This window comes from Pimephales promelas, chromosome 24 (genome assembly GCF_988280905.1).
Source record: "Pimephales promelas chromosome 24, fPimPro1.hap1.1, whole genome shotgun sequence".
Taxonomy (NCBI): domain Eukaryota; kingdom Metazoa; phylum Chordata; class Actinopteri; order Cypriniformes; family Leuciscidae; genus Pimephales; species Pimephales promelas.
In genome coordinates this window covers 21,065,069-21,209,247 of record NC_142792.1, presented here as the reverse complement: position 1 = coordinate 21,209,247, position 144,179 = coordinate 21,065,069, and the positions used below count along the sequence as shown (strand labels likewise).

General features: G+C 38.7%; 3 protein-coding genes across 4 annotated transcripts; 1 reads left to right on the top strand and 2 right to left on the bottom strand.

Annotated features, from left to right (window-relative positions):
* Positions 1-16,178: 16,178 nt before the first annotated feature.
* Positions 16,179-20,396, bottom strand: LOC120462166 (uncharacterized). The gene is made up of 11 exons (XM_039650675.2): positions 20,033-20,396; positions 19,841-19,943; positions 19,376-19,544; positions 19,019-19,286; positions 18,760-18,937; positions 18,586-18,662; positions 18,338-18,518; positions 17,985-18,233; positions 17,549-17,720; positions 17,364-17,476; positions 16,179-17,278 (listed from the first exon to the last, which is right to left on the bottom strand). The coding sequence occupies exons 1-11, from the start codon at positions 20,309-20,311 to the stop codon at positions 17,103-17,105; spliced, it is 1,965 nt and encodes a 654-aa protein (XP_039506609.2). The 5' UTR covers positions 20,312-20,396; the 3' UTR covers positions 16,179-17,102.
* Positions 20,397-22,174: 1,778 nt separating this feature from the next.
* nup50 (nucleoporin 50) lies at positions 22,175-36,776 on the bottom strand. Its single transcript, XM_039650682.2, has 8 exons — positions 36,616-36,776; positions 35,819-35,897; positions 35,538-35,621; positions 35,261-35,453; positions 29,891-30,430; positions 27,028-27,109; positions 26,827-26,945; positions 22,175-22,784 (listed from the first exon to the last, which is right to left on the bottom strand). Exons 2-8 carry the CDS (start codon positions 35,885-35,887, stop codon positions 22,585-22,587), a joined length of 1,287 nt encoding a protein of 428 aa, XP_039506616.2. The 5' UTR covers positions 35,888-35,897; positions 36,616-36,776; the 3' UTR covers positions 22,175-22,584.
* Positions 36,777-50,015: 13,239 nt separating this feature from the next.
* On the top strand, positions 50,016-111,716 carry phf21b (PHD finger protein 21B). Of its 2 annotated transcripts, none has more exons than XM_089126745.1 (13): positions 50,016-50,504; positions 82,662-82,877; positions 95,073-95,165; positions 97,878-98,222; positions 98,341-98,466; positions 100,124-100,175; positions 100,959-101,035; positions 101,122-101,176; positions 101,423-101,445; positions 103,536-103,694; positions 105,411-105,477; positions 105,559-105,662; positions 108,010-111,716. In XM_089126745.1, exons 1-13 carry the CDS (start codon positions 50,451-50,453, stop codon positions 108,271-108,273), a joined length of 1,635 nt encoding a protein of 544 aa, XP_088982871.1. In that variant the 5' UTR covers positions 50,016-50,450; the 3' UTR covers positions 108,274-111,716. The 2 variants fall into 2 exon arrangements, with proteins under 2 accessions (XP_088982871.1, XP_039506613.1); XM_039650679.2 differs by having other exon boundaries at positions 50,020-50,504; positions 82,659-82,877.
* The last annotated feature ends 32,463 nt before the right edge of the window (positions 111,717-144,179 follow it).

The window sequence follows — 144,179 nt, the reverse complement described above, 5'->3', positions numbered from 1 at the left end:
CCAGAGTTTTGAGAAGATTGGGGAAATTTAATTTTTCGCCCCCCCAAAAAAAACCGTAAGGGGTAACACTGTCGTTTTTTTTTTCTGGTCGAAATTTTGAGTTTCGATATCTCCGCTCTGGAAGGGTCTAGAGCCTCCATTGTTGCACTCAGGTCTAAGTCTCATGACTCTCTATCAGAATCCAGAGTTTTGAGAAGATTGGGGAAACTTAAATTTTCGCCCCAAAAAAAAAAAATACATAAGGAGTAACACTGTCGTTTTTTTTCTGGTTGAAATTTTGAGTTTCGATATCTCCGCTCTGGAAGGGTCTAGAGCCTCCACTGTTGCACTCAGGTCTAAGTCTCATGACCCTCTATCAGAATCCAGAGTTTTGAGAAGATTGGGGAAACTTAATTTTTCGCCCAAAAAAAAAACGTAAGGGGTAACACTGTCGTTTTTTTTTCTGGTTGAAATTTTGAGTTTCGATATCTCCGCTCTGGAAGGGTCTAGAGCCTCCACTGTTGCACTCAGGTCTAAGTCTCATGACCCTCTATCAGAATCCAGAGTTTTGAGAAGATTGGGGAAACTTAATTTTTCGCCCCAAAAAAAAAACGTAAGGGGTAACACTGTCGTTTTTTTTTCTGGTCGAAATTTTGAGTTTCGATATCTCCGCTCTGGAAGGGTCTAGAGCCTCCATTGTTGCACTCAGGTCTAAGTCTCATTACCCTCTATCAGAATCCAGAGTTTTGAGAAGATTGGGGAAACTTAGATTTTCGCCCAAAAAAAAAAACCGTAAGGGGTAACACTGTCGTTTTTTTTTCTGGTCGAAATTTAGATTTTCGATATCTCCGCTCTGGAAGGGTCTAGAGCCTCCATTGTTGCACTCAGGTCTAAGTCTCTAGGCCCTCTATCAGTATCCAGAGTTTTGAGAAGATTGGGGAAACTTAATTTTTTGCCCAAAAAAAAAAAAACGTAAGGGTTAACACTGTCGTTTTTTTTTTTTGTGGTCGAAATTTTGAGTTTCGATATCTCAACTCTGGAAGGGTATAGAGCCTCCATTATTGCACTCAGGTCTAAGTCTCATGACTCTCTATCAGAATCCAGAGTTTTGAGAAGATTGGGGAAACTTAATTTTTCGCCCAAAAAAAAAAACGTAAGGGGTAACACTGTCGTTTTTTTTTCTGGTCGAAATTTTGAGTTTCGATATCTCCGCTCTGGAAGGGTCTAGAGCCTCCACTGTTGCACTCAGGTCTAAGTCTCATGACCCTCTATCAGAATCCAGAGTTTTGAGAAGATTGGGGAAACTTAATTTTTCGCCCAAAAAAAAAACGTAAGGGGTAACACTGTCGCTTTTTTTTCTGGTCGAAATTTTCATTTTTGATATCTCCGCTCTGGAAGGGTCTAGAACCTCCATTGTTGCACTCAGGTCTAAGTCTCGAGGCCCTCTATCAGTATCCAGAGTTTTGAGAAGATTGGGGAAACTTAATTTTTCGCCCAAAAAAAACGTAAGGGGTAACACTGTCGTTTTTTTTTTCTGGTCGAAATTTTGAGTTTCGATATCTCAACTCTGGAAGGGTCTACAGCCTCCATTGTTGCACTCAGGTCTAAGTCTCATGACCCTCTATCAGAATCCAGAGTTTTGAGAAGATTGGGGAAACCTAATTTTTCGTCCCAAAAAAAAAACACGTAAGGGGTAACACTGTCGTTTTTTTTTCTGGTCGAAATTTTGATTTTCGTTATCTCCGCTCTGGAAGGGTCTAGAGCCTCCATTGTTGCACTCAGGTCTAAGTCTCATGACCCTCTATCAGAATCCAGAGTTTTGAGAAGATTGGGGAAACTTAATTTTTCGCCCCAAAAAAAAAACACGCAAGGGGTAACACTGTCGTTTTTTTTTTCTGGTCGAAATTTTAATTTTCGATATCTCCGCTCTGGAAGGGTCTAGAGCCTCCATTGTTGCACTCAGGTCTAAGTCTCTAGGCCCTCTATCAGTATCCAGAGTTTTGAGAAGATTGGGGAAACTTAATTTTTCGCCCAAAAAAAAAAAACGTAAGGGGTAACACTGTCGTTTTTTTTTCTGGTCGAAATTTTGAGTTTCGATATCTCCGCTCTGGAAGGGTCTAGAGCCTCCATTGTTGCACTCAGGTCTAAGTCTCATTACCCTCTATCAGAATCCAGAGTTTTGAGAAGATTGGGGAAACTTAATTTTTCGCCCAAAAAAAAAAAAACGTGAGGGGTATCACTGTCGTTTTTTTTTCAGGTCGAAATTTTGATTTTCGATATCTCCGCTCTGGAAGGGTCTAGAGCCTCCATTGTTGCACTCAGGTCTAAGTCTCTAGGCCCTCTATCAGTATCCAGAGTTTTGAGAAGATTGGGGAAACTTAATTTTTCGCCCAAAAAAAACGTAAGGGGTAACACTGTCGTTTTTTTTTTCTGGTCGAAATTTTGAGTTTCGATATCTCAACTCTGGAAGGGTCTAGAGCTTCCATTGTTGCACTCAGGTCTAAGTCTCATGACCCTCTATCAGAATCCAGAGTTTTGAGAAGATTGGGGAAACTTAATTTTTCGCCCAAAAAAAACGTAAGGGGTAACACTGTCGTTTTTTTTTTCTGGTCAAAATTTTGATTTTCGATATCTCAGCTCTGGAAGGGTCTAGAGCCTCCATTGTTACACTCAGGTCTAAGTCTCATGACCCTCTATCAGAATCCAGAGTTTTGAGAAGATTGGGGAAACCTAATTTTTCGCCCCAAAAAAAAACGTAAGGGGTAACACTGTCGTTTTTTTTTTGTGGTCGAAATTTTGATTTTCGATATCTCCACTCTGGAAGGGTCTAGAGCCTCCATTGTTGCACTCAGGTCTAAGTCTCATGACCCTCTATCAGAATCCAGAGTTTTGAGAAGATTGGGGAAACTTAATTTTTCGCCCAAAAAAAAACGTAAGGGGTAACACTGTCGTTTTTTTTTCTGGTCAAAATTTTGAGTTTCGATATCTCAGCTCTGGAAGGGTTTAGAGCCTCCATTGTTACACTCAGGTCTAAGTATCATGACCCTCTATCAGAATCCAGAGTTTTGAGAAGATTGGGGAAACCTAATTTTTCGCCCCAAAAAAAAACGTAAGGGGTAACACTGTCGTTTTTTTTTTCTGGTCGAAATTTTGATTTTCGATATCTCCGCTCTGGAAGGGTCTAGAACCTCCATTGTTGCACTCAGGTCTAAGTCTCATGACCCTTTATCAGAATCCAGAGTTTTGAGAAGATTGGGGAAACTTAATTTTTCGCCCAAAAAAAAAAACGTAAGGGGTAACACTGTCGTTTTTTTTTTGTGGTCGAAATTTTGAGTTTCGATATCTCAACTCTGGAAGGGTATAGAGCCTCCATTATTGCACTCAGGTCTAAGTCTCATGACTCTCTATCAGAATCCAGAGTTTTGAGAAGATTGGGGAAACTTAATTTTTCGCCCAAAAAAAAAAACGTAAGGGGTAACACTGTCGTTTTTTTTTCTGGTCGAAATTTTGAGTTTCGATATCTCCGCTCTGGAAGGGTCTAGAGCCTCCACTGTTGCACTCAGGTCTAAGTCTCTAGGCCCTCTATCAGTATCCAGAGTTTTGAGAAGATTGGGGAAACTTAATTTTTCGCCCAAAAAAAAACGTAAGGGGTAACACTGTCGTTTTTTTTTCTGGTCGAAATTTTGATTTTCGATATCTCCGCTCTGGAAGGGTCTAGAACCTCCATTGTTGCACTCAGGTCTAAGTCTCATGACCCTCTATCAGAATCCAGAGTTTTGAGAAGATTGGGGAAACTTAATTTTTCGCCCCCCCAAAAAAAAGTAAGGGGTAACACTGTCGTTTTTTTTTTTCTGGTCGAAATTTTGATTTTCGATATCTCCGCTCTGGAAGGGTCTAGAGCCTCCATTGTTGCACTCAGGTCTAAGTCTCTAGGCCCTCTATCAGTATCCAGAGTTTTGAGAAGATTGGGGAAACTTAATTTTTCGCCCAAAAAAAAACGTAAGGGGTAACACTGTCGTTTTTTTTTCTGGTCGAAATTTTGATTTTCGATATCTCCGCTCTGGAAGGGTCTAGAACCTCCATTGTTGCACTCAGGTCTAAGTCTCATGACCCTCTATCAGAATCCAGAGTTTTGAGAAGATTGGGGAAACTTAATTTTTCGCCCCCCAAAAAAAAAGTAAGGGGTAACACTGTCGTTTTTTTTTTTCTGGTCGAAATTTTGATTTTCGATATCTCCGCTCTGGAAGGGTCTAGAGCCTCCATTGTTGCACTCAGGTCTAAGTCTCTAGGCCCTCTATCAGTATCCAGAGTTTTGAGAAGATTGGGGAAACTTAATTTTTCGCCCAAAAAAAAAAACGTAAGGGGTAACACTGTCGTTTTTTTTTTTGTGGTCGAAATTTTGAGTTTCGATATCTCAACTCTGGAAGGGTATAGAGCCTCCATTATTGCACTCAGGTCTAAGTCTCATGACCCTCTATCAGAATCCAGAGTTTTGAGAAGATTGGGGAAACTTAATTTTTCGCCCAAAAAAAAAAAACGTAAGGGGTAACACTGTCGTTTTTTTTTCTGGTCGAAATTTTGAGTTTCGATATCTCAACTCTGGAAGGGTCTAGAGCCTCCACTGTTGCACTCAGGTCTAAGTCTTATGACCCTCTATCAGAATCCAGAGTTTTGAGAAGATTGGGGAAACTTAATTTTTCGCCCAAAAAAAAAAACGTAAAGGGTAACACTGTCGTTTTTTTTTTCTGGTCGAAATTTTGATTTTCGATATCTCCGCTCTGGAAGGGTCTAGAACCTCCATTGTTGCACTCAGGTCTAAGTCTCTAGGCCCTCTATCAGTATCCAGAGTTTTGAGAAGATTGGGAAAACTTAATTTTTCGCCCAAAAAAAACGAAAGGGGTAACACTGTCGTTTTTTTTTTCTGGTCGAAATTTTGAGTTTCGATATCTCAACTCTGGAAGGGTCTAGAGCCTCCATTGTTGCACTCAGGTCTAAGTCTCATGACCCTCTATCAGAGTCCAGAGTTTTGAGAAGATTGGGGAAACCTAATTTTTCGCCCCAAAAAAAACACGTAAGGGGTAACACTGTCGTTTTTTTTTTTCTGGTCGAAATTTTGATTTTCGATATCTCCGCTCTGGAAGGGTCTAGAACCTCCATTGTTGCACTCAGGTCCAAGTCTCATGACCCTCTATCAGAATCCAGAGTTTTGAGAAGATTGAGGAAACTTAATTTTTCGCCCCCCCAAAAAATACGTAAGGGGTAACACTGTCGTTTTTTTTTTCTGGTCGAAATTTTGATTTTCGATATCTCCGCTCTGGAAGGGTCTAGAGCCTCCATTGTTGCACTCAGGTCTAAGTCTCATGACCCTCTATCAGAATCCAGAGTTTTGAGAAGATTGGGGAAACTTAATTTTTCGCCCCCCCAAAAAAACCGTAAGGGGTAATATATATATATAATGTTTTGGGATTCAACTTACATAAGGCACTATCTCTTTAAAAGAGTCATACTTGAAACCCGACCTCAGAGTAATACTGGAAATCTTACTTTCAATTACTGCAACTTTTAGACGAGACTCATGTTTATTACAGTAATCTAAGGTTGAAGACTTTGTTAAAGTCCCTCTGTGGTGAAAGTTTTTAATGTTGTTTATGTGTATATGTGGTGTTTTTAATGTGCGTTAACACACACCATGTGTAAATTCATAAGTCGACACCATTGCTGAGTATTTTCTCCTGTGTGATCGTCAACCAGCGGATCTCTGAGCTGAGTGAGTGAGTGAGTGAGTGGAGGCGGGGCTCATTTGCATATACTGTATTTATAGAACCACGTATTTACTAAACTGGGTGTAAAGCTATTTTAAGGCATGAGTAGTTTTTACAAGAAAAAAGAAAACACTTAAATATGTTATTTTAGTGATTAAAGATTAGTTTTAAGGGATACAATGATTGACTACAGGGGACTTTCAAATAATAGGCTAAAGGGCGGAGCCAGACATTGTAGATAATCGGCGTTTAGCCCAAATCTAGTTTGTCCGGTGTTCTGACATTCCATCCTACCCGTCAGATTGTCCTACCAAGGCTTACTGCGCATGCGCACATCAATAATATGTCATTTTTGTCACGCTGAACAACACGCCCATAATATTTTACTACTTGCGCGAGATCTTCTTCATCTGAGGTAAGTTTTTCACTATTTTTGTCAATTATTACTGTACAAAGATATATAGCAGTAATGAGAACTGTTTACTCTCACATTCATACAAAGCAAATTCATATTAGCATTTTTTTCATGAAAACATTAACGTAAAATCATTCTACTCGTTTATTTCATACTGGTAGGACAATCTGATGAGGCATTTTGCAACGTAAAATCATCCTATCGTTTATTTCATAGGACAATCTGAAGAGGTAACGTTACTTTGCACTGTAAAATCACCGTAACATGGCCTAATAAGAAAATTCGGCAAAGTTACACAGAAATATTTTATGTAACTTAGTCACAGACGCGAAGCAGAAACGCTCAGTAGGATTTTACGACGAGGTAGGATGAACCGATAGATATGGCTATAATTTTGCGCTACGGTAGGAAAATCTGACAAGGTAGGACAGATCGACAGAGAACACTCAGGTCTCTAGGCCCTCTATCAGTATCCAGAGTTTTGAGAAGATTGGGGAAACTTCATTTTTCGCCCAAAAAAGAAAAACTTAAGGGGTAACACTGTCGTTTTTTTTTTCTGGTCGAAATTTTGATTTTCGATATCTCCGCTCTGGAAGGGTCTATAACCTCCATTGTTGCACTCAGGTCTAAGTCTCATGACCCTCTATCAGAATCCAGAGTTTTAAGAAGATTGGGGAAACTTAATTTTTCGCCCCCCCAAAAAAAAACGTAAGGGGTAACACTGTCGTTTTTTTTTTCTGGTCGAAATTTTGAGTTTCGATATCTCCGCTCTGGAAGGGTCTAGAGCCTCCATTGTTGCACTCAGGTCTAAGTCGCATGACCCTCTATCAGAATCCAGAGTTTTGAGAAGATTGGGGAAACTTAATTTTTCGCCCAAAAAAAAAAAAACGTAAGGGGTAACACTGTCGTTTTTTTTCTGGTCGAAATTTTGATTTTCGATATCTCCGCTCTGGAAGGGTCTAGAGCCTCCATTGTTGCACTCAGGTCTAAGTCTCATGACCCTCTATCAGAATCCAGAGTTTTGAGAAGATTGGGGAAACTTAATTTTTCGCCCCAAAAAAAAAAATACATAAGGAGTAACACTGTCGTTTTTTTTCTGGTCGAAATTTTGAGTTTCGATATCTCCGCTCTGGAAGGGTCTAGAACCTCCATTGTTGCACTCAGGTCTAAGTCTCTAGGCCCTCTATCAGTATCCAGAGTTTTGAGAAGATTGGGGAAACTTAATTTCCCCCCCCCCCCAAAAAAAAGTAAGGGGTAACACTGTCGTTTTTTTTTCTGGTCGAAATTTTGATTTTCGATATCTCCGCTCTGGAAGGGTCTAGAGCCTCCATTGTTGCACTCAGGTCTAAGTCTCATGACCCTTTATCAGAATCCAGAGTTTTGAGAAGATTGGGGAAACTTAATTTTTCGCCCAAAAAAAAAACGTAAGGGGTAACACTGTCGTTTTTTTTTTCTGGTCGAAATTTTGATTTTCGATATCTCCGCTCTGGAAGGGTCTAGAGCCTCCATTGTTGCACTCAGGTCTAAGTCTCATGACTCTCTATCAGAATCCAGAGTTTTGAGAAGATTGGGGAAACTTAATTTTTCGCCCAAAAAAAAAAACGTAAGGGGTAACACTGTCGTTTTTTTTTTTGTGGTCGAAATTTTGAGTTTCGATATCTCAACTCTGGAAGGGTATAGAGCCTCGATTATTGCACTCAGGTCTAAGTCTCATGACTCTCTATCAGAATCCAGAGTTTTGAGAAGATTGGGGAAACTTAAATTTTCGCCCGAAAAAAAAAAACGTAAGGGGTAACACTGTCGTTTTTTTTTTTCTGGTCGAAATTTTGATTTTCGATATCTCCGCTCTGGAAGGGTCTAGAACCTCAATTGTTGCACTCAGGTCTAAGTCTCATGACCCTCTATCAGAATCCAGAGTTTTGAGAAGATTGGGGAAACTTAATTTTTCGCCCCCCCAAAAAAAACCGTAAGGGGTAACACTGTCGTTTTTTTTTTCTGGTCGAAATTTTGAGTTTCGATATCTCCGCTCTGGAAGGGTCTAGAGCCTCCATTGTTGCACTCAGGTCTAAGTCTCATGACTCTCTATCAGAATCCAGAGTTTTGAGAAGATTGGGGAAACTTAAATTTTCGCCCCAAAAAAAAAAAATACATAAGGAGTAACACTGTCGTTTTTTTTCTGGTTGAAATTTTGAGTTTCGATATCTCCGCTCTGGAAGGGTCTAGAGCCTCCACTGTTGCACTCAGGTCTAAGTCTCATGACCCTCTATCAGAATCCAGAGTTTTGAGAAGATTGGGGAAACTTAATTTTTCGCCCAAAAAAAAAACGTAAGGGGTAACACTGTCGTTTTTTTTTCTGGTTGAAATTTTGAGTTTCGATATCTCCGCTCTGGAAGGGTCTAGAGCCTCCACTGTTGCACTCAGATCTAAGTCTCATGACCCTCTATCAGAATCCAGAGTTTTGAGAAGATTGGGGAAACTTAATTTTTCGCCCCAAAAAAAAAACGTAAGGGGTAACACTGTCGTTTTTTTTTCTGGTCGAAATTTTGAGTTTCGATATCTCCGCTCTGGAAGGGTCTAGAGCCTCCATTGTTGCACTCAGGTCTAAGTCTCATTACCCTCTATCAGAATCCAGAGTTTTGAGAAGATTGGGGAAACTTAGATTTTCGCCCAAAAAAAAAAACCGTAAGGGGTAACACTGTCGTTTTTTTTTCTGGTCGAAATTTTGATTTTCGATATCTCCGCTCTGGAAGGGTCTAGAGCCTCCATTGTTGCACTCAGGTCTAAGTCTCTAGGCCCTCTATCAGTATCCAGAGTTTTGAGAAGATTGGGGAAACTTAATTTTTTGCCCAAAAAAAAAAAAACGTAAGGGTTAACACTGTCGTTTTTTTTTTTTGTGGTCGAAATTTTGAGTTTCGATATCTCAACTCTGGAAGGGTATAGAGCCTCCATTATTGCACTCAGGTCTAAGTCTCATGACTCTCTATCAGAATCCAGAGTTTTGAGAAGATTGGGGAAACTTAATTTTTCGCCCAAAAAAAAAAACGTAAGGGGTAACACTGTCGTTTTTTTTTCTGGTCGAAATTTTGAGTTTCGATATCTCCGCTCTGGAAGGGTCTAGAGCCTCCACTGTTGCACTCAGGTCTAAGTCTCATGACCCTCTATCAGAATCCAGAGTTTTGAGAAGATTGGGGAAACTTAATTTTTCGCCCAAAAAAAAAACGTAAGGGGTAACACTGTCGTTTTTTTTTCTGGTTGAAATTTTCATTTTTGATATCTCCGCTCTGGAAGGGTCTAGAACCTCCATTGTTGCACTCAGGTCTAAGTCTCGAGGCCCTCTATCAGTATCCAGAGTTTTGAGAAGATTGGGGAAACTTAATTTTTCGCCCAAAAAAAACGTAAGGGGTAACACTGTCGTTTTTTTTTTCTGGTCGAAATTTTGAGTTTCGATATCTCAACTCTGGAAGGGTCTACAGCCTCCATTGTTGCACTCAGGTCTAAGTCTCATGACCCTCTATCAGAATCCAGAGTTTTGAGAAGATTGGGGAAACCTAATTTTTCGTCCCAAAAAAAAAACACGTAAGGGGTAACACTGTCGTTTTTTTTTTCTGGTCGAAATTTTGATTTTCGTTATCTCAGCTCTGGAAGGGTCTAGAGCCTCCATTGTTGCACTCAGGTCTAAGTCTCATGACCCTCTATCAGAATCCAGAGTTTTGAGAAGATTGGGGAAACTTAATTTTTCGCCCCAAAAAAAAAACACGCAAGGGGTAACACTGTCGTTTTTTTTTTCTGGTCGAAATTTTAATTTTCGATATCTCCGCTCTGGAAGGGTCTAGAGCCTCCATTGTTGCACTCAGGTCTAAGTCTCTAGGCCCTCTATCAGTATCCAGAGTTTTGAGAAGATTGGGGAAACTTAATTTTTCGCCCAAAAAAAAAAACGTAAGGGGTAACACTGTCGTTTTTTTTTCTGGTCGAAATTTTGAGTTTCGATATCTCCGCTCTGGAAGGGTCTAGAGCCTCCATTGTTGCACTCAGGTCTAAGTCTCATTACCCTCTATCAGAATCCAGAGTTTTGAGAAGATTGGGGAAACTTAATTTTTCGCCCAAAAAAAAAAAACGTGAGGGGTATCACTGTCGTTTTTTTTTCAGGTCGAAATTTTGATTTTCGATATCTCCGCTCTGGAAGGGTCTAGAGCCTCCATTGTTGCACTCAGGTCTAAGTCTCTAGGCCCTCTATCAGTATCCAGAGTTTTGAGAAGATTGGGGAAACTTAATTTTTCGCCCAAAAAAAACGTAAGGGGTAACACTGTCGTTTTTTTTTTCTGGTCGAAATTTTGAGTTTCGATATCTCAACTCTGGAAGGGTCTAGAGCTTCCATTGTTGCACTCAGGTCTAAGTCTCATGACCCTCTATCAGAATCCAGAGTTTTGAGAAGATTGGGGAAACTTAATTTTTCGCCCAAAAAAAAAACGTAAGGGGTAACACTGTCGTTTTTTTTTTCTGGTCAAAATTTTGATTTTCGATATCTCAGCTCTGGAAGGGTCTAGAGCCTCCATTGTTACACTCAGGTCTAAGTCTCATGACCCTCTATCAGAATCCAGAGTTTTGAGAAGATTGGGGAAACCTAATTTTTCGCCCCAAAAAAAAACGTAAGGGGTAACACTGTCGTTTTTTTTTTGTGGTCGAAATTTTGATTTTCGATATCTCCACTCTGGAAGGGTCTAGAGCCTCCATTGTTGCACTCAGGTCTAAGTCTCATGACCCTCTATCAGAATCCAGAGTTTTGAGAAGATTGGGGAAACTTAATTTTTCGCCCAAAAAAAAACGTAAGGGGTAACACTGTCGTTTTTTTTTCTGGTCAAAATTTTGAGTTTCGATATCTCAGCTCTGGAAGGGTTTAGAGCCTCCATTGTTACACTCAGGTCTAAGTATCATGACCCTCTATCAGAATCCAGAGTTTTGAGAAGATTGGGGAAACCTAATTTTTCGCCCCAAAAAAAAACGTAAGGGGTAACACTGTCGTTTTTTTTTTCTGGTCGAAATTTTGATTTTCGATATCTCCGCTCTGGAAGGCTCTAGAGCCTCCATTGTTGCACTCAGGTCTAAGTCTCATGACTCTCTATCAGAATCCAGAGTTTTGAGAAGATTGGGGAAACTTAATTTTTCGCCCAAAAAAAAAACAAAACGTAAGGGGTAACACTGTCGTTTTTTTTTCTGGTCGAAATTTTGAGTTTCGATATCTCCGTTCTGGAAGGGTCTAGAGCCTCCATTGTTGCACTCAGGTCTAAGTCTCATGACTCTCTATCAGAATCCAGAGTTTTGAGAAGATTGGGGAAACTTAATTTTTCGTCCAAAAAAAAAACGTAAGGGGTAACACTGTCGTTTTTTTTTCTGGTCGAAATTTTGATTTTCGATATCTCAGCTCTGGAAGGGTCTAGAGCCTCCATTGTTGCACTCAGGTCTAAGTCTCATGACCCTCTATCAGAATCCAGAGTTTTGAGAAGATTGGGGATACTTAATTTTTCGCCCCCCCGCCCCCCCCCCCAAAAAACGAAAGGGGTAACACTGTCGTTTTTTTTTTCTGGTCGAAATTTTGAGTTTCGATATCTCAGCTCTGGAAGGGTCTAGAGCCTCCATTGTTGCACTCAGGTCTAAGTCTCTAGGCCCTCTATCAGTATCCAGAGTTTTGAGAAGATTGGGGAAACTTAATTCCCCCCCCCCAAAAAAAAAAACGTAAGGGGTAATACTGTCGGTTTTTTTTTCTGGTCGAAATTTTGATTTTCGATATCTCCGCTCTGGAAGGGTCTAGAGCCTCCATTGTTGCACTCAGGTCTAAGTCTCATGGCCCTCTATCAGAATCCAGAGTTTTGAGAAGATTGGGGAAACTTAATTTTTCGCCCCCCCCCCCCAAAAAAAACCCGTAAGGGGTAACACTGTCGTTTTTTTTTCAGGTCGAAATTTTGATTTTCGATATCTCCGCTCTGGAAGGGTCTAGAGCCTCCATTGTTGCACTCAGGTCTAAGTCTCTAGGCCCTCTATCAGTATCCAGAGTTTTGAGAAGATTGGGGAAACGTAATTTTTCGCCCAAAAAAAAAAACGTAAGGGGTAACACTGTCGTTGTTTTTTTCTGGTCGAAATTTTGATTTTCGATATCTCCGCTCTGGAAGGGTCTAGATCCTCCATTGTTGCACTCAGGTCTAAGTCTCATGACCCTCTATCAGAATCCAGAGTTTTGAGAAGATTGGGGAAACTTAATTTTTCGCCCAAAAAAAAATGTAAGGGGTAACACTGTTGTTTTTTTTTCTGGTCGAAATTTTGATTTTCGATATCTCCGCTCTGGAAGGGTCTAGAGCCTCCATTGTTGCACTCAGGTCTAAGTCTCTAGGCCCTCAATCAGTATCCAGAGTTTTGAGAAGATTGGGGAAACTTAATTTTTCGCCCCCCCCAAAAAAAATGTAAGGGGTAACACTGTCGTTTTTTTTCTGGTCGAAATTTTGATTTTCGATATCTCCGCTCTTTTAGGGTCTAGAGCCTCCATTGTTGCACTCAGGTTTAAGTCTCATGACCCTCTATCAGAATCCAGAGTTTTGAGAAGATTGGGGAAACTTAATTTTTCGCCCAAAAAGAAAAACGTAAGGGGTAACACTGTCGTTTTTTTTTTCTGGTCAAAATTTTGAGTTTCGATATCTCCGCTCTGGAAGGGTCTAGAGCCTCCACTGTTGCACTCAGGTCTAAGTCTCATGACCCTCTATCAGAATCCAGAGTTTTGAGAAGATTGGGGAAACTTAATTTTTCGCCTAAAAAAAAAACGTAAGGGGTAAACCTGTGTGCAACAATGGAGGTTCTAGACCCTTCCAGAGCGGAGATATCGAAAATCAAAATTTCGACCAGAAAAAAAAACGACAGTGTTGCCCCTTACGTTTTTTTTTTAGGGCGAAAAATTAAGTTTCCTCAATCTTCTCAAAACTCTGAATTCTGATAGAGGGTCATGAGACTTAGACCTGAGTGCAACAATGGAGGCTCTAGACCCTTCCAGAGCGGGGATATTGAAAATCAAAATTTCGACCAGAAAAAAAAAACGACAGTGTTACCCCTTACGTTTTTTTTTTGGGCGAAAAATTAAGTTTCCTCAATCTTCTCAAAACTCTGGATACTGATAGAGGGCCTAGAGACTTAGACCTGAGTGCAACAATGGAGGCTCTAGACCCTTCCAGAGCGGAGATATCGAAAATTAAAATTTCGACCAGAAAAAAAAAAACGACAGTGTTACCCCTTGCGTGTTTTTTTTTTGGGTGAAAAATTAAGTTTCCCCAATCTTCTCAAAACTCTGGATTCTGATAGAGGGTCATGAGACTTAGACCTGAGTGCAACAATGGAGGCTCTAGACCCTTCCAGAGCGGAGATATCGAAAATCAAAATTTCGACCAGAAAAAAAAACGACAGTGTTACCCCTTACATGTTTTTTTTTTGGGGCGAAAAATTAGGTTTCCCCAATCTTCTCAAAACTCTGGATTCTGATAGAGGGTCATGAGACTTAGACCTGAGTGTAACAATGGAGGCTCTAGACCCTTCCAGAGCGGAGATATCGAAAATCAAAATTTCGACCAGAAAAAAAACGACAGTGTTACCCCTTACGTTTTTTTTTTTTGGGCGAAAAATTAAGTTTCCCCAATCTTCTCAAAACTCTGGATTCTGATAGAGGGTCATGGGACTTAGACCTGAGTGCAACAATGGAGGCTCTAGACCCTTCCAGAGTTGAGATATCGAAACTCAAAATTTCGACCAAAAAAAAAAACGACAGTGTTACCCCTTACGTTTTTTTTGGGCGAAAAAATAAGTTTCCCCAATCTTCTCAAAACTCTGGATACTGATAGAGGGTCATGAGACTTAGACCTGAGTGCAACAATGGAGGCTCTAGACCCTTCCAGAGCGGAGATATCGAAAATCAAAATTTCGACCAGAAAAAAAAACGACAGTGTTACCCCTTACGTTTTTTTTTTTTGGGCGAAAAATTAAGTTTCCCCAATCTTCTCAAAACTCTGGATTCTGATAGAGGGTAATGAGACTTAGACCTGAGTGCAACAATGGAGGCTCTAGACCCTTCCAGAGCGGAGATATCGAAACTCAAAATTTCGACCAGAAAAAAAAACGACAGTGTTACCCCTTACGGTTTTTTTTGGGGGGGGCGAAAAATTAAGTTTCCCCAATCTTCTCAAAACTCTGGATTCTGATAGAGGGTCATGAGACTTAGACCTGAGTGCAACAATGGAGGCTCTAGACCCTTCCAGAGCGGAGATATCGAAAATCAAAATTTCGACCAGAAAAAAAAAAACGACAGTGTTACCCCTTACGTTTTTTTTTGGGGGGGGGGCGAAAAATTAAGTTTCCCCAATCTTCTCAAAACTCTGGATTCTGATAGAGGGTCATGAGACTTAGACCTGAGTGCAACAATGGAGGTTCTAGACCCTTCCAGAGCGGAGATATCGAAAATCAAAATTTCGACCAGAAAAAAAAACGACAGTGTTACCCCTTACGTTTTTTTTTTTGGGCGAAAAATTAAGTTTCCCCAATCTTCTCAAAACTCTGGATTCTGATAGAGGGTAATGAGACTTAGACCTGAGTGCAACAGTGGAGGTTCTAGACCCTTCCAGAGCGGAGATATCGAAAATCAAAATTTCGACCAGAAAAAAAAAACGACAGTGTTACCCCTTAAGTTTTTTTTTTTTTGGGCGAAAAATGAAGTTTCCCCAATCTTCTCAAAACTCTGGATACTGATAGAGGGCCTAGAGACCTGAGTGTTCTGTCGATCTGTCCTACCTTGTCAGATTTTCCTACCGTAGCGCAAAATTATAGCCATATCTATCGGTTCATCCTACCTCGTCGTAAAATCCTACTGAGCGTTTCTGCTTCGCGTCTGTGACTAAGTTACATAAAATATTTCTGTGTAACTTTGCCGAATTTTCTTATTAGGCCATGTTACGGTGATTTTACAGTGCAAAGTAACGTTACCTCTTCAGATTGTCCTATGAAATAAACGATAGGATGATTTTACGTTGCAAAATGCCTCATCAGATTGTCCTACCAGTATGAAATAAACGAGTAGAATGATTTTACGTTAATGTTTTCATGAAAAAAATGCTAATATGAATTTGCTTTGTATGAATGTGAGAGTAAACAGTTCTCATTACTGCTATATATCTTTGTATAGTAATAATTGACAAAAATAGTGAAAAACTTACCTCAGATGAAGAAGATCTCGCGCAAGTAGTAAAATATTATGGGCGTGTTGTTCAGCGTGACAAAAATGACATATTATTGATGTGCGCATGCGCAGTAAGCCTTGGTAGGACAATCTGACGGGTAGGATGGAATGTCAGAACACCTGTTGAAGGTGAGGCTCCGCGAGACTAGCCGTCTTCAGGCTTGCAGTGCAGACTGAAACACAAGGGGGCAGCACTCCAACTGGGGCTTGACCATACAACATAAATCTACAGTTAAAGGCGGTGTGCTTAACTTTCAGAACACGTTGTTCAGGTTCATCCTCTGAATGCATAAAACCAAAGGTCAATAACACCAAATAATGTTTTATTAATTATTTAATAAGAGGTTTGTGATATTTGGGTCGAAACAGTCCTAGAAAAAAAAAATGTCATTTTAAATCAGCTATGCTAAAATGAGTAACATGGAGAGTTTACCCTGACAGCACACGTACATCACAGAGACGTCTATTTGATGTGTGTGTTTACATCTGGAATACATATTTTTTAGAGTGTTTGCTCATCTGCAATAAGTCTATAGGACGTTTCCTGTCAGATGTCAAATAGACGTTTAGAAGACGTCTTTACACATTCAGAAACTATATATACACAACATGCCACAGTTGTAATAGAAATCTTTTTTGAAAAAGCTATTCCATTAACAGATAAGCTTATCTATTATAAATTCTACAAGTCAGTCAAAATGTAACACAATAAATACAATAAGATGATGAACTCTAGTAAAATGTGGTCATGAGTATAAAAATCTTTCTAAATCATGTTGATGCAGGATGATGTTTAAGTGTACATATGTGGCTGTTTTAGATTATGTTGGACATTCTCCGTTGTGTTTTAAAGCTGCAAATTTTCAATATCTTACAGCCAAAAAGCACCCGCGCCCTCAGTTCACTTGGACGTGACTGTGATTTATAAAAACGATATAAATACTGTTCGTTTTCTCACACAAACCGCTCGTTTTGTGTCTTAGGCCATCAGTGTGTACTTACATTTACGAGTCATTAAATCATGTTTAATTTGGACTTCTCAGTGCATGCTTTTTGAGGCGATGACCATTGACCTCCATTATATGACCGACAGACAACAACGGTTTGACCTAAAAATATCAAAATTGAAAATACTGTGGAAACAAAGAGGAGAGGATGCCCTTGAGGTAAGCTAAAACATATCAAAAATGTATTTCAAAGTGAACCATCCCTTTAACCAGGTCCCAGACATACTTACATACATGACCCATTAGCCAGGCTTTGAACCAGTGTGCCTTAATCTGTATTTTCTGCAGAACGCACTTAATGTTTACAGAGCTGATGATGGCGATTTGTGTAGTGTCAAAAAAAAGTCTTTATAATTCACTTTGTAATACAATAACTTTGTAAAGCAGTCATTACATTAGAACCGTATTTTTCATACAACAGTATGTTTCAGTGAAAACACTTTTTTTTAACAAAAACAGTTTGATTGTTTTTATGTTTTTTTTTTTATTATTCAAAATCAATACAATAGATTCACAATAATACCAGATAAAGCAATTTATCTCATTTTGTCAATTCACATTAGGCGTTACAGGAACTTAGCGTCCAGGACCTTTGAGAGCTGGTGCTGGCCCTATCTGGGCAGGAAGAGCGTGTTGTGTTGTCCTGCGCATCGACGAGAGTTTCCAGACGCTGGAGGCAGCTACGTAGGGTTTAGACCTCCCCTTTTATCCCCAAGGACACATGGCTTGCGATGGCCTCTTCCATACTGGGCAGAGAGTGTTTCAGGGATATTTAGTTTGCGGATCTCCTCCGTGTAGGGAAGAGGGTCTCGGATTACCTTTTCAAAAAGGAATGTCATCAAATTGATGACATAGCCTTGAAAAAAATAGATATTACGCATGTTATTTATTCAATTGAAATTTGTATTTACTGTGAACAACGATAAATTTGTTTAACTTACACTGTGTTGCCTGTGATTTTAATGGCCTCATGGAGTATATTCCTTTTTTGGTCGATGTTTTAGCCCGAGGACGATTTGCGTTCTCGTTGAAATGCATACCTGCCAAATAAAGTCTGAAATAAAAACATCAAAGTTATTAAAGACATCATTATAGAGGTTTTAGTCATATGAATTGGAAAACACACCTGCACAACATCCCAAGGTAAGGATAAACCACATTCCTGTGTGCAAAACGTAAAATGACACGGTGAAAAGACTCCAAAGACGAAGTTTGAAGGTGAGGACTGAGTTTCTCCATATCGTTCATCATTCTCTGGTTTGTAAGAATCTTTTCGACAGTACATAGTGCTTTGGTTCCTGTAACCAAAATTACAAACAATTACAATTGGTTACTGGTACACACTTTCATTTTAGGGGTCTGTGTTATAGTGTAATACTACTGAGTAATATCAATGTTCCTACTATAGGGTGTTTTAGGGTTAGTTGCATGTAATCACGCATCATTTACTGTGTAACAAAGACAAACATACAGTATTTATGAAAGTAAAAATGGTCTGTACATTTACAAATGTTAAGCGATATATTTTGTCAATTTGAAACAAATAAATGTAACGTGGTCACCTGGTTGGAACCATTTGCTGCGATCAGTCGATTGACGGATTTCATGGTCGCACCGGGGGAATGATGGGTCGTCATGTACGTGAATGTCTTGAATATGGTTTACCAGAGACTTCCATTTTGCTACCCGCTCCACAGGAGTTTTTGAAGTGGCTGCGGTCCAGTAGACGTGATTTTTAATGCTATGCTGCCACTTTTTCACTACCTCACAGTCCTTATCTTTGCCGATTTTTTCCAACTTCTTAGACAAGCCTGAATAAATGAGTATTTACAATATCACATGTACTCTGGACATAATCACGTCACCCTTGAACAAAAGGAAATCATCAACATTTACAATAAAGAGGAGAAGGTACCTTTCTCCAGATGCCTGACATCGTAGAACTGCGGTATGTTTATTTCCCTCAGAAAATTGTTGATCTGTGGATGGCGATCTGTAACAATGCATTCAAGCTTCACACCATGTGCCTCTAGATGTTCAAGGCCTCGTTTTAATCCCTCCTTTTCCATATGGTCACTTCCTGCTACCTCATTTCTCTATGGGGAAGGGTGGTGTTGGTAGTTAGTGCAGTTGAATTTAGTTTATTGATGAATTGGTACTCACCTGCACTAGCTGTATGTCCAATATGATGTTGCTCTCAAGGTCCATTAAGGTATATGCACCATACTTTGCTGAGTGGCCTAAAATATATATGGTCATAATAAATTATATGATTTTTTTTTTTTAAAGAAAGACTGACAACATTATATACAAATTTAATTAATCGGCACAGCTAACCTGGCGAGTCCGCTCTCATATCACCACCCGCTATCACTTTGTCCCCCCGGCTTAGCTGGCGCAAGACTTCCTCTTGTTCTTTCTTCCACGTATAGATTATTGCAGGTTCCAGATACATGCTGGCATGCTTTCGAAAAGTGGTGTGTGTAATCATCTTGACATGCATTGCGTTGAATACCTAAGTCGTCACACACAAAACATTTTTGTATTTAATCCGTTAATTTATATTAGTGAATTTCAGTATTTCCTTTCCAAGTACCTTTTGTAATTTGAAGAAGGAAGCGCCAGTGAAGTGTATGGCAGCAGATAACTGGAGGTTGCCCAAAGGTGTGCTGCCGACAACAGGTTGGCTTTGCCATTTTCTAAAGTATTGACAATGTGGGCACAGTTGATCGATCGCAACAAAAGAACCTTGTCTTCGAGGCCGAACGTCACAGCATCTCGTGCACACTGGGCAGGTTTCAAACAGTTGTAGGAGGCACTTTTCAAATACAATGTATTTTGTATCCCGCTCTATCGATGTACATCTTCAAACGAAAGAAGAAAACGGATTACATTCCAATAAAGTTATGTGATTTCTCGTATAACGAGAATAAAGAAGGTAAAATCCACTTACGGAAGTTGTGATGACTCGGCTGGCTCATATGTTGTGTCCTGGCTATCAAAGTCTTCAAAAGAAACCCTTTTCTCCTCCTCCAGTTCTAGACAAGATGTTTTTGCTGGCCTAAAATCCTTCATAGGTGTTGAAGGACCTACACTTTTACATGACACCTCTGTCTGTGTTCCTATGAAAATAAATAAAATAATTTAAATGTATATTATATGTTATGTACTAAAAACATTAACTTCAACTTAAAAACAAGCCTGTATGTGATATGACAGGAAAAAATACAACCAATCAACCATTAACACCCCTTTAAAAAAATACAACGTACAATATGTCACATTATACATTGAAATGTCTGAGCATTGCCACCAATAAAGACTTTTTTTTGTATAAAAACAAACCATTATAGGCACATTTGAGTTTAAAAAAAGTTGAGAGACGCTACTCACATGAAGTACAGATATAAACACAAACCTTCGCTTCTGAATTTCGGGGCCAAGGTTGGAAAAGCCAGCTGTGATGTTAAATTCAGTTCTGTTTGACAAGCTACATCCTTCACAGTTGGACTCTTCTGTGACTGATTAGACACGTACACATAATTATTAGATATCAAACGATCTGTAACAATGCAATACTAGCCTATCAGATTATTATACATTTACGCACGTAAGTGTGTTGCACAATTTCTGTCGGATCCAATATAGAAGGAACAGCATCGTATTTTAATCTTAATCGGTCTGCAAATCCAGTCTCGACCTGTGTCTTGTTTACAAAACAGTCCTCGGTGAAATGTAGCGAACAGATGGTCAATGTTTTACCCACGTCAGCAGGAACTTCATTAAAAATAAAGTTTAACCACGCATTCCTGTTAGAACCCAGAGGAAGCTTGTGCAGAGACTGTTTTCTTCCACAGCCAGGCACTGCACAATATTTGGTAAACGGCATCTTTATTGTTCGGTAGCTCGATCCGGTTTGTCATCACGAGGTAGGTAGGCATCTATGTTATTTAGCTATGCTATGCGTGTCATGCGCGAGTCGGTGGGCGGGGCTAAACCGGCCGTGTTGAAGTAGGCGTTGATGTTCTTCTGAGAGGGAGTGTTTTATCCTCTTTGTTGTCATAGTTCCCCACTTAAACTGTGTTTGTAAAGAAAAGTTGAATAGAAGAGTAGCCTGGTACTCGTTTTTCCCTTCATCCTTTCTTTGGTTATTGTTGCTAGTATTGTTAATATCGTGCCTTACTGTCTATGATTAGCCCTCAATCGGGTCATGGGGTCTATATTGGGGTCTATAATAAGATTGTGTGACTTTTCACACACAAAAAAACTGGGCTTGATTCGGTTGTTCTGAAGGTATGTAAAAAAAAAAAAATGTTCACTTATCTGGTCTTCAGGGTCAATATGACCCCACATTGAAATGAATGGGAAATGTTAAAAAAAACTAAATATATTTTCTTCATGTGTCAAAAAAAAAAAAAATCCGACATAAATCTGAATTTTACACAGAAATGAAGACCTAGTACTAGAGCATAAATGCAATGTATCATAAAAAAAATAATATTCCATATGCAAGCTAATGGTGTAGTTGAGGAATTGTGTGGTATATGGATACAAAAGTACGTTATATCTCCAAAAACACAGCATTCATGAATAGATAAGTAAACAAAAAAAAATGATATATTATTTGTATGATTAAAAATGTATATTTTTTGTACAATTAATCAATTGTTGGGGTCATATAGGCCCAGAAGTGTAAACAGGAAACGAAGACCATTTGAAGGTTAAAAACGAGTCGTTTGCTGAGGCTGGTGTCAATAAAAGCTTGGACTAACAAGGACGTTTTCAGTTCTGAAACATACAAGATATTCTCATAATATGAAGACCTTTCAGATGTCAAAAGCTCAAGGAAAATTTGATTTCTCAGTTCATCACCACTTTAATATTCAACAATATTATTGATCTACTTAACATCGACACAATTTTCTTCTAGAAACAAACTTGTATTATTTTCATGTCATCCCCGTGAAGCTGCTTTGATACAATCTGTATTGTAAAAAGAAGTACTGTTTGAGCTTTTCTATAGCTCAAACAGTAGTGTTGGCGCTTGCATCGCTAAGGTCATGAGTTCGATTCCCAGGGAAAGCAAGTACTGATAAGAATGTAAATGTGTACCTTGAAATGCAATGTTAGTCGCTTTGGATACATTGTACTTGACATTTTTTGTTATTATTTGGGACGGGGGGTGGGACTACAACCCCTGAATGTTGGTAATCAAACATTAGACAGTAGCGTTCCAAGTATTTCCCTTACTATTGCAAACATCCTTCCATATATCTTTTGTTCAACAGAAGAACGAAACTCAGACAGGTTTGAAACATCCCTTTAATTGTTCGATTCGGTCGAAGTCAGTAAGTGGGAAACACATATAACCATTTCTATTGCCATGACTGCTGTAAATGAAACAAGACTTTGTCAGGTTCAGTTGATTTATTCACCAGTAAATTAATGCAAGGTAGATCCGAGTGCTGCTCAACACTTTAAACACACACCCCGCTGTGTAAGGCAGTAAAAAGGCCACTTACAGGAGAAAAAAAAACAAAACTTCAAGGTCAACTTCAGGACAGATTGCCATAAAGCCATCATTCATTCTCAACCTCAGCAGTTCTGTGGTTTATACACATCCACACATCCCCTCAATTAAAATAAATACCACCACAGCAAGAACTGCCAGAAAACGAGCCATAAAAAAAAACCCACCAGGTCTATCTGGTCATAGGGTCTGAAGAACTGTGGGGGATTATTTTTTGATTAGAGCATTGGAGATCTGATGCATATACTGTTCTTAAATCTAATACTGACCTCTAAACATTGTACAGAAAGGATCTTACACGTACATGCTTCTGAAAAATGAGTCCGAATTAAAAACAAATCAATCCACGTAAAACAGTCGGCTCGGTCTAAACCTCGAAGGATTCCTTAAATAGCAGCTAAATTAAAACTCGAAGGAATGACGATGAATCCAGACTCGTGTCTCTGCTATAACGTGTGGCCTTCTCTGATACGACGAGCAGCGTTTACAGTAGGACCACGAGTGATTTCACAGTAGAAGAACCCATCGGTTTCCATCACTCTTCTAGACGATTAACGGGACGCAAAAGAACGGTTCTAGATCAGACAGACAGAGTAGATTTGTGGGGTCAGTCAATGAGGGTGGGTGACGCGTTAGGCTTTCTTTTCCTGCAGGATCCCGTGCAGTTCGTCTGCGTCCTCGGCCGTTTTCACGCGCACGAGCAGCGGGACGGGTGTGCTGGGGTTCTTGTCGTCCACGGGAGGGTTTGGCACACACACCACCATCACGTTGTTTTTGCCAGTTCGTGAGCAGGGCATGGAGGAGGGCACCATGATGTTCAGCAAGATGTTCCCTACGAACACACCAGAAGAGCCAGTAAGCACACAAACAGCCAATCGGAAGCCTCACTCCAGAGTGATTTTTTTACTGGTATTCTTGCATGAAGAACGTAGTCTATTATATTCGTGCTCGTCAATAGTGAGTGACAGTTAAAAATCGCTAAGGTGGAGCCCCGCAGAGGGGCCATCATTTCATTTAAGAACGTTAAAAATAATAAAAACAGACATTTTACCTATACATTACCAATTAGTGAAATATCAGAATATAAATATAAAAACTTAACTCAAATTAATTCATCTTAATCCAAACTTTTAAACAGTAGTGTAATTTTAACTTTTTTTTTACAGTACTGGTCAAAAGCTTGGATTCAGATTTTTTAAAGCACAACTCAAAGACCCTTTTTTTGATATTTGAAAATAATTCATTACTGTGATGGCAAAGCTGAATTTTCAGCAGTCTAATGTTACACGATCTTTTAGAAATCATTACTCCGTGTCCTAACGACACACGACTAGGGTTGGGTATCGAGAATCGAGTATCGATTGGAACCGAGACTAACTTTTCGTTTTTCCCGGAATCGTTCAAAAGTTACAATTTCGATTCCTAGTTTCGATATTCACAGTCCGCCGAGCGGAAGAAGAAACCGCTGAACAACACCAACGAAGAAGCGTCTACCGGAAGTGTTGGCATAACCGCGCGAGTTGAACATGAGTAGCTTACGTCGGCGGTCTAAAGTGTGGCTTCGCTTTTCTAAAAAATTAACGAAATCTCGGCAAAATGCTAAATTTGTGACAAGTATTTGTGACAGAAGGAGTATTTCCTTCAGAAAGGCCGTTGGTTAGCAAGGTTAGCTAAACTTTTTTGACCCTGCCTCTTAAAAGAATCGAAATCGAGAATCGTTAGGAACCGGAATCGAAACAAGGAATCGGAATCGTTCAAATTCAAACGATACCCAACCCTACACACGACACAATAACATTCCAGCGACAGCAAGTGTGTCCGTCCACACTAGACGCGACTGTGAGACGCCACACGTCAATCAAAAATAACAGCCATTCAGAACAGCGTGTGGGCGGAGTCTCTCTGTGAAAGCGCACTGCTGGCCCGCACTGACATTGGAAATGGGTAAGGACATAATCAAATCAAGAAACAACATTAAAAATTAAAACATAAAATATACTCATTAACTAATTTTGTTGTGAAGTACAGTTGTATATTTTACTCATTTTGAACTCTATATTACATGCTTTCAAAATCTGAGGTAAATTTTCCGTTATGGTTTGTGGCACAGTGACCTATTTTTAACTAAAAATAAATAATGTGTACTCATAACCAGTGTAATTTCTTCATTCTGTCTGCCGCGACGTTGCAGAAATAGGAACCGTTTCTAAATTAGAAACTTCGCGTGTCGCCGTCGCGTCTGGTTAGGACAAAAACTGATGAACATGGAAAAGATACCCTTTATCGAGTGTTGCGGCGTCGCGTGTAGTTAGGACACGGTGTCAGTGTGCATATAAACAATACCCATTATTTAACACAAAATCGGGGTATATTTCAGTGACTTGACAACTGTGTTGACCAATATAGTCATAGCCAGGAGGGCTGCAGATGATGTCAATATACGGTCTTAATAAAAATAATAAGACCCAAAAAAGAAAATTTAACATTAATTACTCTCATGTTGTTCCAAAGCCACAAGAAGATCTTTCTGATGAAATCTGAGAGCTTCCTGTCCCTCCATGGACAGCGACACAACTGACACTCTGATGCTTCAAAAAGTTCATAAAGAGATGGTAAAACTAATCAATGTTTTAATGCATGTAAAGTAGAGCCCGACCGATAAAGGATTTTGAAGGCCGATACCGATACAAATATTTTTGGGTTTTAAAATCCGATATTCCGATATATCGGACGATATTTTTTTGTATTAAATATTGTTGGATTTCACACATGTGTAAAAGAAAAGCTAACTTTTCTGCACAAGATACGTTTGATACTTTTTCTCTATGTCTAAATGTTCACTCCTCACAAGTATAACTTGACTGTAACTAGAGATATGCTAGTTATAAATACAGTGATCATTACTTTATTTAGGCAGAAAAAGTTCATTGTTGTTTCCAAGCTCATTAATGTTAACGTTAGCGGTCTTCCACTGATGATAGTGGCATTAGCTATCTTTGTGGTTAGCTAGTCTATGATGAGCCATAATTTAGCAATAGATAACATCACACTGCAAATTGTAAAACATACATTTTCAATAGAACAGGCCAAGGAGAGATGATTGAAGCGTGTTTCGTCCATTTTTATTTTATTTTTTAAATATTAATTTATCTGCCATTATAACTGCCGATACCGATATTTTGGAAAATGCCTAATATCGGCCGATAATATCGGTCTGGCTCTAATGTAAAAGCCTCAATTCAATCTGTTTACTATAAAGCGAACGAGTCTCTACAGAAATGTTGAACTAAACCACTCAATTTTTAAAAAGTAAAAAAAAAATGTAAAAGTTTATGATCTCTTTATGAACCTTCAGGGTGGTAGTTGTGTAGCTGTCAAAAAAAAATATTTTGTGTTCAGAAGATTAACGCAAGTCTCACGGGTTTGGAAAAGGGATGGAACGATTACCGCTTTCACGACAAAATGTCCAGACAGTCGGTATTATTGTTGAAAATGAAATCAAGAAAATCATCTTTGAATAAGGTGATTTTGAAAACTGGCGGTAAATCCAGTCCAGCATCAGTCTGACACAGAGAAACGTTGTTTTTGTGTACGAGAAGACATAATGGATGACGCTTTTAGGTGACGTCCGATATTGTACGAACTATTATGTTATTGTTAAGCCCCATTAAATATATAAAACAATATTGTAAAGCAGCATAAAGTTTGTTCATATGTTCAAGACTTCTGAAGCCATTCGATATCTCATACATCTCTCCTCAGTCAGTCAAACAGCGCGTCACGTTCGGTTCCCACAGTAACACGAGGATCAATGTTCACATTACAACACTTTTTGTAGAAAGAGGTCTGTGGTTTTTTATAAAAGTTCTTTATCTCTGTTAGTAAATGAGGAGTCTTTCACCCGGGTGTCTGTCTGATCACACTGGAGTCGAGAATTGTTCATGCGCACAGTAACTGAAACGTACAACTGTTAAATGAAAAGCCTTAATAATAGATATGATACACTAATCAGCACTATCTATTCTCTTCCTCTTGTTTTCTGCACTTTTCAATGTAAAGACACTATCGTCAACGACGCCATGTTTCTTCAAGCGCTTCATTCCCAACATAAGCTGCTCTATATTGAAGCCTCTCATAATACGTTCACCCAATGAAAGATTAAGATTATTAATGGTCTTTCTTGTTCTGTCCTATCTATCAAAAATTGTTGTCTCATGAAAAAGCAGCGCAATAAATAAACTACATTAAATGATGTTTTTCCATCACTGTAATTTTATAACAATACAAAAAGCAATGTGGAACATTACATTTCATTTGTTCCAACTTAAATGTTTGTTTTACGCACTTTAATAACATTTGCTGCTGAATTATCCACTAACCTCATCTATAACAGCATTTTAATGAAACGAGAGAGTGCGTCCACGTTGATGAGAGATATGAGTTATTATAATGCACTGCTATTGACGACGGTCATATAATTGAATAAAAAAGTGCATAGAGCTATTCATTTGTTTGTTGAAATGTTTTCAGTGTGCGTATCAGTTCTTTTTAACAAGACGTGATAATATTGATCATTTTGGTCGCTACAATCGTGATATGAAATTCATACCATTACGACATGAGGGTGAGTAATTACTGACAGAATTTTCATTTTTAGGTGAACTATCCCTTTAAACTACAAGCTAGATGACAGCATTTCATGAAATGTCCTGCAGGGGGATCCAGATCTTCACTAATGGCCAACAAACACACCATGAACCTCTCATATAAATACTTCATTTGATAAAAAGGTGTTTAAATCACACAATTAACAGAGCCTGACTACTGTCATCAGCCTTTCTTTACAGATAACGTCAAGCATCTTGATGACTTACCCAGGTTTGTGTCGGCGCGCACTAACAGCTGAAGTTTGCTCTCAGCCACCATCTTCAGATGCAGCGTCCCAACCCCCTTCTCCTTAAACTCTCCGTCCTTCTTATAAAACAGCTTACACCTGTGGAGAGATCATTTTGATCATCACGTACACGAGAGACACGGGTGCTGCGGTTAAAGATCGAGAGAGGGGTGGTGTGTACTTTTTGGAGTAGAAGGCGTCTTTCTCCTTGATCTCTTTCACCACAGGAACAGGCGGCTCCTCTGATTCTTCCCCATTTTCATCTAAAACAGAAGAGAAATTCACATATTACTGCATTCTTCTGAAATGTGCTGACTGATACTCTAAATACGAGTCTGTCTACTGATTTCATATTTTTTATCAGCATTTCTGCTATAATCGTGGATATTCTTGTTTTAAGCGTGTTCTGTATAAAAGGTTTGAAATAAAATAAAGCATACATTCATGCTTTTACATTTATTACAGCCTTCAATTTGCATATATTTTAAGTTTTTAAAAACATGTTTTTGTAATATTTATTTAAAACAATTTTATGCCAAAACTAAAAATAAAATCCAGATTTTTAAAATTTGATAAACTACTATCAAAATAGTTGTTGGGTGCATTGTTGTATAAACATTATTTCACCCTTTTCTGTCAGCGAATATATGAATGATATTCTGTTATTACAGAGATGCATTACTCGGGTCTGTTAAATAGTGCTGTAGCGGCGCGTCGATGACGTCGATGATTCGATGTCAAAATTGCGTCGACGTCATATTTTTGCGTCGACGCTTCTTTATTTATTTTTTGCATGTTCCCGGCGGTACAGTACGGAAGCCCTGAACCGCAACCTAAAAAAAAAAAAATCTGTAAAAAAAAAAAAAACTGTAAAAAAAAAAAAAATCTAGCATTTCGAGATTAAAGTCGAAACGTTTCGAGATTAAAGTCGAAACATTGTGCATTCATAACAGTGCGAGTCCACTGGCACAGAGCGCGCGCGTGTGTGTGTGTGTGAAGTCGAACTGCCATGGATAAACACAAAATAGTAGCTTTTTACTTTTATCTGAATTACTTATCTTACTTTATCGTTATAAAATATAATGCGCCGGAATAGACTTTAGCCTATAGGAAAACCAACACAGAAAACACTTTTCAGACTGGATGGAGAAATCCAGCTTTATGAATGAATGAATGAATGAATAGGGCATTTATATAGCGCTTTCATATATGCCTACACTCAAAGTGCTTTACAATCATATCAGAGAATCTCTCCTCAACCATAAGTGGTTATTAAATCTTAGGAAATCACAGGATCAGGCCAAATGATTGGATACAGAATGATGCACTTAAAATGTATCCAGGGCGTATTTACGTTGAAGAGGGAGACCGAACAGTTACTGTTGTGTTCTCGACCCAGATAGTGTTGACTAGACGAGCACGAAAACACCTCAGAAACACTGCCACTAACACGTGTGACGTGTGTAGAATTTTGTTGAAAGCCCAGATAAAAGTAAAAAGCTACTATTTTGTGTTTATCCATGGCAGTTCGACTTCACACACACATACGCGCGCGCTCTGAGCCAGTGGACTCGCACTGTTATGAATGCACAATGTTCCGACTTTAATCTCGAAACGTTCCGACTTTAATCTCGAAACGTTCCGACTTTAATCTCGAAACGTTCCGACTTTAATCTCGAAACATTCCGACTTTAATCTCGAAACATTCCGACTTTAATCTCGAAACATTCCGACTTTAATCTCGAAACATTTCGACTTTAATCTCGAAATGCTATATTTTTTTTTTTTTTAGATTTTTTTTTTACAGATTTTTTTTTTTTTACAGATTTTTTTTTTTTTTTAGGTTGCGGTTCAGGGCTTCCGTTAGTACAGCTTGCCACACACACGTGGGAGACCGAAACATTGCAGAATAGAGGACGAAGACAACTAGAAGTGAATGTGCTATCCATTAAATGAATCACACACAGTAAACAAACCCTTAAGAAAAAAAACTTCGCAATTTAGACGCGCAAACTGGGTGCCGGTGTGGTGAGACGTACAAGCTCGGGCAGATTCGGCCTGAAGTTGTTCCCGGACGCGGCGCCGGGCGCGCTGTTACAAAAAAAGGCATTTACACACAGCCAGCCACAGTCTTCCTGGTCTTGCGCACCCAACGGGTCATTTTTGCCGTGCGCACATTCGCGCTCGTGCGGACGTGTCGAGTATAAACAAGGCTTTACTCCGTGTCAGCACGCGCTCTGATCAGTAGGTGAACTCCGCCTCCGACTCCATTTCCCTCCTCAGCTGATATTAATATTTAAACATTCTCTATGATAAAAAAATGTTTGTAAAAAATATTTTAATAACACGGTTTTGGCGGTTGTAGAGTTATGATGGTGTTCAAATACATAAAATTAGACTAACGTTAGCCAGCTTATAGTATCTTGATTCAGTATGCTAGTATTTATTTGAGATATTGTTTTTTTATTAATTGAGCAGCAGAAAAAAAATTCTTTATATTAGTCGTCCAATTAGTCATTAGATTAGTCGACTAATCGATAAAATAATCGCCCAACTAATCGTTTAGTTAATAATCGTTTACCCCAGCCCTACTGTTAAAGGATTCGTTTAATTAAAAATGGAAATCCAGGCATCATTTACTCACCCTTAAGTGGTTCCAAACCTGTATGAGTTTCTTTCTTCTGCTGAACACAAAATATATTATGAAGAAAGTCTGTATCCAGACAGTTGACATGGCAATATGAAAACAAATATTGTGGAAGTCCGTGGGTCTGAAAATATCAACCTTTGTGTTCAGCAGAAGAAAGAAATTCAAACCGGTTTTACACAACTTGAATTTGTCCATTTCTGCAGAATCTCTACAGAAAGAATAAACCATTTTCTCCCACATTTCAACTGAAATGTACCATCCCACAATTCCCCTATAGCTCAAACAGCAAATAAATAAAGAAAAAGACCCTAATAAACCCTACGAAACGTAAAGATGCCATGAAATAAAGTAAACGCCACAGCATCAGTTTTAGTGAACACTGCTCTGCTCGTACCTGCAGTCTGGGTGTTGCTGGCTGTCACCGCAGGACTGACAATGCTGACCGCAGATCCAAACACCGACACGCCTGGGGATGAGGAGGTGGTGGTGGAGAAGGAGAAAGAAGGCGCTCCACTGGACGCCAGCGCACCGAGCACGGAGCTGTCCACCTTCTGGCCGAAATTAAAAGAGACGCCCGGAGCCGCTGCAGCTGCCGGTTTGTCATCATCCTTGTCTTTAAAGGAGAAGAGCTGCGGTGCTGCTCCGCTAACAGCAGAACCCGCTCCGCTCGACACAAGCCGCTTCTCCGCCCCTCCGTCTGACGTGCTGCTGCCGTATTTCCTCTCGATGCTGGCCAGGTGTCGCTCGTAGTCCCGGAAGATGGGGTTCAGGTCACACAGGGGGTTGTCGTTGACGTGTTTGGTGATCCAGTCGCGCACGGAGCAGTTGAGCGCGGTGAGCTGCCGGTTGTACTCTTTAGTGCTGGGGGCGGAGCCGTTGGAGGTGACATCATCCGTGGGCTTGGAGGGGACGGAGCTGTTGAAGGTTAAAGGACCTGAGGATGAAGAGAGACGCAGGGTGACTAAGAGCTCTGAAGAGATGCCGCCCATCCTCCCTCTCTGACTTAGAGTGTGTTGCCAAGTCAAGTGACCCAATTCAAGGCTACGTCATGGCCTATATAAGAACGCTAAAAGGTAGTGGGGCAGTGATGGTTCTCTTATAAATATTAACTGGGGGGGTTGCATTCCTGTCACTTTCCAGTGTAATATGTCGTGACAAAGTTTGCTTTCCCTGAATAGCCGTCGTCAGTGGTAGAAAACTAAACATAAAATAGCTTTTTTTAATTAAGTAGTGGTTTACTGAACAAATTGTATTTCTGCCTTTGAATTAATTCAGTTATAATTAAGTTTAAGGATAAAAAATGATATCTTTGTGCTGTAAAGTTGAACTCAATCCCTTACTTGCAGTATTAAAGGGTTAGTTCACCCAAAAATTAAAATTAAGTCATTAATTACTCACCCCCATGCTGTTCCAACCCCGTAAGACCTTCGTTCGTCTTCGGAACACAAATGAAGATATTTTTGATTAAATTTGAGAGCACATAGACTGCCTAAGGGACTGGCTCTTGGCGGCCCAGAAAGTCAAAGAAGAAAATGTTTAAATATTCCATGTGACTACAGCGGCTCAATTATAAGTTTATCAAGCGACGAGAATACTTTTTGCAAAAAAAAAAAAAAAAATTAACGACTTTATTCGACTATTCCATTTCTTGATTGTTGGCCTGAAACGACTTCCATACGATTTCCACGACGCATGCGCGAGAACTAAACTGAAGTAGTTAAAGGAGATCGCAGTTCTCGCGCATGCGTCGTGGAAATCGTATGGAAGTCGTTTCAGGCCAACAATCAAGAAAAGGAATAGTCGAATAAAGTCGTTATTTTTGTTTGTTTTTTTTGCAAAAAGTATTCGCGCCGCTTGATAAACTTATAATTGAGCCACGGTAGTCACATGGAATATTTAAACATTTTCTTCATTGACTTTCTGGGCCGTCAAGTGCCAGTCCCTTAGGCAGTCTATGTGCTCTCAAATTTAATCAAAAATATCTTCATTTGTATTCCGAAGATGAACGAAGGTCTTACGGGGTTGGTACAGCATGGGGGTGAGTAATTAATGACTTAATTTTCATTTTTGGGTGAACTAACCCTTTAAAGGCTAATAAACTAGCCCAAACTAATAGCCTAAATTCAGCTGCTATTTATTTATAGATGGAATAATCAACACTCAAGTAATAAACTATGCAAACACGTAAACATGTTTTCACAATAACTTCTACATTTATTTATTTTTTACTCCATTTCATTATTGCAATAATTTATGTACACACTGGCTGTGATTTTCAGGAGAGATAGTTTAAACAGACATTAAATAATCAAGACTATTAAATAATAACAATCAAAAAAATGTTTAATGCAACAAGCCAAGTAAAATATAATTAATATGTGAGGTAAGTGCATGTTTAGCGAAAGAGGTCATTTGTCCAGCTGACTAAACGTACAGCGGCGTGGGATATTGTTTAACGCTGTTTTACTGATGTCTTTCCACCGTAGAAACACTGAGCGAATACGTTTCAGTAAATTGTACTGTATCTTTCAACAGACCTTCAGGTGTTCATTCACGTTTATAAGGAAGAGATCGTGTTCACTCGTGCTGCGCTGCTTAAACTGAGGCGCCTAGCGATCGGTCACGCCACATTAAATAGCGCCAAAAAGCCATTTATCCATTGAATTTCGTGAATAAATGGACATCAATTGAAAAATGACATCGTTTCTTATCGAAACAAGTACCATTAATCGCAATAAGCTCATAGCTTCTTGGTTGACTCAGATGATCATAACATGACCCCAGGGAAGGCAGATTGTGTACCTGAACTGACTGTATTGGGAACGGGCAGAGAACAATCGGCTACGGCTCAGAGAACAGACTCGTCTTCTTTACAAGCTGTATTGAGTCTGTTGCAAATCTCAAAACATACGTGTACTGTTAGACCCTAATTACTATGTCAAGTAAGAAAAACTAGTTTTGTGTAGGGTTGGGTATCGAGAATCGATTGGAACCGAGACTAACTTTTTGTTTTTCCCGGAATCGTTCAAAAGTTAAAATTAAAAGTTAAAAAAGTTAAAAAACCGCTGAACACCACCAACGAAGAAGCGTCTACCGGAAGTGTTGGCATAACCGCATGAGTCGAACATGAGTAGCTTACGTCGGCGGTCCAAAGTGTGGCTTCACTTTTCTAAAAAATTAACGAAATCTCGGCAAAATGCAAAATTTGTGACAAGTATTTGTGACAGGAGTATTTCCTTCAGAAAGGCCGTTGGTTAGCAAGGTTAGCTAAACTTTTTTGACCCTGCCTCTTAAAAGAATCGAAATCGAGAATCGTTAGGAACCGGAATCGAAACAAGGAATCGGAATCAGAATCGTTCAAATTCAAACGATACCCAACCCTAGTTTTGTGACATACGGTAAACCTCAACAATGGGCTGGGCGGGGCACATTCCCTACGACAAGAGAGTATTTTCGGGTCGGTTTGAATATCGTCACACCCCTACTAGCCACGAATTAATGTTTAAATAAAGAGTAATTGACCAAGATATGAATTAAATCTCAAAAGTGCAAAAACAGATTTGAGAAAAAGCTCATTTTTGGTGCAAATACAATTGAACAAAACCATGTTACATTAATATCATTATTACTCCGGTCTGAGCTAACATCAATTTTAAATGCCAACATGTATTACAGTATTACCAGAAAGTTACATTCAGTTTCAATTACTGACTTTTATTATTCTTTATAATTTACTTCATTTAATTTTGATAGCAATTTGCAAAGTTACCTGAAAACATTTCGGGTGACATTTAAATCTTTTTTGACGACTGTTAATTGTTTTGATATTAAGTTAAGAAATATATGTTTCTATCAGCCACAAACTATGCAATTAATAACGTAATTATGTCTCATCAAAACTTGTGGTACACTAATGAATCTCATTGGTTGTGTGACAGTTTAAACTCATGAGATGAAAGGAAGGTAATCACTGATGGGCATCATGTCAGACTGGGTTGGTGCCACAAAGCTAAAAATACCAGTTTGTGGTTGAAGTAAACAGTCTGTGATTGCCAACTGAATAAAGCACAAACACAAAAGCTGTGGAGATCTGAGAATACTGCGGCCCAAAATAGACTATGAATTGAGACCATATCCATAGTGAGCCACAAACAACTGGATTATTTATGAAGGTGGAAAGAGCAGTACTGTCAGCGCATGACTCTCGCTTCAAGACAAATAGTAGCACAGCATATGTGCTGTATGTCCAAACAACATCAAAAATCAGTCAATTAATAATAAATCTACATTTGTATTTAACTAATATATGAAAAATATAATACTAATCGAATTTTGCTGGCCGTAAATGAATCTATAAGCCCAAAGCAGTAGCTCGTGTAATACTAAGTACATGCACTGGGTGGCGTTGTGGAGAGCATTAACAGGTTGATCGTATTAGATCATATAATGTTGTCGTCCGCCTCGAAGTTTGGAATTACTTAGATGAAAATGATCGAATGAATATGACTTAATAACAGCATCACCACAATGAGAAATCCCATGAAATCCAAATGAGGAAAGACAGCTGTCCATCACTGCATCACGTAAGTGAATATTCGAATGCAATATTTGAGAAAAATGCCCATCCCTAATTTGCTGAATGTTGACTTGAAATGAGAAAGTATTGTTTGAGTTCATATTAACAATAAAATAAAAGCAAACGCTATGTTTAACAGTTCTGTTGAATAATGTGTTGGGTATGACTGTTGTTAAACAGAGAGCATAGACTAAAGAAGCCAAAGAATGTGAGCGCTGTGTGCGTTCAGGCACTATCGTTCTCAGAGCCGCTCGTCAAAATAAAAGTCCCACTTCTAACACCGGCCAATCAGAAAAACATACCGGCCGAGATATTTTAAAAATGCCAAATATTGGCCTTGGCCAGACTGTTCCGACTACTACTATTCAGTTTCTGTATCTGAAAACTACAGTTAGAACTATACCTGAAGATCCTGGAAAGCACTTAATCTAATTTTTTTTTTTCTGGTATCTAACATTTTGGTGTCATAACCTTGTTTATTACAATACAAGGTTAAATGGGTCAAAAACAACCATTTTATTTTTTTAATGGTGGGGCAAGTGAATCCAATGGAGAGATCTCGCGAATCGGAATCGAGACTTAAGGAGAGATGAATATTTACATTGTTAATCTTAATCATAATTCGGTTACGACAGTCCGCATGGTGAAATCTCAAAGATTCAATATTCCCATTAGTATACTTGATCGGTTTATGAAGATCTTTATATTGTGGACCTGCATGAAATGACTCTTGATGGAGTTTATTGCAGTTTCTAAGGCTACGTTCAGACTGCAGTTACATATTGCGACCTCAATCATATCAACTTTTGAATCACTCCAGAGCAAGCCTAAATGATGTGGTAATGTACCTTGTATGTTTGTTTTATCGATGTAAACCAACAACTGTAAAGAGTCTTTGAGTGTCTAGGAAAGCACCATAAAAATTACATGTATTTTTATTACCACTACCAGGTGTCTGTTAAGTCACAACACTGGTGTGAGATGACATGAATTGACATTATGCACACATAAGCAGTTTGTTCTGCTGTGTATTGGGAGTTTACTATATCAATATAGTAAATATAAAAAGCCTATCTTGTTCTGTCGTATCTACTATATAACTGCCCCATTAAAAGTAAATAAATTATAATATAATAATACACATTTACAATGAACTTTTTTTCATGAATGAAAAAAACAAACACTTACCACTGTTAGTTTTAGCAAACGTGGGAACGTTAAAACTGGCAAAAGAAGGAGCCACTGAAGCCACGCTGCCATTGGTCAGGCTGGACATAGGTTTGAAACCAGCGCCATTACCAAAGCCAGAGAATGACCCTGTCCCTGTGGCCGATGTCAGAGAGAACCCCTTAAAAGCTTTGAAAGCCCCTCCACTCTCTCCCTGTCACACAAAAACAGAAGTCAAATATAAATCAGCCTCTAAACACATGCTTGGATGCCTGCCGGGACACGGGAGGAGTGTTACCTCTGCTCCGGCGGTACGACGCTTGGCTTTCTTGATGGAGCGATTCTTCATCACATCTTCGGTTGCAACTGAAAACATTCCTGCCTGAAGATACAAGATACTATTTTCAAACGTTCAATTATTCTTGGCTGAAGCACTTAACCGCTTAATCCGAAGTAAACATATCTCATAATGATGTACAAGTAAAATTAAAACCAAGTAGTTTTGGGATTTTTAGATACTATGGATAACTGCATTTCCACTGGGAATGTAAAGATGTTTCACAGTGAAAGATGGCACACCTCCTCTCCTTCATCCTCCTGGTCCCAGTTCCTGTCCGTCAACTCTTTCTCTGCAATCCTCTTGGCCATCACAGCTCAGCTGTCAAATCAAATACATGGCAAACGTTTAGTCAGCAAACACGTTGGAGACAAATCAAACGAAACAAAGTTGGGATTTTAGGAATTTCCTTAAAAACTGGAACTAAATGAAAAAATGCCAGATAAGATTACAAGGGACGTCTGTGACGTACACTAGCAGGAGTTCTTGGACCAAATTAAACTATCAACTGATCCTAGAAGACGCCTGGTTTAATGCTCGGATCTTAAACACACAACAGGCCTAGGGTTAACGTTAGGTTCGGTCAACGGTGAAATCAGTTGAGGTCTCGGGTTCATGACCCAGGAAGGAGTCCTCGGTCAACCAAAACATCACATTTGACTCACTAAAGAGAGAGACAACATTCAAAACCACATTGTAATATCTACACAAATTAAATAATGCTGAAAGTCCCTCAGATATTAACAACATGAGTCATTAACTACGTCTTTGGAGGGCATTTCATTTAAATGACGTGACAGATTGAGCAACTACCGGCAGATGCATATTAAAGATCTCAAATATGATTTTAATCGACTAACTTCGGAATCAAATCGCATTATAATACACTAGCAACGAACTGATCTGTTTACATGATGCGTTTGTGTGAATACGATGGTTTAAAGGTGCTAATGACGGGCCGGCTCTTAAATAAAGATAAATACGACGTATCACGGATCTGTGTGAAACAAACCACTATTTAATAAAGTTGTATACATACCTCACACAATTTCCCGCCAACCGTTCGCGTCACACACACAGTTTCGACTGGTTGTGCTTGAATGATGACCGCGGGAATCTCAATCTCGCACATACAGAAGCAGGCCGCGCGCTCACACCGCCATCTTACAAACGCATCGCGTGTGCACACAGGGAAGTATTCTGCGCATGTGCAAAAAGAAGCGGCACCCGCGAGTCACAGTGCGCATGTGCGAAGAGCAGTAACGGCCGCAGGAGTTTGTGGGAAATGAAGTCTCTCAATGAATTCGGCATGTCTGGAGTGTCGAAGAGAACGTAACGAATGTCTTAAAAAAAATTTAAACTTTACTTACAAATCCAATAATTGCACACACAAAATGCCTCAAATCTCTTGCAAAATGAAGCACTCAAAATATTACAAACACATCTCTAAAGCAAATATTTGTCTTGCGTTGCCAACACCTTTGCCATAATATTATAGTTTTGGATAAATCACAAAGACTACACACATTTACTCAAACATAAGGTGCTTCTTTAATGAGATTGCTTCAATCATGAGCAAGTAATTGGCAGAGAGATGATGAAAAAATCATGGCAAACAGCAAGATTGAAACCAACCTTTTTTTTTTTTTCCTGTAAGCATTTGTGGTTGTGAATGAATACAGTATTTAAACAGTCTGAAAAACCTATAACTTGACCTTTGGTCTATAGGCCTATTCTAAATCCATGATTGGTTGTGTTCGGTAAAGCATGCAGTGAGTGTTTGTACATGCGAGGAGTTATGTGAGGCACTGATGAATTATTGTGGCATTTTAATAGGTTGTGTTTGAAAAAGGAAATCAAGATATGTGGCTCTGGTGTTTGAGTGTCAGGTTTCAGAAATTGTGTGACAACAAGTAAGGATTTTTTGTGTAAGCAATTGTTTTATTTTACTCATTTTAATAGTCACTCTGGATATGGGAAAGTTTCCACTCCTGGATATGAGCATCTGGATATACTTTCTACATGATGATGGTTTGAACAAACATCTACAGTTGATATATGTGTGAGGTGGCCTTGTAGTGCTACAGCATAGGTCAACCTGTCTGTGTGTGTGTGTGTGTGTGTGTGTGTGTGTGAGTGAGTTTCTGGATATTATTCAGCCTTGTTTCCTTCTGTAGGCAGATTACAGGCACTTCTGGTCGGGGCGGTGGCATGGAGAAACAGATGGCTGTGTTCCAATCTCTCAGGATCCCACACTTCTGTGCCAACTCAGAAGCAGGTGTTTCAGAAAGCAGGATATCGGCGATGCCAGAGGTCCTGGTGGCCACAGGAGAGCCCTGACCAGATGGATGGGATAAAGCCGAGGTGACTGTAACCATACAAGCCTGACTGTGCCATGTTTACAATCATTTCAAATTACAAAAAGTGAAAAATTAATTCAACGATGTAGAAGGCATTTGTCAAATTTAGCCTACATTTATGCATTTGGCAGACACTTTTATCAGAGTAAATTACCTTGCATTCAGGGTAAACATTTTATCTGTCATGCATTTCCTTGGAATTGAGCCCATGACCTTGGCATTGCTAGCACCATGCTTTGAGTTACAGGAAAGTTTAAAGTGTTAACAAACCCTTTGACTCAAGGTTTGACAGTTTGTCAGATGCTTTCATCCAAAGCAACACACAATTTTAAGCCTGTTTTAAGGTTTATGCAATTTAATTAATAGTAAAATTCCATCAAATTGATTTGAATAATCCTTTTTTATTTTTATATTGTACAAGCAATACAAAACAATACCCTATTTCAATTTAGTTCTAGAGTAGGTTAGTTAGCAGTTGGGGGTAACTCATTTCAAGTAACTTGAGTTAAGTAATCCGATTAGTAAACTAACGCATTACTTTTAAAATGTACAACAAAAAAACATTTATTGACTGACAGCTCTCTTGTCCCCATGTTGAGACAAATCGAAGTGCAGAGGTGTAAACATGATGGGTATTGTAGTTCCAGACTAATTGTGAGCATCCATTTACTCATCTCACTTGAATTCAATATTCAATATTCCTCAAAATGAATAAAATCAGTGAACCGTTAATGACCTTCGATGATTCAGTTAAACCATAAGCAAAATTGGCAAGACCTTTTTTTATTGATAAAGTAAGTGTTAAACTTTTTTCTCCTACATCCTATTTTTGTATTCTTGTCACAATTCTGCAAGAGATAGGACCCAGATGCAAATGAGCAGACAAGGGGTTTTTATTAACAAGACTGAAAACTTGAGACAGCAGGGACAGTGAAGCATGAGCCACAGTTCAAACAGTAGGGCAGGGCAGACGACACAACGACAGGCAGGAAAGATTACCACTGAGACTGTCAGTAAGATGGTGATGACGTGAGTGCAATAAAGGTATAGTCAGTTAAGGCAGTTAACACACAATGAAAGCACACAATGACCAGGCAATACAGAGGACGGGATGGGAGGGGTACGGACAGTCTTTCTGGGAAGATGAGCTTGCTCAAATGGTCAGGGCTTGAAAATAGCCTTGGTGTCAGGAACGGTCTTCAGGAGGAATCTTTGATTGTGGAAGGGCTTAGGAATGAACTTGGGGACCATGACCATACTGGCAGGAAGGGTCGAGGGAATGTGTTTGGGAGAGACAACATGGGACAGCCTTAGGCACTAACTCGGAACCATACTCCATGGCTGCAGGGATACAGATTTGACTTGACCCTGGGATGTTCCTCCAGGGTTTCAGGGACAGACACTGGACTTGATTCGGATATGGCTCACAGCAGTAGCTCAGTGGTTCATGTAGGTTGTCTACAAACCAAAATGTTGGTGGTTCAATTCCTGGTTCTACCTGACCAAGTGTCGAGGTGTCCATGAGCAAGACACCTTGGCGCCTTGTATGGCTGACACTGCCGTCGGTGTATGAATGAGTTTATGAATGGGTGAAAGTGAGGCAAAAATTGGAAAGCACTCTGGACTGGACTGGCAGGAACGGGCTTGACTGACTCAGGACTGGCAGGAGCGGGCTCAACTGGTTCTAGACTGGCAGGAGTGGGCTCGACTGGCTCTCGACTGGCAGGAGCGGGCTCGATTGACTCAGGACTGTCAGGAACGGGCTTGATTGACTCAGGACTGTCAGGAACGGGCTTGATTGACTCAGGACTGTCAGGAACGGGCTTGATTGACTCAGGACTGTCAGGAACGGGCTTGATTGACTCAGGACTGGCAGGAGCGGGCTCAACTGGCTCTAGACTGGCAGGAGTGGGCTCGACTGGCTCTCGACTGGCAGGAGCGGGCTCGATTGACTCAGGACTGTCAGGAACGGGCTTGATTGACTCAGGACTGGCAGGAGTGGGCTCAACTGGCTCTCGACTGGCAGGAGTGGGCTCGACTGGCTCTCGACTGGCAGGAGCGGGCTCGATTGACTCAGGACTGTCAGGAACGGGCTTGATTGACTCAAGACTGGCAGGAGCGGGCTCAACTGGCTCTAGACTGGCAGGAGTGGGCTCGACTGGCTCTCGACTGGCAGGAGCGGGCTCGATTGACTCAGGACTGTCAGGAACCGGCTTGATTGACTCAGGACTGGCAGGAGCGGGCTCAACTGGCTCTCGACTGGCAGGAGTGGGCTCGACTGGCTCAGGACTGGCAGACGCAGGCTCAAATGAATCAGGACTGGCAGGAGTGGGCTCGACTGGGTCTCGACTGGCAGGCGTAGGCTTGACTGGCAGGAGCAGGCTCAACTGACTCAGGACTGGCAGGAGTGGGCTCGACTGACTCTTGCCTGGGGGGAGCTGGCTCAACTGGCACTGGACTGACAAAAGCGGGCCGGACTGGCAGGAGCAGGCTCGACTGACTCAGGACTCCAGGAGCGGGCTCAGGAGCAGCTCGACAGGCAGTCGTCTTGTTCGCTCTCTTCCTTTGTTTCTTTGGAGACAGAAGAGGACCTGGAACTTGAATTGATGGTGGGAAAACAGGTTGGTCATTGCAAACAGACTCTGGATGTACTGGAGCAGACTTCACAGACTCTGGGATGACTGCAGTGGTCTTGATTGACTCAGGAAAGGTCTCATCTGATACCCGGCTGACTAAAGACCGGAACACACCAAGCCGACGCCAACGAACTAGCTCTGATGAAAGCCAACTGTTTTGTCGTCTCTCATCCCCTCTCTTCAAGGTAAAAAGCTGCTCTTGAACACACAGAGAGAACTACAGGCGACTGTCAGCTATAATGTGCGTTCTGCTACTGCGTGTAATGAGCCAACTGTCTATTACTGCAGATATATTAGTCTATTCGTCCTTCAAAAAGGAAAACCGACGCTGCCGGCTGCAGATACACATAACGTAAACAAAGCAGCGCGTGCTTACCGTTTTGAATATCAATCCTGCTAAACGCTTTCTTTATTCCACTCCGCTCATGTTAATATTGAAATATTTACCAAGGAACACTCAGGTAAGAAGACGTAACATAAGAACCGCTTTCTATCTTTACCGTTTTGACTTCTTTGCTTCCTGTTTTGCTTTTATTCTTGTGCTCTGACTCTTTCACTAAGCTGAACCGCCAATCAGAGTTCTCTCTTTCCCCGATGGCCCGACGCCGATTCAACATGTCGAATCGGGCGAGGACTATTTTCAGCCAACAGCACGGAACTGTGTGCGTATCACACTGAGGAAACTTATTTGGCCGATGCACAAAATCTGCCAGACTGCCGACCGTCGGCTTGGTGTGTTCCGGGCTTAAAACAGACTTGACTGGATCTGGCATGGCTGGAACTGTCATGGATTGCTTTGGGGTGACTAGACTTGACAGACTCAGGAGTGACTAGGATGGACGTGGCAGACTCTGAGACAACTGGAAAGGACTTGGATTGCATTTACTATGACTGCAACAGACTCCCTGGACTCAGAGACAGTGGTCTGGGCTGCCCTCATCCTTCTCAGTCTACGCTTTAACGTTGGAGTCAGAGAAAGATCTTAAATTTGACTCGACGAAAGAGGGATGGCACTATGGTCACTGCATGCTGACTTTAGTGGTGTCAGTATCTGTCAGTTCTGCAGTGATGCAGGTAGTGAGTGAAGTTCCAAAAATCCCAAATTCCCCGTTGCTTCATCTCCCGCTGTGGCAAGGGGTCATCCAGGCAGAGGTTAAAAGAAACCTTGAGGGACGCTTCATCGTACTCAAGGGCCAGACGAACTGAGCAAAAGGCCACACATCCCGGCCCTGCTGGTGAAGCGATAACAATCCCTGCTGGAGTGTCCGTCTCTCTTGAGCAGTTACGGGGGGAACTATACGGATGCTCATTGCTCCTATGTTGGCTGGATCGTTTTGTCACAATTCTGCAAGAGATAGGACCCAGATGCAAATGAGTGGACAAGGGTTTTTATTTACAATTTAGTACAGTCTTCTTATGAAGAACCATTCACCCTTAGTGTATAGACCTTATGTAGCCCCGCCCCTTTTCAGCGTTGCGCTCGTTGTCTTTTGACTTCTGGTCTGTATTTTCACAGCGATCTTGCATAGGTATGAATGAACTGCTCGTAAAAAAAATTCCCAATCGACATTTGTTAAGACATCTGCTTTACAATGCTTATGATAAACATTTCAATGCTCATGATAACTTTTGTTAACTCTACAATAAGTAAATCCACTTCACCAGCTAATTACTCCTCAACAGCGATGCCATAGAAATATACAGAGCGACCGCAAAAATGGAAGTTCAAAGACAATATTCTAAAGATGACGGCGCCCACGTTTCTCTGGTGCATAAGGTCTATAAGGTTCTTGAGTTGCTAATATGGTTCTTTGGAGACTGACAACAGTCTTGATTTTTGGTTCTCTATTGGTTCTCTAGTTCACTTTTTGACTTTCTCAGTTTGTGTAAACCTACTTACATTTTGTTTCATTATTACAGTGTATAATATATTCTTGATTTACTCCTAAAGAATAGTGAAATGTGACAACATGCCCCATAGTTAGGGCACATTGTAACATGACCATATGACAGATTAATATATTATCAAAATGTTATCAGAATTTCAGTTTGATATGCAATTTAATGATTTTAACTAACCTTAAGTTAGCAGTAAATGAGAGAGAGAGACAAGATTAAGTGGTTGCTCAAACAGTCCTCTTTGTTGTCTGAGGATATACTGCAGTCGCCACGGTAACTCTCTCAACTGCCACCCAGAATTCAGAAAATACAGCTGAACTGTTCAGTGCAAACTCATTAAAATGTATGTATACTACATGTACATAGAAATATATATAGGGAAAAAAAAGTATAGGCCTATATATACAAATAATTGAACATTTTTTGTGATCCAAACTATATGTAGGGTGGTCACACTCACAATATGTTCAAGAATGATTTGTGTTAACAGTCAGTACTAGTTTCTCCTCGTCACAATCACACTTTGCTTTGTTTTCTGGGAGCTTGAATACTCTGTAAATCATATTTATTGGAGAGGGAAAAAAAACGTGAAAAAAATCACTTTAATTTAATTGAAAATGGGTTGGGAATAGATGCCGTAAAATCTGTCATACAAGAACATATTTAATAATTTGCTTTTCTATTAGAAAACTAACAATATACTAGAAGCCCATTATTTAATTTTTGAGGGAAAAAAAACACATCACAGTATTTTTCTTGCACAATAGGTCCTTTACTGAAAAGGAATGGCTGCCTTTTATATTCCTTCCAATGGAATCCAAATATTTGGGGGACCTTGGCATCAAAAAGTTCAAAACCTTGTTCTTTATAGAAAAAAATGTTCTTTAGAGCTCCAGCACTTAAATTGTTTAATAATAATAACTAAAAACTAATAATTTAAGACATCAACCTGTCAAACCATTTAAAAAAAATCTAAAAAGAATGTTAGTATTTAAGAATTAATAGTTAAATATAAGTAGCAGAACAGTGGGACACTGTTGATCCCTTTTTTTCCGGTTCATCAACAAAAAGACGAAAATGTTTGAAAATCTGATGGGAATAAACTTCCAATATGCTCATGTAGGCTATCTAGCTAGACCGACTATTAGCATATGGTTGAGTTCATATTGCAGCTTATTCCAGCCAATATCCGCTCACTTAGACAATTTTCAATGTTTTTTAACAGTTTTTTAATAGCAAAAAATCTGTAGAGACGTTCTGACTAGAAAAAATTCGATTTTTTACCTATATGTGACCAAAGCATTCATAGGTTCTCCTCACTAGTGTCTTAATGAAGTCATGTGGGCTGATTATCTTTTTTTTTTTTTGCGGTATGCGTCTCTAATTGCTAATTTGTCCCGATGACATATTTAAATGTCAATCAGGCAGCACAGATCAGTGAAAGTCTAATTATGCAGATTTAGTTAACATGCTGTAATTATAGGAGTGAATGGACAAATTAAGAGGAAATTTAATTGGTTTCTCTTAATGGAACCATCTCTCTGGCATTATCTACATGTCTTTAACCATATTTCAGCACCATACGGTACAATCTTTTTAATCATTTAAATGAAAGTTGTCATCAAAACAACCATTACATTAAAATAGCTCGAACACTTGCCTGTGAAATCTGCAAGCGATTGTGACGGATATTAAAACTAAACAGGACTCAAAGTACACAATTGTATATTTACACCTATTAAATATTAGTTTACTGACTAGTGCAAATACTTCTTTTTATAATTAACAAGAACATATATGTGTAATGCAAAGAATTTTCATCAGCCATTCCTTCAGTCTTCAGTGTCACATCCGGCAGAAATTATTCTTTGCTGATTTATTATCAAAGTTGAAAACTACTGTGCTGCTTAATTTTAAAAAATATATATTTTATATATAACCTGTGATATTTTTGAAAAGATAAAAAGTTAAAAAGAACAGCACTGATAGAAATCTTTTGTAACAATTTAATACCATTAAAACGTTTGGGGTCCGTATTTTTTTCTTTCTTTTTTGTAAAGAAATTAATACTTTTATAAAATGATAGTAAAGATGTAAGCCATAAGGTACGAGAGGCTGTGCTGTATCGTGAATAAGTAACGGCTGAAGGGCCCTTCAGCCGTCACTTATTCACGATACAGCACTTGCCTCGAGTATCTTATTGCTTTTATAAAACGGTTGCCACACAATATTAAAGTAAAAAAACAATGTATTAGTGCAACTTACCCTGACCGTGAACAGCAACAATGTTCCAATGTGTGATATGTATGAAAGCTCAAATAAAAACAGCATAGAACCGCAGTGTTGCGCAGCGATCAGTAGAATAGCCGTGTTTTATCGTGAATAAAGCACAGCTCTTGACCAATCAGAATCAAGGATTGGAACTAAGCTCAAACCACCTCAGATCTGGATTTCCAGCAGTTCAGCATTACTTAATATAATCTCAGGATATTTAGTATATACGGTCTGTGGGGTTTAAAAAGAAAGTCCGATATTGAAATAAAAAACAACATTTCCCACTTTACATTGACAAGAATATTATACAGAGAACAGAATATGAATAAAGGAGCAAGGCACAGCTGCGATCAGATCTCCTCTCTCTCAGCCGTGATGCTTACAGTAAGAGCCGAGCTCAAGTGACACACACTCCTCTATTCCAGGAAACTCTCTTATTAAAGTCAGAGTGTGTTTCAGAACATCAAAGATCTGATGTCATGACTGGTCACGTGGCTCAAAGAAATGTAAAGGAAAACAGCTGGAATTAGTCACATCATGTGTCGTATAGCTAATGTAACGTTTGTTGTTTTCAAAATGTAGCAAAATGTCCACTGTAAAAAAAAAAAAATCCATTAAATTTACGGTAAAAACAAAGCGGCTGCCAAATTTACTGTAAAAAAATACAGTAGCAACATTTTAGGCTTTGCAGACTTAACATAAATTTACCATAAAAAAACACACATTTCATTAATGCTAATTTACCGATGTTGTAATATAATGACAAATACCAATCACAGTGGTGATGAGAGTCACATGATAAAACTAAACTCATCTCAAGCAGCTTTTGCACTTAAAGCTAGTTGAAATGAAGAAGCTGCAGTGTCATTCACACAAACACAATAATGGTAACACACATAATTTTTTTCCGCAAAAATGAAATAAACATTAATTTAACAACATTAAATGTAAAATAAAACCCAAATATACAGTATCTGATTAGAAAAAAAACTAATAAATAGTGAAGAAACAGTTATTTCAGCAAAAATACGTCAAATGTGAAATGTCACGAAGGGAATTGTGGGAATGTCAGTTCACGTTTTTTCACTGTAAATCTAACATGACTTGTTCTTTTTCACTTCCAAAAACTGATATTTTACTGTAAATCGTACAGTTAGATCTATCACAGTTCAAAACACTTTCTGTTAACCAATTAACAGTTTTCCACTGTAGCATTTTTACAGTCTGTTACCGTTAAAATCATGATCATTTTTTTTATTTATTTGTCCTAAATGCTTCATTTCTAAATATATAAGCATTGTTGGTTATTATGGTTAGTGTTCAGGGCCCCGTTGTTTTGTGTGTTAGGGTTAGACTGTTCGGTTCTCATCTTGGAGTTGTTGTCATGGTAACAGATCCGTGAGCTCCGGAGGAGGTTTGTTTAAAGTCGACAGGATTAGATTGTGGCTTTATTAGTATAGGTGATACTGGAAGTTTGTCCTAGATACATTTAAGAGGACAATTTGTTAAGAAGGACAGTAATCATTTAAAAATATAAAGCATCTGTAAATGACATCACATTAAGCTGTATATTGACATTTCTACATACAGAGTTTGTGTAGGCCTAATGATCAATGTCATCAAGTGAAATTGACCATGTTTTTTGGTACTCTTTGGTACCCCATTTGTGCGCCCATGGTCTGAAAACCAGGTGTGTTCAGGCGCATTGCCATGCTGTTTAGACCATATGCTTAGATTGTTAAAATGCACCCGTATGACTCAAAGAGAGGAAAATTGGTATGAATCTTCTTTAGTGGACTTCCTAACATATCCTCTAATATATGTTAAAAAAAAACATGGCCGCCAGCAGCCAATCCACTTTTAGAAGCTAATATGGCTATGCTAATAAATATAAAATCTGTACATGTTGTGAAAATGAATATGTGTACCAAATTTTTGTGAAAATCAGCCACAAAGTGGTGCTATTATAAGCAACATTACATTTTAACTAATAACTCCTTAACCGTGTGTGGAAGAATGCTAGAACAATATATATATATATATATTAGTTGTTTTCCACCTGAGATGAATGCTATCCACTAGAGGGAGCCACATGATAAGGAATCTTTTTTTTTCAATATGTTTTCATCCCTTTGAATGAAAATAAATGGTTAATCTAGTTAATTTGCATAACTATTGTGTACTGAGAGTACAGTTTAATTTAATTAGTAAATGCTTCATTTATCCTTCTCTCGCGTCATGTAACAAATCCTTCCCTCATGGGTCAAAATGACCTGAAGCCCTAAAATTACAATTATTTATTTTTTTTTGTCCAGAAAGCTTATTTTATTTCATTTTGATAATATTTTTTCTTTGAATGCATTTTTTTTTTTTTTGGAGATTTCATTTTTATTTGATTCGATTTATCTTTTAATTACTAGATTTAATCTCAATAAGTAGTAATTTAGTCATTTAAGCGCATTCCTTACATACTTTCACAAACTTAAATTAAAAATATCTCACAATTTCATGCATAAATCTTTGAATCCAGCTCAACTCATTTTACATTGAGTGTCTTCGCCGACCTCTTGTGGAATTTCTTTAATATAACATGATATTTCAACGCGTTCTCATCCCAAAGCGCCATATAGGACGCTTTTGCAAAAGCGTAAATATCCAACGCACATGGCACCCTTTAAAGTCTAATGAAACGCTTCGGTTAATGGTTAAGTTTAGGTATGGTGTAGGGTAAGGGTTAGACCACTAGGGGGCGCCTTCTGCCCAAATATATCTGCGTCTCATTTCACGTTAAAGGGTGCCATGTGCGTTGGATATTTACGCTTTTGCAAAAGCGTCCTATATGGCGCTTTGGGATGAGAACGGGCTCGATATTTCATGACTCTGGCCAAGAGAGGGCCTCATAGCTCTATATGGAACAAATGAGCTGTTCCGCTGGGTCCTAAAGTCAGAAATTTTCAGTATGCATTCAGATACACATGTAGACATTATAAAAAAGTAAAAGTTTTAGCATTTTTTATTTTATTTTAAATTTTTAGCATTTTTTTCTATGTGTACTGAAGCATTCATCCCACGAGGGAATGATTTGTTACTTTTTTAAAATTTGACCACAAAACTCCTAGAATCCATTTTTTTTGTGGTTCTGATGAACACTAAATTTTTCAAAAGTCCAGGTCAGAATGACTCGATGGAAGAATGAGGGTTGACTTTAATACACACCAATAAAACACATTTTTCAATTTAACAGATATGATATATTGCTGTTCGCTTAAAATAAAGAACCAATTTTGTGTCTTTATCCATCTACTATATATTATAAAATTTCTATAAAGACACTTCTTCCACACATATTATGATCACATGACACGCCTTACAGCTTTTCAAACAGGGGTATTTTTTTAACCCCTCTTTAAATCTCACGGTAAAGAGGGATTGATTTCCTTTAAAAGTCAGTTGCCCTTTTGACACATGCGTTGCTGTAACCCTTTCCATTCAAGATGGACTTTGCAATAAAAACCACATCGTAAGCTGCATTTTAATGATCCACGTGGGCCATTGGTGCTTCGACCCCTGATGATTGACTTTTATGACCATATTAAAACAGACACCACGTGAAATATTTGTCACAACCATTTAAAACGAAAGCAAAACAATGATTAAAAGACCCGGCGTTCAAAATGCTTTTTGACTAGTTCCTTCACAAGCACACACATCAAGAGGGTTTCCAGTCGGTTGTAAGTAAACGCACCGAACTGCCCTTTCTGCATCACATTAACTTCCACATCACATTCCTCCTGTCCTGAGAGCTGATTGGCTCTCATCCCTTCTGTCTGGATGCATATCCCACAGCCGCAACTCCTGATTGGACGGCAGCGGCAGAGCAGCGCGCGAGCACGGTGTAAAGCTCCAATGGCGTTGTGACTTGTGTTTAGAGGACCGAAGGGGGCGGAGGACGCACCACTGGGAGGGTGGATGGGGGTTGGGATGAGGACAGGGTGGAGTAAAACCCAAACAGGATCAAAATGATCAGCTGTTAAATGCAAAACATAGTAGGCTAGTATGTGTGCTCATTCTATAACTTTTGCTGTAAATGAGTAACAACATTCATATGGTCAGAGTTTTGCTTCATTTATGTTATTAGAGCAGCCAAACCAAACTATTCATTGAAGCAAACAGTGGATTTATTTTTAGACGCCAGATTTCATGATGTTAGCAACAGAAATATTTGGTGATAAAGGGATCCGCGAGGTAATGCAGCACTGTTACTGACTGCTAATAAAAGCAGAACAGGACCATATTTGCATTTTAATAGCTGGAGGGATTTGCGTTCATACAGGCGATGTGGGGGTTATACAGAGGTCTGTGAGGGGGGTTGTGTCTATACACCCCCCAAATCATTCATACACATCACACTTAATCATAATACACACTCTTTGGTCTCCTTTATAATCAAATCAGATCATTTTAATTCAGCCACTGTGTTTGATCATTTATTGTCATAACACATACTACTAAAGCAGAATCGAATAAACTTTGCGTTGTGGCTTTGATTATTTATGAGGATTTCGCCATGGCAGTACCTTAGCAAAATGCCTGAATTTTAAGATTAAGTCTAGAAGTTTTCAAACTTTTTTGTTTTATTTTTAAAATGAAAATAGTATTTAGCTAAGAAAAGGCTATGCCTATCAATTCGATGCCTTTGTTTTCGTTGTCTCCACTGAATAAAATAACACATTTTATACATTTTGAACAATTTAAAAAAAAAAATTTTCACTAAAATGTTTCTTTAAAGGTTCTTTACACACAGTAACAGTTTAATTTAGAACCTCACCTCCTGAAGAACCCTTTATATATGCTGAAATGTTGTGTGTGTTATTCCCGCCTTTTTGTTTTTCGAATCTTTAACTGTCAAAGACTGATTTCTGGAGCTCAGCTTTATAACTTCACAGACAGACAACATACTCTCAACAGGTAAATGATTTCTCTCTTAAAATGTGTAAAAAATAATAATAATAACTTTAAAATGTTTAATAATTTCCTAACAATCATGTCTTTTTCTCTTTTTAGTTTAACAGAACATGTAAGTGTGAGCAGCTCTGTTCGGTTAAGCATACTAATCTTCTCTTCCCCACAAAGTAATTAACAGAGATGTAAAATTTGATCCATATTGTTTGATTTTTATGCCTACAGTTCTGCTGGTGCTATCGGTTTTTTGTCGAGAGCTGCGGGAGCGCGCATGACTCCATGACTGAGGGAGCGCGTGCACGCGACAGAGGAAGGGAGAGTTCTTCTTTCACTGCTCCATCCGGGAACTCTCCCGAATTAGCATTGACAACCGAAGCGCAACTTTTTCCCCAGGCAAAGTGAAATCACGCCGCGCACTCGGACAAAATATAGTTCCACATTTTTCAACTCAAAGACTTGGAAATAAAGCCATACGATACGGATAGGCCGTTCGGGCGTCTGCCGTGTGGATTACGGAGTGAATTGACGTGACTGCTGGAACCTTTAGCTCGCTTTCTGAGCACTTTTGTTTATACTGGCGTAAAGTGGGTGATGAGTCTTACGGCCAGTAAAGAAGCGAGAACTTGCTGTGCAGCCCGAGTAGTTCTTGCGATTGTTATTGTTGCTTTTAAAATATTTGTATTACGCCACAAATAACGCGGATCGCGTCGAAAGTGGAGGAAAAGTGCTTCTGAAGTCGGAATATGGAGCTACAAGGCCTTCAAGAAGCACTCAAAGTAGAAGTCCAATGTCATCAGGTAAATAAAAATGGCATTTTGTTCAAGCTTTCCTGGGATTCTTACGTGAATAAAACGCTATAAGAACGGACATCAGCCGTGTTCGAACGCTTTAATTCGGTTGGAATTCGGAGCCTTTTAGAGTCATACAACGGTAACATTCTTTCGCCTTTATGACGCCATAATCACTTTGAGCGCATTTTGTTAAAACGTTCTTTGATGCACTTTCACGCGTGCGGCGTGTTTTTTAGCGATTTGCACTAATAATGCGGCGGTTTTGTGTAGCGATCGGGACGAGACTTGAATATTTATGAGGTTCAAACGGACTCGCTGCTCGCCGCTTTGTTCCTCCCTCATATCCTAACTTGAAACACTTTCAACGAAACGCATTTTCGTTGTTTTACTTCGTTTAGAAACTAGTTGCACTGATGAAGCGGGACCCGCAGGTAATTCATTTTATTTGAAGCGTTGAAGAATGGGGCATTTACATTGGGGCGAGAAACTTTATCGGCATCACTAGTTCTTACGGAGGTCCTCAACGCTTTGTCCTTTACGTGACTTTGCCAAAAACACAAGGGGGGTTTGGGAAGTTCTGAAAACATCTAGGTTGTTTTCGGGGAAGAATCGTGTTGATTAAATGTGTTTGGTGAGCTCAAGAAACAACTACATTAAAGGCATAGCTGCCCTAAGTGGAAAAACAAGTAATAATTGATTTATTAGGGATTATATTTGGCCTCATGAATGCATTAAGTGACATTTTAGAAACATATCCTCCATTCATACAGGGAAAAAAAACACAAAAATACTATAAATTAGCTGGGTTCAGTGAAATCACAATAAACAACATCGTCTTGGTTCTTAAGTAAATTGTAGCGTCCATTTTTAGTAGGTCGACATGTTTCTAGAGAGTTTGTGAAGGAAAGTTGCTCACTTCCTCGGCCATGTTGCATTAAAACATCGCTGTTCAGTGTGTACATAACCTCAACGTACTTGTTCGATACTTTATCGACAGTCTTCCCGGTGGGTTATATTTCGTGGTCACATGACGACGTGGTAGAATTTGATTCGATCTCTGCAGTTCACTTTCACTTTTTTTTAATAATCGCGACTCGAAAAGCAAGGTCATCAATACTATAGCGTTCCGATAGCAATTATTCATGTGTGTTCACGAGTAATTCGTCTGCTTGGCCTTGGTTTGTTGGCATGTTAGACACAAGCTCTCAATCCTTCACTGAATCCGTCTGTCTGTCAGAATGACTGGATTTTGAGCCGGTTCGGTTGGGACTTTCAGTTCGTAACGCAGTTTCAGCACCTCGGACAGCGGCGCGCGCCTGCATTTCAACGTGTTTTAAATGTCAAATGTCGCCACTGTGTGAAATGTTTGTTGTGAGGCTTTTTTTTTTTTGGTGTACCCCAGTTTGATAGTGGAAGCTTCCATTTTGTGCTGAAGGGGTGTTGGTTTCTTCCTAACATGGAGCAAAAGTCTGCAGAGTTTCTGGCTGGGGGGAGGGCTCATTCATGGCCATTCTGGAGAGGGGGAAGGGAGGAGAAAACACTAGTCAGCATCACACAAGACACTACACACAAGCCTCTGTAGGCCTTATAGCACTCCTTATGAGGTTCTCCTAATTAATAGCGTCTATCACAGTTCAAATGCTTAACAATACTAACTTATTCATGCTGAAGAGTCAAATAATGCTGTACATACCAGAGGAAAAGCATTCAAATACATGACATAATGGGCTACAAGTATGATGTATTTGTTATTGTGGAATTATATCAAAGGATATACAGTATTATAAAGCACCATGATGTCTCTAATGCAATAATCATACCCATATTTCACATTCAGAGATCTAATTCCACAAAGTAAGGTATCATAATTCACCGCTAAATGTAGACCTTTTAAAACATAAAACGGCGCTTTCATAACCCCAACTAAGGCTGTGACTTTGCAGTACAATTTCTAATTTATTCAACAGTTATTTTCCCCTGTTTACTATTAAAGTCTTGAAGAAGTGAATTGTAAATGTATTGCATGTAAAAATCCAGAATGCTGCAAAGATAACCACCACGTTTATAAGTGAAATCTTAAGTGTTTTGTCAATATTAAAGCTTATTTATGCTAAATGTTGTATTCGTGTGTGTCTAGTCTAACTAGAAATATGTAACTGAACATGATGGGTTTTTTTTTTGTCCTCCGGGCCTGCACTACTGACCCATCCTCTTAATATTTCACCCGAACTTTCATTTGAAGGAGGCTTGTAAATGAATGCAGATGATGGAAGCAAAGCCTCCAGTATTTATTAGCTGAGAACATCATAATTGTGTGAAGTATCTTGTGTTCCCCCGCAGGGCAAACATCTTTCATCCATATATAAATATCTGTCTTAGCTTGTGAGTTTTTAACACATATATTGTGCGAGAGGGTTTTGTATTGTTGTCGTCTTGCTAGTTGTTGCATCACTGATCCAGAAACACTCATAAACTTGCTGTAAGTCTTGAGCTTTGATTTGCTCAATTTTTTGCTCTCTCTCAAGGCTCACAAATCCATGCCAGACAGATCCCTGTGTGTGTGCCCCCTCATGAATTTGTGTGTTTTGGAAAGGGATAAGGTTTTGATTCCTACAAAAATCTCCCTGTTTTGTTAGTTTGCAGTAAAGCATTTGCAATGTCTGTTTATTCAGATTCATAGAGATGTGACCCACATTTCCATGTCATGAATGAATAGTTCACCCAAAAGAAGAAGTACATACAGGTTGAATAAGTGTGATGCATTAGCACTTGTATCTCTTAGCTTGAAAGCAGTTGAGCGTTGTGTCCAGAGTGATTTATGTAGCACAGTCCCACAGACTGACAGCAGCTTTAATGTGCTGCATATGTGAAAGCGTTTGCCTGGAATGACGCGTTGATGTAATCGATTACGTAAATAACTCGATTCACGTTGAATGCGTCCAATCGCTGTGATGTTCATGGTCATTCAATGATGGCGGCTCTGACTCTTGGGCATGTTGATATTTTGTGCTTGAATGGATAGTTCACCCAAAAATTAATATTAGTCCATGATTTACTCGCCCTCAAAGACCCTTAAGTCATGCTAGGTGTATATGAAGAGTTCAGATGCAAAAGCCTCTAAATGCCATTTGAAATTCTCTTCTAGAATAATCATTTTTATCAAGCTTGTATAATTAAGTTCAGTAATTTCACTTAAATGGCAATGAAGATTACCTATGAATTGCCATTTAAGTGAAATTAATGAACTTAATTATACAAGTTTGATAAAAATTAACATTCTTGAATAAAATTTCAAATGGCATTTAGAGGCTTTTGCATCTGAACTCTTCATATGACATTCTTTTTTCAGGTGAATACAATCTGAGTTATATTAAAACATGTCCTGGCTCTTCCAAGCTTTATAATGGCAGTGAATGGCTGTTTCTGTTTTGTCCATAAGTCCATAAAAGTGCATCTATCCATCATAAAAGTGTATCCATCCATCATGAAAGTGCATCTATCCATCATAAGTGTATCTATTCATCATAAAAGTGCATCCCTCCATCATAGTGCATCCCCTCCATCATAAAAGTCCATCCCTCCATCATAAAAGTGCATCTATCTATCATAAAAGTGCATCCCTCCATCATAAAAGTGCATCCCTCCATCATAAAAGTGCATCTATCTATCATAAAAGTGCATCCCTCCATCATGAAAGTGCATCTATCCATCATAAAGTGTGTATTCATCATAAAGGTGCATCTGTCCATCTTGAAAGTGCATCTGTCCATCATAAGTGTATCTATCCATCATAAAAGTGCGTCTATTCATCATAAAAGTGCATCTGTCCATCTTGAAAGTGCATCTATCCATCATAAGTGTATCTATTCATCATAAAAGTGCATCCCTCCATCATAGTGCATCCCCTCCATCATAAAAGTGCATCCCTCCATCATAAAAGTGCATCTATCTATCATAAAAGTGCATCCCTCCATCATGAAAGTGCATCTATCCATCATAAAGTGTGTATTCATCATAAAGGTGCATCTGTCCATCTTGAAAGTGCATCTGTCCATCATAAGTGTATCTATTCATCATAAAAGTGCATCCCTCCATCATAAAAGTGCATCCCTCCATCTTAACAGTGCATCTATCCATCATAAAAGTGCATATATCCATCATAAAAGTGCATCCCTCCATCATGAAAGTGCATCTATCCATCATAAAAATGTGTATTCATCATAAAGGTGCATCTGTCCATCTTGAAAGTGCGTCTGTCCATCCATAAGTGTATCTATTCATCATAAAAGTGCATCCCTCCATCATAAAAGTGCATCCCTCCATCTTAACAGTGCATCTATCCATCATAAAAGTGCATCCCTCCATCATAAAAGTGCATCTATCCGTCATAAAAGTGCATCTATCCGTCATAAAAGTGCATCCCTCCATCATAAAAGTGCATCTATCCACCATAAAAGTGCATCCCTCCATCAAAAGTGCATCTATCCATCATAAAAGTGCATCTATCCATCAAAAAAGTGCATCCCTCCATCATAAAAGTGCAGCTATCCATCATAAAAGTGCATCCCTCCATCATAAAAGTGCATCTATCCATCATAAAAGTGCATCCCTCCATCAAAAGTGCATCTATCCATCATAAAAGTGCATCTATCCATCAAAAAAGTGCATCCCTCCATCATAAAAGTGCAGCTATCCATCATAAAAGTGCATCCCTCCATCATAAAAGTGCAGCTATCCATCATAAAAGTGCATCCCTCCATCAAAAGTGCATCTATCCATCATAAAAGTGCATCCCTCCATCATAAAAGTGCATCTATCCATCATAAACGTGCATCCCTACATCAAAAGTGCATCTATCCATCATAAAAGTGCATCCCTCCATCATAAAAGTGCATCCCTCCATCATAAAAGTGCATCTATCCATCATAAACGTGCATCCCTCCATCAAAAGTGCATCTATCCATCATAAAAGTGCATCCCTCCATCATAAAAGTGCATCCCTCCATCATAAAAGTGCATCTATCCATCATAAACGTGCATCCCTCCATCAAAAGTGCATCTATCCATCATAAAAGTGCATCTATCCATCATAAAAGTGCTTCCCTCCATAATAAAAGTGCATCTAGCCATCATAAGTACATTGAAACTGAGGCAACTGGTCTCGTTGGACACCTTTAAATTAATTTTAAATGATTTAGACTGAGAATGAAACATTGGGGTGTAGATGTTTTAGCTAGTTATGTATTTGATATTGAAATTGTACTAGAGTTGCTTGTGTGTGTATACGTGTTTGTATTGTTGGATGTTATTTGTTACACTCAAATGTGCTGTGTCTGTCAGTTTTGGCCAGGACGCTCTTGTAAAAGAGATTCTTAATCTCAATGTGCTTCTTTCCTGGTAAAATAAAGGTTATAATAATAATAATTTGATTAACTTGATTAAATTGGAGCACTTTTATGATGAATAGATGCACTTTTATTAATGGATTGATGGTTTATGGACCTCCTTCACTGCCATTATAAAGCTTGGAAGAGCCAGGATATACACTGTATATATATATATGTGTGTATATATAATCCTATTGTATTCGTCTGAAAGAAGGATGTCATATACACCTAGGATGACTTGTTGGTGAGTAAATCATGGGCTAATATTAATTTTTAGGTGAACTAGCAACCCCTTTAATACGGTTGTTCATACAGCATTGGGTTTTATACAGTGGGTGTGATGCCGCGAGACGCATGGCTCAACCAGTTACAGAGCATTTAAAGTGGTTGTATCTAATGGATGAACTTACGATTGGACTCATTTATTTTAAAACTCCCAATCACTGTTAAGCTTCACCCCTCCATGTTTGATACTGTCGCTATGGTTACTGCTATGGATGTTTAGAATGCGGTTGTGACTTAAGCTGTTTGATCATACGGGTGAATGAACATATTCAAACAGCTACTATAATCTCAAGACTGAACAAAACATTTCAGTATTAATCCCCAAAAAAGTGACTGAACACAGCCGAAGTAAACGCCTATACTGCATAAACCTTATCTTTAGTTGTAAATAGTATACATGTTCATACATAGATTAGTTATGGTTATTATTTATTGGTAAATGAACCAAATGATTACTACTAAAGGAACTACCTAACAACGAAAAATAATCGTTGATGAAAAAATAATCAATAGATAAAAAAATAATCGTTAGTTTCAGCCCTAAAGAATCCGAGCGTAATTTTATAAATCTATTATATTCAAATTATGTAATTAAAGACATTAAATTGTAAGCACCGAAACCCATAAAAGAAAATGGTCACCATTTACTCACATTTGTGTCAGTTCAAACCTTTTCTCTCTTCCACTGAACACAAAGTCGAATGGACACAAATATCATATTTTCCGTATCCATCTTGTGCTTTACAGTCCCATAGTTTCAAAGCCAAATATGGATTGAAATTGAATTATTGATGTGGCGTGGGTTTGATTTATTCTCGTCCGGAACAGGATGTTAAAACTCCGGCTTAGGGCTGGATTTGCCGAGGTACTTTTACTCGAGGAAATCACATAGCATCAGTTGTGGAGATCTAGTGAGTTCTTCATTCGTTTTCCCGTGCTGTCCCGAGCCAGGACGTGAGCTCCTCTTTTTTGGCGTTGTGGTTGGGGAAGCCCTGCTAGTTTGAGAGTGAGATTTTTGACCTGCTTTGAAAGGAAGAGTTCATCCAAATTCACAATTCCGTAATAGGTTTTCCATATAAAAACGACCAAAAAAAATCCATGACAATTTCAAGTTTTCTGAAGTCAAATGTTAGCTAATAAACAACACAAATTGATGATGTTTTTCACTCTGCATTTTTCCGATCAAAAATATCGCAGGTTTGAGGTCAAAATCAGTGCTTGACATCAGTCTATATAGTCTATAAAGTAAAGTTCACGGGTAATACCATGAACAAGGCCATCACCCTGATCTCATTGAAAAAGTTTAATTTACTTAAAATGTTCAATTTAATTCACAGACTGAAAACTGTTTTCGAACAGTTTGGACTTTAACGCACTGTATCGTGAGCCATGTTTCGTATCATTTTGTGAGGTACCCTGTGATACCAACCCTAGTCAATGCTGTATTTATTGTTTAAAATTCTTAAAGGGATACTTCAGGATTTAGCATTAAGCTTTTGTATTAGTAGAAAACCTATAGTATTTTCGAAGTACCATGCTTTCCACCCTCATATCCCCCTGAGACGAGAGATTTATGTATTTTTTTTGTCTGCAAAAATCATAATTTTGCGTCATCAGAGGATTTTTTGGTCAGAGGCTAAAGACTACAGTCAGTAGTAGGGTCTGTCCCGCATGTCCTCAACCCGCCCATAGAGGGTGATCACACTCACAGAATGAACACATGGTGTCGGCCATCTTTTTTTGTAAGCTAAGCTAGCAGGCTCTTGTTCTGTGGAGAAAGCTGAGTAGTAGGGGTTACCGTCCTCTTTTTCCCGGACATGTCCGGCCGTCGATGTCCGGGATTCAGCTTTTGCTTTCTGCAGTCGCCATTCACTGTTTACATGCAATCTAACTGAATTCATTCCATTGGTGAATCTGAATGTAGTGTTTACATGAACGCTAAACAAGTGATCGGTTGATGTGCGTTTGAATATTGCTAAGGAAATCCCCGCTCCTCTGTGAGAGATATGAGTTTGTCTTACAGGTGTCGCTCATCGGTAACCACGCCATCGGCCTTGCGCCATTCTCCCGCGGCCCTCACAGTAAACATGATGAATGGCGACTGTAGAACGCAAAAGCCGAATCTCTGACGTTTTGGGCGATCTCGAAACACATTTTCGGGCAGACTCATCACAGAGACTCACAAGTAGCTTAGACTTGTTGTTTAACTACTGCGCTCTGTTACCGGTAGGCGTGGCCTCCTAGGGCAGTGAAGCAAGTGCGTTCTGGGAGTTGTTGTCTTTCATCCACATTAGCCAAAAACACATTTTCTGGCTTTTCTCAGTCTAGAAAGCTCCAAATTCAAAAATAATTTCGCATTTCTTCTACATTTTAAATACACATTCATCTCTCCAGAGGTGAAGTATCCCTTTAATAAAATGAACGGAATTTGATAGCTAATTGAATGTTTAATCTCAGAAGTAATAAAGCACAAAGCTTAATGGAAGCCATGCTACAAAGTTTTGTTCATTCATCAGGTGAAAATGACCAAAAAATCGAACGCCGCCTTCACACTGGCAGTTGAAATCCTCTCCGATACGAAATCCGAAATGACCGGAAGTCATTCATTTCCTATGGGGATTCGCAGACCGCATGCGAAAGGGTCCAAAATGGGTCCGACCGAGTGCGGTGCGAAGAAAATCGTGTCCGTTCATCATCCGGATGTGTTAAAAAAATGTAATTCTTGCGAAAATCTACGGACGGTTCCTATTCGACAATTCCAGCGTAAGTTGAGCGTTGCTTTGGTACTGATAAACAAACCCGAATTCTTCTAATGATTTTAGAACCATGAGTTGTCATGTAATTTTTTTATTTTCATGACTTTCTAACGTTGTTAGGGCAGTCAATACAATTAAATTGTAGGCAGACATTGAACTATTGACCACTATACCACTATCCCAGACAGCAAACTGACATTGAATCAACGTGGAAACGACGTCTCTCATGACATCGAAACAACGTTGATTTTGCTCATCGAATTAACGTTGAACCAACGTCAGACGCGGCATTCTTCAAAGCTAAATGAAAATCGAAAATTGGTTTGCTTTCATAACGTTGAAACAATGCGTTGATTTCAAGTTGATTTTCCGTTAGTTTTGAAAGAATGACGCGTCTGACGTTGGTTCAACGTTAATTCGATGAGCAGATCAACGTTGTTTCGATGTCATGTTTCTACGTTGATTCAATGTCAGTTTGCTATCTGGGATATCACATTTTTTAGCCGACCTGACATGTCAACGTCCTCAGCAATTTCCTTCATATTAATATCTCTATAACCCTCATCAGAGAGATCATACAAAACTGACAGGCTCAACCTTTCTTATCTCTCCGCCATTTTTGTTCTACCCGCGTCCGATGCATTTCACCATGTAGTACGACGTCCGTTGGGGACGTATTGCGTATTACGGAGCTGATTTCAACTGCCAGTGTGAAGGCGGTGTTAGGGTTTAAGAATTGCTATTGTTTTATTGAGAATTCGATATTGGTTTTTTTTTTTTAAAGAGGTTAATAAAGAATCTTCAATTGTTCTCCTTTTGTGTTTTTGCCGCGTGTTTTTATTTTTTGTACAGAACATTCAGAAAAAAAGGCCTTTTGGTTAAAACATGGTTTCGATTGCATCACTTCACGGGATGTGGACAATATTTTTTCTCAACATAATAGAGAAGCAGAATATCAAAGTCACTTGAGGTCACAACGTCATCTTAAAGTGCGCGCCATCCATTTTTTATCGACAGGATTGATATTTTTGCAAAGTTCATCCAGATTTGATAAACTGGTCGTTTCCAATGGCAACACAGTCTGATACTGAGGACGACAGATGTGCGAATCATTCGTGTTCAGACATGATGTTTGAGCTCAGTGTGTGAGGTTATAAGACCTGTAGGAAAAAGACATGACGGACAGCTTCATTTTAATGATTCTTGGCGTTTTTGATCCGTCCTTGTGTCTCATAGCAACACCGTCTGCGGTAAATCATTCATGCGGTTATTTCTGTTGACGTACTTCACTCTATTATTGTGAAACACTTCTACAGCCATTCATACACAATCTCATAAGACATTAAATCATGCAAGTGATTTATGCCTTGCTTTATAATAGTTGTGAAGCATTAAAGCTGTTCAGACCAAAGTGATCAAGTTTGTCATTACCTCAAGCTTTTAATGTTGTTTACACTGTTTGTATAAGATAAAATATAATGTAAGTCGACAGCATTGCTGAGCATTTCTGCAGTGATCCAAAGACAGTCTCAAAAACACAGTTTGAAATCATTTGTGTTGCTGATGTCACAAACTACCTTGTAAACAATCAGGTCAACGTGTGATCGTCAACCAGTGGATCTCTGAGCTGAGTCGGTGAGGGAGTGGAGGCGGGGCTCATTTGCATATATTTATAGAACCGTGTATACTACATGAGGCATGGTTGTAGAGTTTTAAGTCATGAAGAATATCTTTTCGAGCAAAAAAACTTTAAAAATGTCATTTTGGTGATCAAAGATGACTTTTAAAGGAGAACTCCGGCGAACAATGAACCTTTGGTCTAATAAAACATCGGTACACAGTCAACCGTTCTCTGAGTTTTGTTTTCATGATAATCGAATGTAAAGAGTTTTATCTCTAAAAGCTGTTTAGCGTATAATGCTAGTAATGGGGGCATTGACTAAGTAAAAAGAAATCGCTAGTTTATACCACTAACAAGGCTCAAAATAGCCCAACACTAACACAGTAACATAATGAGGGTCCATACATACAAAACGAAGCATTGAGAACTTTGTAAGTGTACAGACCGTTTAATAAGAAGATACTTTATGAAGACAGTTCACTTCGTGTATACAGACAGGAGCCATCTTAGAAAATAGTCTCGATAAGTCAAACCACGAACGTCGTGCTGAGTGATCTGAACTGTATGAAGTTCAGCGAACTTCTGACGGCGTTCGGGGATCGACTTATCGAGACTATTTTTTAAGATGGCTCCTGTCTGTATACGCGAAGTGAACTGTGAAGTGAACTTTTTACTCTTTACATTCGATTATAATGAAAACAAAACTCAGAGAACGATTGACTAGGTACCGATGTTTTATTAGACCAAAGGTTCATTGTTCGCCGGAGTTCTCCTTTAAGGGATAAAATGATTAAGTACAGAGGAACTTTATCTTTATTTTTATCTTTATCTCCAAATCCTATGAGTTGAATTTAACTGTATTTTGTTCGATTCGCAATTTTCTATTTAAATATAATTCCAAAAAAGTATATGTTCTTATATACTGTAACAACATGCAGCGAGTATGTACTTATATTGTGTCTTGTTAATGTTAATTTGTCACTCAGATGTTGTTCTAATCTTGTTGAACTTTCTTTTGTCTAGGGAACAAAAAGGGAGATGTTTAGTAAAATAACAAAGCTGCTCTAATCCACAACTATTTCCAATTTGTCAAATTCATACCAATGATTTTTTGGGAGGAACGACCCCATTAGTGAATCAGGACTAATATTTCTGTCTGTTCGTCACACTAAGCTATCATATAACATCAGAAGACTTGGAATATAGTGGATTTTTATGATGTTTCTTTAATCCTTTTTGGAGTAGTACATTTCTTTAGAGTCCATTCCGTCACTGAGCTTGACATTTGCTTCAACGCTCTGGCTTTCTGTGCCGTGAGACTAATAAGGTAACGAGATTAGATCACGTTAGATGACCAATAGGATTATTTTGTTTGAACAAGTCAACGTGATGACTCTTGGCCCTGTTTCAAAACCTACCTACAGCGCCTTACAATATTTCGGCCCAATTTTAAAGACGGCATTGTAATGAGCTTGAGAAAAAAGAAAAGATTATAATTATAAATATTTAGTACCAAGTAATATATCAATGCGAATAGCTCAACTGAACTTGTTGCCATACATGTATGTTTGTTATTTCCATGATAATGCTGTCCAACATTGTTCTTACTTAGACTTTTTTTTGTTAACTTTACTTAATGTCCAATAATTTGTTGAACTTACTTAAAATTTCGTGGTAATCTGTAGTGTTTGCACGCTACGCCTTCGTTACTCTTTTTTGAATGATTTAATTAATTGACCGTTACAATTTTTTTGCGGTCTCTTGTAAGTATAACCCCAATAGCGATAGCAAATAAAATTGTAATGGTAAAATAAAGCCAAAAATAGAAAAACAAAGCAAATTCAATTATTCATGCCACAATGCACTCTGGGAGTACACTTCCTCATATCACAGACAGAATTAAGTTGACAACTTAAATGGATTAAGTTGTTGCAAGTAAGTTATGCTTACTTAATGAAATTAAGGCAACGAGTTTGCATAGTAAATTGGTTTTTACAGTGTAGTATACAGCGAGGCTGTTTAGTATTTTGGAACAGAACCCAACTGTCTGTCAGATTTACCCCACAATTTTCTCAAAAGATGAAGTCTCAACTTGCTGTACTGGTTTTGACGTTCCGGTCCATTTCCCGCGCAACTTAAAGTGATGGAATATGATGCTTGAATAGTTTTAAATGTGTTTGAGTCAGCGTTACTCTGGCCAAAGCTCTTCATAATTTATTGTTTTACAGATTCTGACCATCAGAAATATAGTGTAATTTGCATTGGCATGCACTTTTTTTGTTTATATGATACAGTACGGTGGCCCAGTAGTGCACAACTCAAGGAAATTTAAAAAATCAAACAGGTTCTCAACACGACGAAATCAAGCCACGACAACTCAGTTGTGCAGTTGTGTTGTGGTTTGATTTCGTTGTGATTAATGTACTATTTTTGAACACTTACCAGTTTTTTTTTGTAAGAATGACTGACCAAAATGCTTTAAGTTTATGTTAAAACGGTGGAAAGTAAGTTTATATGCAATTGAAATACAGGGATCTAGGCCTCAATGTTTTTGGATTGTGGCCATTTTGATTAGCATGTTGTCGTTTTAGTGCACTGTAGTACAGTCCAGGGGGCGTGTTCTTTCGGATGCCCCGCCCCTCGTCTATTCCGTCTGCTCTTCTAGGCCATCAGTAGTTGATGCATTATTGAGGTATCCTTAAAATACATAAAGACTGTTTAATGATTGATGAAATGTGAGGTTGTGTCTTTACGCTTATGTATGTTTAGTGTTATTGGGAGGACAGGGCAAGGTTTTAATAGGTCACCAATGGTTGGTACTGTATTCCATGTGTGTGGGTGTTTATTACCACCCACTTCGTTTTAAATATATAAAAAAAATGCTTTTGCTGCAATCTATGAGCTCATTTCTTTCTGAAGCCTGATTCAGCTTTGGAATCATGCCATGAAAAATAGATTTTTCCTGATTATGGTCGAATAAAACTGAACAAAATGTCATTTCCAGTCCAAAAAAGAGCCTTTTTTTGTAAAAAGAAAAGCACATTTTTAAAGTTTTCATTTTGACGAAAACAGAAACTGAGAATAAAGTTTATATAAAAATCAATTAGGGCTGTGAAATGATTTATCGCATCCAAAATAAAAGTTTTTGTCTACATAATATATGTTTGTGTACTGTAATTATTTTGTATAGTATAAATACACACACTCATACACATGCATGTATATATTTAAGAAATATTTGCATACCTATAATTTATATTATATATAAAGATAAATAAATAACACATTTGTCTTAAAGTGTGTATTTATATATAGAAAATAATAATACACAGTACACACACATATAATAATCAACTCAAAAAATGCAGCCGTATATAAACAGTTTTTATGTCATATTTTAATTGATATATTTATGTTTCTACTAAAAAAACTTAAATGCGGACTGTAATACAAACTTGTTTTTCAAAACAAGCATATTAAATTTATTTATTCAAGCATATTAAATAATTAAGACAACAATGAAAATATGTAGCAAAATGCTCCTCTCTAGAGATATTTTTGTAGCTATAAGCTATATCGTTAAAGAGCATCAAAATGACATTTATTGCTCGAATTTTCGTTGCTGAGACTTTTTATAACAAAAGTAACAACGCATAAAGCTCATTGCGGTTAGTGGGTGGTAGTCACACTTCAAGTAATGTTTGTGAAGTTATGTTCATGCATCAAAAGAACACTTCATAATTGGGTTTCGGGTTGAGTAGCATTATGGGATTGAAACTCAAGCTTTATGATGGCGCAGTCTTGGTATTCAAATGCTCTCAGCTTGTGTTTCTACAGGAAACTGTTCTTATATAAAAACACAGTTGAATGTGAATGAACAGTAATGAGGGTTAATTTCTGGAGGAAACATGCAGCCTTGCATGGAACAAAGTGTTCAGAGAATTGATTTTTTTTCTAGTAAAGTAAAGGCTTGACTGCCGATTCATATTTCACAATTCATAGGACGTCAAACTAATTATAATTCCAAGTAATGCTGCTTTACTGAACTCTCATGGCTCAAGAACTCATTTGCGCAGCCATTCATTTATTCGTTTATCATTTATTTTTAGAAAAACAGGAATCTCATACATAGCTGTATGCAAATCTTTTATCTCTCTTAGTTAATTAAAATGCTAAACAGATTACAGATTTAGCAACTGTATATGGACCGCATGTCTAAATAAATGTAAAACTAGAAGCAATAAGGCAAGTTATTTTCAACCACTGACCTATTTCTGTTATTGGTAGTTACATCATTCGCGTAAAGAGTCTTGTTCGTGCCTTTACTGAGGGTTTGAACTGATGATGTCAGAGTGATGTGTGAGTCATATATCTTGTAGGAGAAACAGCTCAATAAAAGGATCATAACAGGAGGAACAGCAGTTTGTTGCGTTATATGCACTGAGCTGGTCTGAATCAATCGGCACTTGTACGTTGTTCGATAGAAATGGGACCGTCCTGTGTTTTTCAATGGTTTAAGACTCTTAAAGGAGTAGTTCACTTTTAAAAAACTTTTGCTGATAATTTACTCACCCCCATGTCATCCAAGATTTCTTTCTTCAGTCGAAAAGATATTAAGGTTTTTGATGAAAACGTTCCAGGATTTTTCTTCATATAATGGACTTCAATGGGAACCAAACGGTTCAAGGTCCAAAAGACAGTTTCAGTGCAGGGCTTTAAACGATTCCAGACGATGAATAAGGGTCTTATCAAGCGAAACGATCGCTCATATAATTAATAAATAACAAAGTTTAAGTTTTATAAGCTCAAATGGTCGCCTTCTGTGACGCACGTGCGTGACTCTCCTGTTCGAACTGGTTTATCAAAATGAACGAATCTTTTTTCGTGTCATTTGGTTCATTCAACGAACTAAATGAACGAATTGACTTGGAAAAAGATTCGTTCATTTTGATGATCGAATTTGAACAGGAGAGTCACGAACGTGTATCACAGAACAGAGCAAGGATAAAGTCTGGAATCGTTTAAAGCCCTTTGAACAGTTTGCACTGAAACTCCTTTGGTTCCCATTGAAGTCCATTATATGGAGAAAAATCCTGGAATGTTTTAATCAAAAACCTTATTTTCTTTTTGACTGTAAGAATGACATGGACATCTTGATGACATGGGGGTGAGTAAATTATCAGCAATTATTTTAAATAATTTTTTTTTTAAAGTTTCTTTTCATTTATGTTTCCCATTTTAAACCCTGCCAATTAAACTCTGAAAGAGATTTGTGTGATTGTAGTAATTTAACATCAAAATTAAATAGATTTTTTTTTTTAAATAGAGAATTTATTTAATATTTTATTACACAAAACCCCACTTACAGCAGTTTTGGTTTCAGGGTTGAAGGACACAAAGGTGCAGATTTAGTTTGGGACCAAATGTTGGTTTGTTGGTGTTGATAAACTTGAGGTTATCAATATCGTTTTGATCTTTTTGTCTTACAATTACTGTAGTAGCCAGATTGAATGTTACACAATAATGTAAAATTTGAGAAAATGGAATGAAATTATTTACTTATTGAAATGCTATAGTCTTCTTTCCATGCTATAGAAAGGGTTCAGGTGAAATACTAAACCGGTTTGTGTAATGTAGTAATCCTAATACGCCAGAAATAAAAAAAAAGATTTAATGCTCTCACTCAGTGAGGGTTTACCTAGTTTGGGACCAAATTTTAGTTTGTACTTATTGATAAAGTGTTGACTTTTGGTAACATGGTGAAACTTAACACGATTATTTGTGTTAAAATTGAGTAAAAGGAATGATTCACTTGTCTTCTTTCCATGCTGTTGGCAGGGGACAAATGATGTCACATCCAGCGTGTCAGCAATTTTAAGGACAGAGAATATTTGCAATGTTTGGAAAATCATGCGGCATCAGATTTGCACACAAAAAGTGGGACTATAGGGTTGGGTATCGTTTGAATTTGAACGATTCTGATTCCGATTCCTTGTTTCGATTCCGGTTCCTAACGATTCTCGATTCCGATTCTTCTAAGAGGCAGGGTCAAAAAAGTTTAGCTAACCTTGCTAACCAACGGCCTTTCGGAAAGGAAATAATCCTTTCTGAAGGAAATACTCCTTCTGTCACAAATTTTGCATTTTGCCGAGAAAATTTCGTAATTTTTAGAAAAGTGAAGCCACACTTTGGACCGCCGACGTAAGCTACTCATGTTCGACTCGCCAACACTTCCGGTAGACGCTTCTTCGTTGGTGTTGTTCAGCGGTTTCTTCTTCCGCTCGCCGGACTGTGAATATTGAAACTAGGAATCGAAATTTTAACTTTTGAACGATTCCGGGAAAAACGAACAGTTAGTCCCGATTCCAATCGATACTCGTTACTCGATACCCAACCCTAAGTGGGACACACCTAAAAATGAACTTTTCACTGCGACAAATTAAATATTAATTCAACAAATAGTTAAAATGTTGTACGATTGTTAGATACGGTTCAGACGGGCAAAAATCACACATTAATAGAGGTGGAAACGAACATTTGAAAACCTACTTTTCCTGCTTGGTTTATACGTTTATAAAACCTAATGATTCTCACGACAAGAAAAGATGGGATTTTGGGCCTTATAAATACTTAATATAAAGTCATGGGACACCAAAGAGTACTGACTGTCTCCAGTTATAAATGTCACTATGGATGGAAGCATGTTTCAGTTTAGTTATGCTTTATCCAGTGTTATCTTGGCATTTCTAGCACATGGTGCTTCAGGATTCATTAAAGATGTTCTCCTGGCGTCGTTGGCATTCAGCAGCCGGAAGGTGGCATGCTTCATATTCAGCATTCACAGATGAAGCAGCGGAGCTATTAATAGCTTGAGGACAGTTTAAATACACACCGCCCATCAGGAAAGAGTAGCGAGAGCGCTCGAGTGACTCACTGTAAATAAAGAGAGCCTCACAAGCTCTCAAAGACACTCCACATCTCCTGCCCGCTGATCTAACTCCCTTTTTTTTAATTTAAAACACCTCATGTGAGTTTAAGTGTGACTGAAGACCTTTAACTATAGCAGAATATCTTCATTTCAGACACAAAAAAAGCATTCAGATCACAATACTTATCCAAACTGAAGTTCAAAACCATGCCACGTGACGTCCAAATGAACCAATTTAAAACAGTACTACTGAAGGGTGACATGATCGTTTTCATTGATCAGCGTTGGTGGAAGTCGTGTCACATGTGGATGGTTATCGGACGAGTTCTCGGATCCATGGAGAATTCCCAGGAAGCTTTGGAATCTGTAGGGAATCTTTAAACCATGGTAATCTGACCATGTTAACTGAGGTGATCAATAGTGACATCAGCTCGACGCATCAGATGCTTTTTTCCGCCGAGCGGAAAGTAGCGTTAGTTGAAGTACTTTAAATGAGGTGTAGCTTGTGTCTCGGAAAGCTCCAGTTTCACAGTCTGTCTTTGTTAGGGTGGCAGTACAAAAAAAACAGAAGAGGACAGAAATAATTGAGGGAAAGAGAGGCCGTCCTTGTGCTGTCACTCAAAGACACGGGCAGAACAAAGAGTCACCCATCGTAATGAATGAGACTTTGATTTGTTTTTTCCTGACAAGGTCACTGCAAGCAAGTGAAAAAAAGCACTTTGCCTGAACACATACGGCCAAGAAGACATGATGCTGTAAAGAAAACGCCTATGCAGTCTTTCTTATGCATTTGCACTACAAAAGCATGGTTTCCTGACTTTTACACTGTGCAAAAGCTGCGTTTGTGAGATGAACAATGCACAGTGATGTTAAAGGGTTAGTTCACCCAAAAATGAAAATTAAGTCATTATTTACTCACCCCCATGCTGTTCCAACCCCGTAAGACCTTCATTCATCTTCGGAACACAAATAAAGCTGGATCAGTCCTACATAGACTGCCTAAGGGACTGGCTCTTGACGGCCCATAAAGTCATTAAAGAAAAGGTTTAAATATTCCATGTGCCTACAGCGGCTCAATTATAAGTTTATCAAGCGGCGAGACTACTTTTTGTGCGAAAAAAACATAAATAACGACTTTATTCCACTATTCCATTACTTCCTTATGGGCGCATGCGCGAGAACTGAGACGAGGACGTTCTCATTCGTCTACTTCTTGTTACCAGCTGCTCACCGCTTAGGAGTTTTACCGCCCCCTACCGTATAAGATGATTATAAGGCACATTGTCGTTTTTTGAGAAGATTAAAGGCTTTTAAGTGCACCTTGTAGTGCGGAAAATACGCTAATTGAAAAGCGTATGTACAGCGCGCATCTTCCTCTGCTTGTAAACAGAAAGTTTTGCGCTTCCAGCTATATCAGCACATCATCTTATACGGTAGGGGGCGGTAAAACTCCTAAGCGGTGAGCAGCCGGTAACAAGTCGAAGGAGAACGTCCTCGTCTCAGTTCTCGCGCATGCGCCCATAAGGAAGTAATGGAATAGTGGAATAAAGCCGTTATTTATGTTTTTTTCGCACAAAAAGAAGTCTCGTCGCTTGATAAACTTATAATTGAGCCGCTGTAGGCACATGGAATATTTAAACCTTTTCTTTAATGACTTTATGGGCCGTCAAGAGTTATCCCTTAGGCAGTCTATGGAGGAGTGATCCAGCTCTCAGATTAAAGGGGTCATGAACTGGCTTTTTAAATTGTATTATATTGTTGTCTGAGGTCAACTTATAACGTTCGCTTGGTTTTTGCTTTCAAAAACATCAAAATGAACAAGTAATAGGCTATTTTGTACCCTGGTTGTGAGCCTACCTAAAAAACAGTCGGTTTTTATGGGCGTGTCGCACTGAAGACTTGGAAGTAAACACCCACTGCTGCGAGTGGAGAACAGTTTTGCATATTATAATGAGTTTAACTCACCCATCGGTGTACGTGGGGGAAAACGTCCAATGTTGTAAAATGGCAACCGGATTCGCCCATACATGTTCAACCCAGAGTCCGTGTGTTGCACAATATTCCTGTCAGATCCAATATAGACGCCACAGCACGTTCTTTACTCTTAATCAGTCTGCAAATCCAGTCTTGTTGACAAAACAATCCTCAGTGAAATGAAGCGAACAGACGACGATGTTTTACCCTCATCAGCTGGAACGTCATTAAAAATAAAGTTTATCCATGCAGTCCTATTGGAATCCACAGGAAGCTTATGCAGCGACTGTCTTGCACAACCAGGCACTGCACAATATTCTGTATTGCTCGGTAGCGATCCAGTTTGTCATCAGGAGGTAAGCACATGTATGTTACTTAGCTATGCGTGTAATGCGCGAATCGGTGGGCGGGGCTAAACCTGCCGTGGTGAAGCAGGCGTTGATCTTCTTCTGCGGGGGTGGTGTTTTATCCTCTTTGTCGTCATAGTTCCCCACTTTTAAAAACGAGTCGTTTTCAGAGGCTGGTGTAAATAAAAGCTTTTATTGGACTAACAAGGACGTTTTCAGTTCTGAAACTTACAGGATATTCTTATAATATGATGACCTCTTAGATGTCAAAAGCTCAAGGAAAATTTGATTTCTCAGTTCATCACCCCTTTAAATAAAAAAATATCTTCATTTTTGTTCCGAAGATGAACGAAGGTCTTACGGGGTTGGTACAGCATGGGGGTGAGTAATTAATGACTTAACTTTCATTTTTGGGTGAACTAACCCTTTAAAAGGGTTAGTTCAACCAAAAATGTTGTCATCACTAAAGGAATATTCCACATCTTCAGCCTCCATTCAGAGCTACGCAACTACCACTTTGTCTCTTCCAAAAGTTCAAGGAGATCGTACAACTATTTCTTATGAATTGAGCGGTTTAGTCCAAACTTTCTTTAGAGATAGGACAGATTGAATTTAGGCTTTTATTCACATAGAAACATTGATGAGTGAACATTAAGAGAAGTTCAACCGAACATGCTTGATGTGCGAGAACAAACCTCCTCATTGGTTCTTGCAGAAGCTTAAACATGCTGCGTAACACGAGAATGAACCTTATTGGTTCTTGAGGAAGCTCAAAAGAGCGGCGTAACACTGTGTCCTAACTACATGCGACGCGATAAAGTTCCAGCGACAGCAAGTGTGTCTGTGATTTGAATAATATGTGCGGGAAAAAGAGAGCAAAACAGCGCTTGTTTGTGTTTGCGGCCGCGGCACAACTCGCCTTCTGGAGGTATACTGCCCCCATCTGTTATGGAATATGGAATATGATTTGATTTTATGTGCAATATGGCACCTTTAACAAAATATACTCATTGACTAATTTTGTTATGAAGTACAGTTGTATATTTTACTCATTTTGAACTCTATATTACATGCTTTCAAAATCTGAGGTAAATTATCCGTTATGGTTTGTGGCACCTATTTTTAACTACAAATAAATAATGTGTACTCATAACCAGTGTAATTTCTTCATTCTGTCAGCCGCGACGTCGCAGAAATAGGAACCATTTCTAAATTAGAAACTTCGCGTCGCCGTCGCGTCTGGTTAGGACAAAAACTCTGATTAACATGGAAAAGATACCTTTTATCGCGTGTCGCGGCGTCGCGTGTAGTTATGACACGGTGTAACACGAGAATGAACCTCGTTGGTTCTTGGGAAGCTCAAACGTGCTGCGTATCACTTACTGTGATCCGTAAAGGAGATAAGTGCTTATTTTGTGACTGTTTGTGGTGGTATTTATAAAGTATTGATGCAATTTTTTTGAATGTTGTATGTTTTCGACGCTTAAGTGCAGAGCCATGCTCCTTATAAGAAAAGTAGAGCACAGCCACATGAAGATCAGAGAGAATAATCTATCCCGCAGCACAGAAAGCTTTGTCAGGCTTATGTTTTTCCTGTGGATGTGCCGTTCCTGTCGTATCCTGGACCCGGGGTCCATTAACCGTATTTAACAGCAAAGCTAAAAACCCAAAACAATCGAGTACAAGCTCAAAGGGTGATTATAAAGACTAAAGAATATGACTGCCTTTTTAAAATGTCATGAAGCAGTTATGAGTTTGTCATAACAGATCTGTAGCCTCATAGTGTGGATTAATCACAGACAAAAGATCCGAGACGATCGATACATCCCTTCAGCATGATGCACTTGAGGTCTTTGAGTTTTGTTATTAACACTAATGTAAGAAAAGAGAATACGTTTACTTGTGAATATAATTTTGACTTGGTTTCCCAGATAGCAAACTGACATTGAATCAACGTGGAAATATGACATCGGAACAACGTTGATCTGACATTGTTTTGCTCATCGAATTAACGTTGAACCAACGTCAGACGCGTCATTCTTTCAAAACTAACGGAAAATCAACTTGAAATCAACGTTGTTTCAACGTTATGAAAGCGAACCAATTTTCGATTTTCATTTAGCTTTGAAGAATGCCGCATCTGACGTTGGTTCAACGTTAATTCGATGAGCAAAATCAACGTTGTTTCAATGTCATGAGAGACGTCGTTTCCACGTTGATTCAATGTCAGTTTGCTGTCTGGGTTAGGACAACCCGTTTTCAGAGGTTAACAAGTGTGCGTTTTCAGGCACCTAAAATGCTGTCGTGTAAACGAATGACCAAAACGCATAAGTTTTACGTTTTCATTTAAAAGCCGTGTCGTGTAAACAGTTGTGTTGTGTTGTGTTCAGAAATGTCTGTTTGGTCCCATCAATGGCGTATTAACAGCTCAATCATGTGACGTTTTTCTGTAGAAATGTTGTTTTCCTAGGAGAGAAATCCAATCAAGATTTCATGTACCCTTTCATTGGAAATAAATTTGAGCAAACGTAGAGGAAATGTTAAGCGTACGGCACATTTTCACCTGGAAAATAGCTCTGGAAATGATGCAAGCAGTTAACAGCAAACAGAAGAGTCAAACTTGAACTGAACTCAGTTTGCCGTCGTGCTCCAGCACACGCAATAAAAGAAACAAGATGTAGTTTCGCTCGTCACGTTCACACGCGAACGCCTGCGATTGTCCAGTGAAGATTGATTTCTCCTGCAGACAGAGCTCACATGTGGCATTTCATTTTGTGTGCGTGGAATGAAATAGTGATTCGCTCTGAGATGAAGTGCCATGTCGAATCTCACAGAAAACACGGGCAGCTGTCTGAATATTGATTTGCATCTTTATTAAAGCAAGAAAATGATCAGCTTCTGAACACAATACTATACTCAAACCCAATTTCATTGTGCTGAAGAGCTGTGCTTTCATCGATCGGACGCATTATGAAAGAAATGAGTTTTTGGATTTGAGATCATTGAGATGGAGGCAATAAACAGACTTTGACTTTGACTCCGATTTTGATTTGTTTATTGAATGTGTTCTTATGCTGTACTTTTACAAATCATGCTAAGGTGTTACTTGAATATTACTTTGTTACTTGGTGTTATGTTACTGACTGGAAGGCGTTAACAGCTGGGGAACTGGTGATTTAACTGTTTGTTTTTCTTGTTCTTTACCTTCACACTGTTGATGTTTCTAAGGATCCCAACCTAGTGTAACTAGTTAATTTTAAATAATAACAGTAATTGCTTTTGAATATTAGTTTTTATTTTACAGTACAATACTATTACAATAGTAACATACTCTCTTTTCTCTTAATTTCTTCATTTTTGTGTGGAAAACTTAAAGGGATACTTCAGGATTTAGCATTAAGCTTTTGTATTAGTAGAAAACCTGAAGTATTTTCGAAGTACCATGCTTTCCACCCTCATATCCCCCTGAGACGAGAGATTTATATATTTTTTTTGTCTGCAAAAATCATAATTTTGCGTCATCAGAGGATTTTTTGGTCAGAGGCTAAAGACTACAGTCAGTAGTAGGGTCTGTCCCGCATGTCCTCAACCCGCCCATAGAGGGTGATCACACTCACAGAATGAACACATGGTGTCGGCCATCTTTTTTTGTAAGCTAAGCTAGCAGGCTCTTGTTCTGTGGAGAAAGCTGAGTAGTAGGGGTTACCGTCCTCTTTTTCCCGGACATGTCCGGCCGTCGATGTCCGGGATTCAGCTTTTGCTTTCTGCAGTCGCCATTCACTGTTTACATGCAATCTAACTGAATTCATTCCATTGGTGAATCTGAATGTAGTGTTTACATGAACGCTAAACAAGTGATCGGTTGATGTGCGTTTGAACATTGCTAAGGAAACCCCCGCTCCTCCGTGAGAGATACGAGACCGGTGCGTCTCACAGGTGTCGCTCATCGGTAACCACGCCATCGGCCTTGCGCCGTTTTCCCGCGGCCCTCACAGTAAACATGATGAATGGCGACTGTAGAACGCAAAAGCCAAATCCCGGACATTTTGGGCGATCTCGAAACACATTTTCGGGCAGACTCATCACGGAGACTCGCTAGTAGCCTAGATTTGTTGTTTAACTACTGCGCTTTGTTACCGGTAGGTGTGGACTCCTAGGGCAGCGAAGCAAGTGCATTCTGGGAGTTGTTGTCTTTCATCCACATTAGCCACAGACACATTTTCTGGCTTTTCTCAGTCTAGAAAGCTCCAAATTCAAAAATAATTTCGCATTTCTTCTACATAAATGACCAATTTTAAATACACATTCATCTTTCCAGAGGTGAAGTATCACTTTAAGGAAGATCTTTAAGTTTGCTAGTTTAAACTCCTTAGCTGTGTATTGGCAAGAGAAAAAACGAAGTATTAAAAGGATAATAAAAGTGCTTGCAGGATTCTTCAGGTTTATGAAAATAGTCAAGACTTACATTCTGCTTTAAAGCGTCACAGTATGCCAGTTTTAAATTTCTCAAGTAAACATATCAACACTGTTTTTTTTTAGAATCAGTACAGTATTGTCAAACATAATATTGTGGAATTCAATGAATGTTTTCTTACACCCATAGTTATTATAGGACCACACTATCGCCTGAATCAACATTCAGTAATTAATATTAAATTTACCTTTTGTAAAATGTAGAACAACATTAAATATGTTCATCAAAATTTGGGAATTAGGACGACACATAGTTTGATACACAGCATGAACTTCTGAATATAAATTTGGGTTGCACTTTATTTTTTGTGTCAGTGTAATTATATATTTAAAGCTACACTGTGTAATTTTTTTTTGTTTACTCCCATCTAGCGGTGAAAAGGTATATGACCATCCAGTGAATATTAGTTTCTGTTCTGCTCAATTCCGATTTCGTTTTAACTCCTACGGTGGCCAATGTAGTCCAAGGTTAACATGGTTTCCAGTTCGACCTCGTTCATGAGTGTTAACGCGAAATGCGAAGCTTGAATTAACGGGTATGTCCCTCTTTGGCTAATTTACTTTCAAAATGGAGGGGCAACATGGCGACCGACATTAGAACCCCTTACCCGTATGTATTTTCAATGACATATTGCTGTTACATGGTGTTGTCGTTAGAGCCCGACCGATAAAGGATTTTGAAGGCCGATATTCCGATATATTGGCCGATATTTTTTTTTATTAAATATTGTTGGATTTCACACACGACACGTGTAAAAGAAAAGCTAACTTTTCTGCACAAGATATACGTTTGATACTTTTTCTCTATGTCTAAATGTTCACTCCTCGCAAGTCTAACTTACATTTTACAATGCAGGGACTGTAACTAGAGATATGCTAGTTATAAATACAGTAATCATTGCTTTATTTAGGCAGAAAAAGTTTTTTGTTGTTTCCAAGCTCATTAATGTTAACGTTAGCGGTCTTCCACTGATGATAGTGGCATTAGCTAGCTTTGTGGTTAGCTAGTCTATGATGCAAATTGTAAAACATGCATTTTCAATATAACAGGCCAAGGAGAGATGATTGAAGCATGTTTCGTCTGTTTTTATTTTATTTTTTAAATATTCATTTAATGACCATTATAACTGCCGATACCGATATTTTAGAAAATGCCTAATATCGGCCGATAACATTGGCCGGCCGATATATCGGTCTGTCTCTAGTTGTCATACACCGATTACATTACTTGGCCACCGTGGCACTGCAGTTTTGCTTTTATACATACAGAGAGATCACAAATTCAAAAGCATAAAAAGTAAAGTTATCTGTAAAACTAGTGTTTGTCACAAGTTTATGTACTGGTGTGAAAATTCTTCATCATGACATCTTTAATCAGGAGTCGGGATTCAGTTTCATCTCTGTTGTGGAGTCACATCACAAGGTTTATTTGATGTTTATTAGATGAGACCAGCATGTGAATTATTCTTTATCTCTGATATATTGATCACTGTTGTACAGACAAACAAAGAAATAATGCCTTGAGATATCTTGTCTTCTAATTTTAGTTTTATGGCCATTGCTCTGTCTTGAAGACCCTGAGTAAAAATATTTGAGCCATGACTGAGGGGGTTGTGTCTTCTGAATTGTCGATTGACGTCCACACAGTCTTATCATCACAGAGAGTTGAGCCTGTTGTTTGGCTGGAGATTATTGGTTCTGAGGCCAAAACACACAGCACAAGACAGTCCCAGATTATCCCGTTCTCCTCTGGGATCACTTCATGTGGTAGGACGACGTCTGGTCATTTGGATAAAGGCTACTTCACATCTTTTGCAACTCTCTAGCTCTATAAGGGGTGAATAGGCTTCTACATAATTGCAACATCCAGTAATAAAAATTGAATCACTGTATAAAGGCCCGTACACACCGGGACGAATATCAGCGAGCGTTATTTGTCAGCGTTTTTCAACGTGTTTTTTGCGTTCACACCCAAGTGATTTTCGCTCACGATGAGCCGAGTGAACATGCAAATTCATTCCCTGGCATTAGATGGCGCCAATTTGCTCTGAGAACACTCCATACAGTTCTCTTCTATCAAGATGTTTGTAGTCGCTGTCGCGTTTGTCATATAGTTCATGTTCTAACACCAATGAGACCAGCAGCTCTACATTCATCTTGCCTTGCATCTTCCTCGTCTTATTTCTTCCTGGCTGTGTAGACGGCGACGCTACTTGGCGTATATCTTCTTCTCCGTTCCGTATGTGTGCTCGGCAAGACCGTTTTGTGTTTGAGCGCCCCCAAGTTGTGTTTTACTGTAACTTCAGAAGCTCCAAACACGTAAGTAAAAGTGCCAATCTCATTGGTCGGATAGTTTTTGACGCGGCGCGTCAAACTTAAAAAACGAACCCGAGGCGTTTTTTCTTTTTTTTAAACGCGTGGCGTTTTACGCATCGGTGTGCACACTCACATTGGCGCCCTTTGTTCAGTCACGAGGCGCTAAACGTCGGCGAATATCGCCCGCGAAATTCGTCCCGGTGTGAACAGGCCGTAACATGGAATGTCATGGAATTTCGCCAAATGAATAAATTGGATTGCATAAATCAAAAGTTGCTTATTTCGATAGCAGTCTTTTGAGGTTTGAAGTGTAAAGTCTGCATGTTCTGCGTGTCATCTAGAAAAATGGAAACATAAAACACAGATTTCAGAGGGCCCTAGGTGGACCGTGATCTTCTGAAAAGAGGGTTTGATGCCCAATTGATTCCTGTAACAGGCTGCTGTTGCCCAATCTGGAGCCAAAATACTGGGGTCTTAAAGGGTTAGTTCACCCAAAAATGAAAATTAAGTCATTAATTACTCACCCCCATGCTGTACCAACCCCGTAAGACCTTCGTTCATCTTCAGAACACAAATGAAGATATTTTTTTATTGAATCTGCGAGCTGGATCACTCCTCCATAGACTGCCTAAGGGACTGGCTCTTGACGGCCCATAAAGTCATTAAAGAAAAGGTTTAAATATATTCCATGTGCCTACAGCGGCTCAATTATAAGTTTATCAAGCGACGAGACTACTTTTTGTGCGAAAAAAACATAAATAACGACTTTATTCGACTATTCCATTACTTCCTTATGGGCGCATGCGCAAGAACTGAGACGAGGATGTTCTCCTTCGACTACTTCTTGTTACCGGCTGCTCACCGCTTAGGAGTTTTACCGCCACCTACCGTATAAGATGATGATCCATATATATATATAAGCGCTCCGGATTATAAGGAACACTGTCGTTTTTTGATAAGATTAAAGGCTTTTAAGTGCACCTTATAGTGCGGAAAATACGCTAATTGAAAAGCGTATGTACAGCGCGCATCTTCCTCTGCTTGTAAACAGAAAGTTTTGCGCTTCCAGCTATATCAGCACATCATCTTATACGGTAGGGGGCGGTAAAACTCCTAAGCGGTGAGCAGCCGGTAACAAAAAGTAGACGAATGAGAACGTCCTCGTCTCAGTTCTCGCGCATGCGCCCATAAGGAAGTAATGGAATAGTGGAATAAAGCCGTTATTTATGTTTTTTTTCGCACAAAAAGTAGTCTCGCCGCTTGATAAACTTATAATTGAGCCGCTGTAGGCACATGGAATATTTAAACCTTTTCTTTAATGACTTTCTGGGCCGTCAAGAGTTATCCCTTAGGCAGTCTATGTAGGACTGATCCAGCTCGCAGATTAAATAAAAAAATATCTTTATTTGTGTTCCGAAGATGAACGAAGGTCTTACGGGGTTGGTACAGGATGGGGGTGAGTAATTAATGACTTAATTTTCATTTTTGGGTAAACTAACCCTTTAAACCTGAAGGTCTTTACACAGGAACCATTGACATCAGAGGGGCGCGAGGAGATATTAGAAGATCAGAGTTTGCAGATTTTTGAGCACAGTTAGTGGTTGACAAGAATCATGATGCTGTCAAAGAGCGTTAAAATGACTCCCGAAAAGGCTTCTGATTCCCCGTTCCATTCATCGGGCACAATGAAACCGGAAGCACACACACGTGGCTGTTTTGTTTAGCCTGAGGAGACAGAGGTCAGAGCGGTTCATTACAGCGCTGTAAAAGACTTTATTGTGTGTTTGTGTCAGACCGTCAACTCGCTGCTACTGGGAAATAACTCTTGTTTATGAAATGTCACACATACATGTCAATCACCTCCACTGTGTGCATTAATATCAACGTCAGTTTTAAATATTAGGTCGAACATGGTAAATATATTTAATGGATGGTTTGAGACGCTAACTAACCTAACTAAAGTCAACCAGTAGCAAGATAGTAGGTCAGCTGTTCTCAAAAATAGTAAAATGAACTACCTTTTAAAAAATAGGTTGCAGTGTAGCGTGGCAAATTGGTACATTGGTTTCCAAACTCTATCATGGAGTTCCCCCTTACCCGTCTCCGGGTCATGAATACGACCTTCGACCAGATGGAACTGGATAATACTGTGGATTTTCCAAACCAATCTGACTTTTGATCTGTAATGCTGTCTGAATCATAATAGCACACTGTTCGTTCGTTGGATATGAACTAAATTAAGAACTTTCTTACAACAAAAATGAATCATCACTGAACTGAGCTGGGCTATGATGCTATTTTCTTCTGTATCCGCTGTAAAGCCTAAACAATGTTGCTTTATTTTTCTGTTATCACTGTCAAGCTCCTTTGAATCTATCATTATAGTAAAAAAAGCGCTATATAAATAAAAGTGACTTGACTTGACTTGGAGTACTGACCCAGACAGCAAACTGACATTGAATCAACGTGGAAACGACGTCTCTCATGACATTGAAACAACGTTGATTTTGCTCATCGAATTAACGTTGAACCAACGTCAGACGCGGCATTCTTCAAAGCTAAATGAAAATCGAAAATTGGTTTGCTTTCATAACGTTGAAACAACGCGTTGATTTCAAGTTGATTTTCCGTTAGTTTTGAAAGAATGACGCGTCTGACGTTGGTTCAACGTTAATTCGATGAGCAAAACAATGTCACATCAACGTTGTTTCGATGTCATATTTCCACGTTGATTCAATGTCAGTTTGCTATCTGGGGAGAAGGGAATCACTTTGTTTAAATGGTTCGTTTGCATTCACTACCGTTTCCAAAAATGATTCGCAGATAATTTGGCATTCTTTTTGATTGGAGTTTCATTTGAAAGCAGCAATTGCTAAAAAGAACAGATCATCGTATGATAAAGCTATGATTTTCCACCACGATTACCCAGTTTGCCCTGCTTTGGTTTGGGGGTGGGGGTGGGTCTGTTCCTTCGGTGACCTTTGAAACAATCATCGGTGTCTTAAGGTGAACGGGGCAGCAGTGGAAGTGTCCAGATGCAGGTTGTGAGGTTTCTTGTCAATAACATTGATCCTTACCTACAATAGAGTTCACCACATGCATTGTGAGCGAATGAATGAATAACATATGAATAATCTCCCTATTCACACCACAGTGCAGGGATTTTAAATGGCTTTTGCTTCACCTGCTCATTCACCACTCATTCTCTGAAGATTTACTGTCACAAATAAGGAAAGAGTGTTTTGGTGGATGCTTAACTTTAGATCATTTTGTCCAGCGATAATGACAATCACAAAACTGTTGATGGGTAATAATGAGCCATTTTAAGAGCAAATAACTTTTCTTTTAATTCTGACAGGGACTTGAAATAAATATCAATTGGTCATAAATTGAAGCCGCATTATGAAAATATGCATCTGTCTGTCAGGGTTTATTGGCTGTAGATGCTCACATGTGAAGAACATATTGAAAACACTCCTTTACTGATAGATGGGCTTCTGAATATGAAAAGCTGAGTATGAAAGACCTGTCTCTCTCTTTCTCTTGCTCCCTTCCCCCCCCCTCACGGTCTTCATAAAACCATAAAAGCTGTTCAGAAATGAGAACAGGCCGCTGGAATGGAATATGAAATATTCAAAGCGCTTATAGTGTGAACTGTGCTGATCGGAGCAGGGAAAGAGGTTTTCTGTGTGTGGAATTATTAGACACACTTTTACATGCACCATCGGACTCTTGAACCCCAGTGCCAAAGTGGATTTTCTCTTTCAGATTTCCAGTCAGAATATTTAACCCTCCGGAGCTCTTTGAAAATGTTATGTTTTTTTTTTTTACTTCATTGGAATGGTACGAAACTTGGTAAAGGTTTTTTTGCCACTTGCTTTAAAAAAAAATCATGGACATGATTCGAAAAAGTTACATGGTCCTGTAAAAAATAGTCGCACTCTGCTTCAAAAAGAGCGCATCGGAAATGAAAGGGACACGAATTTGATCTAGTGAAAACGTTGAGTCTGTGCTCCTAAAGAATTTAAGATTTATGACAAATTTTCAGGTCTATGCTCAGAAAGTAAATAAATGGATTATAAATACTACATAAATATAATTTATTATAAAAAAAATCCCCTAAAAATACTAAGTTTTAAATAAAAAATATTATTAAACGAAAAGATTTGTTTATTTAATTGACACACAAACAAAAAAGAACAAACAAACAAAAAAAAAACAGAAAAGAAAAAAGAATAGGTCATTTCTGATTTTGAATTTTGAATTTATGCTTTAACCTGTTAACTGTCACCCCCCCCCCCTTTTTTTTGAATAGACATGAAAATGATCATTTCGAACTTAAATGGTTGTAATTCAAGAATGCTTTGGAATATAGACATATGATTGGTCTTGTTTTAAAGAAGACATTTGGCAGATTTTTGTAGAAGTGAAATAAATTAAGAAAGTGAGACAGAAAAAAAGTTATAGAAGTTTGAGTTTATGGAAATGTACAATGTAAAAATATTAATTATTCATATTTTACATAAAATATATATTTTCAAAACCTGGGCTACTCTAAAATGGCAGAAAGATCAAAGCCAAAAATCTGAACAAGTTGTGTTTCAAATTTTAGGTTGATATCTCAAAAAATGAGCTTTCAGTAAGATTTTGTTTGAGTGCAGTACCCAACTTTTTCACTAGGGCACAACCAGACTCCATTACTGCCCATATAAGGGCGCCTGCATTTCCATTCGTGTTTTGAGTGATATGAACCATTGTTTTCACAATTTTCATACAATTTCTGAAGTAGAGATCCTATTCAGAAGTAGCATGGGAAGTTTGGCAGATTTTGAAATGAATTGAACCTCTAAGAAACACACACAAAGAACACGCATGTAAGTCATAGCTAGCTGCCACGTCACAAATGGTGAATTTATTATTTTTTTCTTGATATTTCAAACTTTTCAGACCTTTTTTTTTCCAAAATAATTGAATGGATTCTATCTTTTGAACTTTTGGCATGAAAACAAACTGAGGTATCTACCATTTTTTCATGATTTTTCATGTTTACTGCTATTTTAAAATAAAGGTCTGAACACGCCTTATGAGTATGAAAATATTCTTGTTTTATATTGATAAATGATGGCTCCTCTGTAATATATTTTGAAAATCAGTCACCAAATATGGAAACTGGAGATTGTAAGCTTTCAAATGATATATAGTTTGTCAATATTATTTGAGGTATTTACTAAGATATTATTGTTTTAAAAATATAGTGGCAAACGTCCCACCTGTGGGACGGTGACAGTTAATTAAACTACAGTATAAACTCCCAAGAAATCCTGAAAACCCCTTAAAACATAGAAAAAATTGACTTGTCAAGATATAACTTAAAGATATATTGAATGCAACACAGATACAATATATGAAGCAATTAAACCAATTATTTATGTTTATGCATAAAAATACCCCAAAACTACAAAACAGATCCTTTTTAAATGAGTCTTAATATCTTACACTATTCAATTTAAATGTCATTTTAGTTTGATCTAGGGATGCCTAGATATTTTTTTATTGGAAAAGAACAAAAAATGCTAATTAATATTTATTATTATTATTATGTTTGCAGTGTACACGAGTCTACACCCCACACACATGAAAGTGAACGCTGCTCTACTTTCTGCTTTTAAAGACTGTTTGATCATGTCCTGTATTATTTCCCACGGTAAATGAGAGGAAATGGAAGAAGACTCTGAACAGCCAATAAACACACAGACATTAAAGTGCACTAAAAATCTGAGTCCCTGAACTTGAGCTGATGCAAGAGCACGGACAAGTATCAAAGCAGCCCTCGCGCTCTCTTTATCATGTACGAGCTTTCTGCGTGCTGGAAATTGGGGAAATACTTTTGATTATTCATGATAATTAGCATGCGTGTACACAACTGACATGAACTGCGCTGGTTCAAAAGGAAAACTCCGGAGACAAATGCCCTGTAAGATCTACCATTAAGGTTTTAATCCAGCGCAGAGGCCTGAAGGTTATCGGTGGATTGAGGGTTAATGACCTGCTGTTTGTGTGTTTTGTGTGACAGAAGCTCGCTGTCAGAAGTTGTCCTGTGGGGATGGCCGCTAAACCCCTCGCCCTCATCAAGCCGCCCAGCCAGAGCATCGCCATCTCCATGGTGCCAGCAAAGACTCCCGTTTCCATGGTGACAGCACACATTAACGGACAAAAAGCGTTGAGTTCTGAGACGCTCCCTACGTCCCCCGTCAACCTCCAAACACCCGCCGTACACATCAACCGCTCACAGGTACAGTAACACAACTACTGTACATAGCACACATATAAACTGCTCACAGGTACACTCAACACTACATTGATCATAGAGTGGTACTGGTATGACATCCCTTTGTAGGCCAAAATGAGTTGCATTGTAGCACTTCCGGTTCCATCATCCCGAAGTCAATGGTTTTTCGAACAGGTTTTTGGTTAAATGGCTGAAATAATGTCTGTGATGAACACAAGCTCAAGACACTTTCACATTTCATTCTACAACATCAAATACATCAGTATCTCGTGATTTTTCCGAAGCTTTAACATGTTTTGAAAAAGGCGGTTGCTTATCCACAAGTTTCCGAGGGGCGCTCCTGTAAAAAATTGAGTGGGTGAAACTTCCGGTGAGGCGGCGGAAGTAGCATTCCAATGGTATTTTGTGTGTTAGTTAGCGAAGAGGCTAGCTGTTTTTCGGAGAATTATTTTACTATTTAAAGACGCAAATCTTTATGAGAGATGTCGTTACGGAGCTCAGGGACAACATGTGCTGTTCGCGGTTGTATGTATAACCGGACTAAACTAATTCAGTGGCTTAAACGTGATTGTTTTGAACATAAGCTGAAAACGAAATCAGAGTGATCCTGCCAGAGCCCGTCTCTGATCCTGCCAACGACTGTAGTTTCACCTCCCAAAAGATGACGAATCTTTCTGTGTACATTTGTTTAAATTGTTCGCTTAAACTGTTCGCTACTGATGTTACACCTAAACTCAGGATCAAAGCCTGTGTTGACAGAATACCAAATGTATTCAAGTAGCACATTCATTTATAATTTTGAATAAACTCCAAAGCACAATGACTAAGTGTGTATTTTTTATTTTAATTGTTTGTCAGCTCGCACAACTGTCTGTCACCATGCCTTGATGAGTATTGATTATTAATAATGTTATTATAATACTCCCAATCAACTACTGCGGACGGTAAAGGTACTGTTATTTCACCCTTTTGAATTTCGTTGAGGTTGTGTTCCCACATCGTTAGCTAGTTTGGATCGCTATAACTTGAATGACTGTCAACTGTTGAATGAACGAGTGTCAAGCATGTCAAGTCGCGCTTTGTTTACTTCCAACCGGAAGTCGCGCCCACTTTTGACGCAAGGCCTCATGGGGCGTAGGAAACTTGTGGATAAGAGCTTAAATGGGACTACAGAGGCTGTTGAGGAGATTAAATCTCACTGAACAGTTAAACTCAGTCACTTTTACGTACTCATTATGCGTATGTGCTCTTCTAAGCCATTCTAGCTCCAAAAAATGTTTTTAGATAATAACTTAGAGTTGTCAGGAGCTTAGTGATGGTGACGTTGAATTCGTGGGAACCGTGGTGTAGTTCATGTATAGTCTACCTTTAGCTTTTTGCTTTCAGTGACTGCATTTAGGCTTCAAATTTCATAAAAGTTGTATTTATCTGTAATAATGATCTTGATGGACAAAACGTGCAAGTATAAACTTTTGTTGATCACAGAGCTTGTTTTTAGTGATAATCCAAAAGCCTATGGGGAAATCCTATTGGGTTTTTGTCGAGGTAACCAGTGATGCCTACAAAGTGACATCATGCAGTACCTGTGCCACTCTATTCAGGCAAAAAAACAACAACAAAATAATGTTTAGTAACAATTTTAGTTATATATTGATCTTCTCTAGCTCACAGTACCGTCTTGCCTTTTGCCTCTTGCTCGGCCAACAAAACATTGAAAGTATGTTTGTACACAAATCAAAAAAAAAAATCATTACGATCATACAATACTCGACTCGACTGTACAAGGTACAACAGGATTGCGACTCCGTACTTTTGCTGCCCACACTACTATTGTACCTGTGTTGATTGTTGTAGCATCGCTCATCCAACAACTCACTGAAACTAAACTCCACAAACTATCGAAACCGTATTCTCATTGTATTGTATTCCAACATATTGTACAGTCCATAGTTTGTACTTTCTACTCTGGTTGGAGTGTGTCCAAAAGGCAGGTCTTCATAAATAACAACAAAGACCTTCCCAACAGAAAAGACTCTTTATTCGCATGAGTAGTCGCCCCCCTCCACCGCTTCTTTCACTTGTCCTCCCCCTTCTCTCTCCCTTCCCCCTCCTTGAGACTGGAACGCTGGATTGTTTTACTGCCTTTTATGGCTGTATTGTTTGGTAGAGTGAAGCTGTTTTCAGCTCTCCCAGCTGCCCACTGATTCAAAACCCTAAAACACCCATCGCACTAGAGGAGAACCAATCACTGGCTTTTTGTTTTGTTGATGAATGCGGGAGGGGGGAGAGATCTCAGACCACCTGGCCAGTCATTTGGAACTGGATAATAAGTGGATTGTGGTCCGGTGTGGATGCACATATTAAAAGCTTCATTTCAGCACATATGAAGCAACTTCACAAGCTACACTAAACCGACAAGGACACAACTGCAAATAATTGTAGTTTGTATGGTTGTATTACAAGAATTTAGCCAAAACTATGTCAAAGTTTGAATGATTGGACTTGTACATCGCCAGCATGTTTTTTCATGAATTAAAAATCACTTTTTGATCATAACTGTTCAGAATTTTTTGGAACCTATTCACTTTTTCATTATGAAGTAAGTGCAAGAAAAATTACAATTATATTGTAAATTGCAATGCAGGGATATAAATGCAGGGAATTGCTGTAAAACTTTGAGCGCTTTGAACAAATATTGAGTTTAAATGTTAGAATGTTCAGATAATATTGCTTGTCAATAATAAAAAGTATTTAATGGTGAAAACATTTTGTATGTAAGCAAATATGCTTGAAATTTAGATCTAGCGAATGATGCGTAGTTTGACATGAAGAAAAAATATCACTTTAAATTTTTGCTTTCAAACTATTTTTAATGTATCAGAGTTTGAGAGTTATAACTTTTGAAGATTAAAGATTTGAAACAAATAAGTAGGGATTTAGGTTATCTGACTGTCAAATTCGTTTGTAAAACAACGTGTACTATTAAAACAGACATCAAATTATGCATGTATTTTCATGTGTCCAAATGAGATGAAAAAATGTCAAAGATTCCTCTTGGACACGACATACATTTCAACACAGGAAACACAAAAGAGGAATATTAGGCACCAGATTGAGCTCCGAGATTGGGTTCATTATTCACAGAGTCCATAAAAATGCTGACCAGCTGCTTATCTTTCAGAAAGGCCGCTTTTCTGTGTGTTTATTTAAGTCCTCCCTCTGCATTTTTTTAAAGCATCTTTCCCAGTCATGCCAATGCATAACAAAAGAGTCTTATTTTAAGTTCTTTATGTTGGCTTCCAGAAATCAGTTGAATAGATTTAATCACCATTGTTGAGACAAACAATTTTGTGACTGAAAAATGGCAAAAAATCGCTTTGTTTATTTGTGTGCATGTATATTAGAGGCTTTTGAAGTCTGTCAGAGTAAGTGCTTGGATTGTTCAGGCAGCATATGACCCTACCACAGACTGACGGAGTAAATGAATTCTAGCCGTAAGTGTCTAGGATGAAAGAGGAGAACTGGCCCCCGACTGAGCCTGGGTTCTCCCAAGGTTTTTTTTCTCCATTCTGTCACCGGATGGAGTTTGGGTTGCTTTCCTTTGGCTTGCTTAGTTGGGGACACTTAATATTCAACGATATTATTGATATTCTTGCATTGGCACCGTTATATGAGAACTGAACTGAGCTGGATGATGACATCACGGTTTTCTAAATTTAAACTTTTTTTAAAACAAAAATGAACCATCACTGAACTTACTTTAGCTGGACTGTGACACTATTCTTTTGGAAACAAACTTTGTTGCAGTATTTTCCTATTGTCTCTGTAAAGCTGCTTTGAAACAATCTGTATTGAATCACACCTGTTATAATCAGCGACTCGGTCTACACTAAAAAACGCATCGCTTTGACACACCTTAGGTTGACGGATGGCCTGTTTTTAGAATGTTTTCTTTGTATCTATATGGTTTTAAAAATAATTTTAAACATATCAGTAAGCTTTTGTTGAGTCAAACCACATGACAATTTACAACCTGAAGTAACCTTGCTTTGTCATAAAGTCAAAATGATCTAACCTTGACACAGTCGAGGATTGTAGACGTATGAGTTATACGATTGAAAGAATAAAAAGGAGAGTTAAGAGACGAGATCTCCCACAACAGCTACTGTAGAAGTGTTACGTATAATTGTGGATGAGAAAAGAAAAAACCCAAACGCTGCAGACAAAGGTGGGTAGTTAACATCAGCTTTCTGTGTTTGTCTTATTGCAATTTTCCATGTTTGTGGAGTAAACACACAGTTTACACAGCTTTTTAAAAATGGTGGGTGCCTGTGCTTTGTATAGAACCCCCCATAAGGTACATCCAACATCCCCTATCCTATAATTAACCCTATTACTAAAATCATATAAAATATAAAGTTAGTTATAGAAACTAACTTTGCTTTGTCATAAAGTCAAAATGATAGGAATTTCATTCATACTATATAGAACATATTTTTTAACTGTTTTGAAGTTTCAAACTAACTGTAGTACCTTCTTAGACTTGAGGAGATCCCCCCCTTCCATATGTAAAGCGCTTTGAGTACCAAGAGAAGCACTATATTAATGTAACGAATTAAACAAATTATGAACTGTGGTGCGAAAGGCCTGTAGCTGAACTGCGGGTCAGTCATGGCTATGGTTTGTGTTTATTAAACGGATAGTTCACTTTGAAATTAATTTTTGATATGTGTTTACTTACCTCAAGGGCATCCAAGATGTAGGTGTCTTTGTTTCCACAGTATTTTCAATTTTGACGTTTTTCGGTCAAACCGTAAAATAATACTGGTATATGGGGTCCTCCTCAAAGAGCATGCACAGAGAAGTCAAAATTAAACATGATTTAATGACTCGTAAATGTAAGTACACATTAATGACCTAAGACACGAAACGAGCGGTTTGTGTGAGAAAATAAACAGTATTTATATCGTTTTTACCTCGCGTAAGCACAGCCACATCCAAGTGATCTGAATCAGTTGTCCAATGTCCAACTGAACCGAACTGAACCGTGTCCAACGTTCCGACGGAAGTGATCGCTTGCATGTGTACGTCACTCATTGTTTACACAGAGATTTCGGAAGTTTTACCTTTACCTCAAATTGTTCTCATTAATATGCTACCAGTGCAGACATGCGATTCATCCAAAATCACTTACTGTATAGTATACTACATTTGGTTTGAAACTTCACGACAGTTAAAGGTGGAATACCTAAGATTTTTGCATTAAAATATCCCAAAATCACAAGCCCAGTGTTATATATTTAGTTAAGATGATAACTTACAATATTCCAAATGTTTCAAACAATGTTTAAATCGCGAGAAAATTGAGATTTTAACCAAGGAAACGGGGCGTATGAGCAGGGGTGAGCTGGGAGTCGCCAGTCAATCGCGTCATATCAGCGTTACCTCGGTTTCCGCTCGTACTGCGTGTAGTCCTGGACAAATGCGGAAGTTGTAGTTGTGCGTTAGCGTCTATCAAGCAACAAACGTCAGCTTGTTTCGCGCATTTCTTATGGAATGGAGCACAATTATTCTTTAGAGATTGCACCTGATTCTGTCGACAAAGACAAGTCTCATAAACGCAAACGTCAATGAACGGGTCAACCAAACGACCCAAGAAGAATTGGCGACAAGAGAAATAAAACCAGCTCAACCTCGGTGTGGCATTTCCTAAATGGAGAGAACTTCGTGAAAAACTCGAACTAGAAAGAGACGACGATCTTGCATGTGTTTTACTTGACTGGTGAGTAACATCGTGTTCTGTATTCAAATTTCATGTCAGTAAATGATGCAAAACAATTAGTATTATTGTTAGAATGTTTTGTTGTCTATGCATATGATGTGAAAAATAGTAAGGTCATATTCACCGCGAATACTTCTCGGAATGTGAACTGTCGGCTGTATCTCAGAAAACGACGTTTATCCCAGACAGCAAACTGACATTGAATCAACGTGGAAACGACGTCTCTCATGACATGATTTTGCTCATCGAATTAACGTTGAACCAACGTCAGACGCGGCATTCTTCAAAGCTAAATGAAAATCGAAAATTGGTTTGCTTTCATAACGTTGAAACAACGCGTTGATTTCAAGTTGATTTTCCACTAGTTTTGAAAGAATGACGCGTCTGACGTTGCTTCAACGTTAATTCGATGAGCAAAACAATGTCAGAGCAACGTTGTTTTGATGTCATATTTCCACGTTGATTCAATGTCAGTCTGCTATCTGGGATCTGAAAGCTGTTTCAACCTTCCCGGCTCTCCCCTAACATAGTGACAATAACTAATTTACTTTTAAACCTGACTTTTCTTGCGGTTTTCAGTTTAATGAAAAACAAGCATTTCAATAAACGCAACAGTTATAGAAATCGAACTTTACCTCATCCATGACAACTAATTTTCGACTGATTTATGCATGGTGGAGTTGAAAACAACAGTTCCCATCATTCCGCGTTCCTCCACGGCGTCATCAAGCAAAGCCGTTGTTGTTGTTTTGAATGTAGCGCCCTCTAGCGGCATAAAATCTTAGGTATTGTAGCTTTAAAAAAAGTAAAGCTACGCCATCTGAACCAGCGGCGTCAGTTGTTGCTTCACAAATCCTACCGAAATACTGTGTATTCAGACATGCTAGTCTGTTAGCGTACTTTTTTTCACAAGCTATGTATTAGCAACGCATTGTCATCTTTAAACGTCATATAGAACGCTATATGACAAAACGGCGCTATACTACGCACATGGCACCCTTTATCGTTAATATAACATGCGCTGTGAGGGCTAAGTTTAGGTGTGGGGTAGGGTGTGCGTGTCATATTCACGCTAAAGGATTTATGACGTCTTGGGTTCGCGTGTTATATTAACGATAAAGGGTGCCATGTGCGTAGTATAGCGCCGTTTCTGCGTTCTATATGACGTTAAAGGATGAGAACGGGCTGGTATTAGGGATGTATTCGGTTTGGTAAGTAATAAGTAGGGTTGGGTATCGAGTAACGATTGGAACCGAGACTAACTTTTCGTTTTTCCCGGAATCGTTCAAAAGTTGGTTGGGTATCGATTAACGATTGGAACCGAGACTAACTTTTCGTTTTTCCCGGAATCGTTCAAAAGTTAAAATTTCAATTCCTATTTTCGATATTCACAGTCCGCCGAGCGGAAGAAAAAAACCCGCTGAACAACACCAACGAAGAAGCGTCTACCGGAAGTGTTGGCATAACCGCGCATGAGTACCTTACGTCGGCGATCCAAAGTGTGGCTTCACTTTTCTAAAAATAACAAAATCTCGGCAAAATGCAAAATTTGTGACAAAAGGAGTATTTTTACAGAAGGAGTATTTCCTTCAGAAAGACCGTTGGTTAACAAGGTTAGCTTAACTTTTTTGACCCTGCCTCTTAAAAGAATCGGAATCGAGAATCGTTAGGAACCGGAATCGAAACAAGGAATCGGAATCGTTCAAATTCAAACGATACCCAACCCTACTGATTAGTCAGAATTGGGGTGCTGCGCTACAAACACAGCCACAGTCGCACACGCCAATCCAAACGGCATCACCAATAACTCCCACACACCAATGACACGGCAAATGCCAAGTGTTAATTGAATTGCACAGTGTCTACATGTGCAGAGAGAGAAGAGCAGTGGGGTGTTCTGATTACACAATTTGACTGATTATTAGCATGCTGGTTCAGCTAACGGGTCACATATCGTTTATCCTGATGTGGCATGCGTTTTCAATTCTGTAAAATAATAGATGCTGGGAATGCTAGCTTTTTAAGTTTGTTTTTCTGTCTCTGTGGCTGAAGGCAGTTGTCCTTTTCTGAATCTGTTCTGTGTGGGGAAAACCAATATAATATATATATGGATTGAGATAACTGCCTGTATATAGTCACTGTATATATTTCTATCTATAAAACACTCATCTGCGAGTCATTTCCTCTTGTCCACCTGGTGAAGATAGAAACTTTATGAGCTGGTATTTTAACTGCTCAGAGCGCCTCCATGTGGGGTTTGCTGGTACTGAACTAGTGATGGAAAAGACAAGAGTTTAGCTTAATTATGCAAATGGGTGCATATTTTATTTTGCTAGTGTAGTTTCACTCTTATTGAACTATAGCACTGGTTTAAACATTCAACAAGTTAATCATTGGCAGGATGCATAAGATAAGAATTACCGTTAGAGGTCAGCAAACTTTAATAAAATACTGTAATGTGACGTTGATTTCTGCTCACCCAATTTAATGAACAAAATCACATGAAATATCTGGTTTCTCTCCTCAAATTTACACTCTTAACTGTAATTGTGCCATTTAAAAAAAAAAAAATTATCCTTTTTTTCTTCTTTTTGAATCAAACGCTTTTAACGGTTATTCTGCCGTAGAACTTTTACCTGTAAATATTTTAGCAGCATTTGACATTTTTCATAATATTCAGTATATATCTTGATCTTGTTTTTTTTAGAGGAACCATCATATAACAAATGCAGGAAAATGTTAAACAATGAAGGATTTATATGTGGCAATATAACAATAAACAACATTTAGCTATAAAGTTTTTACTTAGATCACTAAGACATGCTAAGACAGATTTTTGATTGACTGAAGAATCCGTTAATTCAGTGATATTTTGAACTGATTCACTTTTTTTAGTATTAAGAAGTTAACAAGACTCAATATCTTGCTTTACAAGTAGTGTTGCTTAGTAAATTCATCTTGCCTTTGAGGATTTTTTGATATTTTACTGAAAAAAAAATCAAAAAGGTCAATTATGAATGAATTTGTTTTCATCACCACACCGAGTGTCACATACTATAGACATTTTGTCAGATTTATGTCTTTAATTGCGTATAAGATCTATGACTGTGTTATGAAATGAAACGCTCTTTTCTTTTGTGTTTAAAAATATAAAAAGCTAAAAATAGGGGCTTCGGTTTACAGTTACAAAGAGTATTGAGGCTCCAGGCCAGAATCAGCTTTATAGCTTCCATGACCATCCGGGCAAAACCAGAATTGTTAGCGTTCACCTGACATTTCTATGTTGCTGCAGGGGCTGATGGGTAATTCACTGCAGGCCTGGTGTTTAATTCAGTACTTTCACAAAATACAAGCTGAATGCCGCAACTCAAGGTTACTGCCTTCTCTCTCTCTCTCTCTGCTGGGATTCAGCAATTACTAAAATCACAGCCCTGACGGAGCAAGACATTTCATTCGGACTGTTGTCATGGGAACAGGCCGCAGGCCGCCCCACCTCCTCGTGTTGGTTCGCTAGCGCACAATAGACAGAGATAAGTGACTGAGAGGGATTTTAAAGCAGTAGAGCTCAAACTCTTGTCTTGTATTCTTCTGGTTATATAACCCCCCCTGTGACAGCAGGACACAAAGTGTGGAATCTGTGCACACTGCGGCCTTGGAGCTGCAGCAAAAAAGAAGGAACCAGCTTCTTATATTTACGATACTATTACTCATTCCTGAGGGGTCAAGGGTGTTGAAAACGCCGCTAAACATTCACAGGATTCCTTAATTGAGGTTACAGCAGAGCCTCAATGTCTTACTGCTTTTAGAAAAAAAATATTATGTTAAACAAAACGCTTTTTTTTTTAAGTAGACCATTTTGGAATGTTTTACTTTCTCCGCTCAGGACAGTGTTTGGTTCTGGTTGACCGTTGACATTACAGAGCTCAAATGAGTCGTTATTCGTCTGTTTTCAGACTTGAAATGGAGTGTTTAGTGTAAATGGTAAAAAAAAAAAAAAATCCTACTTCCTGCCAATGAAATCAAATTCACAAAATAACTATATATATATTGTTGTAACAATTTATTATACATTTGAGTGGATTACAAAATTATCGGAGCTTGTTTCCACCGAAGAATATACAATAAAAGAGACTTTTTTCCTCACATTTGCAAGTGATGTTTAACCCCTTAACTGTCACCCCCCCCCCATTTTGAGAATGAGGTTAAAATGCACTATTCACACTTAAATGGTTGTAATTCAAGAATGCTTTGGAATATATACCCAAGTTTGGTCTTGTTTTAAAGAAAACACTCAGCAGAATATTGCTGAAGTGAAAACACTTCAAAAAATGAAATGTTATGAAAGTTTAAATTTACAGTAAATCAAATATACTGTACTATATATATTTTATTTTATATAAAATATATATTTTACAAAATATTTTTTACTCTAAAATTTCTATAAAATCAAAGCCATAAATCTTATCAAGTTATGTTCCAAATTTGAAGTTGATATCACAAAAATTGAAGTTCCCATGAGATTTTGTTTATGCGTAGTACCAAAAATAGCCACCGGGTGCCATTGAATTCAATTGAATTTAGTTGTATACATTCTGCCTTCACAAATTAATACATTTCTGTCACAAAATTTGGATCCTTGAGACTCTGACCTTTCTGACAATATCAATTTTGTCAAGATTAGAAAAGGTTTTGATCATAGATTATGAAATATAATGACGCCCAAAAGGGGAGGAGCCTGATAAAACAAGTACCGTTTCTATGGTAACGCAACGTTCAATTATAAAACAGTTTTCACACGATGAATTCTGAGTTTATAAGCTTTCAAATGATACCTAATTTATGATAACTACTAAAATATGCGATATAATAAAAAAGGCGATAAAAAATATTATATTTTAGAGGATAATAAATATAAATATGATCATTTTTAGAGGATAATATTATACTATTATTTTTTATTGAAAAATACTAGATTATATGTTTTATTATGAACTTTTAGCATAAAAACAGAAGTTTCAATGATTAAAAGTGGGTGCATAGACTTTTTGTGACAAAGGTCAAAACTCCTGTTATGATGCAGATTTTTTTTTGAGGTGCACTCTTGTCATAAATTCATCAATTACTCTTCCTACATAATTGTTAACACAAAACAGGGGTAGAATATCTATTTAGAAGTCTTAGACCTTTCCAACAATATATCATTTGTCATAATTAGATTAGGATTTAATAGAAATATAGTGAAGTAAATTTAGGTGTCCCGGTACCGGGACGGTGACAGTTAAGGGGTTAAGCAGTTTTTTTGTTGTTTAATTGCTGTATAATGGGCCAAATTGGTCTTAAAAAACATCTGTAGCCGTTTAAAATTAGAGGCAACCACTTGCATTTTAATCACAATCCAAACTAAGATGCTGCACATCTAGCAAAGAGCAGTTGCTTTTGATTTAAATTAGATTGCATAATTGATTGTCTGACTTTACCCGTGTGAAATTGTTACATAAGAAACACCTGCACAAAACAAAAACAGGGCTGTATGAAAACGCAAATTCACTCACTGACAGCAGATGGCGCTTATGGAAAAGAAGCGCTTACAAACACTACTTTAATATGGAGGCCATCAAAACTATTCTGACAGTCAGTTCCCTTAAGAGATACATTCATACAAACCCCACACCCAATTCAAAATTGATATTTTTATTCCCATATTTCGAGCATCGCGAAATAATCTTCCTCTCCTCTTTGCGTCTCGTGTCTGGCCTGTGTTTAACGGCTTGTTAGCAGACTTTCTAGGCTAATATTTTCACACAAATGGCATTTCGGGATATAATTACAGTGCATTTTGTGTGCAAGTCCGGATTAGAGATAAGCCAAAACTCTGGTTGGTGAGAGACCGGTGCATCTCTTCAAAAAATGTCGGGATATCTAATAAATTCTTTATCTGAAACATTAAATTACTTTCTACTCAAATCTGACCACTGCTGTTGACACCCGTGTTGAGATCCAAACTATAAACCTTTATGGTTTAACTTTTGTGATGAGTTGAATGTTTGTAACGTAAAAAAAAAGAAAGAAATTGTACGATTGAATGTTAGTTTCATATGCAGATTTGAAGTTTCCAATGATTAGTCAGAAATAAGAGATTTGTTCTGACCAATAATTGAGTTAACAAACTACCTCACTAAACCGAAAGTCATCACCTGAATCACCACCTCATGACACGTCCTACCGAAGAGCATGAGCATGTTCCAGCTTTTGAGTTCATTTACTGAAAACGACAGGATGGAAGTGAATGTTTGGCCGCATGAGCAATAGATGATGTAACTACACAGTTACAAATCTTTTTCTCATCATTCTGTCCCTCTAATGTCTGAGATGATTGCTTGGCCTGTCTCTTTACATGTTTCCTTTCTCTCTGCCAGATGTTGGGAGCTCTCACGGCGTTCCCGATAAAGGTGCCTCACATCAGCTCTCTGCAGCGACTGGCAGGACACTCACCCAGCATGCTACCTCAGGTACTGCACAACACGAAAGCAAACCAATTTACATGTACACACCACAAATTAATTCTGAATCATTTTTCTATCGGACATGTTTAAAATATTCGAAAGAAATATAAGAATAAACCGCTCAGGGACTTCTAACAGGAGCAACTGAAAGTGAGAGGTGGCCAAAATGGCTGACAGGACAGTTTGTTTTTCTGAGGTGAGAGACTTTTTATTTCGTAACAAGTTTGGAAAATAATATAACGTTGGAATAATGACACTGACAACATCTCATCTGACCGCAGATACTGAATCAGGACGACGCGTTTTTTCTCAGGCAAGCTTTCACACGCGTCTTTCAAAATAAAAGTCTTCCATCAGAAAAACAGAATTATGTCTGTTGTTGTTGTTTGTTTGACTGCACAGTCTAAGACCCACTTAAAAACGGTCTTACGAGGCACCAGTTGAGAAACTATTCATTCTTTGAAGGGATATTGATTGTTAGTAATTTATAAATTGAATTAAACTAAAAGTTAATGCACAAATCAATTGATACAAAAATGAATACACAACTCATTGTTCTCTTTAAAAATTCCTCTGTCATCAGGTTTGTATAGAGATTGATTACTCACACATTGCAGAATTGGACATATATGTGTATCAATGTGTGCATGTCACATTAAAATGTATTTATTTGTGAAAATAAGATGCAACATATGATGTATAAATGTAAATATTATGTAATGCATTTGGGTTGGATTGTGATTATTACAGTTTTGAGTGTAATAATCAGGGGCTGGAATGCAGTTGCTGGAAAGATTAGTTTTTTACTTAGAAATGCTCTCACTTCCACTTGTTCACATGGGCATACTAGGAGTGTATTTACTTGAAATATTTCCAGTGCAGAGTTATGAGTAATTGGGACATTCAATTTCAGTTGACCGTTTTTTTTTATTTTCATTTTAAGGTGTCCTTGATACATTTAAAGGGGTGATGAACTGAGAAATCTAATTTTCCTTGAGCTTTTGACATCTAAGAGGTCATCATATTATAAAAATATCCTGTAAGTTTCAGAACTGAAAACGTCCTTATTAGTCCAATAAAAGCTTTTATTGACACCAGGCTCAACAAACGACTTGTTTTTCAAAGTGGGGAACTATGACAATCACGCATAGCTAAATAACATAGATGCCTACCTCGTGATGACAACGAGCAATACAGAATATTGTGCAGTGCCTGGTTGTGCAAGACAGTCGCTGCATAAGCTTCCTCTGGATTCCAATAGGACTGCATGGATAAACTTTATTTTTAATGACGTTCCAGCTGATGAGGTAAAACATCGTCCGTCTGTTCGCTTCATTTCACTGAGGATTGTTTTGTCAACAAGACTGGATTTGCAGACCGATTAAGAGTAAAGAACGGTGCTGTGGCGTCTATATTGGATCTGACAGGAATTGTGCAACACACGGACTCTGGGTCTAATCATTCCGGTTGCTATTTTACAACATTGGATGTTTTCAAAACAATTTCCCCCAAGTGCATCGTCGGTAGGGTTGGGTATCGAGAATCGAGTATCGATTGGAACCGAGACTAACTTTTCGTTTTTCCCGGAATCGTTCAAAAGTTAAAATTTCGATTCCTAGTTTCGATATTCACAGTCCGCCGAGCGGAAGAAGAAACCGCTGAACAACACCAACGAAGAAGCGTCTACCAGAAGTGTTGGCATAACCACGCGAGTCGAACATGAGTACCTTACGTCGGTGGTCCAAAGTGTGGCTTCGCTTTTCTAAAAATAACGAAATCTCGGCAAAATGCAAAATTTGTGACAAGGAGTATTTTTACAGAAGGAGTATTTCCTTCAGAAAGGCCGTTGGTTAGCAAGGTTAGCTTAACTTTTTTGACCCTGCCTCTTAAAAGAATCGGAATCGAGAATCGTTAGGAACCGGAATCGAAACAAGGAATCGGAATCAGAATCGTTCAAAATTAAACGATACCCAACCCTAATCGTCGGGACTCATTATAATATGCAAAACTGTTATCCACTCACAGCAGTGGGCGTTTACTTCCAAGTCTTCAGTGCGAGATGCCCATAAAAACCCAGCGTTTTTCAGGTAGGCTCAAAACTTGGATACAAAATAGCCTATTACTTATTCATTTTGATGTTTTTGAAAGCAAAAACCAAGCGAACGTCATAAGTTGACCTCAGACAACAATCTAATAAAATTTAAAAAGCCAGTTCATGACCCCTTTAAGGACTGAGTAATATTAATTAACAGCATGTATTACTGTAGTCCGAAATTCTTGTTCGAAATTTTCACACGGTACAAAATAAATACGGCCTCACGTTGAAGAATCTCAGAATCTTTCGTCCGTCATAAAAAAAATTAAATCGGGTTCAATTTTTTGAGTTTTTCGCATCCGTAGCAAGCATTTAAAGGGGTGTTTTGACAATTCAGAGCCACCGAATGATGAATACGAAAAAACGCATACAAAAATGTTGGACTCGGTGTGGAAGGAGCTTTATCCTAAACTCTGCAAGACTGTGGCCCCCCAGGAACTAAATTTGGCATCCCTGGTTTCATCTGAACCACCTTGAAACTATGCGAACATTACCCAAAACTAGAATTGAAAGATTGAACGATTTCATTTAAGAGATGAACATATATTTTAAGCCAAAGCCAAGAACCATCTGCTGCTGGTGTCCGCTCAGGGGACTAAGCTTTGTGCTCTGTGTTTCTTTAGGTTAGGCCAAAGACCCTCATTCCAGACAGCCTTCCCCACAGCCCATGCCGAGAGCAGCAGTCCAGTCAAATGCTGGTCGTGCCGCAGAGCATGTCTGTGGTCAGCCCAAAAAGCCAAGGCGCATCTTTGCCAACTGCCAACAGCACCTTCAGTCACGAGCGACTGTCCAGCGGGCAGGAACAGAGTTCCTCATCGCCCTCGTGTGTGCCGAGTGTGTCCACGGCGTCCGCCAGCCCAGGGGTGGCGTATGCCATCATCTCTGCAGCCTCGCCGGCCGCCCATGGGGTGTCAGGAATGACTGAGGCCATCAAAGTGCAACCGTTGATTTTCAGCCCAGACAGCAAGGTCTGAAGATCCCTAATAATGCTCAGCTTTGAACTTCCATGATTCCACAAATTATAAATGTAGATGCCCAGAATACTGTTTAGTTGATTTGTCTAAGAGGTTTAATGTGTGTCTGCAGGTTATTATTATTCAGCCACAGATTCCCAGCTACTGCAAGAGTTCTCCAGATTCACAAAATGACAGTCCTGTGAAGGAGCCAAGCCCAGACCCCTCGACCCCAGCCAAAAAGCTGGAGGATCCAGAGGTATACACACAACTTGTCTTGACTGTTATCACGAAGTCTGGTCCACATTACAAGTAATTCTTGAGAAGAGATTGACCTGATCGGCATGGGAAATAACCAGTTACATCAAAATTGTAGTATTCCAGACCAAATTGTTGGAGTCCAAAACCATATTTTCTATGACTAATTGAGATCTGGTTGTTTGAGTCAGTGTCCAGGCTGTCCAAATTCTCCTGAAAGTGGGGTGTTGGTCTCGATCTTGAGTCAGAGTTTGGTTTTGTCTGAACTTGAGTGTAACAACACTGAAATAGATGCCATTCATTTACAAAACTGCTAATCCTATGAGTACATTTGAGTATATCTTGTTACTAATGCCTCAAGCAAATCTCTCCCTTGAATTCAAGATATGCTATTATCCCCAAAAACTTCTGTACAATTGACTGGTTCTCAAAAAACGGTCATTGTAGAATTTTGATACATTGTAAAGTTGCAGGTGGCCAATCAGATTAGATTTTGCCCCTGACTCAACTTTAAAAAGCTAATAATTAAAATGTATAGCAGCAATCTGAAGCACTACAACAATATGGACAATTAGGCTAAACCTGACCCCCCATCGCTATTTTTGTCCTCCAGTCTCAGTCTTCTCATATTATGAGAAAGGAAGACTAGTTTGTCCACATTGTCAGAGAGAAGTGAGCTCTTTGTCTTGAGACACAGAGGACAGTGAAGCTGGCCTTTGAGAAGATGCACTATCCCAGCAAACACAGAACATTCCCCTAACGTTCCCATATGGTTCCCATTTGGTTATTTTTTTGGGAACCAAACAAGAATGTTCTAGGAAAGATCTCTGTAGGTTACTTTTAGGTTTAATTTGATAAGCTAAGGAGAATGTTTTGAGAATGTTCCCTGTTGGTACTGTATAACCTAAAGGGAAGGTTCCCATAAAGTTTCCAGAACGTTCCCCTAACCTTAAGGGAACGTTCTAGTTATGTTAAGAAAACTTTCCTGGATCACCAATAGGGAACGTTCTTGGAAACCAAAAACTAACATTCTCAGAACGTAAAATTGTTAGCTGGGATGATGGCATAGACGTGGAAGTTAAAGTTTTTCATGTTGTTTCCATATCTATGTGGTGTTTTTAATTTTTTTTAGACAAATTATGTGTAAATTCATGTCAACAACATTGCTGAGCATTTTCTCTCTAAAACTGCAGTGAAAAAAAGTCTCAAAAACACGACGATGTTTCTTGCATCACAAACTACCTTGTAAACTATCCCGCCACATGGGGGCTTTTACCATATCGAAGTAGGGGAATCTCAAGAGTATATATATATTTTTGACTAATCAACTAATTAAAATGTAGTCTCTTCTCGTTGATTAACGTTTAGCCGACTATTGGAGGGCAGCCTTAGTTCCCTTTCGAAGGGATCTCAACAATACGTCGATTGACGCTATGGGGAGACGTATTGTCTCGTTCCCTGTTCTCAGGGAACATAGGTTACAGTCGTAACCTGAGACAATTTGGGTGCAGAATGAATCAGACAGTCAGTGAAAGAACTGTTGCCAGTGTTCAGCCATGTTGTCAAGTGAAACTAGTCCAGAAGGGAAAGAATAAAGTTAACATGGAACATTGAATCCTGTTTAATGAATTAACTTAATTAACCTTTCTGTCCTACAGAAAATTGCCTTCATGGTCGGGCTAGGCCTGGTCACTACAGAACACTTGGAGGGTGAGTAATGTGTAAAATCTGTAAAATGGAGGTAAATATCAATAAAATCATCAATAGACTGACATTTTGATGTTAAAATGTATTTTATTGTTAAGGACATTTTGTGGTGCTGTCTGATTAAGTAAAAATATTTTTATTGATGGGTAATTGTTTTGATGTGAGTTATCTTGGAGAGTTAATTGGAAAAAAAAATCATGTCGGGGAAATTCATATTGGGGACAAAAAAAAACCACAATCAGTCAATATTAGTGGTGTGTGTTCATCTGCTGCATGACTGTGTTTGAATTGGTTTGAAATACATTCCAGTTCAATTTCCTCCAAATAACCTCCCAGATAGCAAACTGACATTGAATCAACGTGGAAATATGACATCGAAACAACGTTGATCTGACATTGTTTTGCTCATCGAATTAACGTTGAACCAACGTCAGACGCGTCATTCTTTCAAAACTAACGGAAAATCAACTTGAAATCAACGCGTTGTTTCAACGTTATGAAAGCAAACCAATTTTCGATTTTCATTTAGCTTTGAAGAATGCCGCGTCTGACGTTGGTTCAACGTTAATTCGATGAGCAAAATCAACGTTGTTTCAATGTCATGAGAGACGTCGTTTCCACGTTGATTCAATGTCAGTTTGCTGTCTGGGCTTCATATTCATATTTGAAACAAGCCAATTATTCTTAATTCTGCTCAACTCTGAATGAAACAGTGAAACACAGAAGCAAACGGAATCTGAGATGTTGGGGTGTAAAGATTCATCATAGACGTGTTTTAATTTCCAGAGATCCAGAGTAAACGGCAGGAAAGGAAAAGGAGAAGCACAGCTAACCCTGCATACAGCGGACTGTTTGAACCAGAGGTCAGTCTGCCAGTCCAAACTCCTTTAAACAATCACTTCATTTCAGGACTATTCGTTTGTAAAACATCTTGTGTCTTGCTTTTCAGCGCAAACGACTCGCTTCGAATTACCTGAACAGTGGCATGTTTCTGTCGGCAAGAGGTAAAATAGATCTCTGCTTCTGTCAAAAATTAGCTGAAAAAATAACGCATGGGAAACAGAAACATGTTTGAACAGATTCACCAAGTGCTCACGTTTTAATTCGTTGTTTAACCAGTTGTTAAACCAAACACTCACTGCTTTAACTTGCTAAGCACGTGTCAGCACCGCTGTTAAACTGGAGTAACCCTAATAACACAGTCTTGTCAGTGTGACGCTACTAACCTGCTGTTTGCTTTCACATGCTAGACTCTGAGGAGCTTTGCTGGAAGGTACGTCTATACTCTAACATCACTTTGTGTGTGTGTGAATCTCATGCGGCAAGAAAAGATATAGTTTTGATGTTCTTGACATGGTTTATATACACTCACCTAAAGGATTATTAGGAACACCTGTTCACTTTCTCATTAATGCAATTATCTAATCAACCAATCACATGGCAGTTGCTTCTATGCATTTAGGGGTGTGGTCCTGGTCAGGACAATCTCCTGAACTCCAAACTGAATGTCAGAATGGGAAAGAGGTGATTTAAGCAACTTTGAGCGTGGCATGGTTGTAGGTGCCAGAGTATTTCACAATCTCCTCAGTTACTGGGATTTTCACGCACAACCATTTCTAGGGTTTACAAAGAATGGTGTGAAAAGGGAAAAACATCCAGTATGTGAAAGTTCTGAGGGTAAAAATGCCTTGTTGAAGCTAGAGGTCAGAGGAGAACGGGCCGACTGATTCAAGCTGATAGAAGAGCAACTTTGACTGAAATAACCACTCGTTACAACCGAGATATGCAGCAAAGCATTTGTAAAGCCACAACACGCACAACCTTGAGGCGGATGGGCTACAACAGCAGAAGACCCCACCGGGTATCACTCATCTCCACTACAAATTGGAAAAAGAGGCTACAATTTGCAAGAGCTCATCAAAATTGGACAGTTGAAGACTGGAAAAATGTTGCCTGGTCTGATGAGTCTCGATTTCGGTTGAGACATTCAGATGGTAGAGTCAGAATTTGGCGTAAACAGAATGAGAACATGGATCCATCATGCCTTGTTCCCTCTGTGCAGGCTGGTGGTGGTGGTGTAATGGTGTAGGGGATGTTTTCTTGGCACACTTCAGGCCCCTTAGTGCCAATTGGCATCGTTTAAATGCCACGGCCTACCTGAGCATTGCTTCTGACCATGTCCATCCCTTTATGGATACCATGTGTCCATCCTCTGATGTCTACTTCCACTGAGATAATGCACCATGTCACAAAGCTCGAATCATTTCAAATTGGTTTCTTGAACATGACAATGAGTTGACCGTACTAAAATGGCCCCCATAGTCACCAGATCTCAACCCAATAGAGCATCTTTGGGATGTGGTGGAACGGGAGCTTCGTGCCCTGGATGGCCAACATTTCTAAAGATTGCTTTCAGCACCTTGTTGAATCAATAGCACGTAGAATTAAGGCAGTTCTGAAGGAACACAGTATTAGTATGGTGTTCCTAATAATCCTTTAGGTGAGTGTATACAAAAATGACCAAAATATATTAGGAGAACTTTCATCATTTGGGTTGTGTTTACACTGCAAGTCTAAATGTACAGATCTGAGGTTTTTATTTTTGACCATTCACATTCACTTTAGACACGACTGGTTTCCGATATCTGTGTTTACATTCATCCCTGCCCAAAATAATTCTGTTGGTGATCACTTTAAGATGGTTGACCTTCAGGTTTTTGAATCGGATAGTTTGCTGGTTTTGTGTGCAACATCTGTGTCAGATCAGATGTGTGTAAAAAATCGCAATGTAAACGCAGCCTTTCTGTCCATACAACACCTGTATGAATTTTTACTTTTTTTTTGTTTGTTTTTTTTGTGGAAAACACACAAACGGGTTCTTTATGCTTTAAATACAACTGAGGAAAATTGCAATATTCAGTTCCCGGGATGAAGTGCAAATCTCCCCCCAAAACAATACAAGTAATTAAGTAAAATGACCATTACATTCCATTTAATACTATAAAGACAATCCAATAAAGTCTTTGCTTACGTACTTTATTACGTTTCTATTTAAGTACTTTACTTTGATTTTGTTTCAGACATTTTTTGTTTTTTTAACATAATTTGCTTTTTATTCACGTCAGGCATATTGTGTTAATAACTTTCATTTGACACGTTAATGCATTGCCATGGAAAAGGTAACATGATAATAATGGACTCATGCAGAGGGCTTAGTTTGAATATTTTCAACTTTCCTTTTTTAAAGTTTAACATGTTTCGCTTGTGAAAGGGTTAATAGTTACTTGTTCAAATAAAATGGACATCTTAAAAATTCCTGACAACTTGTTGTGTGGCGTGTTTCTGTAAATGTGTGTGTCGCAGGAGGAGCTGCAGCATGATGATCACTGTGCAGTGTGTAAACAGGAAGGAGATCTTCAGCCGTGCCACACCTGTACCCGCGCCTACCACCCCGACTGCCTCAACCCACCTCTCAAAACTGCCACCCGGGGCATCTGGATGTGCCCTAAGTGCCAGAAGAAAGTAATTATTTACTTTCTACAATCGAAATTGTATCAAAGCAGATTTAGAGTAATAACAGGAAAATAATGCATTTCGGGTGTTGTTCAGTTCGGTGGTGTGTTCGTATTGTAGTCTTGTCCCAGACAGCAAACTGACAGTAGCCATGTTTCCATCGACACGTTTTTATCCGAATTAAGTGATATCGAATGAAAAATGTCTTATGGAAACAGTAAAATTCGATGAAATTTCATGAAAATCGACTCAAATGAAATACGTTCGGTCTCATCGGATTTTCTCTTGATCGATATACGGCTAATGCGATAAAAGCTGATGGAAACGTTATTTGCCGAATAAATAATGAATTGCGATTAAGTTTTATGCCCTTTTATGGTTGCAACACGTCAGAAGACGAGTTCATTTCCGGCCAGTCTGTTTGCGCACACATGGCGGATGTCAACAAAGACAGATGTAAGTGGACAAAGCAAAAAGATGCTTCAACCAAAGGGTTTCCGTAAACCACGATCTCCCAGAACTGATGGAGCGCTGTCGTTCCCACACCACAGTCACCTCCGCTGTCGTCGGGCATACGTGCATCGTCATCATCATAGCAATGTTTATAGCGTCGCTGTTTTCTTATGTTAGTTTTGCTTGTTTTTACGTGGCTTGGTTGAATTGTAATGTAGAATGTGGTCTGTTATTTCTAGTTAACAGACTGCGGCGCTGCTAGAATAACACACCGTTGCCATGGACGCAGTTCAGAGACGGAACAGACTATTTTCTTTAGCAGAAGCAATACTCGTTTTTAAATCAATAAACTCGTTTTTAAGTCAATATTTTGTGTCAAATTATTGACTTATTTATTTATTTGGTTGATTTATATGTAGGCTAATAAGCAGGATAATATATAGCGAGGCGGTTGTTATAGCGAATACAACCAACAACCGCCTCGCATACATTATCCCATTCATATGTCGCAATCAGCTGGCACATAAGCATTATTAGCCTTCAACTTGTGAAATATTGATCATTTTTGGTAGATGGCGCGATCCGTTTTGTCTAACAAAACTTTGTTCGCAAAAGTTTGCTTGAATGTTGTTCGATTCAGTGCGAAAATAAATGGAAACACCTTAAAATGTCTCAAATCAATTCGATATACCAATTTGATCGCAAAACAGCATGTGACGTCATTACGTACAGGTTTTTATTCGCTTTAAAGCCATTGGATGGAAACACACTTTCACCAGCTTTATCCGCATGAGTTTTTTAACCGAATTTCAGATAATTCGATTGACAAGTGGATGGAAACATGGCTATAGAATCAACGTGGAAACGACGTCTCTCATGACATTGAAACAACGTTGATTTTGCTCATCGAATTAACGTTGAACCAACGTCAGACGCGGCATTCTTCAAAGCTAAATGAAAATCGAAAATTGGTTTGCTTTCATAACGTTGAAACAACGCGTTGATTTCAAGTTGATTTTCCGTTAGTTTTGAAAGAATGACGCGTCTGACGTTGGTTCAACGTTAATTCGATGAGCAAAACAATGTCAGATCAACGTTGTTTCGATGTCATATTTCCACGTTGATTCAATGTCAGTTTGCTATCTGGGGTGTGGTTATCAAAGTAAATAGATTTCTGTTTTAAGGACATTTAGATATTTTTACTAGAAGATTGTTTGACCTAATAAGACACTGACAATCCGCTCATATTCTCTGTTCTGTTTTCATTTGAAGGTTTTGAACAAAGAGAACTTGTCTTGGCCACAGAACTTCATCCAGTCGTATGTTACACATAAAACAGGTGAGCTGTCCAAAACATGTAAATCACTTTCTGTTCTCAGTGATGATGATGATGGTGATGATGATGTGTGTGTTTGTGCAGTGAGAGAGGAGGAACGCAGGAAGCTAATGAGGAGAAACACTGAGCTGAAACTTGAGTGTGAACATCTGAGCGAAGAGGACCAGAGACTCTGCAGTTCTTTGTCTGTAAGTAACTGAGCTAAATGGGGCTGGGTTGCCATGTAGAGAACACAGTTTTAATCGATCTTCACTTTAACGATCCCAATTGTGTTTCAACTGCAAAACACGTCTGGTCAATAAAATAACAATCGATATCGCTTCTAAATGAGTGCTTTTGTGAATCAAAATCGATTCAAATCATGAAATCTGTATCAATACCCAGCCCTGGTGCTAAACGTAACATGAGTATGTGACGTTGTACTGGTTTAGTTTTTTTTTTTTTAAAATTGGCATGCTCTACTAGTTTTGTTTAGCGTAAATGTGTGTATTCATGTTGCTGTCACCCTAAATGTGCTAAGTATCTTGGTCTTTTTCAAAACATCGTTTCTTTTTGTAAAAAAGTACAAGATTTGCAAGATAATAAACATTCTATCAGGTAAGAAATAATACATTTACAATACCTGTGTTTTTGTGATTTAAATATGATATACCTTTAGAAATGTAACGGGGTTGAAATGAACAGTCTTGACAACTACAGTGTGCTTCTTAGAAAAATAAATTGATCAAGAATCAGTTGCATCGTTATGGTAACAGGGTTGAATTTTTTTAAGAGAAGAGACGAAGACTGCGTCTGAAGTCTATGATAGGTACTACAGTACATTTGATTCGAAACTTACTTTAAATTAAAATTCGGACGTACTACATCCACCATGTTGTCATTATCATGTGACCTACGTCGTCAGTTACGTTGCTTCAGACGTACACTTCAGAATATCGCCGGAAGTAGTAGTATGTCAGCCAGGTACTTTTCGCATACTGTTTATGAATACTATAAATTCCCAAATTGCAAATGCCGTCTGGCCCAGTTGTGGCCATAGACTGTAAAAAAAAGATGGACGACGCCCCTTCGCTCTTTTCCATCAGAGAGAACTGAAGCCGCCAAATGTCCCGATATGGCGCTGACATCTTGGAACTTTCGGGACCAGACATGCGCAGTCGTGAGCAGGAAGTAAAGCCGCGAAATCAAGGCCGCGCCCTCATTCTCGCTGAATCAAACGCAAAATGACAGAAACCATCTTGGATAAAGGATATGTGAAGTGTAATTTAATTGTTTAGTTGGTCTCACGTCCCGTTGAATAACATGGGGAGGCGGGGTTTATAACCTATACTAGGACTGGCCACCAGGGGGCGACACATATGGCTCAGTTCTGGCAGTGGAAAAGGTCCCATGGGCCACACACGGCAAGCCACAACTCACACTAAGGGCCAATCCCAATTCTACCCCTTACCCCTTCCCTTTCCCCTAGCCCTACCCCTTCGCCTTCCCCTTGACCCTTGAAACAGAGTGGCAATGCGTAGGGGTGAAAATATTCCCCTAAGAAATGGGACACCACTACGCCTCCGTTAAACGTCATCATAAGTCGTCGCTAGCGCCTACGTCACAGGAGATGCGCCGATGTTTATCACAACTTCCAAGAACCCGTCGACAGCTGCAGTTATCTCAGTCGCGTGGGTTACAGCTATTTTCTTGCATCTTGTGAAGTTCGCAGGAGACGACGAAAATATGTTGCGGGACTATCACTAGCAAACTACAGTAATTTTAGCGATTTTTTTACAAATGTTTCTGTGAAGAAACTGACCGTAAATATGAACACAATATTGAATGTAACATAAAGCAAATCATTATTTGTCGTTATAATACTTATTAAAGACACAAATACTTAAATGTATGTGTCTCCTTTGTCGCTTGGGCAGCCAGCCTGGGTTAGCAGTGACACTTCTCATACCCCTTCGTTTGAAGTGTGCTCCCGAAAAATCTTCGTTTGAAGGGCTATCTGGCCCTTCCCCCTAGCCCTCCCCCTCCAACCAAAAGAGAATTGGGACAGCCCTACCCCTTCACGTGGACGCGCAAAACGGAGGGGAAGGGGTAAGGGGTAGAATTGGGATTGGCCCTAAAACCTACTTGTGTGCGTGGACCAGATATGGCCACTGCCAAAACTGAGCCATATACGCCATAGTTGGCCCAGATGAGGCCCGGATGGGTATAGTAGGCTTATGGAAGTAGGCGAATTTGAGTAGTTCTTTTCCCAAAAGGACGATGTCATCATTTTGACAGTTTTACTAATTTTTGGAATGTATTTTTGACTTTTATTAGGGCAAAATATGGTAACAGGGTTGATGCATACCTGAAGCAACTCAAAAAAGATGAACATAGAATAACAGCAAATTATCAGATTAAAAGTTAGCCATTTCTGTATGACTAGCATCACCAAAGAGAATGACAGAAAAAAAAAAAAAACCAAAACACACGCCATTGGTTGAAGCGGTGTTGCTGTGTCAACTAAGTGAATGATTTGAATGTTGTGCTCAACAGAAATGCATTGAGCAGAAGGAGCGTCTCCTGGGTCAGCAGCAGGAGACTCAGGCATCCCTGGAGCGTCTCAAGACTCTGATTCGACTCATTCAGCGCGACCAGATGATTCAAGTGACTATGACGGCCACCACCACCACCGGAGCATCGCTGCTCTCGCTGCCGTGGATCAAAGCCGCGGACAGCAGCACCAGCACCACAGCGCCCACTACTGGCCCCTCCGCAGGACTGCACAAAAGCGTGCTTCAGCCGCAAGGAAACAACTGACCACACAAACACAAGATCTACGACCGATGTGCATTTTTCTTCTGGTAATGTCTTACCAAAAAAATAATGGGAAAATGTAAAAAAAAAAAAGAAATAAGCGTCACTCGATTCATAAGTATTTTTTAAAGCCAACCACACACAGTGCTCACAAGATTTTTTTTTTTTTTACCCACTGTTTTTTAATGTATAATTTTTCTTGGCCTTAATGTATTTATGACTAGATTACAATGCTGTTGCAAATATATGAAAATAAGTATTCTACATAGAAACATTTCTTATGATGCTTTGCGTTTCTTTTTTACTGGGGTTTGGTGTGTGCGTTTCGGGGGTGGGGGGGTAATCGTTCACATTTGGTTACTGAGATGGTTAGCATAGTTATAGTTGAAGACAAGCGACATATGAAACGGAGAGCACTGTACGTTGATATATCCGAATAGATGCTCGTTTGCATTTTCCGAAAGAACAAAGTTTGCCATAATAATTCAGGTTAAAGCGAGACAGGGAAATGTTTTCATTTTGTTCATTTTGTGTGTATTTGCGAACGTACAAACGTAAAAAAAACCAACGACGACAACAAAAAATAATTTTTCAGTATTAATAGAGATAAAAGAACAAAGTATTTAAGATAACAACAGAATTTAGCCTTTTTAGTGATGAATTTAGTATTTTTCATGCTGATGCCTGTTAATGATTTCAAACTAGTATTGGAGAGAGGGATCGTTGTACATATATGATTTTTTTTATTTTATTTCGGCTGTCCCGACAACAGAAACGAAAAAGGCCATTTGAGTTCTTTGAGTGCCTGATCCCGGAATCCAAAAACGTTTATTTTGTCTCCCCGCCGTATAAAATATGCCAAAAACCCTGAGTGTTTTTGTACCGTTAACTGTATAACGTTTCCATCTCATCTTGCTCTCGTCCGTTTTTATTTTTAAGTGTTGAATCACGTTTTTATTTACTTATCTCACGTCACTCCAAGGATACCACCAAGTTGCATTATTAATATTATTTTAAACTGTTAGTGAACACTGCCTGATGAATGAAAATAAAGAATTCATATCTAAAACACTCAATGGGGGGAAATCGTTTAAATGATACTTTTTTTTTTTTCTTCTGAGGGAAAGTTTAGCATGTTCGTCTGAATGGTTTGTCTTCCTGCGTGGGTCGAAAACGGACGCCACATCTTTGATGAAGTTACATTAACACAACGCAAAAGAGCGCAAATAAACATTTGCACACATTTAACGATCATTCTCAACAAAGGAGATCGCAGTGGTGGATTTATTTAGTGTTAAATAATGGATAACACCATCTGTGTGTACATTTAAGGGCTATTTAACCACAGTCAGAATCATTTCCCCCCTTCAGTTTGAAAGGAATATGCAGCTGAATTATTGTTACACTTGGTAGTGCGTGTCTTTTGTGTAGCATTTCTATGAAGTCTGGATATGTATTGCAATATTGTGTTGTAACACTAGTTCAGTTTTTTATATGTTAACATATGCTTTTGCATAAACGTTTATGATCTTAGAACTCACAGCATTTATTAATCTTTGCTATTTATGTAATTTATAAATGTGTATGATTGTTCTTTGTTAGTTCCTACAATCTGGAATAAAACAAATTAGTTAACTTAACTATAGCTTTTATATTTTTTTGCTGCAATTATAGGTTAAAGAAAAAACTTTTGCTGATCATTTACTCACCCCCATGTCATCCAAGATGTTCATGTCTTTCTTTCCTCAGTCGAAAAGAAATTAAGGTTTTTGATGAAAACATTCCAGGATTTTTCACCATATAATGGACTTTAATGGGAACCAAACGGTTCAAGGTCCAAAAGACACTTTCAGTGCAAACTGCAAACTGTTCAAAGGGCTTTAAACGATTCCAGACGATGAATAAGGGTCTTATCAAGCGAAACGATCGCTCATTAAAAAAATAAATAACAAAGATTAGGTTTTATAAGCTCAAACACTCGCCTTGCTCTGTTCTGTGACGCACTCTCCTATTCGAACTCATTCGTCAAAATGAACGAATCTTTTTCCGAGTCATTCGGTTCATTCAACGAACAAAACGGACGAATTGACTCGGAAAAAGATTTGTTCATTTTGATGAACGAGTTCGAATAGGACCGTAACGAACCATTTGAGCTTATAAAACGTAAACTTTGTTTTGTTTTTTTAAATGAGCGATCGTTTTGGACCTTGAACCGTTTGGTTCCATCAAAATGTGTTCATCAAAAACCTTAATTTCTTTTCGACTGAAGAAAGAATGACGTGGACATCTTGGATGACATGGGGGTGAGGAAATTATCAGCAAAAGTTTTTTTCAAAAGTGAACTACTCCTTTAAATCAAGTAGAGATTAAATTCAACCTAATGTTGTACAAATTTTCATTGTTAATTCATGTAACCTAATGTTAAAATGTACAGCTTTACTGTAAAGCGTTACTTATACATTATAAAAGCTTTTTTGCCAAATTATTTCCTAATACTTATAAATGGTTACACGTACAAGGCATTAAAACAAGATCAACACGTTAAAGTATAACCATAAATGGATATGTATTGTACATATACAGACATCATAAAAAGTGCTGTTTGTTTTTGTTTTCTTGGCGAACTTTAAATCTCATCCCACAGAGTGTCTCATTCAGGTCCTGTATTGTCATATTCAGAATGTAATGGAATGCATATCATCTGTTGGATTGTTTCGCAGCAGAGTACAGACTGCAGACCTAATTATTTTCTTAACAAGCTTCTTTTTTGTTTTCCAGTAAAATAGGTACATTTACTTGTTTTCAGAGAATTTTTTTTTGGTCTTGCTCTACAGCTGTTTATAAGTTTTTTTATTGGAAAACAAGACAACGCTGATTGAGAAAATGAGTGGGATTTGATGTTATCAGCCCTTTTTTAGGAATACATGAATTGTTTAAATGAAACTATATCAGTGCTCTGTTCTTCATATCACTTCCATCTACATTGCGACACGTCCCTGATTTCTGTTGACCCGTTGTGGCCCGTGTTCCTCAGATATCTTCAGATATCCTCTCCGGGAGAAACTGTGCAGTGCTTATACAGATCTATTTTACTACACTCAACACTGCGTTGAACAAAAAAACAAATTATATTCTTTTATCAAGGAACAAACGAGGGAAGACAAAAAAAAAATGACAATTTTTTTTTTTGAATTGTTTGCTAATTATGCATTTTGACTTGGCTTGCAAAATGTGACGTGTCCTTTTGCGATGGAGAAGGAAGCAAAGCGAAGGAGATAAGACAACACAGAGGTGTTTAGCTAGATGTCTTTGGACTGTGTTTTTCTTTGTCATTTTGAAGGGGACTGTCCAGTGGATAGTACAAATAGAAGAGTGTTTGTCTTACATATGCCAATGTAGTTTTTACATCATCTAATGATCTATTAAAGTTGATTGATGGAAGTTCATCAATTGTAAGAGTTGTCTTGCTCTTTTGTGCTTTGGAGAATTATGAAAAAAATGATACATGGTATCAATATTGGTACAATATTAAATGTGTGTTAAGGATTATTACAGAGGTTAAAGGAGTTCACTTTTAACCCCTTAACTGTCACCCCCCCCCCTTTTTGAGAGTGGGGGTTAAAATGCACTATTTAAACTTAAATGGTTGTAATTTAAGAATGCTTTGGAATATACCCAAGTTTGGTCTTGTTTTAAAGGAAACACTCAGCAGAATATTGCTGGAGTGAAAACACTTTAAAAAATTAAAGTATGTAAAAGTTATGGAAGTTTAAATTCACAGTAAATCAAATATACTGTATTATAATTTTTTTATTTTATATAAAATATATATTTTACAAAATATTTTTTACTATAAAATTACTATAAAATCAAAGCCATAAATCTAACCAAGTTATGTTCCAAATTTGAAGTTGATATCACAAAAAAGTTCCCATGAGATGTTGTTTAGGCGTAGTACCAAAAATAGCCACCGGGTGCCATTGAATTCCATTGAATTTAGCAGCATATATTCTGCCTGAACAAATTAATACATTTCTGTCCAAATATCAATTTTGTCACAAAATTTGGAACTTTGACAAGTGTTTTGTCAAGATTAGAAAAGGTTTTGATAATAAATTATGAAATATAATGATGCACAAAAGGGGAGGAGCCTGATAAAATAAGTACGGTTTCTATGGTAACGCAATGTTCAACTATAAAACGGTGTTCACAGGATAAATTCTGAGTTTATAAGCTTTCAAATGATACCTAATTTATGATAACTACTAAAATATGTGATATAATAAAAAAGGCGATAAAAAAAATATTATATTTTAGAGGATAATCTATTATAATTTTTAGAGGATAATATTATATTATATATTTGTATTTTTATTGAAAAATACTAGATTATGTTTTATTATGAACTTTTAGCATAAAAAACAGAAGTTTCAATGATTAAAAGTGGGTGCATGTGACAAAGGTCAAAAGTGGGTGTGACAAAGGTCAGACCTGCTGTTATGATGCAGATTTTTTGAGGTGCACTCTTGTCATAAATTCATCAATTACTCTTCCTACATAATTTGTAACACAAAACAGGGGTAGAATATCTATTTAGAAGTCTTAGACCTTTCCAACAATATATAATTTGTCATAATTAGATTAAGATTTAATAGAAATATAGTGAAGTAAAGTTAGGCGTCCCGATACCGGCACGGTGACAGTTAAGGGGTTAAAAAAACACTGCTTTTGCTGAGAATTTACTCACCCCCATGTCATCCAAGATATCCATGTCATTCTTTTTGCAGTCAAAAGGACATTAATGGACTTCAATGGGAACCAAACGGTTCAAGGGCGATCACTCATTTAAAAAAAAAAAAACATTTTATAAGCTCAAATGGTCGCTGTGTTCTGTGATGCGCGTTCGTGACTCTCTCATTCGAACTCGTTCATCAAAATGAACGAATCTTTTCCCGAGTCAACGCGTTCATTTCGTTTATTGAATGAACCAAATGACACGAAAAAAGATTTGTTCATTTTGATAGACGAGTTCAAACAGGAGTCACCAACGCGCATCACAGAACAGAGCGACCATTTGAGCTTATAAAACGTTTTTTTTTTTTTTAAATGAGTGATCGTTTCACTTGATAAGACCCTTATTCATTGTCTGGAGTCGTTTAAAACCCTTTGAACAATTTGCAGTTTGCACTGAAACTGTCTTTTGGACCTTGAAACGTTTGGTTCCCATTGAAGTCCATTATATGGAGAAAAATCCTGGAATGTTTTCATCAAAAACCTTAATTTCTTTTCGACTGAAGAAAGAAAGACATGGACATCTTGGATGACATGGGGGTGAGTAAATTATCAGCAAAAGTTTTTTTTAAAAGTGAACTACTCCTTTAAGATGTTAACACTTTATTTCGATGGTCAGCTTTACACGTTATACTCCCTATAAGAAGGCCTAACTTTGCAACAACATAAGCTATCGGTCATGAGAGTATTAGTAGACTGTTTGCTTAACATCTGCTAACACTTTATTTTGATGCTCCTCCAACAGACAATCTATAGCCTGGTTAAAACCATGGAGATATGGTCTGGCAAAGCGTCATAGACAAATCATTTCCAGAGGGGCGTCACCAGCGGACGTCGCGGGTAGACCTAAAACCAATCAGAGCGATGGAGATGACGTATGCAGAGCGGCGGCCGGTGGAGAAACATCTCAGAGTGTTGTTCTTTGCTTGGTTTTTAACAATAAGGAAACGTTCAAATCGCTTAAAAACAGACACGATAGCTGATTCGAGCGAGTGATGTTCGACGGCGGCATCCATCTTTGTAATGTAGGCTACACAATCTGCTTAAAAAACCCAGCGCTGTCGTCATCGTGTAAAGTCCGCCCCAACGTTTCTGACTGGTGCCGCGATTTCTGCGGACTGGAAATGGGTTTGAATGAGCTCTTTGACGGACTAACTTTCAGAGCAAATCTAAATTTACCGGATTTAAACCTCTAATGTTTGGCTACATTAATAAGCAGATAGACTAATATTAGTGAAGATGAGATTCTTATGATGTAACCAGTACATCAGGTGTTATTAGAAGTGTTCCTGGTTCGGTCTGACCTCAATTATTCAGCCTTACATGATTTGATTTATAAAACCTGATAATGTGTATGCCAGGTTAAAGAGATGTGTTTTTAGTCTAGATTTAAACCGAAAGAATGTGTCTGCTTCTGGAACAATGTTAGGAAGACTGGTCCAGAGTTTAAATAGGAAAAGGATCTACTGCCAGTAGTCGATTTTGATATTCTAGGTACTATCAATAGGCCAGAATTTTGATTTCGCAATAGACGTGAAGGACTAGGCTATAATGTAAGTACTGGGAGCTAAACCATTTAATTTGTAAGTAATTATCAAGATTTTAAATTGTATACAATGTTTAATATGGTGCCAATGTCTTCCTGGTTCTGGTAAGAACTCCAGCTGCTGTGTTTTGGATTTGGATATTGCGTTTTATATATTTTTAAGATTGAAGAATGCGGTTTTACAGATGCTAGAAACGTGGATTTCAAATGAAAGATTGGCATCAAAGAGCACACCCAGGTTCCTAACTGATTATGAAGACTTGACAGAACATCCATCATAACTAGAATGTTTTTTTTTCTTCTGAATTTAGGAGTAGGAAATTACTAGTCACCTCATTTGTTTATATCAGCTATGCATTCCATTAATTTTGTGAATCGTCTGGATGCAAAGATAAATGGAGCTGAGTATCATCAGCATAACAGTGAAAGCTAACGTCATGCTTCCTAATGACATTTCCCAAGTGTAGCATGTACAGAGTGAACAGCAACGGTCCTAGTACTGAGCCTTGAGGTACTCCATACTAAACTTGTGATCGATATGACACCTCTTCCTTTTACTGCTACAAACTGATAAGGGTCAGATAAGTAGGTCATGCCAATGCAATTCTACTAATGCCAACATCATTTTTATGTTATGTTTAATGTTTATTTAAATAAATGTTGTGGTCGATAGTGTCAAATGCAGCACTAAGATTAACACTAATAATAGAGAGATACAATCATGATCGGATGATAAGAGAAAATAATTTGTGACTCTAATGAAAGCTGTCTCAGTACCATGGTACGGTCTAAATCCTGACTGGAAATCCTCACAGATATAATTTCTTTCTAAAAAGGAACACAGTTGTGAGGATACTGCTGTTTCCAATCTTTGAATGAAAGGGTAGATTTGAGATCGGTCTGTAATTGACATTCTGTAGAAACAAGTTGATTTTTTTTAATAAGCGATTTAATAATAGCCAGCTTAAAAGTTTTCGGTATGTATCTGTCACAGAGTCACATCGTCACAGCCCCAATCATCACCCAATCACCAGGACCTGCCCACTCATATTCCGTCAGAATCCTTACCTGTATACTGTACCAACACTATCTCACGACCAATTCGTACAAATTTGAAGCATGATTAAAAAGTGGCTAATTCGTACTAATTCGTACGACCTCACGTAAACCCACGTGATTGTTAGGTTTAGGGGCGGGGTAAGGGGTAGGTAATTCGTACGAATTCATACGAATTGGCCAATTCGTAAAATATGTACGATTTAGCAAAATCGTATTAATTCGTACGAGTGAGGTCGTATGAATTGTTACGAATTAGCCACTTTTTAATCATTCGTCGAATTCGTACGACTTGGTCGTGAGATCGGGTTGACTGTACCTACCTGTGATTCGTCACTTCAAGCTTCTAGTCTTCTGTCCATCATCCTGTTCCAGATCCCCTGTCTTTTTGTTCACTCGTCACTTGCACAGATGTCAATCTTCACCATCATCAGTCAACAAGTCATCATCCTCTCACCATCGTCTGTCTCCCACTGTTTCTCACCACTCTGCTCAATAAACACTACCTGTCTGTTTCATTCTGTCTCTGTGACAGAAGACCAGAACACAATGCAGAGTTTAGCCAAAACCAGCGAAGAAAATGCACCAGATCCACTTTCCGAACTCATTGACGAACTTGTGCAAGCAGTGAACAATGATAAAACCCAAATCATTCTATAAAAGGTCAAATCAGGCCCTACCACTCTCTGACCACAGACTAGTATTCTTTTCTACACTTCTTCCAGTTCTCATGTATGTTGGTCTTTCCACCTTACCTCACATTCCCAGGACATTTGTTTCTGACCGTTACCTGGAGGCTGATAATTCTCTAATATCTGGCTCCCTTACTTTAGATTTAGATGTCAATGAACTTATACAAGACTATAATGATAAAAAACAGAAAAAAACGTGTCCAGACCATCTCTTTCCAACCCTTAATAAATATTCAGATATATATTAGATGTGTTTCTTGAAGGAACACAATCTTACACTGCAATTGTTTGAGTTGGAGCATGACCTGCTTGAGGAGGCTGACCAGGGCGTGGCCTAACAGGGGCAGGAAGCCTCCAGGGCGGAGCCGATACGACCCTTTGGGTGGGCATGGCGGAAAGGATCCTACGGCTGGCCATGGCGGAGACGGCCCATTGGGTGGGCATGGCGGAGACGACCCTTTGGGCGGCCATGGCGGAAAGGATCCTTCGGGTGGCCATGGCGGAGACGACCCTTCGGGCGGCCATAGTGGTGATGACCCTTTAAGTGTTTATTATTATTAGACATTAAGTTTTAATGTCAAATAATACAGATGATTGATAAAAAACGAGTGCATTATCTGAACATGATAGTGTTACACACATGATGCTGCCTATAATGGTAATACATACAACTGGCTGAGGAACAAACAGTCGTCATAGCACAAAATTATCCCCACAAGTTTATTCAAATTATTCCCTACTTGGGTAAGAATTACATAAACACACACACACACACACACAAAATCATTTGATATTCAACAAATGCGCCTTAGATTACCACTTTCCAGGGACACAAAATTAGATCAGGTTACCTCAAAACTGACACGTGTAAATTTCACGAATATGTCATCTATGATTAAGAGAAAAAAGTAAGATGGAGGGTTAACATAAATAAATGAATAAGCTCTTATTTGTTTTGTTTTTTTTTTTTGTTTTTTCAATCTTTATTTGAAGTTATTTGAAGATATATCAAGTTACATACAAAAGATGTTTGGCTCTATTTTTAAGTCAGTGTTTATATCCAAACTATCAACTTTTATCCCAGTACTTCTGTGATAATTAGAATATTTTGAACAAAAATAATGATACTCTGTTATTGAAAAGTTTGTGAAACTGTTTCAAACCTATACGTGATTACTGCTCTCTCTGGGTCATTGGCAGCGATAACCCAGATTTAATTGCTGTGATCATATTTTTCGAAGGTTTACAGTTTTTCCACAGTTGCTAAAACACTAAACTCCATTCTCTGAATCAAATTCTCAAAGGCCTAAAACCAATTACATAATCCAATAGATCACTCGTTTTTGCAAAACTCTAGTGTTGTCAAATTGATTAATTGTGATTGATTGTGTCTAACATTAACATTTGTGTATATATAGCACACACACACACACACACACACACACACACACACACACATAATGAACTCCAAACTGAATGTCAGAATGGGAAAGAAAGGTGATTTAAGCAACTTTAAGCGTGGCATGATTGTTGGTGCCAGACGGGCCGGTCTGAGCATTTCACAATCTGCTCAGTTACTGGGATTTTCACACACAACCATTTCTAGGGATTAAAAAGAATGGTGTGAAAAGGGAAAAAAACATCCAGTATGCAGCAGTCCTGTGGGCGAAAATGCCTTGTTGAAGCTAGAGGTCAGAGGAGAATGGGCTGACTGATTCAAGCTGATAGAAGAGCAACTTTGACTATGCAGCAAATGGGCTACAACAGCAGAAGACCCCACCGGGTACCACTCATCTCCACTACAAATAGGAAAAAGAGGCGACAATTTGCAAGAGCTCACCAAAATTGGACAGTTGAAGACTGGAAAGATGTTGCCTGATCTGATGAATCTCGATTTCTGTTGAGACATTCAGATGGTAGAGTCAGAATTTGGCGTAAACAGAACGAGAACATGGATCCATCATGCCTTGTTACCACTGTGAAGGCTGGTGGTGGTGGAGTAATGGTGTGGGGAATGTTTTCTTGGCAAACTTTAGGCCCCTCAGTGCCAATTGGGCATCGTTTAAATGCCACGGCCTACCTGAGCATTGTTTTTGACCATGTTCATCCCTATATGGCCACCATGTACCCATCCTCTGATGGCTACTTCCAGCAGGATTAATACACCATGTCACAAAGCTCGAATCATTTCAAAATACTAAAATGGCCCCCACAGTCACCAGATCTCAACCCTATAGAGCATCTTTGGGATGTGGTGGAACGGGAGCTTCGTGCCCTGGATGTGCATCCCACAAATCTCCATCAACTGCAAGATGCTATCCTATCAATATGGGCCAACATTTCTAAAGAATGCTTTCAGCACCTTGTTGAATCAATGCCACGTAGAATTAAGGCAGTTCTGAAGGTGAAAAGGGGTCAAGCATTCCTAATAATCCTTTCGGTTATATACACACATAGATATACAGGATATTGAGCTGCATTGATACTGTATTGCCCTAATGTGAATAATAATAATAATAATAAAATTATACATTCTGGCTATGAAAATAAGATGCTTTTTGCATTACAATATAATAATAACAATACATAAAATAAAAAGTCCATTCATTTGAAAACGTTACAAAATAAAGAATTGTACAGTGAATGGAAAAGCATTAAGTTTAATTTTGTTGCAGTGTTGCTCATATAAACAGAATCAGTTATTATCGGTCACACGAATCTGGCGCGACTCGGATATGAATAATCGAGTTATAATAAGCACAGACACAGGGCTAGGCAATTCCACATGTATATTTAGTGCACCGTGGGAATACAGACAGGCTGCTTTGAGCACTCACAGAGACCTTGTTCAAACAGTTGCTGTTTATAAAAGAGTAAAGCAAATGGAAGACGCTTATAGACACTGAAATAAAAAGAAGTGAAGATACCCTTTCTTCATTACAGTAGTGTTTGGTTTAGGGGTTTACATGATGAAAGCAGTTTTGGAAGTGTCACATAGGCCTACATTGGGGGTAAACTGCCAGTGGCTCAACAAAAAGTAAAAATGATTCAAATAATCTGTGGTAAGAATGCCAACTTTCAAAAAAACATTGAGGATTAATCACACAAGGTTATGTTCTGTAACGAAGAAGCGAATAATGCCTGGGATTTTCTTAAATTGAAAGAATCAGAATATTGTCTCACTTCATTTAAAACTCTAAAAACATATTTAAGGTTGAAACAAAGCATATAAGTAACCTTTAAATAACCTTTATTTTTGTATGCATAATAACCTTTTTTTGTATGAATATGATTCTGTTCTGATTCTGATGATTCTGAACTAAAGATGTCGATCAATGTTAGCAAATATCATTTGGGAATTACTCGTCATTTTTAAGCCCATTTTTAACCCTTTATTCCCTAATTTAGGATTACTTTAGGCTTTAGGCATCCTGGTACGACTCAAGCTGTTCACCTTGAAAGTTCACATCAGGCAACTCAAAGCCTTTCTTTCGCCAACTGTAAGTTTTTGCGGCACAATTTGGCTCATCTGTGGGCTAGCGCTAGCGGTCTCTGCAAACGGCACATCTTCATCACTGGACAAGTCATTGGATGAGTCACTGTCTTGGTCAGAAGATTCACCACCATCACTTTCATGCGGTTGTGAAACAATTTATCAGAATCGCTATCGCTGTCCAATTCAGGGCCAAAGTTACTATCATCAACTTCAAGTTGCTCCAATACTTGTCTTACAGTGATCTTTCTCTGTTGCTTTCCCTGTCCTGAATTGGGAGCGTCCATACTCCCTGAAAATATTAGTCTCTGAACCTGTACTACTGAGGTAACTTAGAAATATACATTATGCAAATGAAATTATTTCAAGGCTTTAGCCAAATACAGGACAGTCACCATTCTCCATCAAAGTCACTCAAAGAACCATTTGTTTAACCCATACACCCAGAGGGTCATTTTTGGTACATCATTTTTTGAACTAGCTCAGAGTCGCTAATTTATCCAAAAAGAATATAAAACACACTTCCAATACTAAATAGATAAACAAAAGATACACAATGTTACTAACCAGTGGTTTGCTGAGAAGACGATTTTGTTTGCATAGGTTTTCAGCTCAACAAAACAACATGTGGTTAGCCATCTTGTTACTACCACTCTGGCACTTGTGAGTTCAATATTCATCCACTAGGTGTCGCTATGCAGGGACCAGAAGTGGCACTCTGGGCTTTTGAAGTTAAATTTGACCATTTTTTTTGTTTTTGTTTGTTTGTTCATTTTGGGTAGCAGCAATTAACAGCGGCCAAATTTGACCCCGTGGGTTCTTAATATTCAACAATATTACTGATCTGCTTGCATTGACACCAGTATAGGAGAACTTAAAGGATTAGTTCACTTTTGAAAAAACTTTTGCTGATAATTTACTCACCCCCATGTCATCCAAGATGTCCATGTCTTTCTTTCCTCAGTCGAAAATAAATTAAGCCGGTTTTTGATGAAAACATTCCAGGATTTTTCTCCTTATAATGGACTTCCATGGGAACCAGGTCCAAACGACAGTTATAACAGTTACAGATGCAGCTTCAAATGTCTTTAAACGACACCAGACGATGAATAAGGGTCTTATCATGCGAAACGATCGGTTATTTCAAAGCTTATTCCAAAAATTTAACTTTTCTAAGGACAAATGCTGGCCTTTCTCCATTCTGTGAGGCGCGTTTGCAACGTCACGTAAATACGCAATTACGTTCAAAGGTCACGGGCGACGTAGCCAGAGTGTTTAAATTAATAACTTTTTTACAACAAAAATCAACCATCACTGAATATTCTTTAGCTGGACTGTAATGCTATTTTCTTCTGCTAAAAAAAAAAAAAAAAAAAAAAAAAGCATTTTTTTTCCTATCATCTCTGTAAAGCTGCTTTGAAACAATCTGCATTGTAAAAACGGCTGTAAAGGTGACTTGACTTGACTCATTTTAGTTGATAGCAGACGTCCTAAAATACATTTAAAACTTACAATGTAATAGTTTGACCTCATGTATTCTTGTCTAAAAGACAGCAGATAACAAGTGACAGATAACACATCCTGTTACTGTTTACATATTGTAAGAATCACATGTATGCTAATTGCATGTGTTAAGCTACTTGTGTCATCCATAATGCAAATATATAGTTGTTCTTCTGAAAAAGACCCTCAAATATCTGTTGCAATGAATCAAATTCTAAAGTCTAACAATTAAAATCTCAGGGTGTCCAGCAGGTGGCAGTATTGCAGTTTACTGGATTAAATGCTCATAAAGCATCTTTTGGCCCCATAAATGTAAAGCTAAAGAATGTGTGTTATACCCCTTTTCGGGTTCATTATCCTTTTGTTGTGTATGTGTTACATGCGTTCATCTATTGGGAGACATCGAGTGACCATCTACTTGTCGAATCGTCTGTGTATATAATAGGCTGTGGTCGTATGGCTCACAGACAGTTAACACAGGTGATGGGGTTTTGAAGACACCCCAGGTCCGTCACGTCCTCTGTTGTGAGCGGTTCCTCATCCAGCGTAATCCTGCTTGAGCCACATCTGATCTCCTGTGATAGCAGACAATTCCCAACAATAACACTGGCCTAGATGCTGTGCACATTGACAGATCACAGTGCTGATAGTGTGTCCTTTTAATGGGCTAATGAAAGCGCTGACCTCAGATGGGAGACATCTTCTGAAAGTCAAGCAGCCACCCCGTTTGTCCACGTCCTGCGAAGGCACCAGGATCATTGGTTTTCCACGAGGACCTGATGACTTTTTTGCCGTTTACAGCTTTAACTCGCCACTCTGTTTGTAACAGACACCCTGTTATGGTTTATAGCCTGTTTACCACCACAACACATACTGTACATATAGAGGTGATCTATTGGTGGCTAAGTAAGCATAAACCGCTCATATTATCCCAATTATAAATGGAAAAAAAATCTGTAAATTTATAGGGGCCATCCATCAATTTGATGCACTGAGATTTTGACATTTTCATGACAAACACATTATTAAGATGCTCATGAAGGGCGAATTCAAGAGAAAATAGATTTATGTTTTCCTTACTTATTGTATCCCACTATACTACCCTAGTGTGGTGTAACCTGTCTGACTGCATTCCCAATTCATAACCTGTCTGATTTCATAAAGGGGCGCATTAGTTGAGACCTTAATGGAATGATCTGAATTCTCTTGATGAGTAGATTCTATTGAAATATCTGCTTTTTTGGCATCACAGTATTAAAAAAAACGTGTCAAGCCCAAAAATGACAAAAGAAAAGGGCGGTGGTTCACTTTGTTTCAAGAGGAAAGAGATTTGAGTTTTCCTCGCTTATTGTATCACACTTCTACCCTGTGTTTTTAACCTGTCTGACTGCATTCCAAGTTCATAACCTGTCTGATTTCATAAAGGGACATGCATTAGTTGAGCCCTAAATGGAATGAAGAATCTCTGCTTCTTTGGCCTTTCAAAATATTTGTCCAAATGTGACCTGATCCAGCAAAGTGACCCAAATTTAAAAATTGAGATTTTGATATTAATGGAAAGAGGACACTGTAAGCTTTCAAGTCATACCTCGAATGATTGTAAAGATATACACATTTGAATTCTGGTCGTCTGCCCTTTTTTTTTCCAATTGAAAACCTGAGGAAATCGGTTTTAAAGTGTTTTTGCCTGTTTTTTCAAAATCTTATTGCTTAATTTGAACAAATACATTAATATATATATATATATATATATATATATATATATATATATATATAATGCGATTTAACCAGGCTGAAGCCCAAATTATTTTGAAGTTTTTTGGAATAAATAATTAAAAAAGCACTTTTACAAAAATGTTCAAAAATCAGAAAGATTGAAGAGGAGTCAGAGAGAAATTCACTTTTCATAGGGATTAGCCCACATAAGCAGAGAGCAGTCTGTTTTCTTTCGTTTTGAATGGTTTTGTTTAAAAGTAGACATTTCAATAGATATATATTTCTTAGGTCTGTGAGGCTAGGATACCTTATACGCTGACTTTCGGTTCATGAGACGAGCTTCAGTTCACGTGCCGCCGCGCCTCCGCGTCGTGACTAGCCTATCCATTGTCTGCAATTTATTTCTTATTATTAAATCCTAGTAATTGGTTGATGAAATATTGATTTAAATTAAGAGAATTATTTTAAAACGAAATTCACTTTCAAAGAAAGGCTTTGTGCTTGCTTTCTGTTTAAGCTCTGTGAAAGTTTTAGTGCTGCTTGCAGAGAACGGTCACGTTCGGATTGGTTTTTCCTCATAAATGTGAACACGGAAAATAAAATAAAGTGAAGATTTTATGTTCTGGAGAGAGTCAACCCTTCTTCATCCAGTGGGTTATACTTTTGGTTTGTGCAGTGTGGTTCATGCCAATTTATTAAAAGATTTAATTATCTGGGAATTATGGATCTCCTCCATAACGCTGAAATTGCCCAATTTTAAACAATTTAGTAATAATTTAACTAGTTTTGTGATGTAAGTCTACATATTTTATAATGTTAACTTCAAATAATACTAATAGTAATTTAAAGATGTGGTACTGTAGCATTGGGTCTGGACGTGAAGGATAACTTAGGGAGTTGAAGGGACGTACCAGACAGCAAACTGACATTGAATCAACGTGGAAACGACGTCTCTCATGACATTGAAACAAACGTTGATTTGCTCATCGAATTAACGTTGAACCAACGTCAGACGCGGCATTCTTCAAAGCTAAATGAAATCAAAAATTGGTTTGCTTTCATAACGTTGAAACAACGCGTTGATTTCAAGTTGATTTTCCGTTAGTTTTGAAAGAATGACGCGTCTGACGTTGGTTCAACGTTAATTCGATAATAAAATTAATAATAATAATACATTTTATTTAAAGCGCCTTATCAGGACACCCAAGGACACTGTACAACGCAGATAAAAAACATGAAAACAAAACAATAAAATTGGCAAGACAGCATTGGGGTGATATGGGTCAGACGGAATATGATTGTCTAAACAACAGAGTTTTGAGTTTGGATTTGAAAACATTAAATGAGTCAAGGGTACGAAGATCTGGGGGGAGGGAATTCCAAAGATGGGGAGCAGAGCGACTAAAAGCCCTGCTCGTCTTGTCACAATGGGGGGCAGGGCTTTTAGTCGCTCTGCTCCCCATCTTTGGAATTTGGGGGGACAGCAAGCTGGCAGGTGTGAGAGGATCGGAGTGAACGAGTAGGGATGTTTAAATGGAGAAGATCTGATATATATGAAGGAACCATGTTGTGAACTGCTTTGAAGGTGATGAGAAGTATTTTAAAAATGATCCTCTGTTTAACAGGAAGCCAGTGAAGCTGTTGCAAGATGGGAGTGATATGATGAGAAATGGGGGTCTGAGTAATCAGGCGTGCAGCAGAGTTCTGTATGAGCTGCAGCTTCCGGAGCGACTTATTAGGGAGGCCAAACAGAAGTGAGTTGCAGTAATCTAACCGAGATGTGATGAGGCTGTGAACCAGGATGGCGGTGGTTTTGGGAGTAAGAGAGGGACGGAGGCGGGCAATATTACGCAGGTGGAAATAGGCTGACCGGGTGATGCTATTAATGTGAGAGTGGAAAGATAAAGTGCTGTCAAGGACGACACCCAGACTCTTAACCTGGGGTGAGGGAGGAACAGTTGAGTTGTCAATGGTAATGGAAACTTTATTAGCTTTGGAGAGGGTATGAGGTGTGCCCACCAGGAGGACTTCGGTTTTTGAGCTGTTCAGTTTGAGAAAGTTAGAGGAAAACCAAGAATGAATTTCTTGGAGACAGAGGGTAAGAGAGGTTGGTGGGAGTAAAGAAGATGGTTTAGTAGAAAGGTAGAGCTGGGTGTCGTCCACGTAGCAATGAAATTTGATGTTGTGCTTACGGAGGATGTGACCAAGAGGGAGGATGTAAATGATAAAAAGGAGAGGCCCCAATACAGAGCCTTGGGGCACTCCAGCGGAGACGGGGAAGGTAACGGATTTCTGGGTTTTTAGTTGTATGAACTGTTTCCGATCTGAAATGTAGGAAGTAAACCAAGCTATGGGAGTGTGAGTGATACCAATAGATGATAATCGACTGAGGAGGATGGGATGAGAAATGGTATCAAAAGCTGCAGTGAGGTCCAAAAGAATGAGAATTGAAAGTAACCCAGAATCAGAAGCCATAAGAAGGTCATCTGTAATTTTAATGAGTGCGGTTTCAGTGCTGTGAAGGGGACGGAAGCCTGATTGAAACTGTTCATAGATGCTATTCGACATGAGGTGATTATGAAGTTGAGAGGCGACTGTTTTTTCCAAAATTGTGGATATGAAAGGTAAGTTCGATATGGGACGGAGATTGCTAAAATTAGTGGGGTCCAGACCTGTTTTTTTCAGAATGGGTGTGACCGAGGGAATTTTAAGTGAGGGGGGGACTGAACCGGAGATAAGGGAAGAGCAAATAATCTTAGTGATGAGAGGGGCAAGTGAAGAGCAGCAGGATTTAACCAAAGTGGAGGGAAGTGGATCGAGCTGACATGTGGAGGGTTTAGATTTATGAATAATATCAGAGATGGCTTGAACAGAGGGAAAGTCAAAACTTGAAAAAGTAGTAGTTGGGTATAGATAAGGAGTGTTAAGGTTGTCTCCAGAAGCTGCAGCTCCAGAGGAGGTCAGGTGATTATGGATGTCTGTAATTTTGGAAACAAAAAAGAACATAAGTTTATTGCAAAAGTCTTGGGATTGCATATGGTACGGAAGAGAGTCAGGAGGTTTTGTAATAGAAGTTAAAAGGGAGAACAGAGTTTTAGAACTATGGTGACTAGAGTGGATTAAGTGAGAGTAATATGCAGATTTAGCTGAGGAAAGGGAATTCTTATACAGATTGACATGCTCCATGTACATGTTTTTATGAATGGTAAGTCCAGTTCTGTTAGCAAGATGCTCCAGCTGACGACCCTCAGATTTCAAAAGGCGCAGGGCGGTAGTGAACCAGGGTGCTGAGCGGGTGAAAGAGACTGATCTGAATCTCAATGGAGCATGAGTGTCTAAGAGAGCATGAAGATTTGTGTTATAGTAAGAAACAAGTTCATCAGGTGAACAGCTGGCAGGCACACTTGGAAAGTTATTAATATCAGATGCAAAAGTGCCAGTGTTAATGTCCCTAATGTTTCTGAAGGAAATGGTGCGAGGGACGATCAATTTAGATAGCGGGAGAGTGATGTTAAAGGTAATAAGCATATGATCGGAAAAGGCAACAGAGTGAGTTTTACCGACAGAGGGGATGACACCAGAACAACAGACTAAATCGAGCATATGCCCCCCACAGTGAGTTGGAGAGTCGGTATACAAGTGCAGATCGAGGCTTTCCAGGCAAGATGAAAAGTCTCTGGCAAGAGGAGAACTGATATTATCCATATGAATATTAAAATCACCCAAAATTATTAAGTTATGGGATAGGGTTGATAGGTGAGTGAAAAGTTGAGAAAAGTCATTCATAAAGTCTTTGTTATATTTTGGGGGACGGTAAACAGTAACCACGACTGTGGGCGAGGGTCCGGGCAACAGTGAGGCAGAGTACTCAAACGATGAAAATAGAGGAGAATCAGGAATCGGCAAAACTTTCCAGGACTCGCGATGAAACAATGCGAGACCTCCGCCACGCCCAGAAGCACGGGGCTGACAATTGTAAACAAACCCTGGCGGAGCAGACGCGTTAAGGGGAATAAAATCATTGGTCTGCTGCCAGGTTTCAGTCAGACATAAAAAGTCAAGATTATAGTCCATAATGACATCTCTGACTAGTGGACCCTTATTGTTGAGGGAGCGAATGTTCAGGAGACCAAAGTTGACGGTGGCAGAGCTGCTTTTACAGGCAGAGTTGGCCACTTTAGGCAGACTAGCCAGGCTACAATGATTAGCTCCTCGGCCAGCATTACGTGAACGCCGGCGGGTGGTAAGCCAAGTTGGTATGGAAGAAAATGAGTTTTTATAAAAGCGCTTACCGCGCGGTCCACGGTGGATGTATCTCCGGTTCGGCTGGAAATAGATGTCCGACGGAATGGAGCAACCAGATAGAGGCTGGAGCTCAAGGCGTCGGAGCTTCAAAAGCTCAGCAACAGAGTACTGGAACAGAGCGTCAACTTGCAGGTGGGCAAGAGACACCAAAAGCCAGCCGAGCACGAAACAGAAAGTTGACCGGTAAATCCACGTCATCCTGGAGGGAAGCGGGGGGCCGAGGATCCTCAGGTAATCAGCAGCGATGATATAAGGACGCAGTCAGGAGAGCATTAATCCAATAGTTACTGGTCATAAGCAGCAACCAGTGTTATACAGGCAATATAATGATTCAATGTGTTCAGATTGAAGCACTGTCTGTCGGAGAGTTCGCTGGTGTTTGTCAAAATGTATGCCAAAGTTCTACAGGAGAGTAGCGGCGACAGCCACGCCAGCGTTCACTATTCCTCCAACCAATAGAAATGATTGTTTCAATGAGCAAAACAATGTCAGATCAACGTTGTTTCGATGTCATATTTCCACGTTGATTCAATGTCAGTTTGCTATCGTGTCGGTGTCGTGATTCTGTCTTCTCACACCGCGACACAGGTTCATGGATCTGAGTGTCGTGATCGTTTCAGGGGATACCCGGGAAATGCTCAGAGGTGACGAGGGGAGATGAGAAGAGCAATGTTTATTTCAGCGAATTTAAAGCTTTGACAACTTTAGTCATCATTTAAATACCTTTACTCAATTATCTGGACTACGAAACTTTGGGAGATTATTTTTGAATGTCTGTTCTTTGAAATTAGCGAAAAAAAAAATATATTTTTTTTGTTATTTAATTGTTTTTCCACATAATCGGCCCATATCTTAAAAATGGAACGTTGCGACTTCCGACTCATTTCGCCAGATCGGGTCACAAATAGACAACGCATTCTCATCCTAGGGCATCATCTAACTGACACTTTTGACCATGCGTCTAAATCTGACGCACATGGCAAAACCTTTAGCGTCAGTTAGACGACGCGGGTAGGTTTAGGTCTGGGGTAGGGTTAGGGTTAGACCACTAGGAGGCGCGTCTTATATTGACGCTAAAGGGTGCCATGTGCGTCTGATGTTGACGCAAGGTCAAAAGCATCAGTTAGATGACGCCTTTGGATGAGAACGGGCTGAAATAGAGTGTTAATGGACCATTTGATATCAAAAGCCATTGGTTCTTTTGACCAAATCATTGCCGCCATTGTACTGTGTCTTGTAGGACTTGTTAAAATGTCTATGTTAAAATGTATTCTTAGTTCCCCGTTTCTGTGTTCACTTCTTTTGTTTGATTCCTGTTTTGCCTTGTACCTTGTTTGTTACCAGAGTTACCCTCATTAGTTCCCATGACATCAATCGCCAACACCTATCTATTTAAACCTCTGTGCTTCAGTTGTTGTTTGTCGGTTGTTGCTCCTGTGTGTGTTCCTGTTGTTGTACTCCTGTATTTGTTCTCCTGTATTTGTTCTCCCGTTGTTGTACTCCTGTGTTTGTTCTCCTGTATTTGTTCTTCTGTTGTTGTTCTCATGTTGTTGTTCTCCTGTTGTTGTACTCCTGTATTTGTTCTCCTGTGTTTGTTCTCCTGTTGTTGTTCTCTTGTTGTTGTTCTCCTGAGTTTGTTCTCCTGTTATTGTTCTCCTGTTGTTGTACTCCTGTATTTGTTCTCCTGTGTTTGTTCTCCTGTTGTTGTTCTCCTGTATTTGTTCTCTTGTTGTTGTTCTCCTGAGTTTGTTCTCCTGTTATTGTTCTCCTGTAGTTGTACTCCAGTATTTGTTCTCCTGTATTTGTTCTCCTGTTGTTTTACTCCTGTATTTGTTCTCCTGTTGTTGTACTCCTGTATTTGTTCTCCTGTATTTGTTCTCTCCTGTTGTTGTACTCCTGTATTTGTTCTCCTGTATTTGTTCTCTCCTGTTGTTGTACTCCTGTATTTGTTCTCATGTTGTTGTTCTCCTGTTGTTGTACTCCTGTATTTGTTCTCCTGTATTTGTTCTCCCGTTGTTGTACTCCTGTGTTTGTTCTCCTGTATTTGTTCTCCTGTTGTTGTTCTCCTGTATTTGTTCTCCTGTTGTTGTACTCCTGTATTTGTTCTCCCGTTGTTGTACTCCTGTATTTGTTCTCCTGTGTTTGTTCTCCTGTATTTGTTCTTCTGTTGTTGTTCTCATGTTGTTGTTCTCCTGTTGTTGTACTCCTGTATTTGTTCTCCTGTGTTTGTTCTCCTGTTGTTGTTCTCCTGTATTTGTTCTCTTGTTGTTGTTCTCCTGAGTTTGTTCTCCTGTTATTGTTCTCCTGTAGTTGTACTCCAGTATTTGTTCTCCTGTATTTGTTCTCCTGTTGTTTTACTCCTGTATTTGTTCTCCTGTTGTTGTACTCCTGTATTTGTTCTCCTGTATTTGTTCTCTCCTGTTGTTGTACTCCTGTATTTGTTCTCATGTTGTTGTTCTCCTGTTGTTGTACTCCTGTATTTGTTCTCCTGTATTTGTTCTCTCCTGTTGTTGTACTCCTGTATTTGTTCTCATGTTGTTGTTCTCCTGTTGTTGTACTCCTGTATTTGTTCTCCTGTTGTTGTTCTCCTGTTGTTGTACTCCAGTATTTGTTCTCCTGTAGTTGTACTCCTGTATTTGTTCTCATGTTGTTGTACTCCTGTTGTTGTACTCCTGTATTTGTTCTGCTGTATTTGTTCTCCTGTTGTTGTTCTCCTTTATTTGTTCTCATGTTGTTGTACTCCTGTTGTTGTACTCCTGTATTTGTTCTGCTGTATTTGTTCTCCTGTTGTTGTTCTCCTTTATTTGTTCTCCTGTTGTTGTACTCCTGTATTTGTTCTCCTGTGTTTGTTCTCCTGTTGTTGTTCTCCTGTATTTGTTCTCCTGTTGTTGTTCTCCTTTATTTGTTCTCATGTTGTTGTACTCCTGTTGTTGTACTCCTGTATTTGTTCTCCTGTATTTGTTCTCCTGTTGTTGTACTCCTGTATTTGTTCTCCTGTGTTTGTTCTCCTGTTGTTGTTCTCCTGTATTTGTTCTCCTGTTGTTGTTCTCCTGAGTTTGTTCTCCTGTTGTTCTCCTGTAGTTGTACTCCAGTATTTGTTCTCCTGTATTTGTTCTCCTGTGGTTGTACTCCTGTATTTGTTATCATGTTGTTGTTCTCCTGTTGTTGTACTCCTGTATTTGTTCTCCTGTTGTTGTTCTCCTGTATTTGTTCTCCTGTTGTTGTTCTCCTGTAGTTGTACTCCTGTATTTGTTCTCCTGTGTTTGTTCTCCTGTTGTTGTTCTCCTGTATTTGTTCTCTTGTTGTTGTTCTCCTGAGTTTGTTCTCCTGTTGTTCTCCTGTAGTTGTACTCCAGTATTTGTTCTCCTGTATTTGTTCTCCTGTTGTTGTTCTCCTGTATTTGTTCTCCTGTTGTTGTTCTCCTGTTGTTGTACTCCTGTATTTGTTCTCCTGTATGTGTTCTCTTGTTGTTGTTCTCCTGAGTTTGTTCTCCTGTTGTTGTTCTCCTGTAGTTGTACTCCAGTATTTGTTCTGCTGTATTTGTTCTCCTGTGTTTGTTCTCCTGTTGTTGTACTCCTGTATTTGTTCTCCTGTGTTTGTTCTCCTGTATTTGTTCTCCTGTATTTGTTCTCCTGTATTTGTTCTCCTGTTGTTGTTCTCCTGTATTTGTTCTCCTGTTGTTGTACTCCTGTATTTGTTCTCCTGTATTTGTTCTCCTGTTGTTGTACTCCTGTTGTTGTTCTCCTGTATTTGTTCTCCTGTATTTGTTCTCCTGTGTTTGTTCTCCTGTTGTTGTACTCCTGTATTTGTTCTCCTGTTGTTGTACTCCTGTTGTTGTTCTCCAAGTGAAACTCATGAATAGAGGAAGTAAATGAACGCAGGTGCATACACACTAATACACACACGCATGCACACACTTTAAAATGATTATAGTAAATCTCAGCATACTACAGAGCAACAATGTACTGTAGCTCAAATGCGCAAGGCTTATGGCAGCTTTGTGCTTAATGATCATAGTAAGAAGAGTTCTTTAGAATTACTGGTGCTTGGGGAGAGCGTTTGTAGTTTGTAACATAGTTACAAGTTTGTAACATAGTTACAAGTAACAGATAGTAGTAGTAGATAGTAGTAGATAGTAGTAAGAAATAGTTAATAGTAACAGATATTTGACAATCGTTCTAAAAATGTTGCCATACAGTCAGTCATAACAGCGTATCTAAAAAGTATGACAACAACAAAAAACAAGCTATTCTGAAACATTGTTTAACAGCCGTTCTTGAATAGGTTCTGCTGGATCATCTTCACTAACATTCTCTGGGTTCGTTTCGGGCTCAAATTGGTATGGTTTTATTGACCCCTTGGTTTATAATACACAAACTACCGGTAAAGGTAAGGGGCGTAACGTTTCCGAAAAACGTGCACCAGGCGGTTAGCGAATCCAGACCCATATGGAGAGATCTGAGCGAATCACAACACACTGGGCCAGCGAACCAATCTGAGCCCATTGCATCATAGAACCTGGACTGAACCTGAACCATCAGACTGTTTTTACAAGGAGGGACAGAGCAGTGTAGAATAAAGATAAAATATATGAAAAATAATGACATTTTTTAAAAAAGAAGCATGAACACATGTTAACACAATCAAGCCATTCGAAAAATTGTGTTTTACCACCCCTTTAAAAAATGCCGACACAGTGGAATGGGAATCCTCCCGGGCTTACACGTTACAGCCACATGTGGGAGCTACAACAGAAAGAAATAGTAAAATTAGGTTCTGTGTCTTACTCAAAGCTATTATATAACTTCAGGGGACATTGATTGTAGTAAATGAGTCATATGGGCTACTTTTATCATAGTTTTATCATACTTTTATGGTGTTTTGTCATTTTTTGGGCTTGACGTACAGCTTTAGTTTTCACTTTCATTATATTAAAAATGGCTGGGATGTTCTGCTGTTCCTTTAAATTTATAATAGTGTTATTCTTGTTCATTATTTTATCACTGTAACATCTATCAGCAGAATGTGAGCAAAAAGACTCTCAGATCCCATATCCTTGTCCAAGTGGTTAAGGAGAGATTGGACAGTGTCAGTGACCTGCGATGAGAACGGACCAGTAACGATGAGCTGGGCATTACCGCTTTACAAGGTGACTGCTATGTTGAGCAATGTCACTGCTTTCCTTGCTCAAGTTGGGTGTACTGTGTAAATATTTAATGTAGGTGTGTAGGGAATATGGACTGGATAACAGAAACACATTATATTGATTGGAATATTACACCTCAGTGTAGTGAAGTGCCGTATAAGATTCTGCCGAGCTCACCTTGATGTCCATTACACAGAGAGCAGTCTTAACAATAGCAACTTGCTTAGTATTTCTGTTTTGAGTGACTTTCTGTTCTTGATCATACCCAGAAAGCAACATTGTACATGTGGATTCCACGCGTACTAGATGTAGGCCAGATCTGGGCCGACACTATGAATGACGAATGAATGAATGAATGAATGAATAATAATTTATTTCTTTTCATTTCCTTTTCCTCTTCAGAACATGATCATTAGCAACAGAACGTATTTTAACAAAAAATAATAAGAACAAAATCTCAGCATGTTCAAAAGTGAAGAAAAAGCAACATGACATCATGACTTTTGTGTAAACATATACGCCACTTTCGAGTCAGGTGGCGTGTTATCTCCACGCATTTTGTGCTATCCGCGTGTATGCGTATGTCTACGCCATTAACGTCCGCGTCATTCCGCGTGTCTGAACACGCAGTCAAATCTCCAGTCATAAATGCCATTAACCCCAGTGACGGTTAAGTTTAGGGACGGGGTTGAGGTAAGTCATATCATTTTTTTACATAGGATGGTAAGGGAACAGTCATAAATGCCATTAACCCCAGTGACGGTTAGGTTTAGGGACGGGGTTGAGATAAGTCATATATTTATATAACGGTAAGTCAACGGCGTTCATAAACGCACTGAAAGGCGATTATGCGTCTTGATAGCACGCCAAAAATGGAAATACGAATTGGCGTGTCATACACACGCTACTTCATGAGATCAGTCTGAGAAAAAGAATATAGAAAAATAAGGAGAAGGAAGAAGCTAACGTATATTTGGCTTCCCCTTTTACACATCTAACTTTTTAAACGGCTTATCCTTTTTGAGAAACATGTAAGGTTAATTTAAAAACAGCCCAACAAAAGATTCATTCCTGTAATACTGAAGTCATCAGTCCATTTGAGGAGCAAACAAGGTTATATAATAATGAAAGGATGGATAATGGATTTTTGATGTGTTAAAATGAACAATGTCTACTAGAAACATTTATTTTGTTCCACTGGGTCTCCTCAAGGATGTTGTCTGTCACCCTTGCTATACAAATGATTGTCACAGTTCATACGAAAATAGGCACATTATTAAATATGCTGACGATTCTGTGATAGTGAGTCTCAGGAATAGGATCAAGGGCGTGGTCTTGTAGTAGATGATTCTGTAACGTGGTGTAGTAAATTCCACCTTCAGTTAAATGTGGAAAAATTGACTTTGCAAGGTCAACATTAAGTCCAGGGTTAACAAAGATAATTCACGAGTTCACACTTACAAATAAGTGAGATAGAATAAATGGTATGCATATTTGGCGTGCTGGAGAGGATCCGGGCTCGGTATTTGGCCCGAATCCAGAGGACTCCCCCGTATTCCTGGCTGTGAAAGGAATGAGCCGAGAGTGAGGTGTCGGGGTGGTGGAGGGATCCTGATACTGTCAAGGAATGTAGGTGAGCCGACTGAGTGCCTATATATATATATATGCTTCCTCTCATGCTGATGGGATTCAGTTTGCTTCTGTACTCAGTCTGAGACTTCGACATGTCTCTTAGTTTTCCTCCAGCCTGAAAACAGCCGGCCAATCAACAAAAAGAAGGCGGGCTGAGAGCCGTGATGTAGACGCTAAGCGGCGAGTTTAAGGTTGTATTTTAGGTTAGGGAAATCGAAAACGACCGTGGATATGGAGAACTTTTGCAAACTGAAGTCCAAACAAGAAGAGTGTTTGTTAAACATTTTGAATGGAGGTGATGTTGTGGCCCTACTCCAGACAGGATTTGGGAAAAGTGTAATTTGTCAACTGTTAGCGATCGTCAGCGAGAAATTGGGCAGGCCAAAAGCAGGCAAGGCGGTAGTTGTGATTGTGTCCCCCTTGGTTGCACTCTGTAACGCCAAGCCAGCAGAGGGAGCCCTCTCCTGAATATTGACTGGTTACCGCTCCCTCTGCTTCTACTTTCATTTCCTGTTTGGATTGTATTTCAGAAGAGTTTGTGTGTTTGCACATTGCGAAGTATTGCCAGTTTATCTTTTGTTCTCTCCTGCTGCACTGAGACACGCTAGCATTGATTCTCCCCTTTCATTTGCAGTGATTTCAAAGCATGGCGATCCCACTTAAGGCACTTCTCTTGCAGACACAAATTGGTCCTGTAGGCCAGTTTTATCATAGTTCCAGGTGTGTCCTGGGAGACCCTGGAACCCAGGCTCAGTAATAATTTGGCTGTACGAACCAAAAAGCCATTGTTGCACAGAAACACAGTTAAAGCAGGCTGCCCGGGTAGATGAGAGTGCATCTGGCGTCCCAACCCGATCACACTAAATGCGTCTTTATAGCGCGCATGTGTTTTGTCGCTAAAGTTTTATACACTAAAGTGAGTTTTTACGTGCATATGATACGCATTGGTTGGTAAGGGTGGGTTTAGGTGTGGGGTGGAGTGCGTGTGTATTATACGTTTGGGTAGAATTAGTGGTGTGGGGTGCGTGTGTATTATACGCAAATGAACTGCGTATCAAATGCACACGAAAAGCTGCATCTCATATGCACGTAAAAACTCATTTTCGCGTATAAATTACATGACAATACACGATGCATGTTATAGAGACGCATTTACATGAGAACAGGCTGGGCGTCCTCATACTGAGGCCTGGGCCAAAAGTGTACACAGTGTTCGGTGATGATTTGGTGGTTCGGTATACATTTAAAAAGCAGTTGTCAAATCCAGAAACTTTCAGTGTACTTCCCAGACAGCAAACTGACATTGAATCAACGTGGAAACGACGTCTCTCATGACATTGAAACAACGTTGATTTTGCACATCGAATTAACGTTGAACCAACGTCAGACGCGGCATTCTTCAAAGCTAAATGAAAATCGAAAATTGGTTTGCTTTCATAACGTTGAAACAACGCGTTGATTTCAAGTTGATTTTCTGTTAGTTTTGAAAGAATGACGCGTCTGACGTTGGTTCGACGTTAATTCGATGAGCAAAACAATGTCAGATCAACGTTGTTTCGATGTCATATTTCCACGTTGAATCAATGTCAGTTTGCTATCTGGGTTAGTATTATGAAAAATCTGGATTCAGATTGTTATTGGTTAATAAACAGAAAACAAGAAAAGAGCCCTCCCTTTATAATCACTGAAGCAGTTAATCTCTATAAAAAGCAAGCTCATTAAATTGTACAATCTCGTGAAAAATCCTGAAAAGCTGTCTTAAAAGTGCTATAGGTGATCTGGGAAATGCTAACGTTAGCCTGCTAGCATTGAAAGCATACAATCCCTTTCTCCCTGCAAAACGCCATCCAAAGCCACACACACAGAAGTGAGACGGCCAGAGACAACATTATTGGATTATATCATGTGTTATTCGCCAGTGAGAAAAACTTTACAGTACAGTGAGGGGAGAAACAAATTCTTCAAAGCTAAATGAAAATCGAAAATTGGTTTGCTTTCATAACGTTGAAACAACGTTGATTTCAAGTTGATTTTCCGTTAGTTTTGAAAGAATGACGCGTCTGACGTTGGTTCAACGTTAATTCGATGAGCAAAACAATGTCAGATCAACGTTGTTTCGATGTCATGTTTCCACGTTGATTCAATGTCAGTTTGCACTGTAAATGTATCACAAAGGTCCAAATTGCTTGTGTGCTATATTCCAAATCTCCTGAAGACATCAAATGGCTTTGTATGAGGGAAAGAAAGAGTTTCCGGAGGTCTCTTGAAATGCCTTCATTCCAGTTGTATTATTTGGTAAAATGGTAAAAAATATTGTTCATTGTGTTAGATTGAAACCCAGATTTGTCTAAACTAAAGACCCCATTCATTGTAATTACATGGACAACAGTAGCATGACCATTTTTCAAAACATCTCTTCTATTGACTCAGTATGGAAAGCAAGCAAGCAATACGTTCAGGCAAAACACTGAACACAACCTAGACAGAGCTCTATCCTTACTGTGAATTTTGGTGGTGACAGTATTGTCTTTTGGGGATTCTTCTGGAAAATTTAAAAAAAGAGAAGGAGCTGAAACCCTGGAGGAAAGCGTGCTGTAATTCATGAGTGCACTGAGACAATGATCCAAAACATACAGCATAAAACCCCAAGGGTAACATCACACCAGAGAGGTTAATATCTTTGAGTGACTCTGACATAACCAAGAACCACATCCAACTGAGAATCTCATTTACCTCAAAACTATTTTAAAATATTAAATATGTCAGTTTATTTGCCTATGTTATTTCACATAATATCATAGTTTGTCCTTAGGGATGGCCTGAACAATTTATATCACAGGATTGATTTTATTGGTTTCCAATTACCCTTGAAATAAAAAAAAATTTACATCTGCTAACTTTAATGTACTATATATATATATATATATACATACACACACACATATGGATACATTTTGACTCTATTTGCTCCGAGCTATTTGTTCCCAAGCGTCCAGACACAAAATGAGGTTCCCTTATCACTCTGACATATTCATTCACACAGGAGGACTGGAAAAAAAAAACTAATTATATGTTGGGTCATATAGAGACGTGAGTCTTTGGTATGAACTTGATAGTGCACACACTAACAACAACTGACAAATAGCAACTGCAAAGTGATTTGTCAAGCCTAAATGTTATTTCATAAACTATGAATGATTATTGCCCACTGTTTTCCTACTGCATGATTATTGCCCAATGTTTGCCCACAGCCATATCACCCTGTAGCCAAAGGGTTGGGCCTGGTCAGTACCAGGATGGGAGACCTTCTGGGAAAACCAGGTCGATGCTGGTAGAGGTGTTAGTGCGGCCAGTAGGGGGCGCTCACACTAGTCTCTCAAAGCCAGACCTTCTAATGGCATTTTCGCGCAAATAATGATCAATAATGCACAATAAGGCCTATCTGTTTCCATTAAAAATAATAAGCAATTAAAAATACTATTTGGCCAGTGGAAAAGATTGAGGAAAAACGTTCTCAGAAATGTGATTTATTAATTCAAAAACAAGGGAAGGATGGCCAAATAAGTGATTTTCAGCAACATAATGTCACATCCGTATCTCCTATTTTCCTAATGTCTTCTACCGTTAAACATTCTATCACGTGGATGAATATGCAAATGCAAATATTATGCAGATGAAGATATGCAGAGTAAAACTTGGCATTGTAAGCTCCATATATTATTTCGGGGAGGAGAAATGTGGAGGGGTTCCTCTGGAGATCCTCTGGAGTCTGATTTTCAAAAAGTTGCCATTTTGATTCACGGTTGCTAACAGGCGCTAAAATGTTCGAAGTGGGAGAGAGCCAATTTTACCAAAATAGCTATAACTCAAAAATGAAATTAGATATTTTCACCAAACTTGACACACAAATGTTCAAGAGCTCCATCTGAGCTCACCGTAAAAAAAAATACTAATAATAATAATAAAATTTGGCCAGCAGCCAATGAATTATCGATAAATGTGAAAATCCATATTATTCCTATGGTATATGTACTGTATTGGCTGTAAATTGTCATTTCCATCTATGATTGAAATGAATCAGATTGATTAGAACTGTTATTAGAAAATGCAACTAGACAACAGACATACTTACAAGTTGTCATCCACAAACAACAGATTGTCCCTGCTCCATTTCTGGAGAAGCTTTTGTGTGTTCTAAGTTTGTCAACCTTATGAAGGTCAAAGAAATGAAGAATTTCTCCTTTAAATGAAGAATAATTTGATGGATGTGCAAAGAAACAGAACATTTTCTGTAAAAATAGGGGGCTCAGTGGCTTTTGAGGACCCATGTTTACTGTAAGTCCAGCCTGGGACATTTCCTGATAACACTCACCCCCACTGACCTTTCAACAGGGGAAAAAGTCCCAAAATGGTTCCTGTAATAAATTAATTGCAAGTTACTTTATATAAACACCCTCGTTGACTACATTATGAGGAGACAGTACCTCATCCAAATCCTCCAAACTCATCAGGACAGAAATAACAGCTCTGTGTGCAGTTTGTGGGTGGAGAAAGAGATGCGATGGTCAGCTGCCAAAGAAAAGATTAAAATGATCTGATATTTGCTGAAAGCCGTGTGGCAATGAAAATTCTGTTTAGTACTTTTTATAACTTTTGAAGGTATCTAATATTCTTTGTCACATATAAAGCACATATTATGATATACATAGGTCCTTTGGATACTAATAGAAGGTAATGATTTCAATCCCATAGTGAGAAACTTGTTACATGGTCCATTTATATAAATACAAATGGAGCCTATATCATAATGCTTTTAAGAACTGTTGTGGAACCCAGAATGGTTCTTCTATCGCATCACTGTGAAAACCCTATAATTGTTTTAAATGCTATGAATGAGTATATTGCATTTCCATGAACTTGATAAGATACGAGAATTTGTTTATGAAATTAGAAGCAGTGTTCAACTGGACATAAGAAATACTCTCTTTAGAAATGCTATGCATTGAATGATTTTGTATCTTGTATCTTAAAGACACTAGCAGTGTCATGTATGTGAAAAAGTGAGAGTATGTGTTATGCTTTAAGAAATGAAAACTTGTTTGTGTTTAAATTGACCACATAAGCTGCGCACTTTGCATGAAAAAAAAATGTCTGCGCATTTTGTTAATTGTGCTGTTCCAAAAAGCAACAACAAAACAAATACAGGGGTTGGACAAAAAAACTGAAACACCTGGTTTTACTACACAATAATTTGTTAGAATGGTGAGGGCCTCATTTTGCATCCAAATACAGCACCAATTGACAGATAGAAGTCCTTCACAGTGACCAGAGGGATTATGAGCCGTTCCTCTTCCAGAACAGTGTCCAGGTCACTATATGATGCTGGTGGACTCGCTCCTCCAAAACACCTCAATAATATTCAGATCTGGTGACTGTGCAGACCATGGGAGATGTTCAACGTCACTTTCATCTTCATCAAACCCTTCTGTCACAAGTCTTGCTGTGTGTGTTGGTGCATGATCATGCTGATACACGGTTTGAGCATCAGGTGCTCATGATCCTCCAGAAGGGTTTGGTAGTCCTCGGCAGTGTCGTGTCCATCAAATACAATCAGGATTGTCATGATATTGGAGCTCAAACCATCACTGATCCACCCGTGCTTCACTCTGAAGATTGGCCGCCAGGCATATAGATGTGAAACCTCCAACATTGGCCAGTGTTTCAGTTTCATTGTCCAACCCCTGTAGCTATGGGTAGACGTAACAGCAGCAGGAGTACCATGCATTGTCCAGCACAATCTAGCCTGCCAAAATCAAATGGACATTGTCATTTCCATAAGCATTACAAACTATCCCTAAACTAGCTGTCATGATAGAAATCCTACATTTATAATCCTCTAAAAGACTTTGATAAAGTGTAAATCTTACACGTTTTGTATCCAACATCATAGTTCGATTTAATATTCATCTCATTGTGTTTAATTTATATAAAATGTCTAAATTAAACCTAAACTTCAAATAGGCAATTAGAACTGTGTGGTTTGACTCATTTTTTTCAATTTGTCTTGTGCACTTCTAGAACTGTCTGATTTGGCTTGGCTACCAAATTGGACAAAAATAGGCTACAGCAGACTGTTAAGACTGCTGATGGGATCATTGGTCCACCCCTGTCTGCCCTTTTGGACCTCCAGAGTAAAGAGATCAGCTGGCAAAATCATTTATGACCCCACACACCAGAGGCCCTCTATGAACTTCACCTCTCTGCCCAGAAACAACCAGGTTATACTGCAGTGCAAAATAAAACTTCTGTTCAATATGAAAATTCATATTTATACTTTTAAAACCCCATGTGTACAATATTCAATCCACCTATTTTGCTTCAAAGTGTAAATACGCTATTCTTCTGTAATTCTGTTTATAGCAGCATATATATTTGTGACTATTTGATCTTTTGTTACCATGTCCTTGTTTGTGTGATATAGCTTGGACACAACCCCATCACAACATAATTTCACAATTATACAAAGAATGATGAGAATCAAAGCAAATAAACTCATTTTGGTAACACTTTAGAATATGGTTCCTTCGTTAATGAATAACTACTGTACACTAGAACCAATAAGTAATGCAATATTAACAATCTAGTAACTATTATTAACAAACAAGAAACTCTGATTAACAAACTAGTAAGTAATAGCGCACAGATGAAAGTGGTACTTCACTATTAAAGGATTAGTTCACTTTTGAAAAAACTTTTGCTGATAATTTACTCACCCCCATGTCATCCAAGATGTCCATGTCTTTCTTTCCTCAGTCGAAAAGAAATTTAGGTTTTTGATGAAAACATTCCAGGATTTTTCTCCATATAATGGACTTCAATGGGAACCGGATGGTTCAAGGTCCAAAAGATAGTGTTAATAACAGTTTCAGATGCAGCTTCAAATGTCTTTAAACGACACCAGACGATGAATAAGGGTCTTATCATGCGAAACGATCGGTTATTTCAAAGCTTATTCCAAAAATGTAACTTTTCTAAGGACAAATGCTAGCCTTGCTCTATTCTGTGAGGCGCGTTTGCAACGTCACGTAGTACGTAATTACGTTCAAAAGGTCACGGGCGACGTAGCCGGAAGTACAGAGTCAGAGTGTTTACAAGTTGAACGCATAGGTTGAACGTGAAAACTAACTCAAACACCGTTTACAAAAAAAGAATTAAAATTTAAAACAACGATGTCGGACGATTTTGATTCTGTACTTCCGGCTACGTCGCCCGTGACCTTTTGAACTTAATTACGTATTACGTGACGTTGCAAACGCGCCTCACAATATATTACAAGGCTAGCATTTGTCCTTAGAAAAGTTACATTTTTGGAATAAGCTTTGAAATAACCGATCGTTTCGCATGATAAGACCCTTATTCATCGTCTGGTGTCGTTTAAAGACATTTGAAGCTGCATCTGAAACTGTTATTAATCTTTTGGACCTGAACCATCCGGTTCCCATTGAAGTCCATTATATGGAGAAAAATCCTGGAATGTTTTCATCAAAAACCTAAATTTCTTTTCGACTGAAGAAAGAAAGACATGGACATCTTGGATGACATGGGGGTGAGGAAATTATCAGCAAAAGTTTTTTCAAAAGTGAACTAATCCTTTAACTAATCAATCTACAATTTTTAAATGCTTCCCAGAGAACTACTGAAAAAGTTTATTAACAATCTAGTAACTACCATTACCTAGAAAAAAAAAACGTTCACCTGCGCACTATTACTTACTAATTTATAATCAGAGTTTCTATTTAGTTAATAATAGTTACTAGATTGTTAATATAGTTACTAGATAAAAAAAATAGTAGTTATTGATTAGTTAATAGTGAACTACCACTTTCTTCTGTGCGCTATTACTTACTAGTTAATTTATCAGAGTTTCTTGTTAGTTAATAAAAGTTACTGAATTGTTAATATTGTGTTACTCATTGATTCTTGCGTAGTAAGGAACCGTATTCTAAAGTGATACCCTTATTTACTCAGTTTTTACACAAATTGTAGTATTGACTATATTCATCAAGCTCAAGCATTCAACCCTCTTACCATGATTTATTGTAAGATAAAAAATATTGAGAACTACATAAACAATTGCTAACCAACAATAGTTTTTTTAAGGCTTATTGCTAGAAAATCACATAAATAAGAGATTAAAACTTTATGTAGACATGTATTATGTATTTTGGTAACAGGGATGACATTTTTTTTTTAACAAACTTAATTCAATAAACTATAAGCCTCTATAGCAATGTTAAAAGATTTAGGGAAGAAAAAGGTGGGGAACTGGCAAACGATCATCGCAACTTTGATTATTAAAAAACAAAAACATAACAAAAGTAAAGCGGCAGCCTCTCACGTACGACTGCCGCACAAATAAAAACAAAACACAACTTAAAAAAGTCCAGTTCTAGTCCTCTCTCATCTTGTGCGCTGTTTTCACTCCTCCTTTTATCCTTCCGGATCTCCTTCCATCAGACTAGAGACTGGTGTGGCACACAGGTCCCTGCTTGCCATATACCAACATTGCCCCTTGCGGGCAGCTGGGGTACTCTCGAGACTGGGCTCTACTCACAGAGGCTGTGACAGCGGCGAGAGAAAGGACGAGAGAAAGGAGATGTAAGGATGAGGAGAGACAGAGGGGAGAGAGGATAAAAGAAATTGGTCCGGTTCCCGGACAAGCTGCTGCTCGGTCCTCAACCAGCCGAGAGACGATGATGGCTCCATCATTACGGGTGCCTGGCAGCGAGCTCCCCATTTCCTCGGTTTGCCTGCTGCTCCTCACCAGGGCTGACGGCAGCAGGTCTGGCCCAAAAAACTTTTCCAATTGTCTATGAGCCCTATATTATATCGCATTCAACAGAATGATTGATGTGCCATTGAGTGACTGCAGTCTGCTAAGTATCTCATCACTCCAGTGAACAAGAAGGAGGCCAGAGCATATTACAGTGCCTGACATCATACTTGCGAGTTCACACATTTCTTTAATGTTTAGTAATCTCCGACTGTCAAATTCGGATATCATTAGTACCAACGTGAATAATAATCTTACAGATTAGTATTTATGATTTTTCATTTCCTAGTGACCCTGGGAGCTATGTCGGCAGGTATCCCGGTCTCGGGTAGGTTTAACCATGCCAAATTGATCTTAGGTGAAGGGTCAGTCTAAGGACACCTGGTCCTCCAGGTTGGGGGTTGAGCATGGGGCCAACAACCCCACCTTGTAAAAACACCATTCTGTTACTAAAACCAATACAAATACAAATAACACAATGTCTGCAGTGGACTCGAGCCAAGTGGCAGTATGACCACTTCTGATGAAAGCCACCAGCAGGAAGTTAAGAGTGCGATAGTCTGCTCAAGCCCAAACATGGCATGTTCAAACCATGTGCCGAGGAACAAACATCCCAATTCCTCAATGACATGAAGAAATAACGACTATATATTGGGAGTGAGTGAGTACCGATGGACAGGCCGTATTGACCAGTGATGGCTTAGTAATTCTGTAATCTGGATAAGAAGGTTAACATTAAGTTGTAAGAAGGATAAAAGATCCTTTGTAGAGGAGATGGCTACCAAAGAGAGAGGTACACTTAGTGGTGTATATAAGATCACCAAATGGCTATGTGGAGGAAACAATAACCAATTGAAGACAGGAGTGGCAACATCCTCTCAAATGAATGCTTGGAAGCCAACAGATGGGTACAACACTTTTGTGAAATACTCAACAGTCCTGAGCCAGAAGAGCCTGCCAATCCTCCAGTAGTAGTAGATACTCTGGACAAAGTCAGATGTTCAATTGCTCCTGCACCACCACCTCGGGCAGCCACAGCTCCTTCATGGGTTTCAGCACCAACTGTTAAAGGTTCAGGGAAGAAGGAGGCGGGAACCAATCTTAAATCATAAAATAAACAAACACAGAATTACTGGCGCCACTTAAACTAAAGCAAAACACCAACATAAATACAAGACTATCTCGTCATGCACTGT

Bases quoted from the DNA above. Each gene is read 5' to 3' on its own strand.
- LOC120462166 (XM_039650675.2), bottom strand. From the start codon at position 20,311: ATGCCGTTTACCAAATATTGTGCAGTGCCTGGCTGTGGAAGAAAACAG. The intron at 17,721-17,984 runs GTGACCACGTTA...TTTTGGTTACAG, and splicing joins CAGCAAATGGTTCCAACCAG to GAACCAAAGCACTATGTACT. The intron at 17,477-17,548 runs GTGTGTTTTCCA...TTTTTATTTCAG, and splicing joins TACCTTGGGATGTTGTGCAG to ACTTTATTTGGCAGGTATGC.
- nup50 (XM_039650682.2), bottom strand. From the start codon at position 35,887: ATGGCCAAGAGGATTGCAGAGAAAGAGTTGACGGACAGGAACTGGGAC. The intron at 27,110-29,890 runs GTACGAGCAGAG...CTTCTGTTTTAG, and splicing joins CAGCAACACCCAGACTGCAG to ATGAAAATGGGGAAGAATCA. The intron at 22,785-26,826 runs GTAAGTCATCAA...GTGTGTTCGTAG, and splicing joins GCGCGCCGACACAAACCTGG to GGAACATCTTGCTGAACATC.
- phf21b (XM_039650679.2), top strand. From the start codon at position 50,451: ATGGAGCTACAAGGCCTTCAAGAAGCACTCAAAGTAGAAGTCCAATGT. The intron at 98,467-100,123 runs GTATACACACAA...TCTGTCCTACAG, and splicing joins AAAAGCTGGAGGATCCAGAG to AAAATTGCCTTCATGGTCGG. The intron at 105,663-108,009 runs GTAAGTAACTGA...TGTGCTCAACAG, and splicing joins GACTCTGCAGTTCTTTGTCT to AAATGCATTGAGCAGAAGGA.